Source organism: Plutella xylostella, chromosome 13 (genome assembly GCF_932276165.1).
Source record: "Plutella xylostella chromosome 13, ilPluXylo3.1, whole genome shotgun sequence".
Taxonomy (NCBI): Eukaryota; Metazoa; Arthropoda; class Insecta; order Lepidoptera; family Plutellidae; genus Plutella; species Plutella xylostella.
The window spans coordinates 3,204,824-3,349,002 of NC_063993.1; the positions used below are offsets into that span (position 1 = coordinate 3,204,824).

General features: G+C 38.5%; 1 protein-coding gene across 9 annotated transcripts; it reads right to left on the reverse strand.

Annotated features, from left to right (window-relative positions):
- Positions 1-4,932: 4,932 nt before the first annotated feature.
- Positions 4,933-101,291, reverse strand: LOC105380973 (SH3 and multiple ankyrin repeat domains protein 3). 9 transcript variants are annotated; one of them, XM_048625216.1, is made up of 25 exons: positions 89,119-89,427; positions 77,669-77,831; positions 74,733-74,750; positions 29,608-29,733; positions 27,815-27,995; positions 26,498-26,817; positions 24,396-24,590; positions 23,923-23,989; positions 22,472-22,720; positions 21,824-22,021; positions 20,609-20,727; positions 18,583-18,683; positions 17,165-17,369; positions 16,744-16,864; positions 16,124-16,228; positions 15,331-15,423; positions 14,551-14,649; positions 14,101-14,230; positions 13,121-13,247; positions 12,503-12,614; positions 11,953-12,110; positions 11,072-11,185; positions 10,134-10,258; positions 8,657-8,750; positions 8,084-8,219 (listed from the first exon to the last, which is right to left on the reverse strand). In XM_048625216.1, exons 2-24 carry the CDS (start codon positions 77,816-77,818, stop codon positions 8,699-8,701), a joined length of 3,165 nt encoding a protein of 1,054 aa, XP_048481173.1. In that variant the 5' UTR covers positions 77,819-77,831; positions 89,119-89,427; the 3' UTR covers positions 8,084-8,219; positions 8,657-8,698. The 9 variants fall into 9 exon arrangements, with proteins under 9 accessions (XP_048481167.1, XP_048481169.1, XP_048481166.1 ...); XM_048625210.1 differs by lacking the exons at positions 8,657-8,750; positions 89,119-89,427 and adding an exon at positions 101,268-101,291 and having other exon boundaries at positions 4,933-8,219; XM_048625212.1 differs by lacking the exon at positions 8,657-8,750 and having other exon boundaries at positions 4,933-8,219; positions 21,824-22,000.
- Positions 101,292-144,179: the final 42,888 nt, after the last annotated feature.

Below are 144,179 nucleotides of genomic sequence, written 5' to 3' on the forward strand. Positions count from 1 at the left end.
TTAACAAAGTTACCTTAAAGAGTTGGATTTAATGGACCAGAAGTCAACTTTTTTTGCAAAAAACTAATAAATTCCGGTTTAAAAATGATGACACCGTGACAGATTTCAGATTTCTTCAGTCGTCGCCCTGGTGGCGGCCTGTTAGGAGCGATACCCACGCCATTTTATTTTTTAACAAATATTTCACAAAAACTGATTAAATCAACAAATTATGACTACAAGTATTATAATACATATGCATTTGCTATGGAAAGTTAATTTTCTAATCATTTTAGATGCAGAAAAGCCGAAAATTCTTAGAAAACATTTCGCCTTTTCGATTTGTTTACATTTTTTACTATAGAGTTACAGATGCATAGATAAAGGTAAACATTGCACATAATGACACTTATTAGATTCTCCGAATAAGAACTATACGGTCAATGCAGTATGCCAAAGCGCGAGCCTGTTTATATTCTGAGGGGTAATTTATTTTATTTTAACGGTTGTGTATGCTAGGTAAGCTACACAATATACAGGGTGTTGAAAAGTAAGTTCATAATTTGTTTTATTTGAAACCAAAAACCGTAGTTAATTAAAAAAATATATATTTTAAGATGTGGTAGTCTGTACACTACAGGTTGTTAAAAATAAGTAAGTAATTTTAAAAATTGAAGATCTAAAATTTACATAATTTTTTAAATCTATTTACCTAACAAGCTTTGCAAAAAAGCGGTTAAGTGCGACTGTATCTCGCCATGAAAAAAATGAAATGTTTACTGTAGCTATGAATTTTATGCGTTACAAGTGGAATAAAATACCGCATAATATTATGTACAACTATGTAAGAGCCTAGTTTAAAAAAAAAAACTCATAAGAAAATATTAAATACACAGGTTTTTTAACCCCTGAAGGAAATAGAGGGGTGTTATAAGTTTAAAGTAAGGGCTGAATTTTTTTTTTAAATTAGGGTGATAGGTAATGTATATTTTTAATGATTTTTTCAAATAGATAAATGTTATACCATTTTTAAATTGCCATAAAATTACCTATAGTTATAGTTATAGTTATAGAAAAGGGCAGGGCTACCAGTGCCCATTCGCCACTGCAACCTAAAAGATCTATAAATTATGACTCCCCATGCCGAGTCTCACTCTACAGGCCCAGGTCTTTTATAAACCTGATATTACCTATACAGGATGTTGCAAAAAGGGTATACTGTGCCGAAAGGGTTTGACTCAGGGGTTATTCTGAACAACTTTTGTTCTCCAAGTTTAAAAATAAATTCGGTCTCTATAGTAAAAAGTCACGTGATCGAATAAGTTTCTATGTAAAAGGTTTTGTTACGTGAATTTTCAAAATTGTAGAAGAAAAGTGGATCAGAATGGCACCTAAATCCACTTTTGGCTAAGCTTTATACCCTTTTTTCATTATACCTTGTATAAAATATCGTCAGCGTCACCTTAGATCGTAATCATCGTAACTCCTCGTGACCAAAATTTAGAGGAGACAAAAATACTGTTTTATTTGTAGTTCTAGTTGGCATACTACCCACCTAAAGTTTTTTTTAACTAGCCTAAAAATGATTTGTTTAGACAGTCTATCTTCCTGTTCAACCGCAGCCTGAGTGCCAGTGACTCAATGACTGAAAGGAGGCCATTAGTGCTCCTAAATAAATAAAGCAGGCCTGTAGATTATCTTTCAGTGTACCGACACATCTGATTGCTGTAAGAGCCTGATAAGGTTCTACCTTTTTTGGCATAAGATTTTTTTGCCTAATCTCGTATTGCATAGTAACGTTTGGTCAAAGTCTCGTTTCGCCGAAAATCGTATGGCATAAATCTCGTTTAGTAAAAAGTTATTTCGCATAACATTGTTTAGCCTAATAATGGTATGGCCAAATCTTGAATAGCCTAATAATGCTATGGCATAGATTTATACAAAGTAATAATATTCGTTTGGCTTTAACTTTGACGGAGCGTCTCCCTACATAGCGCAAACTGGTGCCTTGTATTGTTTCCGCTGTTTGGAAAACGCTCCGCTCCGCTTCGCTGCGCTCCGCTTTGGTTTTGATGAACATGTGCACCTAACACGCTCCTCCTCGCTTTGCTCGTCGTCGCACCTATTTTTAGGTTTCGATCTCATGGGGTTTGTAATAATTATATTGGTCGTTAACTTTCGATTTTTTGATCATACAATAATATCGTGATTTTCGGGATGTAGGAGAAAAATACCACAATTTGTACATTTACTACATACTTAATATATTATTTATTAAGATAACATTAGGAGAAACAAGATTATACATAGGTATAGACGAACATAAATTTGAGCAAACGAAACTTAGGTGTTTAAAGATTGTGCCTAAAGAGTTTTAGACGAAACGAGCCTTATGCCACATAAGTCTTGGCAAAGTGATGGTTCGGCCAAAAAAGTTTAGACCATACGAGTTATGCGAAATGAGTTTTGGTCAATAAAGATTATGCCAGATGAGCGGAACCCGCCTGATAAGCTCTTCGAACGAGTCATACCTCTGTGGTGGTACGGTTTCGACCTTTCGGACAGTCAGTTTGGCATCCGAAATGCGGATTCGAATAGTGGGTACAATACTTTGCGTTCGTTCACTGTCGGAGCAGGATAAGAACCACGGGCGAGTTGTTGCGCTGGCTGTTTGCTTAAAAATAGTAACCGCGTTCAACTCTATCCCCTAGAGGGCGAACCTTTAGGGCGGCTCTTGTATACCATCACTTGTCTTCTTATCTGCAGAAAATTGACAGAGGTCATACGTGTCTAACAAGTACATTAAGGATGCGAAAAGAGAGGGTTTGTTTTCACTGAAGAAGTTCAGTTGCGGAGTTCCACAGCGGTAGGTCTTGGACCCCTCTGCTGTGGAACTTGGCATACAACGCGGTCCTGCAAATCAAGCTCGCAAACGGCGTTAGCACAGTGCATTTTTCTAATGTCACACAGGTCGTGAGGTAGGCTGAGAGCCTCCTTCGGGGATGACATCCCAATGATTCATTACGAAAAAATTGCTGCAGCTGTGCTCGCCATGCAGTGCATGGGCTACTTCCGAATCTGGGGGGCTGTTGCAAAGGAGTCCGTTGCCTCTATACGGTACGGGTTCCGTGCGATCTATGATCCTTCCGGGAGCACCTGTCTTGTCAAGTCGAAGAGAATGGCTCGTATTCGACGCAACCTGCAGTACTGGTGGGATTGGTTGGAGGACAGGACAGCAGGAAGCTGCAGCAGCCGTCATGCTGTGATTCGACGCATAGATGCAAAAAAAAGTTGAAAGTAACTTCATGTTAATAAAATATTAGATCTTAATTTAACAACATAACATTGCAAAAATAAATTAACATTGTTGAGTATGTTATTGTAATTTACTAAAGTAGTAATAAAAACAAAGGCTTATTGCATAGTTTTCGTTCACGTTCGCCTACATCGCACGTTGTATATGAGAATAAAGGGTATAATTACTAAGTTTTCTTGTTTAAAAATCACGGTTTGGGGTTTAGAGGAAAACAAATGGTAAAATGCGGAATACAGTTTTTTTTTCGAATAAAGAGGAAAACATGTGAATTCAAAAAACGTTTCTATTGACACCAAAGAGTACTTTTCGCCGAGAAAAGTGGAGTTACAATGTTTGCGATCTAAAGTGATGATAGAACTAGAACTGATTTTTTCAGTTCACCTGCTGTTGAGTGAAATCGTAATTAGGTAAATGACTCCTTGGCATGAAAATAACTTTTTTTTTATAATCGTTATAACAAAACCGTTTTTTTTAATACAGCAATATTTGTAGGTGTACTTACAGTGAGCAAAAGAGCGCAGCAAGGTGTAAATTTTTTGGTTTTTAAGAAACAAAAATATTATTTCTATCATATCCCAAATACACATAAGTACTTAAAAAAAAAAATACACACTCTCGCCTTGTACTAATACTTGCGGGGGTACTTACATGTTATTATTTTTCTGGTGACCTCCCCATATCCCTTTGCCAGCTACGTAACCTTTTGTGACACCCTGTATATGCAGAGTTCTGCAAACTACTGTTCTGCTTTTGAAACACCAAAAAAAAACAGGACGTCTAACTAAAAGGTCAAGTGACCAAAAAAAAAATTATATGAAGAAGCGTTTTTTTCATGAATATAAAAAAATTACGTAGGATAAAAGTTTTTCAGAGTGACGCCTGAGTAACGCCCTTTCGGCTAACTATACTTTTTTTATTACACGGGGGCAGAGTTTAATACAACACCCTGAACTATTAAACTCTGATAATATTTTCGCGATTTTTTTACATTCTGATTTCATTTCCTGGCTTAGAAATAACATCAATAACATGCTGCACACGTAGGTTTCGGCATAGTATTAAACCCTTTTTGCAACAACCTGTATAAATATCGGCACGGGTACGACTTTATATATAATTAATTATTAAATATTAAAAGTACCTACTTTCAAATAAAAATAAATATTTTCGTATCACAAAACAATATTACTTACTTAGTATATTTTTAACAAAGTGGCATGTCTTCACTTTTATGTTTTCGAGTACTATGTTAAAATTTCATGTCATTGTCCGTAGAACGCCCCGCATACCTCAACCCCCCCTCACTAGATTTGACAGATTCTGATTTTCTTCCAGCTTTAGTGACAGCCTTAAAACGAATTTTAATTAGCATCAAGATGGTGTAAAACGTGGCAGGTTTGGTAAAAACGCTTTCAAACGGAAGTTATGATGTGCTAGTTTTGCTTTTACGGTACTACCACAAAAAAACATTTTAAACACTGTTAAACAAGTGTTTAAACGTTTAACAAGTGTTTAAAACGGAATTTGACAGATTTCGTAGGCGTCTGATAACATCTGTTAAATAGTTAAATAGGTACTAAGTATCTAAAGTTTTGTGGTAAGGCCCTTTAATGTCGGTTAAAAATAAAACCAGAAAGTTAGTGATGAAACATTTATTTTTTCATTTGAAAGAATACCAAGTTGTAGTTACGCGTCCGCCGCTGAGATTCAAATGAAACATAAAATACAATGTGGTTTCATACAAAAGTACGCACCCTCCCTTGCCTACGCTACAATCGAAAATATTCACCTAAAATTACAGCTAACTATGTCAAATACATCTTTATACAACTTAAAATAATGACAAGACGATTATAAACGAAATATATTGAATGTGACAAATAAATGTATTGTGCTAAACGTACGGTAAGGTATCTATAGTAAACCCACTCTAAGATTAGGCTATATTTCATTCCCTAGACGTCGTTGACCATTAGCTAACCTTGTGACCACCGCACTTTTATTACTTGTAATAAGCTTAAATTGATAATCAATAAACAGTTACTGAATTGCGTAGGTTTACACATTTAAAATCTTTGCTTGAAGAGACATGAAACAATGGTAAAAATACAAAGAAGCCTGACTTGCTACACTAGGGCTTTGTAATATGGATTAACTGACAGTACTTTTTGGATAGATAGTTTGATTTCCCTCTATTCTATCATAAGTAAATTAGTGTAGCAGTAGCAGTAGTCACCAAATATATCATCACATTCTATTGTTAACTTTTCAGTTTATACTTAAAATCGTAAGGTTCAAATAGTCTACAAAATTAGGCTGTTATAAAATGACCGCTAGGCAGTGTTCGTTCCTAACCTAACCTAGGAAAGCTTTTCAATGGGTTACAAAAGAACCTTATTCTATGCATAATAGGATTTATTTTCCTGCAACTTCTCAAGTCTTAGGTATAGGCGTAGATAACATAGGCGTTAAAATTGCAGCAAAATAATGACCTATACATTTACAAATGTTCATAAGTTAGAAACAATTGAAATATAATGAAACGCTAATGTTGGTGTTACACAGTTTCGTATAATTTAGTACGCGTTTTAATTAAATCTACGTGAAAATGATCGATGAGCTGATGAAGCTTGATTATTATAAAATTTACAATTCAATGGAACGGGTGACAATGATAGTTTGAACTTATTATACCAACAGATGAATTAATTATTCACTGACAGTACGGCCAGAGCTACATTATTTTACAGTAGTTCATAATATCATAAGACATATAAAATATTCCCTCAAGTACTCTTTCAAATCATCAAGCTTGTTCTAGCTAATTGGCAATAAGGGGGATGAAATTATTCTACAAACCTTGTCTTGCATGGTAATGTTCCGTTGGTAAATATTTGGCAAGAACAATATTAAAGATCTTTTAACAAATACATACATTTTGTTATAAATTCATCTATCGGATTTTCTTATAAGTATTGCATTCAATTGATGAGGCTTCGTTAAATTCAAGCCCAGGGATTTACTATTCCTCTGGACGCTATTATCTATTTAAATAAAGTTTATATTTAGTCAAAAGAGTGGATTATATCATAAGAATAATACTGGACGAATTAAAGCAATAACTTCATAAACTTATCTGTGCTGATATAATGATAAAAAGATTATAATTTGTATAAATATTATTTATAACGGTTACAATATTCGTAAATATTTGACATATACTTTGATGGCCGGATATATAATTTGTAAATACATGTATGGGTACAGTCCACTCTTTTAAACTTTAAGATATAATTTGTGAAATATATTTACAGGTTAATGTATAAAAATATTAATTTAAATGATACATGATGGCACTTGATTGCGTTAAAAGGGTGGAAATCATTCAAAAATAATTAGGTTATACAATATTAAATAAATAGCTAAGAGTAGACATAATTTATAAACTAAAGAAATTCATTTTATAATTTGACACATTGGAGAATAGTGAAGAATAGATTATAATAATGATCAATTGATCAGTTATCGAATATTAACAATCCAATTAGTTACGTCGATGCATAATATAATTAATATTATTTTATAAGGGAATGTATAAAAATTAGTTTCAACTATATCAAAGTTAATTCCTCAACAATAAATACTATAAATCTTTGGTTTCATTTAGTCGTTCGCTTACAAAAAATACGATTTCGTTTTTCTGTTGCAAAGAAACGTGCGTTGGAATGATCGAATGTCTTCTCATAGAATGATGTTAATGTTACAATTTGAAGATTTATATTACATCTACCTATAGTTCATAAGAACAACACCTATCAAATGTAGCTCACAAATATTCTTATTACTCAGTGCATTTTACAATAAGAATCCGTGAATAATACGACATGAATACAAAGACCAAGATAAATAGTAACTGTATTTGGCACTAGACTCAATGTGAGCTTAATTTGTAGGTACCTATGTCTTCTAAGAGAGGTATAAGTACTAAGTCATCAGTTCTAAAACGCTAAGGCCTGCAACTGTACACTCGAGAGTGGAAACACTATTTTACTGTAACACGTCTAGGTATTGCTCTCGGGACCTGTACGGACGATAAATATACATACGATTTTGAGCATCAAAATCCAGATTTACCGCGACGAGAGTTTTGGTACAGATGGCAAAGTATTTAAAAAGTAACATTATCAGGAAAAGAAAATCAGTTAGGTACATACGAAGACAAAATTGATTGCTATAAAAACAGAAACTATTGATACAACACAATGTTACACAATTACCCACTTGTACCAAAGCCCTTATTCCTTCTTTGTCGTGATCCATGTAGCCACATTCTTTCATTGGCGACGTCTACTGCAGATGCGCGAGCGTCTTGGGCAGCGCGGCGACGACGCGGACGCGGTCGCTGAACTGCGGCGGCGGCGCCAGCACGGGCACGGCGTCGGGCGCGCCCGCCGGCTCCTCGGGCGGCGGCGGCAGCTCCGCCAGCGACACGGCCGCCTTGCCGCGCCGCCCCGGAGCCTTCTCCGGGTCAACCCCTAACCTCTCCGCCGCCGACTTACCTCGCCCTATCGACCCGCGGAGCAAAGCCGCAGTAGCCCGCTTACGGGTTAGGGAATTATGTCGCTGCATCGGAGGCGGGGGAGTCGCGATGCTTTCGGATGAACTGTGCACGGGCTCGGTGCTGATGACGTCGTTGGAGGATTTGACGGTGACGGATGCGCAGAAGGAGACCTTGTCGCGCTTGTGCGGCGGCCGCGCCTGCGCCTCCTGGTCGGACGACACGCCCGACGACGAGTTGTCGCCGTCGTCGCGCTCCGCCAGTTCGTCCCCGCAAGACTTGGACGACTTGAGGCGGGTGCGGATCTTCTGGATCTCGTCCACGGAGAACGAGTGTTGCATGGAGCCGGACCCGGAGCTGCTGCCGCTGCAAGGAGGGAGGTGTCAGGTGGGTGGCACTTGCACTTGTTTGTTGATTTGTGAATAGGGGTGGCGGTTCGATGATGATGTGTGGGCGATTTTTGTTGAATAATTTTAAGGTTGGACAGGCTTCAGCGTAATTTCATAGTTGTCAAGTAATGAATGATCTTTAAAGCATATTTTTATTCCCATTTGAAAGCAAATGTTCAGACAAATAGGGGCACAAAAAGATGGAATGGGATGCTTATGGACAAACACTACGAATGTGTTAACTTTTTGAAAGATTTTTTTTGACACAATCTAAAATGATTGAAACAGTGTTCACAGTTATGTAAGATGCAACAGTAGGACAAAAGCTTTCCGGATAATAATTATATTTTTATGCAACAATACAAAAAGCCTGGTCCCGATTTATAAACACAAATTGTGATATCAAAGTAATACCTTATCAAGACTACATTTGTTAAACTCAAAATACATTTGAATTTATTTAACAATCCGAGCATGTGCTAAAAGTATAGATTCATGCAGTGATGTCCTGAAAAACACAGTAAAAATAAAATAAAACTGCCTTTTAATCTTTTTTAAATTAACTGTTGCCCTTTGAGCTCCGCTTCACTTTAAAAAGTTTTACCCTGGGAATTCCGGAATTAAAATCTTCATTCAACCAAATCGGTTCAGCCGTTTGACTTATAAATAGTGTAAAAAAACTCATTTTATTTTATATGTTTGCTTATGTTGCTTTGATGAAAGTCCTTACTATGGGAGAAAAAGGTTTAAAAAAATCCAAAGGGTTCATGAATAAATGTGAAGATAGGAAAAATTAGTGTGTTGTTTAAAAAAATGATTTTGTTTACATCAGTTTAAATGATTTTAATTTTTTACATGTATAGTTAAGCATAAAAATATGCATACTAAGAGTTTCAGTATACAGTATACTGTATCACTATACCGTATCTGTACCAGTATCAGGATCAGTATCAATATACAGTATCCGTATCAGTATCTGCATACTGTATGAGATGAGTATCAATATACAATCATGAGTATGCGTATATATGTATATCAGTATCAGAATACAGTATCCGTATTAGTATCTGCATACAGTATAAGTATACTATCGGCATACGGTATCAGTACAGTATCAGTATTCAGTATCTGTATAAAATAGCTCACAGTAATAACGTAAACATATACCATGGACTGATGTCATCAAAATAATGTTATAATAAACTACTCTCAGGGAACCTAACAACATAAATATAATTATGATAAAATCGTAGATACACGAGGGTTTCGATGTATCAATTTTCTAGCGTCTAAAATGACTGGTCTAATCCGAACGATTTCAAAAAATACTTCACAGATTAGAAGCTCTGTTATCATAAAGTTAGGATATTTTTGATCCGGATATCCTCAAGAAAAACTTTTAGAGGATGGCTCGGGATAACAGCTAGTACAGTTTGAAAAGACTAATTTATCCAGCACTCCATTCTCCGATGCCTGACAATAACTTTTATACCAGGATATTCATAACAATTAGAATATGTTTCTTTAATCGCCGCTCTGGGTCATATCGCCATACACAGCCATTATCCTTTTGAGGCCGATATTTGTTTTTTATAATTTCTACCACAATAAAAATAAAATCATCTGTGTCAACTCATTTCACATCCTGTAAAACCCTTTATAGCTGAAAACCAGCGCTATGGCCTACCATAGCATCAAGCTGAGCTAGAACCCGTTTCAGCACCGGGAAGCAATACTCATGCTAATTTTTTATCACTTTTTATTTACTTATAATTGTTTTGTTTCTGTGTGAGCGAAATAAAATCATCATCATCATCATCATCTACCGCCCACTGTTGGGTATAAATGAATTTTCTCTATTTCTACACCCAGCTGCAGTAAGTATACAAACCTGGCGTTGCTGTTAGCGCTAGTCTCGGCCGGGGGCGGCTCGGGCTTGGCGCCCCCCTCCGCCTCGCCCTCCGACTCCGACATGCTGTAGTCCGGCTCTGGGATAGGGGGCGCTGGCGTCGAGTTCTGAAAATATATATTTTTTTGTTAGTTTAGCAAACTTTTTGTGTAACCGATGATGTAAACGGGCAAAGGCAGCGTGGGTCGCCCTCCTGCCCGCTGGACCGACGATCTTAGGCGGTTCGCCGGTAGTTGCTGAGACCGAGTGTTGTGGCGCTCCTTAGAAAAGGCCTATGTCCAGTAGTGGATGATTATCGGCTGACGATGATGATGATGTAAACGTAGTGTAGGGTGCCCGCAGGCTAGATGGGGTGACGACTTGCGAAGGGTGGCTGGTACTGATTAGATGCGGATAGCTATAGATCACATCCAGTGGTTATAATTATAGTGACCCTGAATGCTATGTCATAGGTCCCGGGTTCGATTCCCGGCCGGGTCAGATATTGGTTTAAACATAGATATTTGTTCCTGGGTTTTTTCTTGTGATATCTCCAACGCGCCTGTCAAGCGTGGAGATTATGGAGGAGGCTTCTGTCCTGCAGTGGATTACGGGCTGTGTATGTATGTGTGTATCTACACACTGGGCTTCTTTTAACGCCATGTGTACCCTATAGGTGTTAGGACGTCTATAGGTACATTGATGCACTCCGCCTGCCCTCTTATATCTTTCATGAGTATACGACGCAGAAAAAGACATTTCGGTCTTCTTATGTATCAGTGACAAACACTAACTTTGTGGTGAGAGGATTAACTAGTCAGATCGATCGTCAGAGCGAGAGTAGTTCCAGAGTGCGCCGGACGTATATGTAAGTATAAAGACGTATATAGTATTATATAGTCTACGCGCATTTCGGTCAGCTTCCACAAACGGCACTGTACCTGTCTAGTGAAGCCCTTGTTGTTGTATGGCTGTGCGTACTGGTTGGCGGGTTCGTCCGCGGACTGCGGCCGCGTCGGGCCCGCCCACGAGCGGAGAGACGCGGATTTGCGCACCTGGAATGGGGAGAAAGGATTTTTGAGTTAGAATGTTAGTTTATTTACTTTTAGGTTTTAACATGTGAGATTAGAGGCTACAAAATGCCTCGAAAAAGGCTGCCAGTGCAGGGTGTGGTTGTCGCAAGAGAGCCACCCGTTTTTCGCTGTACAAGTGTACTCTTGTGAAAGTCACAAGCCGTATCGCCTTTTTAACCCCCCACAATAAGAGAGGTGTTATTAGGTTAACGTGTCTGTGTATTTGTGTGTGTAAGTATCTGTCTGAGGTAGCGTAGCTCCCAAACGGCAGCTATCAAAACGTTTAGCCGTTCAAAAGTTATGCGACTTTTAGTATTTAGGGCGACTTGCACCAACATATTAAATCTAGATTTAGTGTTAAATCTCGATTTAGTGTCAAATTTTATATGGACTGACGTTTCTTAAATCGAGATTTGACACTAAATCTAGATTTAATATGTTTCTGCAAGTGGCCCTAAATGTTTTGCTTCCAGAGAATCGCTCTCAATGGGCACTTACATAATTTCAGAAGCACATTAGGTACTAACCTGTCCACCAATCCGCACGGGGCCCGCGTGGTGGACTAGGCCTAAAACCCTTCCCTAGAAGCCGACCCATGCCCCGGTGGGATCTTGATAAATTGTGATGGTTTTATTATCTATTCTCTCTGTGGGGGTGTATGTACCTGCACCTGGCTCTCTCGAATGGAACCGTTGTGCATATCCCCAAGGTCTAAACTGCCTGATGATTGTGATCTGATGGTTACTAACCTGTAGTTTCTGCGCAGTGACATTAGGCCTGTACGCAACAGTGTCGAGGTCCCTGGGCGAGGCGTACAGCTTGGCCTGGTCCGAGGGGCGGAAGCTGGAGGGCGGTGCCGCGTCCGGGGGCGGCGGCGGCGGGTGGGCGGGCGGCGGCACGCGGCCTCCTGTGGGCGGAAATGGTATTGTAAGTATATTTGTGTTGCATAGACAGGAGTATCCATTCTTATGTTATAGATAGGATTTTTTGTTTTGTTTTGCTTAATTAATGACGTTAAAAGCACTTGTTAGTGACTTCTAATTACGTCTCTGTGTATGGACAGGGTAGAATTTTATTAGTGACGTCTCTGTTTTGGTTGTATAGGTATTACACAACCTTTTGTATAGAGCAATACTTTTTTTTGCCTAAAATTCCAGTAGTTGTCCAGGGTACACTGCACTGAAAGGACATCACTGATAAAAATCCACTTCAGCTCGGCTATGAATCGGGCAGTTGTCTCTGCTCATATCTCTTACCAATACAAAAGGCTAACATTTCATCAGTGAGCGAGCCACATACCGTGCACGTCCTCGCTGGATCGCGTGCGCGCGGGCTGCAGCGTCAGTTCATTGGCCAGGTCCGGGGTGGAGTGGAAGTCTCGGCGGAGAGTCGATGCGCTCTTGCTCCAGAACTGAAATAGTGTAAGATATAATTGTGATTTTATCTGTTAAGGTAAGTGGTGTCTCAGTCTTATGTATGTGAAAGGACAATTCGCTATTTGTAAGCCGAAACAAGGTCTATAGCTGGGTAATATCAGACCGGGGTCACCAATTTGGCTGTTGGTACGGAAACAATGATGAGAATCCTAAAGTAAGCTTCTTTTGTATTTGGTAGGTACATAATATTATTACTCCTTGAGTACTTACAGGAAATAAAACTTTACTAAAACCTATGTGACATATAGATTCAAGTAATATGCATGAAGTAAATAAAGTTATATTCGGCGGCGTTTTCATTGCTTCTTGTCCTACTTTTATTGATCTCAAAATAACTTTTGATCCACATTCCCATAGCTCTACTAAAGGCGAGCTCGTGAGCCTCTGTTTGATGGAACAAAGAAAGACGATCCTTTATCGTTACGTTTATGTGTTGTGTTGTGACCTAAAGGGTTAAAATTAAACTCGAGTCTAGTATTACCTTCCCCCGAGACCTCTTCATCTCAGCGACCGAGGCGTAGACGCGGCCGGGGCGGGCGGGCGAGCTGGGCGGCGACGTGGACCCGCCCTGGAACGCCGACCGGATCATCATCGCGCTGTTGCCCGGGCTGGAAGGAGAAAGGGGGGGTTGTTAGTGGTTTTATAGGTGTAATGAAGTGTTTGGTCTAATTTATAATGCAAATCCTAACTAATATCATAAATACGAAAGTAACTGTGTCTGTCTGTCTGTCACGCTTTCACGCCAAAACTACTGAACGGATTTGAATGAAATTTGCTATAAAGATGGTCTAGACCCTGGGAAACAACATAGGGTACTTCTTATCCCGGAATTCCCACGGGAAATCTTTTAAGGTCGAAGCGAAGCTCGCGGGAGCTGCTATTATGTATAAAATGAGGAGTTTTGTTAACGCTGGCGGATGTACTGTACTAGTCACTGTGCAGTATGTATATATGTACGTACATGGCGGCGGCTACAGCCTGGCGCTGGAACAGCTGCTCCAGCTCGGCGGCGGTGATGCGCGAGGACGCGGGGCGCTGGCGGATGTACTGTACTAGTCACTGTGCAGTATGTATATATGTACGTACATGGCGGCGGCTACAGCCTGGCGCTGGAACAGCTGCTCCAGCTCGGCGGCGGTGATGCGCGAGGACGCGGGGCGCTGGCGGATGTACTGTACTAGTCACTGTGCAGTATGTATATATGTACGTACATGGCGGCGGCTACAGCCTGGCGCTGGAACAGCTGCTCCAGCTCGGCGGCGGTGATGCGCGAGGACGCGGGGCGCTGGCGGATGTACTGTACTAGTCACTGTGCAGTATGTATATATGTACGTACATGGCGGCGGCTACAGCCTGGCGCTGGAACAGCTGCTCCAGCTCGGCGGCGGTGATGCGCGAGGACGCGGGGCGCTGGCGGATGTACTGTACTAGTCACTGTGCAGTATGTATATATGTACGTACATGGCGGCGGCTACAGCCTGGCGCTGGAACAGCTGCTCCAGCTCGGCGGCGGTGATGCGCGAGGACGCGGGGCGCTGGCGGATGGACGCCGTGCGCGGGGCTACCGGGGTGCCGGATGAGGGGGTGCCGTCTGTGGAGAAGTGAGGTTATTTATTTAAAGTTTATCCGGATGGGTTGCCTGTATATTCTTCCAATCTGTTTTTTTTAACTTTGTTAAGGGTGGGTGAGCGAAGTAATCACTTTTTGTAGTAGCTTTTAGTAATTTTTCCACACGGCTATATTCACGGTATGATTCAGCGTTCTCCAAAACGTAATATAGGCCGCGATTCTTTTTCTTACGGCACCATTACTATCAAAATAATGGTTGCTTGCGACAACGAGCTTAGAATTGGCTGTCGAGTGTATCGAGTTAAGTTTCCAGAATGTGTTAAAATATAGTGAACTACTTACTATTACTGCCCCCGGCGTGGAGCTGCACGGACTCGGCCGAGGAGGACTTGCCGGCGACGCTCAGCGGCTCACAACTCTCTTCTTTCTCGCCACCGTTTTCTGAAACCATGTAGAAACGATAATATAGAAATGTCTGCAGTAGAAACGTTGAATCTAAATTACGATGTGCTAGGTAATTTCCAGCGGTGAGCGAGCGTATCCAACTTCTCACGTCAGAGATGCGGGTTCGAATCCCGGCGCTCTACCAATGAGTTCTTTGGAATTTACCATCGCTATTACGTTGACGACCGAATGGCGTAGTGGTAAGTTAGTGACCCTGGATACTGAGCCGATGGTCCCGGGTTCGATTCCCGGCTGGGGCAGATATTTGTTTAATCACAGATATTTGTTCGCGGGTCTTGGATGTGCCCGTAAAATGGCAATAGGCCCGCCCCCTATTACATTGGGACTAACATAACACTCTGGCAAAAAGTGGGTGCTGCAATGCACCCCTGCTTACCCCGCAAGGGAGTACATTAGTACAAGGCGTGAGTGCGTGTCTTTTTTTTTTATTACGTTGAAGGATAGCGTCGTGAGGAAACCTGCACATCTTGACTGTAGATGTGTACCCTAAGTTTATTGTACTTATTGAACAACGGGGATACGGCATGCGACCTATCGACGTCAGCACAAATGTACTTACAGCAAAAAGTGGGTGACTCTCGCTTGCGAGTCACCTCTGGCTTACAGTCGTGAGCATATTATTATGTATGTATGTGTAGGTAATCATTATGAGCTCACCTAGCCCAGCAACCATGGACTTGGCCCGGGCGCGGCCCACGCTGAGCGTGGTGCGCGGGTCCCGCCGCGGCGGCGCCGGCGCGGGGCTGCGACCTGTGTTGTAAGGGAATAGGAGTTATTATTGTGGTGAATGTATTGGCAAGTTGAGATAGAATCTCAACTTATACATTGTAAAATAAATATAGTACGATTCCTATGACAGTCATTTGTTTATCATGCGTGTCATAGGACTCATGCTATGTTTTAGTAACATTTTAGTATACATGCTAAATAGTATAGTTTATCTTTTTACACAGTATAGTAGGTTAATTATTTGAAATTTGTTGTATTTACAATACTTAAATTATTAGCACAGGTTTTCTTATTGGATTAAATGTACAGAGAAAACATAAGACACATGATCTACTTGACATACGCAATATCTTGAGTCATCAGCAAAACTTGGGATTCTACTGAGCTTTTTCACTGCCATCATTTACCAGAGGAAATTTTAGAAGTTTTTCTCACCGCTCGATCAGTGATAAGTTAACATGAATTTCAATGTATTTACAGCGTGTGTGTAATTACATGGTGATTCTCGAGCGCCATTTCGTCTAGTTATCACTCTTCATACGGTACATAAAGTCACTTCATAGTGAGACATTTTCGCCGTAGCATAGACTAATACACTAATTAGTAATTAAAAGTCCTTGCTGGTAATAAGTGTATTAGTCTATGGCCATAGTAAAGAGTACGGCCACTTTCCAGCCTGTAGATGACATCTCTAAACCCCTATAACCTCATAATTCCTCACCTCCAGCAGTTTTCCTCGGCAGCGTGGCGGCGTAGGGGCGGCCCGAGCTGGACAGTTGGTTGTGCGACTTGCTGCTCGCCACCGAGCAAGTGTTAGTGTCGCCAACTGCGGAAGGTTAGGTTAGGATATGGAGAACGTCACCAGTGTTAGTTGTTGTGTTGGTTGGTAGTGTGAATGTTATTGTTTGGCCAGCTTCGTTAGTCTTTCTAGATACAGTTTTAAGTAAGAGGAATTTAAAAGCTTATGTTTTAAGATCTTGTATATCTTATTTTGGGTTTTGAGTGTGAAGATTTAACGGTGTATACCGACTAATGAAGCTGACTGTACAGTTTTTGTACAGTCAGTGAGTAGTGGCAAGATTTTTTTTACATAAATGGTTAATAGAGAGGTAAATTTTGAAAATTTTATAATACAGAAGAGAAAATGTTAACCGGTATCCGGAATGTTATAATATTTATACAGGTGCCTACGACAAACAGTTGAAAATGTTTATACATGTTATGCTCTCTCTCTCTCAAGACAGCGTTATGTAAGTGGGCCAGACAGGTAGTCATGTTTGTCACACACAAAATTCACAGAGGCCTGTCTCAGAGATTTCAGTACAAAACATAATAACTTACCGTTACCGTTGCCGATGATGTGTTGCAGCGAAACTACAGTCATCGACACAAGTGCGCCGGAGTTGCGGATCATCTCCACAACTTGCTCGTGGGACGCCGCTGACACGTCCTCGCCATTTATCTGAAGGATAGATAGAAGATTACATTTACAATACATAGCGAATAATTTATACAAGGGTGATGGAGTGCAGACCCTTGGGGGAAAGGCTAAGGTTCGTTACTGTTTATTGTTTTCGGAATTCTTTGGTCTTTCTGCTCCGATTGGGCCTTAAATAGTAGTCGCTAGTAAACCAAAGTGTCACTCGCATGCGACAGAAATTCGCCCTTGTGCCGGCTGGCCGGCGCGGTGACAATAAGGGTGATATTCCATTGGCTGTTTTCACACCGCAACCCACTGCTACCATACTACAACATCACTCACTTGCAACAGAAAGTCGCCCTTGCGCAGGCCAGCTCTATCGGCCACGCCGCCCGCATCCACATCATCGAGGTACTGCAAGGCGGGGCAGCGCTCCGAGGGCCTCAACTGCATCAGCGGAGACAGAGCCTTTGCCCCTCGCAGGACGAAGCCGAAGCCGCGGCGCGCGCGGTGTAGCACCACTGTGCGGGTCTCTATGTTGCCGTAACTGCGGAATAAGTCGTTGTGTTGTTAGTTGTTAGTGATTATGTAGGTAAACGGTTTTAGGTTGAAAAAAACCGGCCAAGTGCGAGTCGGGCTCGCGCACAAAGGGTTCCGTAGTAAGCACAATAACTTAACCAAAATTACAGTTAAATCAACCTATCTCAAAAACTATAAGAGATACTTTGATCAAACCAAAAATCGTTGAAAGAGTTAATTAGCATGCATCACCTCTATTTTTTTTAGAATTTTATACCCCGTAGTTATAAAAATAGAGGGGGGGGGACATACTTTTTACGACTTTGAGAGCTGATATCTCAAAAACCGTTCACTTTAAGAAAAATGTTTTTTAGAAAACTTTATATCATTTTAAAAGACCTTTCCATTGATACCCCACACGGGTATGTACATCGAAAAAAAAAATTTCATCCCTCAGTTACATGTATGGGGGGCCCCACCCCCAATTCTTTTTTTTACTATTTAGTGTCATATTTTTGTAGCGGTTCATACAACACATATTCCCATCAAATTTCATCACTGTAGTACTTATAGTTTCCGAGTAAATCGGCTGTGACAGACGGACAGACGGACATGACGAAACTATAAGGGTTCCGTTTTTGCCATTTTGGCTACGGAACCCTAATAAATCGGCTGTGACAGACGGACAGACGGACAGACGGACAGACGGACATGACGAAACTATAAGGGTTCCGTTTTTGCCATTTTGGCTACGGAACCCTAAAAAGGAAGTTAGAATAAACCGAGAGTCGAAATGAATATAAATACGTCCCTCAACTTTACTTGACATGGAAAAGTGTTTTGCCATAGTACCTAATTATGCAGACGATACAGACTAGATTCGATATCACAGACTTTACACTCATCAACAGCCTGTACACTTTGAGACATACTTTATTTATAAATAAATAAATATGTGGGGACATCTCACACACGGCCATCCGACCCAAAGCTAGGCAGAACCTGTATTACGGGTGTCGGACAGCTGATATATTTACACAGATACATAGATAGATACATACTGAATATAAATATCAACACCCAAGACCCGAGTACAAATATCTGTATTTAAACAAATATCTGCCCCAACCGGTAAACGAACCTTCGGCATAGCAGTCAGGGTCACTAACCACTACACCATTCGGTCGTCAATTTGGTTAAGGTTTTATACAAGATTTTATACTTTATGTGTAATAACTTACGTTTTCTTTATCCTAGGTGCAGTGGCGCTATATGTTTTACTCAACGCCATCTCTCTTCTTCCGGTGACCCTTGAATGGTGGATAGGGCCTGACGATAACACCTGGGAAGCAACAAATCATCATTGAATTAAGTACATTAAATTATTGTCTTGGTGGATTGAGCGGGGTACCCCGTAATACAGATTCCCACCTAGTACGGTCAGGTGCAAAGGAACCTGACCCCCCTCTCATACTAACAATGCTTCTGAGAGGGGTCAGGTTTATCTGCCCCTTACTGTACAGGGGCCCTTGTGTTTTTTGTACAATAAACTTTTTTTTGGGTACACTACATAATTCCGAATTACTTTCTTACGAATATGAAAATAACGATTTTTAAAATTTCGAATTTCATAGTTCCGAATAATTCACAATCCCGAATTTTAAGTTTCCGAATAACGAAAATCACGAATAGTTTATAAACGAAATTTCAAACAACATATTTATTAAAATGACGAAAGTCAATTTTCCGAATATTATTATTTCGATGTTTCAAAAGTACGATTTTTTATTATATCGAATTGTTAAAATTACGAATCCCGAAGTTTTAATATTCCGAAAATACAAATTCCCGAATGTTTCTTAGTTAACAAGAAATGGTTATATGAATTATGCAGCATAATGCGTATAAAAACAATATTTTTTAAGCTATATTATGTGAAACGCTCCGCTCCGCTTCGCTCCGCTTCGCTGCGCTCCGCTTTGTTTTTCGATATCTATGTGCACCTAACACGCTCCTCCTCGCTTTGCTCGTCGTCGCACCTATCTTTAGGTTTAGGTCCTAAGGTTTTTAAGTTTAAACACCATAAAAATCCTAGCTATTGTTTTGTTCTAAATTTGAAACGTTCCGCTCCGCTTCGCTGCGCTCCGCTTTGTTTTTCGATATCTATGTGCACCTAACACGCTCCTCCTCGCTTTGCTCGTCGTCGCACCTATCTTTAGGTTTAGGTCCTAAGGTTTTTAAGTTTCAACACCATAAAAATCCTAGCAATTGTTTTGCTCTATATTTGAAACGCTCCGCTCCGCTTCGCTGCGCTCCGCTTTGTTTTTCGATATCTATGTGCACCTAACACGCTCCTCCTCGCTTTGCTCGTCGTCGCACCTATCTTTTGGTTTTGGTTCTAAAGTTTTAAAGACGTTTATGTTTTTTTGTCAAAATCACGAATTATCATATTTCCGATCGGGATTTGACTTTTTCGTGATTATAATAAATCGGTATTTTATTTTTCGTATATTAAAGTAATCGTATTTTTTAACATTCGTATATTTAACAATCGTAATAACAATATTCGTGATTATAATATTCGAAATTATAATTTTCGTGATTATTATAATTCGGTATTTAAAAAAATCGGTATTGCAATATTTCGTAAATTACATATTCGGGGTTATCAAATTCGGAAAAATGTTTTTCGGAATATTTGGGTGTTCCCCTTTTTTTTTACTAACGATTAGTTACGTAATCGACGTCACGTATTTAAGCTTTCGCTTCTCCAACCGCAACAAGGAAGTGGTAAAATATACAAGACAGAGCTATAAGATTAAATATAGTCTGCTCGCCATTTAAGATCAGGTAATTATAAGTTTCTTTATAGACACAGCTTTAGAATACCTACCGTACACACCGGGCGTTCTGACTGATTCCACCCGCTCCTCAGCTCCATAGGAACCTAAAATGGCCTTATAATGAACAGAGGGGTCTCTCTCTAAATCGACGAACGACCGAACAATAATTGTCACGCAATCGGCACGCTTAATGTAACGAGATAGACCCGTGGTTCGCGCAGCTCTCCGAAACTTCACAAATATGCAGCGATAACCACGACTCTATCTCATTGTATTAGGCCCAGCACACATGGTGAAACGCAACTGCAACGAAACGGCAACTCCTAGTTACTTTTGAGTTTCATTTGAGTTTATGCCATAGATATCTTTGCCATAGACACACGTCGCAACTAGTTTACTAGTTTTGGTAGTGCCCCTACAGTACCTGGTGTAGATGCGTGTTCTGTCCGCGGCGCAGCTCCTGCACGCACTGCGCGGGGAACAGCCCCGCCGCCCCGCCCCGCACCGTCCCCTCTAGGAGCCCGTCGTCCGTCGCGCCCGTCACTGGAATGTCATACACGGACGTTAGTAGAACATTATTATTATTATTTTGTCTTGGCTATCGTGTAAACACAGAAAATCTAAGGTCTGGGTCTCCTATTTACGCCGTAGATCGCGTCCAGCGTCACGCCGTAGGCCGCGTCACAATGCTCATTATGTCTACGCGCCAACGTCGGCGTGTGAGGGAGACCGCATCAGTACATTTCTATAGTGAGCATCGTGACGCGGCCTACGGCGGTGACACTTGACGCGACCTACGGAGTAAATAGGAGACCCGGGCCTAAGGCTATTTACGCCGTAGGTCGCGTCCAGCGTCACGCCGTAGGCCGCGTCACGATGCTCACTATAGAAATGTACTGATGCGGTCTCCCTCACACGCCGACGTTGGCGCGTAGACGCCGTAGGTAGGCCGTAGGACGTTGACAGAAACGTTTACGTCAAAGTCGGACGCCGCATATAGCATAAAATAGGAGACCCAGGCCTTACTACCCCGACGTCAGCGTCACTGTGCTATCATAATAATTGTCAACATAGATCACTGTGTAGAATAATAGCACGGATCAGCGATGTAAATTTTGGTCTTACGCAATATGCGAAGAATGTTGTGTGCCTCCTGTCTAGCCATGTCACAACCACCATTTAAAACTTAACCAATAAATAATCATCACGCACTGTTAAATCAATTTAAACTACCTGATGGTTCGAAGGACGTTCTTGTAACTCCAAAGTTTTTAAACAAATGAGCTGTTACCTATGTTAAGAATTCATCTGGGCACATTACTCATAGTAATTTAAAAACAAAGATGAAATGTTTGATAAATTAGTAAGCATATTGTTACTATGAATGTTTCATGAGTAATGTCGTTAATATTTGTTATTTTAAACATATAGATGGAATCCCTTACACCTAACGAGAACTCATCATAATTAACACCCTTTGTTGTCATAAAATAAAATACTTATGGCCTAACTAAATCTATAATTTGCGTTCCACTATGTGCTCCACAGGTTCGCCTAGTGTAGAACTTGCACCCATATTCAATGTACCTACTTTTAAAAAGATTTTCACTTATTAACTTTACTCATTCCTAGCCCTTACCTTCAATAATATCTCCTTGATTAAGCCTGAGGTGCCCGGGTGCTGTAGGCTCATAAGGCTGCAGACACACGACGGCAGCTCCCGTGGGCTGCAGCGAGCAGGTGGTGGTGTCGCTGTTGCTGGTGCCCACGCCGCTCGAGTCTGAGATGATGTCGCTAGTGTCGCCGCCGGACTTCTCTGTCAACATGGGCGGCCCGTCTGACCGGTGAGTCGAGAGGCCGACTTGCGTGGGAGTTTTAGGCGAGGATTGGAGGTTGATTTGGGTGAGTTTTGGTTGGGGATGGTTAGTACAATAGACGAAGAAACACTTAAAACTATAGCTAAACTATTATCTTACACGAATGTAGAATCTTAGGTCTAAGAAACAAACATCTAGAGGGTGAGACAAAAGGGTCGAAGAAAGCATGGAAGCGGTTCGTCTACAACAAGGCACATAGAACATGCTTGGTGATGGTCTGATGATGAGGGCGGTGCATGGTGATGGTTGCCGAGCCCGGCCGAGCGGGCTGTGAGTGTGCCTTTCATCTGTTGTTATACTGCTATTGTTCGAGTGTAGGGACGCAACCGCGCCTGATTCTAGCACTGAATCAGACAGCGTTTGTTACAAGTGTGTAAACAACCCTAGCGTTAACCCTATCTGTGGGTTACCTGTGAGTATGCTAGCGTCGTCCTCATGGCTGGGATGACTGGCGTCGCTGATGCTGGAGGAGGCTGAGGAGAAGGGTCTCTCGAGGCTGCACGGGGAGGCGGCGGGGCCACTGCGACGGAGGAGCGCGTCCAGCTCGGCCGGGATGCGAGTGGAGGAGGCCAGGGAGGACCGGTCGCCCGCCGCCCACCAGCCGCCCCACGCCGCTGACCGTCGCTTGGGGTTGTACCTCGGCGGGCCGCGGAAAGGCACTGCAATAGGCGGGTTAGCAACCGAAAAAGAAAATAAAGTAACGATGAAGAATTGAGGAAATTAAAGGTATGGTTGGGTTGACTGATGGGTGGTTAAGATGTGTAAATTATTTAGTATTCTAAATAAAGGTAATGATGAGGGGTGGAACTAAAGATGGTGTTAGTGATGAAATTAAACATGGTAACTATGATAAGTGATAAATAAATAAACATAAACAGATTAGGAATACATATTCAATTTTAGTTGTGATACAGCAGCAATGTTAAACATAATACCTACGTATTAACTAAATACCTACACATTGTTTACCATTCGTTAAAGTGCTTACAATCATTACATATTACCTACTATCAAAATTTTAAGTAGAGCAGGGCCATTTTATAAACCTAAACATGATAATACACCTAATTAATTATAAGACAAAGGTACCTACATTTTTTAGTTATGATATATAAGTAAGTACATTATCAATACAATATAATTATTTTAAAATCAATTTTTATTATGTTGTGCAAGGTTGGTATGTTTTTTGCAGGTATGTATAAGTATTATTATAGATAGAATAGGTATAGTAATGAATAAGAGTTAGAAATCGGTTCCTACTTATAAATATGTAAGTACCTAAAAATACCCGGTTACCTTTAAATGTAATACAACCATCACCATTATGATATTAAGCAATGAATAAAGTAGGTTAAATACGTATCTTTATCTATTATAAGAATATAATAAACTTATGTATGTTAAATATGTGATCCATAAATAATATTATAGGTGATTGCATGCCACAAATAGATTGTTTTAAAACAAATTTTCAAAGGAGCAAGGATATTCTTGTATGCAGCAAATAACTATACAAGTAGATATAGGAAATATTTTGGAATAAAAGACTATAAGCAAGTACCTTGTTTCACATAAAGTCCCATGACAGCATCGTTACTGTGCAAACTGTTGCTTATCATAAGGAACTTCGTAAATGAAACAAGGTTTCAAAACATTTACTGTAATACCTACCACAAAAAAATTTGAACGATCGTTAAAAATTTAATTTGACTGATTTATCGGGCGTTTGACCGCGCTAAACAGGTGTTAAACACTGTCTAAGTTTTTTGTGGTAAGGTCCTTATTTATTATAGATGTAATAAAGCGCTCGCACAGCCATGCAATGTTTGAAGCTCTAAACTAAAGGGCTGTAACTCACCGACTTCATCAGACTTGTAATTCTTTATGACCTCCGCTAGCTCTAGGTTTCCCGCTATCACTGCCACCTGAAAAATTCAAGGTAAATAATTAATATAAGTACCAATATTGTTTACTAGAGGTAGCCAATGAAAATATTTTCAAAATTTACAAATCCACATAGATAAAATGTTAAGTGAAAATGGTGGCCGGACACAAATCACACAAACTGTTTCGGGCTATTCGCATGTACGTAAACTATCTCCTTTCTACCGCAACAACTTATGCTTCGATTTACTTTTGACATAATCAAAAGTAACAATCTGTCAAAATCGTATGAAAGTAATAAAACTACCAGTTATGGATAGATAGAGTTATAGAAACTGGCAGTAACTCACTCAGCGTTGACGTACAAAATTAGGTAGTAATTTCCCGCCACATTTAATTAAAAGTTACACGTTACACCCACCCAAACAAAACCAAACTCTTTCATACCTGGTAAGGAGTCTGATTAGCAAAGTTGAGCGCCTCCTTGTCGCATCCTCGGAACAATAACTGCCTCGCGCACGAGTCCTGCGCGTTGACGGCGCACACGTGCAGCGGCGTGTTGCCCGACGCGTTGCGGCTGTTCATGTCGGCGCCGTAGAACAAGAGGTGGTCCAGGTGCTGGACTAAACCGTTGCGACACGCCTGGAAAGACGTTGAGGTGTTAGAAGGTAGAAAACTCTTTGGTTAGTGTGACACATTTTAAAATGCGGCATTCTTCGCGGCTTGTCGCGGCTAGACTGTTTGGTGTTTTGTTTATAATATAAACCTCCTAACATATTATGTTAGGAGGTTGAAACCTCTTTGGTTGGTGTGACACATTTTAACATGCGGCCTCATTCGGCTGTTTAGTATTAACTGGCAAGTGAAAAAGGTGTTGGGTTTACATTACCTATGGTCTTTGTAATCGCGAAAAAGTTCCGCATTAAAAAAGGTTACGGTCAACAAAAACATAGAACAACGCGGACTCGGGTGTACCCTCGGGAAGCGCCATAGCGATCTTTCTTGATACAAAAAAGTCTGCCAATTTTTGCGGGGGGAAATTTTACCGTTTACCATGATTATGTCTCATGGGACATATCATTATGAGTTTTAATTTAGAGCAATAAGGGTTACGTGAAGTGACATTTAATAATGAACACAGTGTCTTCATTTTTCTTGCCAATGGATGTAACAATTATCGATAAGTGTTATCGATGAATTCGAGAACATGGGTTAGAAATACTAATTTCAAATTAATTAGGTATAGTTAAATTTAATAAGGAATGATTAATAGACGAAGTCACCCGCTTTTCGCTGTACATTTATACTCACGTGATAGGTCGCGAGCCGTATCGCCGTTTATGAATGAGCACAATGCACTGAAGTTGTCGAGTAAGTGGGCAACCCGACGGTCAGATGCTTTCAAGCCGCCCCTTCGGGCGGCCTCTGACTAGGCTTAACGACTGCTGCCGAAGCAGCAACCGGGACCCAACGGCTTAACGTCCCGTCCGAAGCACGGAAGCGTCCAGAAAAGAACCATTTGAAATCGGTAACTCATGCTGTACCTACCAATGGCTGACCGTGTCAGTTGTTGCTTAACCTCAGTGATCAGTTACGATTACTGAAGCCAATTCGACTACGGACGCTTCCCAACTATGACCTTTTTTGTCGATTAATACATATCTATATACCGGTACATCACTATTGCATTTTTTTCACATTGGTTGCTAGGAAACAGCTAATAACAATAAACCATGACCAAATCTGTGATCAAATCCGGAATCCGTATATTCTATGAATTGAATCTGTCATTTTAGTATGTAAACAAATCATTTTCTATGAAACGAACGCTTTGCCAACTAGATTGAGTCTAGTGAAAATTGAGACTGCAACTAGTTTTTATAAATCGGTGGGCCTTTCTGGCCTACCACCCCGCCAGAGGGGAACGTCTGCCTATTTCGTCTCCAGACCATGCATACTCAATGAACAAAAAGGTAGATCTCGTAACTCTTTCGTAGACTTTATATACTTACTAGCCAGTTCGTTTAAACTATAATTTTATTATTATCTAACACTAACGGCTTCATTATTTTCATTCAGAGATAGTACGGTGTCAGATTGTAGAACACGCACGTGTATTTATAGTGACTAGGTCGTATGTCTAAGGGAATACGGTTGCGGAGGCGTGAGGTAACAGAAGCCCCTTCGAGTGCGAGTATCGGGGTCGGCGGTCGGCGCCATGTCTGTAAGCCTTTGATCCGTTTTCATGCCAATTGATTGAGTTCACATAGATGTAAGGTTGAAGCTTTTTGTACCTATTATTTAAATTTCAGTGAAGCTGGCTTTCGAATCGCCTGTGGCTGCGTCCCCAGTAGGCAAACTGTTCACCGCCGACTGAGTTTGCGGTGTATCGATATCGATAGTATGCCCTCTCTGCGCAATTTTCTGCGTTACGGGCGCTTAGTAACGGGCGAATGGTTTGTCTACGGCAAAAGCAGCCTAAATATATATAGTTATGGTTTTCCAAAACAGTAAGCCCTTACATTAATAAGAAATGAAAACCAACAAACCTGATGCACCTCCTGCCATCCTTGCAAGTCAGTAGCTCCAATAGTCGCATGATCATGCAGCAAGGTCTCACACAGCAGAGGGTCTGTTTTATTCGTCACAGACATATACAACGGCGTCAGACCCTTCCCGTCTTTGTAATTAGGCGACGCGCCGAGCTCTAGAAGAGTTTTGACGGCTTCTAGAGAGTTCTTTTCTATAGCTCGGTGGATGGCGGTGCTACCGTCTTTTGTTCGGTAGTCTAAGAGGGCGCCACCGTTTACTAAAGCTATTAGCACCTTCGCTGGGTTCTTCAAGCCAGCGGCTATGGTGAGAGGAGTCTCTGGAAAAGGAAATGTTTGGTTGTTAGGTCGGTTGGCGAGTAGGTAGTAATTAGAGAAAGTATACCATTGTGAGTGGTTTATTGACTAGTTCAGTTTTATGTACACTTACAATTGTACTTCTAACTACTTACTACTTTTATGAAGGTGCATTCCTATCCATTGCTGGAAATTACTTCACAAGTGGTCTAGTAAGGTACAAGATAAAATTAAGTGAAGTATAAAATACCATTAAGTATCAAATATCAGTTGGTATTTTGAAGGTCATACAAAAGGCGATGTTATGGCAGATTGTAAACACCTTTGGTAGCAGTAGGTACAGAATAACAATGGCAGGTTAATTATACAGCTTGTAAGTGGATATAATAACGCCACCATTGGCATTATAATTTATTTAAGCAAACACAGAAACGATTTGTCGTTTACATTGTCGTTGAAAAAGGGGGATTTTTATTATTATGTTAATTTGGAATTCATTATGATTCAAAAGATATTCATTATTCATTCTGTCTCGCCGCATTGGCTGAAATCTCATTACCGAATCTTTTCAGGTTTTCGTAGGTAACGAAAGAGAATAAGCGAAAAAACAATGGTTGAATTCTGAAACAGCAATCCAACTGAATCCACTTACCTGTACTTATTCATTATAAATTTAAATTATTTTATATTTATCGGTGACTCCATCCTAATCTTATCAGTGTCATTACTCACGCTAATTGGTACCTATAACAGAGCAGAGTTCAGTAGATACTTTTTGACCCCAGTTCAGCGGCCCAACCCAAATAATTTCTTCCGGGTAATGGGCGATGCTTTTGTTATTTTGAGGGACCAACCGCTTGGCGCAGTAACAGTAGCAGAAGTAGTGGCTTTCTATAAGGTATCTATGGCCTGTCAAACTTTAGTGTTGCCAACAGCACCCACTACAACAGGTGTTGGTGAGTAAGGGAGTAGGTAGTTATGATCTGTGAAATTGTGTTGTTTACTGTGAATACAACTCACCGCCGGTCTCCTGACAATGGAAGTTGGGGTCGAGCCCCTTGGCGCACGCCTTGGTGAGCTTGTCCACCTGCCCGTGCGCCACCTGCTCGAGGAAGCGCCGCAGGTTCGCGCGCGAGTGCAGAGCCTTCAGAGCCTTCTCGTCCAGCTTCAGCATCTTGTATACGCGCCGCTTGTACTTTAGCTGTGGATGGGAGGTAGGTGAGGGTTAGATACATAGTAGTTGAGACTAGGAATTACAAGCAAAGGAGGGCAGATTTTTTTAGCGATAAAGTTTTTTTTCGTCAAGTTGCAGCGTCTTTTTACACGTGCCGCTTGTACTTTAGCTGTGGAGTGAGGTAGGTGAAGATTAGATAGATAGATAGAATATTATTAATATGTATACACACACATGGTAAAAACTTTCATAACTTATATAGTAACATGCACACATACACACACACTACACGATACACTTTTGCGTCCTCGGCGCTTCCTAATGGCAAAACGCCTCATCATCAACATCAGCCAATAATCATCCACTAGCGCCACAACACTCGGTCCTCGGCCCTTCTCATTTAGCCACTACTGGCTACCCGCCTAAGGTCGTCAGTCCAGTGAGCAGGAGGGCGTCCCACGCTGCGTTTGGCAACGCGACAAAAACGCCAACAACATATTAATTAATTGAATCAATGGAAATCAAAATAATAAAATGTATAGATACCTAAGAGGTATAAGAAGGTAGGTACAGACAGTATCATCCATAAAAATACAACTAACTTGGTACATACATACCTACATAACTATTAGCGTTAATTACGGACAAGTACATTTTAGATCCTTTTTATGACATATCCAGCTTACAGCATACATAAAAGATCTAGGGCTTTTATGTGTGCTCGATAAAAGTTTATTAGGTCACCTACGTGCGTAGACGGCTTTTATGTGGCCCAAGAGTACTTTGAGTGAAGTGTACAGCAATGTATATCTTTCTACAAATTATAAAAATACATACATTGACATGAAACAGAACCCTATTTATTAATTAGTGTTCCACTTCGCCTAAAAAGAGATACTTATCCCTGTTTCTACAATCAATAGGTATTTGGTGTCATTAATTTTTAAGAAACGATAGTCTATGTATAATTATGCTGGCGTGTATTTAATATCGAAAGAGAAAACCGCATACAAATTCATTTCGTACCTAGGTAAATCAGAGCAATTTTGAATAAACTGTCAGGACCACCTGTGTTACTGTGCTCTTATGTATTATTTAAGAAATGGGAAGTATGCATGGTGTCCGCTTAGTTGCGCAAGTAAACACCACAAGACCACACGAGGCCACTTATTGTGTTCCGTGTAATCCACTTACACTGCGGGCGGGGAGATGCTTCGAATTTCATATCATAATTAATACTTAATTGCTGTGAGGTAATGCAGGTTCATATTCTTGCATGTCTGTGTAAGTACTGTCTTCGACTTGTGGCTCAGTAATGGTCTCGACTGGAATTTATTTGCTTCAATATAAACGTTAGGTATTCAATTAAACAAATATCGGTAGAGCAATTAACGTTTATATTACAGCAATACCGTTTATCAATAAAACCTTAATCCACGGAAATAATATATTTACTTAGAATACTTACTACCTACCTATCTCACAAATCACTATCTCACAATACAGTCTGATGCAAAAGTGGTATAGTAAGCAAAAAAGGAGTGACTCTTGGAAGTTCCAATTTTAATAAATAAATAATTTCTACAGGATTTCTTCAGAAAAGTCACAAATTCTGATCTGTAGTAAAAGTGATGCTTACCTCAAGATACCCGACTGGTCCATTGAAGGGGTAGTCCCCGAGGCGCCGCTCCTCGTCCAGAAACTTCCCGGCCTTGCCGTTGACGGGCGGACAGAACAGCCCATAGTTGAAGCTCTCTTTCAGCTCCTAAATAAAAAGAAAAAGAAAATTTAATACTGGCCGGTGTCGAATGCAATTGGGTTTATGAGAAAAAAGTTTGGAATATGTTCTTATGTGACCTCTTTGGCTTATTGAGATATGGTTAAGAAATAATGCAATGCGATTTTTTTAGTTCATAAGTTATACATGCAGTGTTTATGGGATACAAAACATAATTATGATAAATTAAACGTATATTAACCAACATCATCAGTGAAAAGAAAAGTCTAAATACATTATTTTTTTATGTTATAATAGCACGCCGCATACTTGGCGCACGGTATTTTAATATTTCATGTGCTAATAAGCAAATTGAGATAACAAACACGATGAAAAAAGACTGCAGTAATTACGCAAGTAGCACTGAATTTTATTACTTCAGTCCATTAAACAAAAACGCGCCCAGTGTTTCATTAAAAACCTGCGTCAGGGAGATTTCGAGCCTGCTTTTACGATGGAAATAAATTAGCATTTAAAAATGTCTGCCAATCACGGCCCATTCCGGTGACTGTGGAGACAATCTCAAGTGTAGGTAGTTATTTTGTAAATCTTCTCGTTTCACTACGAGGTTTTAGAGTAAGATTAATTAATGGGAAATTTATCTCATTCTGGCTGAGATATCCCCAGTGTTCATGGTTACTTAGATCAGCGTAAATAAACAGTAAAATCTCGTGGTGAACGGAGATACCTAACTAATAAAAAATCTCGGCACTGGAGATATCTCTTGAGTTACCGGAATCGGCCCCTGCCTAGGTGTTAACGAAGCTGACGGTGATTTACAAGGGAGAGCAAATTGATGGATCGAGTACGAAGGGTTCAACCCAGAGCCATCGCTCGCAGACTGCCAGGTCTGCAAGCCACAGGCCACAGGTCGCATTCCTCAATGAAGCCATAAATAACAATCAGATACTAATTTCTATTTATAGTACAGTGACCGATACAGTTACATCCAATTATGCAGATATGCGTAATTTCTTGCGATGCACGCAATTTCCTCGCAACATTCCCCGATCCAGATATGCAAATATTATCTGCGCTACATCTCTGTTTCTAATAAAGAATTTCAAGCGCTGACATGCTATGAAATGATATGGAAGAAAACCCGCATACTTAAACTGGACTCGTTAAATTTTATACAAAAATGGCATGTAACAAGATGATGGCTGTTTTCCATTGAAACGAAGGATGGACAAGTATGATGTATGATAAGGGAGAGACAGGACCAGTTATTATAGGAGGAAACAACGACTAGTAAGGACATACTTGTAAGGAAGCCGGCAAAAACTAGTTGAGAACCAGCAGTTTATTAAAACTGGAAAATTGCACAGAATAATACGATGGCATAGCTCTGATGTAATGGTATACTTGATTGTGTGAAAATATCTCATTAAATGCAATTTAGATCTGTAACATAGCTATGTTTTGTACCGTGGAGCGTAGAAGCTTTAATACAAATTAATTGACGTAGAAATAAGAATATACGTAGGATTAGGAATGATAGGTAGTCAACTGCAGTACCTTGAAACTACATGGCATTAGTGACGATGGAAATATGTATTCGGAATATACAATGTAATGTTAATGTGAAAAAAGACATTCTGAGCACAAAACGTGTACGTTAAATAAGTTAAGCTTCGGAAACAATAAATGGAAATTACTCTACGAACTCTATCAGTGTCAATATTGTATACCCTCCGATATAAAAGGCGCGAATTTTTCACGCGAAAATCGAGAATATCCATATGCAGAGTATCCCCCGGGATTATCTTGATCCAAGAGATAGATAGAAGGGGAAAATATTCAGATTTCATGCAAGAACGAACCACTCGAGTTTTGGTAGGTATATGGGGCAATATCAGAGAGGATGTTTTTCTTACAGAAAGCTCTTGGGTAAAGGCATTTCTTATTTGATCTGAGTTATGATGACATGCTTGTAAAATGTTGTCTTACAGTAACGTTTTCGTACTAGGCATGAATAACTTTCCAGTAATACGTGTAATGTAGCAGGTATCAGAGACTGGCTGTATTCAAATAAATCTGTAAAGCGAAAAACGTCGACGTGCTGCGAAAAACACTTAACTTTTCAGTGTCATATTATGATATATTGGTTTGAGTATCAGAAAGTTTAGAGAGCGATTTAGGACGATAATGCGAAATAGTGATATTATAATAAATAATATACATACTATTGCAGCTGACTGTACCAGTGGACGTGTGATGGCTGACGATGATTGACATTGTCAAGCTATATCGTCGTGATGCTGCTAATTTGCCATTTACGGAACATAACCGTATCATTTTGTAACAATGGCTGCTAACACGTCTTCACAATCAATAAGAGAAACCCAGGCTCTATGCTCCCACAGAGCACTATTAATCTACTGACCCAATAGTCTGTCAACAAGTTCCACTATTGTATGCAAAACCTTTAATTGTTGGAGCAGAAACACCTACGTGCGATGACATAGTTCACGATTCATACATCGATACACGACATATAACATGCTGGTGATTTATAAATAAGTAAGTACAAAATACACGTCATTTATCAAAATACATCTACACAAATATGACTTCTAACTAAAGAGGAAACATTTGTATGTATGTAAGTATATTGAAATCATGATCATATTGAAATTGAATATCATATTGAAACAGTCTTAAATTGTTTTGCTATTTGTAGATTCGGATCTGATGCGACCTGACTACGGAACGGATGCAGCCGAAATAACATAATTATTTAGTTATTATTAGATATTTATTACAAAATAATCCAAAAGTAAATTTACTGACACTGAAATAACATGAAATGGGTATACACTATACATATACCCAGAATATATGTAATGTAACCGCTACATAACTAATGTACCTGCCGACAAGCAATAAGGCCAAGCACGCCTCCTTTGATCACTCACTGACTACATAAAGCTTTATACAATGTACCTTATAGTGTGTCTTGTATGGCCTATTTGTGACAATGTACATTGTACAAATGTACAATACACTAATGGGTATTTCATCTAGGCGCCTTTTAATAGAGGAAAATAAAATACAAACTACTTTTCTAATGCATTTGTACTTATAGTAAAGAATAACAATAGAAATAAAAGAATCTCTGATACGAAGCTAATCAAAAAGGTCTTCTTTATTTCAGATTAACAGCATAATCGTAAGGACAAAAAAGTAGCACAAGGTTAAGTTAACAATAATAACTTATCAATAACGATTTACCTTTCATGTGGAAATAACTAGATTTAAAGAAATACATAGAACATCTAATCCGATCATAATAACATAAATCATATTGCATTATACCTTCACTCGAGAGATTAATCGATCAAATCAATTTGATTAGGTAAAACGGCAATGCAGAGGCGCTTGTAGATACAAGAAAGCTTCATCAATTTTGTCTAGACTCTAGAACCTAGCCTGCCATGTCAAATATTGATAGTGGCATTCCCCTGTTACGAAAAGATGGTTTGAATCTTCATACATTTTATTAAAGATCAGCAAAACTATTTCATTTGGCCGAGTAGTAGACCATCGGAATCAATATCGTAACAAAATAGATAAGTACACAATTTGTATTGACTTGGCGGGTGGCTGGACCGTATAAACCGTATTCTATTCAGTGTTGCTTAATTGACTAACTTTATAACAAAGTCACTGAAAATATATTTCTATCTTATGTATGTACCTATACCTACTTTAAAATACATACGAAAACAATATTAAAATACGTTTCAAAAGACTTGTAAATTCAGATTATTGTTAGTTGCCGTGACTAATTAGGTAAATGACAATGGCGTCTCGGTAATTATCGAAGTATTTATTACAAAGAAGATTGAATTGGAACGATTTACATTTGTTGAATATCACTTTGAGAGGTATCAGTCATGAATGTAAGTAATTAAAGTACCTAGATCGTTACCCTCTTCTCGGCATCATAATCATCATAAAGAAACAATAATTAACTGTTTGGTATAGCCCTCTCCAGGATTGCCTGAGTAATTTTACAATTTATAAAAGCATTTTCTAGAAAACAAAGTGAAGTAAAGGTTTACATTTCATTAAAAAAGTTACAGAATCAGGCAATTATCGGATGATCACAATGTTTGGCGTTCTTACATAAACGATGCAGGGTCAGCACAGTGAGCGAGGCACTAGAAAGTAGATCGGTGAACCGAAGTGATGGATAGATTTGTCACATTGCGGTCTGCGGGCATTCGGTCAGTCATTTTATTTAATAGTAGCCAGTGGTTACCCATAAATGGTAGCGATGTGGGGCAGATAAAACAAAACAAGCTGAGGAGATATCGTCCAACTGGGTTACAACACTTTACTGATACAACTAGAATTCAGAACTCATACTTTTCAATTTTACACTGTTGAAATATGAGTTACCTACTCATTCTTATTGCTTCAAGCACCAGGGAATCTTTTTAATGGACTGCATGATTTTAAAAGAAAACACCGCTCTGATTGTCTGAATTGTCGCTGAGTATCTCTTACTTAGGTAGGTTCCTGCTTAGGTAGATTTGAAATTTTAGCGTCTTGGAGTTAAATTAAAGAGGCTATATGCTAAGAGATCATATTTTTTAAACATGTAATAATAATAAACAAGTAAGTGTGTACTAGTGAAGTGATTGCTGGTAACCACTTCAAGTAGGTTCAAATAATTTGCATCTGTCGTCGGCAGTGTTGGTGTGTCTGGCCTTGTTATTGTATTGCAGTTTAGTGATTGTCATTACTAATAACAATATGAAAGCTGCTGTCACATTGTAGAACAAGATGATTGCTAAATCTCGATAATAAAGCAGGAAGGTATGTCTATCGAAAGGTACCTAATTATGAATTAAATCACATGGAAATGCCAGTCCCTCTATATTTATGCAGTTGCAAGAAAGACCTTTTTCCTCATCAAGTTGCAATAAGTGAGGCTAAAATCGATCGTATAATCACGGGTAGGCGCTACTTGTATTCACTAACCTAGTTTATTAAAGCGTGGGAATCGCCGAGCAGCGAAGCAGCATAATTCACTGTCAATCAATGACAGTTTCAGCTATATTGCACAGCGACAGACATATTGGCGAAGAAATTGGGAATATTTGAGTAAATATTTGATGGAAGTACTAATACACATTATTATTCACTTAAAATGCTACAATAACTGTGAAATCGCAGATTTGGGCACACCGTCTGTGTCACAAGAAACTCACGCAATTTGCTTTTATTCACCCCTAAAAGGACGATATACTATTTGACAATGATTTGACTACAACAGAGTTTCTAGCGTGAGTGAAGAAATGAGGCCTATTGTGGAAAACACATACTTGAGTACCTCCACATAAATGTTGAAACCACAACAGATGTGGCGATAAGCACGCGTAATCTCGCTCGCGACTGAATGAATGAATCATCATTTAGTGAATGAATGATATTTACGATTTTACGATTGAGAATTACACGGTACCTACCTACTACGGAACAGTTTAGAAAGTGAGCCGTAAATATTTATGCGGTTGCACACATGATTAGAATATAACCTCGATAATAATGTTATCACAAGGAGACTGTATTAAACCCTCATAAGCAATTTATTATAAAATATACGTAATACTATTTTATCCGATTTCATGTGTGCAATTTAGATATAAAGTGAAAAATACTGTCCAAGTGCGAGTTGGACTCGCGCACTAAGGGTTCTGTTGAGGACAGTTGGACTGAGTAAAAAGACTTCGATAACTCAATCAAATGTTTATTAAACTTTTAATCACACACACGAAAATGCACATTAAAAGACAAAGAAAGATTATTATTAGGTGTGTCCATATCACTGTTCTTACTTATAATGTCACTTTCACTGATTGTCTCTTTCACTGATTGTCGCTTTCACTGTGCTGGTGTCACGGGGAGGGCGCGTCTCGACCCGTGAGTTGAGGGAGCTGCAGGAGCGGCGTTTGCCGACTCGGTCCGCAGCTGGTGGTAGCCTGGTGTCAGGCTACGACGACCTCGGCGTCGGGACGTCAGACGTGTTGTAAGGACGTCTGACGTGACGTGACGTCGGGGCGACGACGGGCGTGACGTCGGGGCGACGACGGGCGTGACATCGGGGCGACGACGGGCGTGACGTCGAGGCGACGACGGGCGTGACGTCGGGGCGACGACGGGCGTGACGTCGAGGCGACGACGGGCGTGGCGTCGAGGCGACGACGGGCGTGGCGTCGGGGTGACGTCAACGGCCGGTTGGCGTCTGGACCAGCGGCTGCTGGCTCCAGCCCGCGCGAAGTCTGCTCCCTGGCTCGGACTTCGGCGGGGTGACTCAGGGAATCGAGGATTCGCCTTCGTCGGGGTTCCTTCCTTGCGGTCGGAGTAACGCAACCATGTGCGTAAAAGGGGAACCGGGGGTTCGACCCTTTTGGGTGCCTTCCTTTCGGTCGGCGGTGGTGAGCTTGCTAGCTTGCGCTGAGCAGAACTCCGAGTCGAAGCGAGGCTAAGACTGCCGTAGCAGGTAAAATGGGCATCTATTTATACCCGAGAACAATGGGCCTCCATTGTTCTCGTCTCGGGAGAGGCGCGCTCATTGGTCGAGCGCGCCGTGCGTGGGTGCGAGGGAGCGCTGTACGTGCGAGCAGGATAGATAGCTCGCTGTCCGTAACAGTCTCCCCCCGGCGTATATGTAATGAGCCTTCTTTGGAGGACAGCGAGGAACTCATGTGTCCTGGGAAGACGTCGGGGACCGCATCGTTGGTGCGGCTGTCAGCGGTGTGGATAGCCCTTCTGGATTGACGACCGGGGCGGGCGTCGATGGGCTCGATGAAACTTCCGCTTGTAGCTTGCTGAACCGTGTAATGCAGCCGCGTCGAGGCCACCTCGGTGGTGGTTTCTGCACCATGGCTGGGCTGCTGGTTGCAGTCGGCGGAAGTCCAGGAGTGGCTGCGGTTGCAGCGGAGACCCCGCGCTGGCTCAGAGCAGCGGGGTAGCGTGACGGGGAGCCGCGCGCACTGATCATCAGTGGCGCAGGCTTCGTAGCCGTCGGCTCTGGAGTTGGCTCGGTCAAGCCAATGGAGACCCCGCGCTGTGTAAATGCAGCAGGGAAGTTGTGGCGCGGCGAAGGGCGACGCGCAGGGAAGTTGCAGCACGGCAAGGGGCAGTGCGTATGGCGTGCCATCGCAGTTGTCGTGCTGACAGGCTTCGGTGCTGGCTGGGGGCAGCCAGTGGAAGTCCCGCACTGCACAGGATGTACCAATGCAGCGGGACAGTGCTGCGAGGTTCGGCGCTCAGCAGTTGTGAGCGGTGCGGTAGCTGGCACACTATCTGGTATCGTTGCTGACGAAGGGAAGTCAGCATGGGAGTCCCCGCGCTGTGAGGAAGCAGCGGGGAGGCACGCAGGAAGTGGAAGCGGTGCAGGGTTGCACGCTTTGTCGGTGGACGAGGGAGGGCTCCCCCCGTCGACGACTCGTGCCGCAGCAAGGGTAGCCGTGGGACAGCGGTTGCACGGAGAGAGATGGCGTGCGGTGAACACCAGCACAGCAGGTTTGCTCACTGGTGTAACTGGAGCTCGTTGCGTGCGTCCAGTGGAGATCCCGCGCTGCTTCGTAGCAGCGGGACATTGTGGTCGATGGCGGCGCACTTGAGACGCCTGCGGCGCAGGGTTCGATGCGGATGCGCCCGTCGTTGGCTGCATGTAGCCATTGGAGTGCCCGCGCTGTTTCGTAGCAGCGGGCTGGCGCAGCAGCGAGCGGCGCCGACTGTGCATCAGCGGCGTGGCTGTACTCGCTGATCCAGTTGGAAGGGGCTTTGGGTGGCCAGTGGAGTCCCCGCGCTGTGTCACAGCAGCGGGGTGGCGCGGCAGGGAGCGGCGCCAACTGGACATCAGCGGCGTAGCTGTACCCGCTGATGTAGCTGGAGCTGGCCTTGAGTGGCCAGTGGAGTCCCCGCGCTGTGTCCTAGCAGCGGGGTGGTGCGGCAGAGAGCGGCGCCGACGGAGCATCAGCGGCGTAGCAGTACCCGCTGATGTAGCTGGGGGTGGCCTTGGGTGGCCACGTGTTGTGGGCCCGGGGCGGCCACGACTCGATGAGAAGAGGCTCCCCCCGTTGTGGGCTCGCGTCTCGGGAAACGGCCGTTTCGAGGCGGTCGTGGCCCAGCTGCTGGAGGTAGCAGCGGGATGGTGCCGCGGGATGCGGCCTTCGGATGACTTCAGTGAAGTAGGCTGGCGCACTGATGTCGCAGAAGGTGACACTCTTGTGTCAGTGGAGGCCCCGCGCTGTCTTGAAGCAGCGGGGAAAGGGCAGCGTCGTGGGGAATGACGTGCAGTGGAGAGTAGCGGCGAGGTTTCGCTCGCTACTGTTGGTGGGGCCGCGTCAGTGGAGGTCCCGCGCTTGGTCACAGCAGCGGGAAGACGACGCGGTGGACTGACCTGTGCGTCATTGGCGCAGTGTCGCTGGTCGGAGTCTCGGTGCAGGTTAAGATGTTTGTAAGGCATCTCTTGGTCGAGGTGGTCGTAAGTCACCTCGTCTGCATGATCTGACCAGCTTTGATCAGCTGGCTGCCGGCTCGTGGCAGCAACAGCTGATGTGGGAGGTGAGGCTCCCCCCGTAGGCAACTCACGTCGCTGTGAGGAGTCACCTTGTTCTGGTACTTGGACGACATGTGGCCGTGGTACAGGAACGGAGACCACAGGCTGCGGCAGGATGGCGGCAGCAGCGGTCTTGAACGGGGAATTGGCGGCCGTGGTCCACCGGAGAGCAGCGTCGTTCTTGACGTGCAAGTCTCGGGTGCTTGTGCTTATGTGTAGCACTGTTGCCTCTCTCGAGGCACGGGTTGGCAGCAGGCCGTGGATGACCCAGCCGAGCTGAGTCAGGGTAGCTGCTGGCTCCGTCTTGAGGCCTGTTCGTACAGCCTGGGCGACCATCAAGTGCCACTGATCGGCTCCGATCAGAAGGCGTGGCGTGGCGCTTTCGTAGCTAACGTTCTTCAGGTCCTTCAAATGAGCGTATTCATTTACCTCTTTAGGCACTGTCTGTTTGCGTAGCATCAGTTTGGAGTACGTGTGGGCGAAGATAGCCTGTTCCTCGTCGACGTCGTGGCCTTGGATAGTGAAGGTAACGCGGCGACTGCTCTCTTCGTTCTGCATAGAATTGAGGCCTGTCACCCGTAGTGGTTCACGTGGTCCAAGTGCGCCGATTCTTTCGGCTACTTCCTTATCCATCAGTGTTACTGTGGAGCCCATGTCCAACATAGCATATGTGTTTACAGTGCCGGAGGGTCCCGTTAACTTAACTTTACACACCTGTAATAGAACGTTCGACGCTCTGGTGGATGAGGCACTCATTGCGTAATGCTCTGCAGAAGCGGCTGTGCTTACGGAGTTACTCGCGTTCTCAGGTGTCTGCGAGGGACCTCCCCCCGTACTGGAAGTGGGCTGCGGTTCCTGCAGCGTCTTCACCGGCTTATCTGGATCGTGCAGAAGCCGATGGTGTGGGTAATTGCACCCATCAATATTGCATGGCAGCGCCTTGCATTTGCTCTTGTGATGGCCCTTGTTTAGGCATCGGAAACATAATTTTGAGTCTCTCACCCAATTCCACCGCTCATGGACTGTCATAGTCTGCAGCTTATTACAATTCTTCAGTGTATGCTCGCCGTCACAGCAGCGACAATGCAGCACGTCGTCCGTCGCTGCGAAGACTCGATGTGCCGGCGCTGACTGGCGGAATGGGGCTGTCGGGCGAGTGGAAATTGGTGGACGAGGTGGAGCAGCCTTGAATAGTGCCGAGTACGGGTTGTTCACGGACACCGTATTTCTCGCCGTTACTGACGCTTGCTCTTTCAAGAATTCAGCCAGCAGGGAAAAGCGCGCTTTACCTTCATGGCGATGAGCGTCGCAGTAGAGGAACCAGGGCCGGGTGAAGTCCGGTCCCAATTTAGATACTACATCCTGCATCATAATAGGGTTTGTCAGGTAACCGTGGTCGTTGTCTTGTGTTCTTAGCGTATGCTCTACACGACACACGGTGGATGCGAATGCTGAAATGTCCTTGGAGGACGCCTGCGCCTTCAGTGCGCGCAGGGAATGCAGCCGGGTCAGAGCGGTGTCTATGAAAAACTCCGGACATCCGTATTCCATCTCCAAGTAAGACAGTACCTCATACGGGTCAGCGTCGTCCTTCAGCAACAGATAATCGATGTTGCGACTTGCCTCCCCCCGTATGCAGCGGCGCAGCTTAGTAATAAGTTCATACCGGGTGAGCCCGTACATCCTTTCTGCGTCGGTGACTGCGGCGCGGAATTGTAGCCATCCAACTCCGGCTCCATCGTTACCAGTAAAAGTGGGAAACTCACCCGGGAAATTTGGTGGGTACATGGGGTGAGGAGTGTAGCCCATTCTGGGCCCGACGTCGGCTTGAGTCGGTGGTGGAGCACAGGCGGAGCGGGAACCATAGCACTCATCACGATGCTCACGCAAATTCACTGGCACTGTCACACGACGTTCACTACTATTCGCGAGCACTGGTACATCGTCGCGGCGCACATAGTGGGCACCGGCGTCGCGACGTTCACTTTCAGTCACATGCACTGGCAAATCGTCGCGGCGCGCATAGTGGGCACCGGCGTCGCGACGTTCACTTTCAATCACATGCACTGAGTCACTAACATTCACTGCAATCCAATCACTTTGGGGTCGTTCTGCCCAAGCGTCGTCGCGACGCGTATAGCGGGCGTCGGGTTCGCGACGCTCACTATATTGCGCTGGAACTGGCACATTTTCTCGCACTGAGTTTTGCACTGCAATCCATTCACTTTGGGGTCGTTCTTCCCAAGCGTCGTCGCGACGCGTATAGCGGGCGTCGGGTTCGCGACGCTCACTAGGTTGCACTGGCACTTTGTGTTGCACTGCACGGACTTGGTCTGCCCAAGCGTCGTCGTGACGTATGTAGCGGGCGTCGGGCTCGCGACGCTCACTTTGTTGCACTGTCACTTGAACATCGTTGTCACGTACAGCACGGGTTTTCTCTACCCACTCGTCTAGTGCTTCGGCGGCGCGTACACTGTCAGCGTCGCGGACACTGCCCTGAGTGCTGTGGAGTTCCTCGACCTCGTGAGCAAGGCGGCGCTGAATTTGAGCCTCTTGTAACTCAATGTCTTTGCGCCGTAGCTCTGCGTCGATTCTTAGTTTCTCTCGCGCCAGCTGAGCGAGCTGCTCCTCAGCATCCATCTGAACCTGGCGTATGCGAGAGGACATCGTAGAGCGCCCTGAGTGGGCGATGGAGGACCCTCGCGGCCCCGTCTCGCGACCGGCTACCAGAGGGCGGTAGGCCGGCGCGCCAGACGGCCCGGCGAGGGAGGAAGTTGCCGCGAATGCGGCCGTCAACTGCGTTGCGGTCGACGGTGAGGCCGTTGAAAACGTAACGGCCGGGAGAACGGACGGCGGCGCGGCCGTGGATGGCGCTGCCGAGTCCGTAGTGACTGACGGTGAAGCCGGCGGCTCGTCGAAGACTCGAGACGGAACCAGAGGGCGGTCTCCGTTTTGTGAGCGCGTAACCACCATTTTCACTTCACTACACTTCACTTTATGTCACTGATACTGATCGCTTGATCTATCCGGCTCGAAGGACCAAACTGTTGAGGACAGTTGGACTGAGTAAAAAGACTTCGATAACTCAATCAAATGTTTATTAAACTTTTAATCACACACACGAAAATGCACATTAAAAGACAAAGAAAGATTATTATTAGGTGTGTCCATATCACTGTTCTTACTTATAATGTCACTTTCACTGATTGTCTCTTTCACTGATTGTCTCTTTCACTGATTGTCGCTTTCACTGTGCTGGTGTCACGGGGAGGGCGCGTCTCGACCCGTGAGTTGAGGGAGCTGCAGGAGCGGCGTTTGCCGACTCGGTCCGCAGCTGGTGGTAGCCTGGTGTCAGGCTACGACGACCTCGGCGTCGGGACGTCAGACGTGTTGTAAGGACGTCTGACGTGACGTGACGTCGGGGCGACGACGGGCGTGACGTCGGGGCGACGACGGGCGTGACATCGGGGCGACGACGGGCGTGACGTCGAGGCGACGACGGGCGTGACGTCGGGGCGACGACGGGCGTGACGTCGAGGCGACGACGGGCGTGGCGTCGAGGCGACGACGGGCGTGGCGTCGGGGTGACGTCCGGCCGGTTGGCGTCTGGACCAGCGGCTGCTGGCTCCAGCCCGCGCGAAGTCTGCTCCCTGGCTCGGACTTCGGCGGGGTGACTCAGGGAATCGAGGATTCGCCTTCGTCGGGGTTCCTTCCTTGCGGTCGGAGTAACGCAACCATGTGCGTAAAAGGGGAACCGGGGGTTCGACCCTTTTGGGTGCCTTCCTTTCGGTCGGCGGTGGTGAGCTTGCTAGCTTGCGCTGAGCAGAACTCCGAGTCGAAGCGAGGCTAAGACTGCCGTAGCAGGTAAAATGGGCATCTATTTATACCCGAGAACAATGGGCCTCCATTGTTCTCGTCTCGGGAGAGGCGCGCTCATTGGTCGAGCGCGCCGTGCGTGGGTGCGAGGGAGCGCTGTACGTGCGAGCAGGATAGATAGCTCGCTGTCCGTAACAGGTTCCGTACAAATGCTCTATCAAAAAACAAACTTAACTTTGCAGTTGAAATAATGTTTTGCCATACATCGATATACGTCATGGTCAATTCTGCAACTTTAAATGTAAGTTTGTAATCACAATATTGACTGTTACTCGTAAACTTGGAAAGTCCACTTACCTGGGATAGTTTTCCTTTTAATCTCGTCATATGTACTAAATCTGTGTTTTTTTTCATATTTTTCGGACCAACCATTTAGCCAGCAGTGGGGGCACACTTCAGTCTAACAAAAATGAGCACTTTGAAGCTTAATATTTCGTATACCAATAACTTAATCAAAAAACGGTTGGAGCATACCGATAATATTTTTGAAAGACCTATTCAACAATACCCCACAGTAAAACAGCGGGAAAAAAATAATTCTTCCCTATTTACCTTTTTTTTCTATATTTTATTACTTTGTCGGGGCAGTAAATTTGTATATCTATGCGAAATATCACCTTGATATCTTTCTGAGCAGGTGGTGGTGACAGACAGACAGACAGACGGACAAGAAAGTGATCCTATAAGGGTTCCTTTTTCCTTTTGAGGTACGGAACCCTAAAATATAAGCTCAGGAGAGAAACCTCACCTAATACAGTTCTTAGTGCAGACAATCTACTGGCAACAACCTATAAACAACAAGTGTAGGTAGTAGGTATGACCAGAAATGTGACATAAACATTATAAGATGGTAAAATGTGCTTTCTTCCGTCAGAGTAAATACTAACAATGGGGAGCACGATGTAATCCAGAAGCGGAGAATGCACGCGCCATGTTGCCAGAGACGAAACGGATTCATAAATATCATAGTAAAGTTGTGAGTAATAATTTCAGTATGGTGTAAATATCACATAGGTTATTTTAGAACCGTATATACAATTACAAAATTTGCTACAAAAATGTTGGTTAATGTATTTTAGATTTTAATTCAATTTGTATTCAAAATTTGCCTTGGTTTTAATATGACTACAAAAATGAAATCCATGCATAAATTTAATTAGGCACCTATTATCATAATCCGCTTATTCCCTAAGTCCGTACCTGCCGCCGCTTTGCTCTCATTACATTATCTCATTCTAGGTGACCGCGCTGGACTGGCCAGACCCTCGCTCGGCTGCTCTCACCTTTGTGTTGACACAATAGTGCGAAAGAGATAGAATTGACCTAGCGAGTGCGAAGTTCTGCTGCGCGATTCTGCAGGGTTACTCTAGTTTTACATAAAAGCGAAGGTACGAGACGAGAGCTTTTATCCAAACGGCACAGTTAAAGCAGCGAGTGGCAGCGCTCCGAAACTTCTTTGTTTCTAAGGTAGAGTGACCCCCAATGAACTGCACTGACGATGTCCCTGCGATCATGACACAATATGGTATGGAAAGTCTTCAAAATCATAATATTTTCGAAAAATATACAATGAAACTATAGATTACCTTAGGTATGTAAACACCTATGATAAATATAAATACCTATTGCATACAGCATAAGTAAGTTTCGCAAACGAAATCTAAGTCGTTACCAGTCAACTGAAGTAAATTAAGGGTCACATTTGCCTGGTGCCTTTTCTGCAATGACAGCCAATATCCGGACACCGGTGGCGTTCCGGAAACTCTGTCTAGTCTATGCTCCAAGTTCCTAAAGAATCAATACGTCAACGGAGAGCTTCGCTTCGCCTTGAAAGATACATGGAAAATGTTTGTTGATTAGGTTTGTAGGTATTACGACATTCGCCCGATGCAGACAAATGATAAAATTGGATTAGAAAGAAGGACAAACCTATACTGGGTGAAATTTTTAACTACCTACAGGACAAATACCTTAATTCTTCATGTATCTCTACTACGTTTAATTTTTATAAAATCATAAACCATTTCAAAATACATCCTAAATCATGGTAATGTCAACCTATGAATGAAAATCAATACATAACGGGAAATGCTGTAAAATTACTTAGGTACCCTAAAAGGTACACAACTTTTATGTGCAGTTGTAAATTATCAGGATTTATGGTCAAGAACTGACACATTCAGTTTAACAAGGTACCTACTACTGACTACTTATTTATGACTGTCTAACCATTCAATATTACAGCGAAGGAAAGCATCGTATGACACACAGATCATAAATGATTTTACTCAATTAATCAAATTTTATAATCGTTTAAGAATTAGTTGAGTAGTATAGTTCTACATTAAATTTATTATTTAATTAGGTAGGTAGGTAAACAAACAAATTCCAATACTAAATACCCATAATTGTTATCCTTCGGAAATTAAATTTTAATTGTTGGTCTTTAACAATCAATCCTTAAAAAAAGTTGTTTCAAAGTAAAATAGAGTTTTTGAAGTTTTTTTTAAATTTAAAAGCTTTGAAGTTAGAATTAGCGTATTCTTCTTTTAAAACAATTAACCCTCGAATACCTAGTTGGGAGTTGCAAACGGAGCCAAAAGGTCTAGATTACTCTAGATTACCACTGGTGCGAAGAATATGGAGATCTGGGGCTTCCAGTCCAAGAAATTGTACTTTATAATACTATGAAATTTCTTTCAGAAATATTGCTCTTGACAAGTTTTTTGCGGTATCTCAGATTTAAAAAGTGCAATCTGTTCGAGGTTCTTTCCCACTGTCTGTATTGACGTAGATAGATAAAGAAACGCGTTTGCTTCAATAGCAAGACTTATTAAATAAAAAGCAAAGGTAGCAAAGACTTTAAAGCAATAAATATGGATAAGTCCTAACAAAGTAAGCACCCTGAGACGTTTTATTAAACGTCAGGAATGCAACTATAGAATACCTGGCTAGTTTGAATATTACTAGTGTCCGAACACATTAAGTTGACTAATGGTTTTATATTACTCACATGAGCCGTATAACAGCTTTGTTACTAAATAAATTGCAGTACTCGGCATCTAATGTAGGTACCTACAATATTCGTTAGTTAGGTACTGCAGAAATGAAGAAGATAATGCTGATTCCCAGATGCACATATTTTAATAGCAGTGTAGTGTAGGTAGGTAGGTATTATGTATTTGAAAAATGAAACTGTATGTCAGTATTAAGTAAGAGGAATCCTATAAGGTAAAAATATCCAATACTTATCATGTATACTGTTGAAATTGACCCTTTAAAAGGCAGCAGAAAAACTTTTTACCTTCTTTAAACACGGAGTCGCATCCAGAATGGTTACAATTTGCATAGAGTATTGGCTCCCACCTTGTTGGGCCTGTAACCTCCACATCACATAACCATGAAAGGCAATCAAAGATCCCCAAACAAGATTTAAGGCTAGAGGAGCGTGCAAACGAATTAATTACCCCGTCGCTAGTTAATTTCGTCGCCATTTTGAATTTCTATTGAGTTTGGAAGTTGAGTTGTTCGTGTGTTATAATTGGGTCTAGGATTTCGTTGGACTTCTATTAGGCATTGTGACTACTAAGTACAGTCATGCTGGTAGTAGGATTTATACTGGGTAGCAAAATTTGCACATTCTGGAAGCTCTACTATCTGTGTCAGCGTTAGCGCAAACGTGCTTTCAAGTTCTTGCAATGAGAACTGGGGCTGTCACTTAGCACGTGTGCTCTATCAGTCGCAAATGTCTTTTGGCCGGGAGAGGGAAGGCAAATAGCTCTAATATCTCCGACATACCTATCACCAGGAAATACTGAAGTGACAATGAGACTAGAGAACTAACAGGCCACACTAAACTAAGCAAGCTAAAAGCGTCCGTAAGGGTGGACGCACACTTAGCTGTTGCTGAATTGCTATAACATTCAATTATCAATTTGTTAGACAATAGGGGGGTGTGGGTATTTTGTTACAAGGAGGTATACATGTCCTTAGACTACTTAAGAAATAAAGCAATAGGGCAATTTGAACTCAATTGAAATTTTAATAAAAAAATCCCCGATAATAATAAAATCTACTTATGTTTTTGTAAAAAAATAATTATCAATACATTTGCCTTGCCTTAAACGGAGGACTATCGAAATCTTTCCACCAATCCCTAGTTGTGTATCAGTCCTAAGCGGCGATGCGGGCGAAACTAAAAATAAAGGAATGCACAGTCGCTAGACAATGCTAGTATTTCTGAGGTCGTGATGTGGCGGGAGATATTCTAGTGATTTGTGGATTGTCCGCCTCAGGACCAGGGGGGTCACTCTATATGACGAAAAAACAAGTTTCGAAGCGTTTCTGCGCGAGCCACGACTCTGTCTCGTTGTATTAAATGTGCCAAATCCACGACAGCTGTCGTTCGTTCGTTTTTTGTTAGTATAGAGTAACCCTCCAGGCCCTGCGCCAGCGCGGACTGTCACAGACTAGCTGGACACACAGACGAACCAGACCATAGAGGTCGAAGCTAAACTCCTTGTTCCGAGGTACGCGATAACCGTGCGAACTTTGTAGAGGATTTTCGGAATGTTTTAAAGTCTGAAGAAAAATGCTAAGTGGGGCTGTAAATCTTGGGTGGGAAAGCTTCCGTAACGGAGCTTGGCAGAGTGTTTGGAATACTTGGTAGAATGTTTTCAGCGATAATTTGTTACACAAAAGAGCAACAAAATTTTCTCTTTTTCCTCGTTTTGAATTTGCTTAGTCGGAAGCAGTATAATCTATTAGGTAATAAATATCTATGATATTGTATTATTATTGTCTGTAATCGTTTACTTTAATTAATTTTTTTGTAGGCCTATTTTTGTAACACAGTTTTTTTTCCTAATAAGAAATATGAATATCACACATTCATATTGCCTCCATAAATATTCGATGGATCCAGATTAATAATTTATAGTAGGTACGAACTGGCAGAAATCCATTCTTCGGCCGTTTAGTGTTTGCCGGACCGAGAGGAGGCGCGGGCGGGCCTACACACAATTACGTAATTTAGTCCCAATGAGCGACACTTAGCCCTCTCCTCCCCGTTCCCGAGTTTCTGCCTTTCTTCATTCCCGTAATGTTGTTGCTTCTGGCTAACTGGAGTGCAAACCAATTGGATGTAAGCTAGCAGCTACGGTTGGTGAAGATTTCAAGCCATTAAATTGTATTATGCTATTATTATGTTTGCTAATATCGTGAGAGATAATGACTGTGGGTATTGCATGTATGCGTACTATGCATTTGATATGTGAGAACTACTACTATCCGGTCTGTTTGATTCAGTCGTCGTAGTAGGTATTCACGGATGTATACATATAGATTATAAACAACAATAAAATTTCAGCTACCGTACTACCACCTACACTGTCATAAGCAATTAAAATCCATAAGCAGGTTACGCCAGATTAGAAAAGCGAGCGACACTGCATAAGTATTGTTAATTGCTTATGTTCGTTGGTGGTAACACCACTGTTTTCATAATATATTTATCAAAGCTATAAAACAATAACACTTTACCCTAAAATCTTTAACCCTAAACTACATCGTGGGGCATAAATAAGCGGGTTATCTGACGTAACAGAGGGCTGGTCGGATGTGGACAATTATTTCATTACGGGCTCCAGGACGCCGGCTACTCGTATTTGGACGGGATCAACTAACTACACAGAATTTGGAACAAAAACAATCGACAAGATTGTGTAACGGGAACCGCCATCAATATAGTGGTTTATGTTATTTTAAAAAAAGTAATTGTTAAGAGAATTACGATTTGCATGGTTATGCTATAATATAAATACCCATATATTAACCGTCTGCACATCTTGAATCTAATAAATAATAACCAGAACAACATACACCATTCAGTATGGTAATTCGTAAATGCCAGTTGACGAAATTACTTCTCTCCGTAGACAAACAAAAACAAGCCCATCTCGGAAGATGAATAAAAAATATACCAGCGATTCCCCGAAGGAGTCCTAGTGCAAAGAAATACAAGCAAAAGTAGACGCCATTTCTTAGGATCAGTTTGGAACGAATCCAAAGTACAATGCGACTCGACGCCCAATAAAGCAGCTGTATACTGTATACCGACCAGTAAATAGTGACCCGCGCACGCTGCTCGAACTCTAGACCACTCGGGGGTGCTGCATAATGCAGCCAACCCCGCAGAACTAACGACAATATAAAATGTCAGGTTTGGTCTAAATGTACTGCCGTTCTAGACATATTTTTGCTCATGTACGCGGGAATACTCGTACAGAGGAATATGTCATATTATAATAAGTATAAATTATGTAGTAATAACTACATAATTTTTACGAATCTACGAAATACGGACATTACGAAATACGGACCTTTATGAATTACGCGTAAAATGTAAGATCTAAATTGGAGTTACTGACCCATTTAATAAGATGTAATTACTCAGATGTTCAATACTGTCCCCTCTCCCTCTTAGCTTAATGTACGGTTTAATTAAGAAGTATTTAACGAAAGAAGGGGACGGAAATGAATTGACGAATAATACAGAAATGCTGGTTGCATCCAGTAGATACATAATAATGTTACTGGTGTAGTTTCCCAACATGGCATTGCTAATAATCCTGTCAATACTAGATTTATGTCTTTATTATGAGCAAGCTATAAATAATAGTGCGTAGAATAAATTGTGTGCACGAAAGCAAATATCTCTCAACACACATCACACGCACGTAAATGTAGATAAATCAAAAATAATTGAGCGAAATATTTTATATGCGTACACTTTCTTTGCGGGGAAACTGTTGCTCCTCACTTTTGAAGGGTTTATTTGTACAGGTTTCAATTTAATTCTATATGAGCTTGCAAAGCGAAATACCCTTTTATATGAAGCTCATTGTGAGCTCTCGTCCAATATTAATTCTGCAGGTCGGTGAATGAGTGTACCTGACCCAATGGCCTGGGAAAGTTCTTTTATTCGTGCGACTTGTTGGAGCAACTAGCATCCGCGCACGGTTTAATTTAGAGGCGTAATTTGCCGCGCGGTGGAACGTGGGAGCGACGCCGGCGCCCCTAGCGGCGGAAGGATGCAATGAGGCGAGTGTCGCGCGGCCGCCGCGACCCCCGCGCCTGTCGGAGGGTTCATTTACACTCGCCTAGCTATCTGATATCTCCTCGTTGAATCGTGACAGCAGTTTTTTGTTTCAATGTGAGGTTGAATTACCGCTTCTGGTAGGTTCCGTTTCGATATTAGCGCATTGTTTCAAATTGCTTTTCAGAAAGGCTCGATTAAAATTCAATAAGTACTACCAATTAGGTAGTACTTATTGAATTTTAATCGAGCCACAAAATTGGCAGACGTTTTATTTGTGATAAATTCGAGATTAAATTCCAACGCAATCAAGTTTTCGATTAAAGTGCAACAATGCGACGTTATCGGGGGAATCGGTGAATTTCGAATGTGGATAGTTTCAGCTCCGGCGAGCGGACTCGGCTCTGGCAAGAGACGGGCAAATCCATGTGAAATGGATGCTCTCGAGATACGCTCACTTCCAGATTGTGCAAACGTATCTTGGCCGTTTTATCTGCACTCGGGAGATATCGTCGAGCTAAATCAGTAAAGCCACAAATTCAACACTGAAAATGTAGCTTTTAGAGAATAGAAATTTTAAACGCTTTAAAACACCCTGAAGATCTCGGAGTGGTAAATAAAGCAAATCAGAACGAATATGAATAATTTTATGCTATACTTATGCATTCAACCATTTTCACAATAGACAATAAGTAATGGAACATATCGGTGATGTCAGTAGTATTTAATTTGTTTTGCTAGTAAATAATGTAAGGTTACACTTACACTGCCATTCGCAAAAAGTCTTAATACTTAAACTTAAGTGATATTTTTTGAATCTTACGCAGCATAGTCACACGGATGAAGATTGAACGGCGAGGCTTTGTTACAAATTTACAATGTTAGAGCAACGACTACCTGATTGGCAGTCGTTTGTGATTGCGCAACGAGCAACGTTTTAATTTTCCTATGTGTGTTTACTCGGACTCAGCCTTAGATTGTGCTCCGAAATGATACGTTGCGATGCCGATAATCATACAGTACATGTCCGATATTGAGAGACGGACAATAGGGTACTGTAGGAAACGATTTCAAAATCGTGAAATTGATTTGTTGAGTGGATCGTATGTAGTGCACGAGCGCGGTGTAATTGACAAGTTGTGAAGATTTACAAACCAGAAGCTGGCTTGCAGGGGTTATTGTAGCCAGTCGCTAACACCGGAGGTACTTAAACACTTTAAGTTATAACCGGGTTGAACTGGAACCCATATATGTATCTGTGTAACACGCATTTTTGTATGTGACACTACATCCTGAACTTATTGTTTATCAAAGGGTGAGACTGTTAATTTACCATTATTCCATCTTAATACATTTACTATATCGAGGTGCGAAACGTTTCTATTGTGGTAAGGGTTCCCACTTGACTTGCATAACCGACCAGCAATAAGTAAGTTGTTACAATTGTGAAGCAATGTCTACTCGTTTAATCATAAGCTTAGTCTAACTTATTGTAATAGTCTAACGAGACAAATGATAGTTGCACTATCGATTATTTGCTGACAACTTTCTCGATTATTCCCAAGAATCTATTCGATTATTCTTTGTGATTTACGACTACTAGTGTTCACACTTAGTGCCCAGATTGCTGCTAAATGTTACACGCTAATAACTTTTATTTTTAACTGTTAAGATTTGTTTTCCCTTGTTTGAAACTTACGATGTTGAATTTGTATTTTAGCAAACAAATTGGTAAGTATGGAATATAGATTTTAAAGGTATAAACAATATAATACAGATTTGTTTGTCGACACGTGTTTTAGGTTCCCAGTTTGTGTCTAGAAGTGTTAAATTGTACTGACGCAATTCGATTAGCCTACAAAGTCTAGATTTGCATTCGGCGCGTACGCGGTAAATTGATTATAGTGACATACATTACTGCTTCGATAAGTGATTTATTGGCAAAACAGTTGAATTGGAACGCTGACTTGATATTAATTTAATTAAGTTTTACAGTAAGTAACACATATTAATATAAGTAACTATTTGTCATGTGACCTGCAATATTTTAATGATAGCTATACTAAGTTATTCTATAGCTATAGGTAGTAAATATTGGAAGTCTCTCTCTCAGTATTGATACCATACGAAAATTCGTATCGAATTCAGAGCAATCAACAGGGTAATAACAATTATTAATAAGTGAGTGTAGCCAGACTAGCGAGTATCTTTACTCACCTAATTGCGTTAGGCACTCGACTAGATTAAACAGACAATCAGACTGACGCTAATCTGAAAGGTCACTTTACCCTGTCTTTCAAACAGCCCGGGTTCAGATTCAGATATTCAATAAACGATAATTTTACGAAGCGAATATATTTAACGCAAAAGGCAATTATAAATTAATTTATAATTTTATTGCTTCTACATAGGTATATAAAGAATAAAGCACTTTTATCTACTAGAATTACTTAGTAGTAACTTTTATAATACATCATAAGTGTGTTGTAGTTGAATTTTTCACACGATTTTGTTCATCATAGAGTAAAGAACGGCCTGGATTAAATTATTACGCCCAGAATTATTCCAATAGATTTTTTTGCTTTTCATCTCGTACAATATTCCACGAATCCATTATCGCTACTTCACTCGTTTGTTTCTCGGTAATATTTTGTCCATTAATGTTTACTCTGGACTGCTTTTATTCTCGTGAAAAATCTAGTTTTTTTTTGTTTTTGAGAGATTGAAAATGTTTTGTCATTCTACTTTGTTGTGTTGATTAATATTTTGGTGAACTGTAATTGTGTAGACTTTTATTTTATTTCAATATATTTTATACAAAGTTCTATCCCGCACCGAATTACGTAGGTAGAAATATTTTTTTATGACTTGTTATATATAGTCTTAATAAGTTTCAGGTGATATAACAAAATTAGGTATGTAGTTTAATCGCCAAGACGGAACTTCATCTAGATATTGCCAAAAAGGCAGTAAGTATATTTATGAAAGTAAGAAAAATATTTATTCGATGCTTACCAAACATACCACATACTTTAGGTATTTTTGTGCTTAGGGAATTAAACACTATGTGTTACGTACCTAATATCTACAGAACGAACTATCGCAGAAAACAAGTAAGTACTTATATTATTATTCAGGACCAACAATTTTATGCATCGATAAATCTCAGGACTATTAACATAAAGTCATTGTGTTAAGAGAAAGTGTTTGGAAAGGATATCTGTTACCTATTTATAGAACCTGTTCTATGAATATAGTTAAGTAACAAACATTAACAATACAGCTGTTCCTAATAATGCTAAGATGCTGTAGATAAACCTATTGGAATAAATAAGAACCATCTGTATTATTTATAATTAATAGGTATGGTAGGTATACAGAAGGTACCATTTTAATAATAATAATGTCCTCCTAGCCGAATTTCGACTACGGCGGCCAATCTCAATTGAGATCAGCCAACTACGCAGGAGTAGATTATAGTGCCCAAGTGTGTGCGCAGTACACAGGAGCACTCTCTGTTCCATCACTCTCATAGCCCAATGGGACGGATTGACCGACACGACTGGAGAGAGCTAGGCGCAGGACCGACTGCTTTACATGCCCATCCGACAGCATGGATCGTTTCACTGTTTCGGACAACAGGTGATCAGCCTTCTATGTCCTAACCAAACTTAGAACCACAATTTAGAAACACAAATTGATGGTCCCACCCGGGAATCGAACCCGGGACCTCAGGGTCATGAAGCGAAGCTTCTACCACTAGACCACAGAGGCAGTTTACCAAGGCAAGGTACCATTTTAATAGACTATTGTATCCTTGTATTTCTTTATTTTACAACCGAACATAATACAAAAATGTTATCTTTCTTTCAATTTTAATAAATTCCTCACTTATTACTAACAAAGCGTCTAAACATTCCTCCATCTCAAAGGAGTATAAAATCCCAGCTAGGTTTAGCAAGATCTCCAATGAGATTAGTCCGAGTTGGCAGTTAATCGCGGGGCCTAGCACAGGTTATGTGAGGGTAATCTGTGACCTATTACGCTGGTTGTATCATCGTAGGCTGGGCCACTTTCACCGGTTTACCGCGTTTAGAGCACTGAATAATGATTCAAGTTTGGTTCTAGGAAAGTTTTTTTGTTGGTTACTTAGGGGAATAGTTTCAGTTAGTTTGACTACCTACAAAAGTGATGTAAAAATTAAAATAGCCTATTTGGACCGAACTGTACTACTATTCGTCTTGCTGACCGTCTCCCCAACTGAAATGTAAATTTAGCCTACCTACAGATAAAGCACGTATATGCAAGTTAGGTTTTTGAAAATGAAAAAAAACACACACACACACGCTATACTAATGTACTCCCTTGCGGGGTAGGCAGAGGTGCATTGCTGCACCCACTTTTCGCCAGAGTGTTATGTTAGTCCCAATGTAATAGGGGGCGGGCCTATTGCCATTTTTCGGGCACATCCAAGACCCGAGAACAAATATCTGTGTTTAAACAAATATCTGCCCCAGCCGGGAATCGAACCCGGGACCATCGGCTCAGTAGTCAGGTCACTAACCACTACGCCATTCGGTCGTCAAAATTTTTGAAAATGATTCCGTAGTAAATAAAGATAAAGATAAAGATAAAGATAAAGAAACATTTATTCGACACATAGACAGCAACAACAACAAAAAGAAAAATACAGACTTAAAGAAAAGAAATACATATACAAAATAACAAGGACAAAAGAATAATAATAAAAAATTAACATGAGGCAAGAACAAAAATACAGGCAAAACACAAAACAATAACACAACGGGTTGCTGTCCGGAGTGTCGAAACGGCACCAGCTCAGCATGAGCTGTGGACAGTAAGGCCACAGCGCTGATTTTCAGCTGGCCCTTATCTTATAAATACATAAATGACGTATGCAATTGCATCTCTGTAAGTAATAATGTTTTTTTCTTTAGCAAGCTACTGGTTACAATTAGTCGCAATTGTAATTTGACCTGTTTATTGTTAGGTGAATTTTAGTCAGGTTTCTTTCAAAACACTGCAAAAAAGACTTGCATAATTATCAGGAAATGTGTTATATGCTATGGACTTCTAAGAAAATATATTTTTGCGGTTCATTAAAACATAACGCTTTCTTGTTTACTTAATTATAATTACGTTGTAAGGTTTTTTCCATGTTATGGTTATGATTATGATACTATGTCTTACGTAGAGTAAATTAGTTCGGTCAGTTTTGATATGATTTATTACAATAAAGTAATTTGTATATGGTATGTACGAGGCAAGTCACATTTTTGTTGCCGACTATGCGACCAACAGATTAGTAAATAGTTACTACGAGTATACCTAAAATCTCATTTTTGGTAGCGCAACCCCAAAATAGTTACTGTTCCAGTTTATAGATTACCTGACAAAACCAATCAGTATCAGCACCTTTATTTCTTCCTAACATATTTTAATAGCGTAATATCTTAACAAAATATCAATAGTTAAATTCAAATTACTGGATAATAGTATTCTAATAACAATAAAGATAAATGCTTTTAGAGCATAAACGAGAACGGGGTAAGTTGCGAAGTTATTAAATTAAGTTAATGTTACAGTACGAACTTGTAAAATGAAACAGTTGCTTTAGCAAAGGGTTTTTTGAACTTAGGTAGCGTTTCTAATTTAATTGATGTAAGTTTTCCGGTTTCGCTAAACGTTATTAGTAATAGTAGTATCACGGACTTAGAACGTACGAACTTGTATAATGAAACAGTTATTTTAGGGTTCCGCTCATCTGGCATAATCTTTATTGACCAAAACTCATTTCGCATAACTCGTATGGTCTAAACTTTTTTGGCCGGACCATCTCTTTGCCAAGACTTATGTGGCATAAGGCTCGTTTCGTCTAAAACTCTTTAGGCACAATCTTTAAACACCTAAGTTTCGTTTGCTCAAATTTATGTTCGTCTATACCTATGCATAATCTTGTTTCTCTTAATGTTATCTTAATAAACAATATATTAAGTATGTAGTAAATGTACAAATTGTGGTATTTATCTCCTACATCCCGAAAATCACGATATTTTATGATCAAAAATCGAAAGTTAACGACCAATATAATTATTACAAACCCCATGAGATCGAAACCTAAAAATAGGTGCGACGACGAGCAAAGCGAGGAGGAGCGTGTTAGGTGCACATGTTCATCAAAACCAAAGCGGAGCGCAGCGAAGCGGAGCGGAGCGTTTTCCAAACAGCGGAAACAATACAAGGCACCAGTTTGCGCTATGTAGGGAGACGCTCCGTCAAAGTTAAAGCCAAACGAATATTATTACTTTGTATAAACCTATGCCATAGCATTATTAGGCTTTTCAAGATTTGGCCATACCATTATTAGGCTAAACAATGTTATGCGAAATAACTTTTTACTAAACGAGATTTATGCCATACGATTTTCGGCGTAACGAGACTTTGACCAAACGTTACTATGCAATACGAGATTAGGCAAAAAAATCTTATGCCAAAAAAGGTAGAACCGTTATTTTAACAAAGGGTTTTTAGAACTTAGGTAACGTTTCTAATTTAATTGATGTAAGTTTTCCGGTTTCCCTAAATGTTATAAGTAATAGTAGTACCACGGACTTAGAAGCATAGCAGGTTTTTTATATGAAGTGTTACATTTAGTGGTATTTTAAGATTAGATCTTCTTTAATTTAAGGCGCACTCTATAGATATATATGACCATCAGTGGCCAATTGTTGTCTGATGATTGATGATGTAATTCATTAAATAATTATTTACTATCGGATAATAATATAGCCACAACAGATATAGCAACCTACTCTACTCACTTCATCGTCGTCGGTTCCTTTAGAATTCAAGGAAGAAATTGAATGCCCTAGCCCTAGGGCTCCTATGGCTTGCTACTGGTCGACAAGCCAATCTATCTCGTATAAATATAAATGTTAGTACTATGAATTGAATATATGAATATTTTACAATTAACGGATATATAATACGGTTCGAGCCAGACAGGCAATTTCATATACATAGTCGAAAAAAAATATAGTGTCTTAGCTATACAGTTTGAATTAAATATAGCAACCGTACTTTTTAGCAGATGACTTAAACAAACATGCGAGTACTTACGAATTTATCCAATTAATGGTACACGTGTCACATAGCAATCAATCACTCTTTAACTAACGTTGAATTAAATTGAACCGCTGTCCTTTTAATTATTAATTTAGCACGTAAATAAGGCAGTTTCGTAATAAAATTACACCTAAAACGTATCAAACCAAAGTTACGAAGTACATTTTGCCATTTGTCGCGACATTTCCGCGAAATTGATCCGAATTTGAATTATTACGAATCGTAAACTTCACGGCATTTCTAAGAAACTCATTAATTTCAAGCGGGTCCTTATAGCCTCTTATAAATACTCGTAGCAAGGGCTTAGGTTTGTTGATATTTATTTTTATTCAGATCTACATATTTTAGGTACCAATTTGAATAAATTGTAAATACTTATTACGTATAATACATGGCATTAAGCCGGAAATATGTCAATACAGGATTAGATACATCAATATTAACTAATGGAGAACTAAACTACATTTAGGTAGTGGCACATATAACATATGTATTATATGTGTTGGTAGCTGGTGTGCCATGCGGTAAAATTTAAATATATTTTTTTCACTTCAAGCAACAGATAACATTCACCACTTCACCACGGCACAAATGGAAATCTGCGTTCAGGGGGGGCTCAGTGCCTTAATGGCTGAACTTTTAGTAGAAGGTAGTGCCATCTCTTTATATTACTCTTACTACCAAAAAAGATGTAAGATGGCGTTATCAACAAGACCATAGAACAATAACAAGTCACATAGATAAGTAGTATTTGAATGTTAACATTGTCATGATCTATGGCTTTTATGAAGAAATTGCGTGACAGTGTCAGTTCAGTTGTCTTACAATGTCTCGCAAATAACATTTTTGTAATAAAAGCCTATACTCTTGGTATATCGTTATTTATAAATTTTATATACCTACAAATAAAAATAAACATGGTGTGTCAAGAAAAAGCATCTTTATCCGCAAAAAGTGTTTTTATGAAATTCTTGTGACCTGACAGATTCCATATGGATCCAGGTTCCATGTGGTTCCACGGGAACCGAGCTGAAATGGCGGCACTGGCAAAGAGCGATCGACATCTTCATATCCGCTGAAGATTAAAATACTATGTGTACCAAACTGATAAATGTCGTCAAAGATTTGCCTCGCGAGGATAAATGATGCACTATTGGACGAAATGACTTTATCACCACAAGTGACAAGATTTGCTTCTCTTGGGAAACATAAACTAGCAAAACATGAATTGGTTTTCATGGTGAAAGGAATACACACACCCACTCGCATATTATTTTACAAGTGACATGAACAAAACTGAACTGAAACATTGTTATATGCGAGGTAATAAAGAATTATATAATAATTTGTTTTTTATTTATTGTTGCATGTAGGTAGGTACATAAATAGATTGAACTTAAATTTAGCTGATAAATGTAATAACTGTTGTGTGGTGTAACTACGTTAACGCAAATATGTCTTATATCTTTATAGATTGAAGTTAATAGCCAGATCCCCACCAGACGATCCAACGCGATCCGATCGCGCGATCCAAGGAATCTTACATACTTAACTTCTTGGATCGGGCGATCGAATCGCATTGGATCGTTTGGTGGAGATCCGGCTATTAACTTGTGATAACAATATCTATATATACAGGGTGTTCCAACAGGGCACCCTGTATGTATGTACAATGAGGTTGAGCAATATAAAGAGATGGCGTTGTAGGCTCAGTATGACGTATAGAGTATGACAAAAAACTCCTCGAGATGCCACTCTTTTCACAATTGTTTATTTTTTCTCTATGTCTGCGTTGCTTTAGAACACCATAAAGAAACATTGCAAAACCGCCATTCATTTGAAACCGTGCATAATTTGATAAGGAAGGTGAAATATTGTTGTATGAAAAAAGTACTACACTACCCGGTCGACCATGAAGGTTGATTGAATGTGAATCAAAACCTTTTTACTCATTCCGTGTAATACTTTCACAAATCCCCGCCTCGAGGAAAGGGCATGCAAGTTTTGCGTATCTCGAGTAATTTGTGACAAGATTAATTTTATGCTTCATCTGCTTACAAGATATACGTTCTTGTTTTTCATCCTCAAGAAACAAAAGAAAATATGTTGGCATAAAGCCAGCTTTAAGTAACTAACAGACCTACGAGTAACTAGATTGGTAAATAAGAATAAAATTCCTTATATTTTTTCACTGTAACTACTGTTAGGTTGTGTAAACGGGTGTGGGAGTGTATAAAAACGGTTCAATCGAGACCATATTTCGGCTAACGATTTCATACAAATCTTTTGTCGGCGTCCTGACAGCGAGCTGTCAAGGTTACCGAGATTTCGAGTTCCGAATCGAGTAATTGTGCAACGAGAGTCGATAAGTAAACGGGTAATGCATGTTTCGGCATTAAATTCACTTGACGGAATATCGGACCGACCTAAATCGACGGGAACACATTTCTGTATGTCGAAACTATTAAATTGCTGATTGATCAGAAATAATCGATGACTTATTGGTTTAAGTGTTCGTGTCTAATTGAGTTGCAAAATTTAATTAGTTTCCTAATTTGATACATTATAAGAAAATTATTACATTACATAATATTACACTGTGGAATTGTGGATATAGCTCTCTCCCAAAGAGACAAACAATACCTACATCTTAATATAACATGTACTTAATACCTAAAACCTGATGAAATGCACATTAAGTAGCATTACCTATAAAACGGTTTACAATCAAGAAAATCCTAACTAATATTATAAATGCGAAAGTCACTGTCTGACTCTCCTACTATAGAATAGATTTAACATATTAGGTTTTGTATTTATTTCAGACAACTGAAAAACTTTAATACCGCGATGTAGGATCTTCATATTAATTCGCCTCGGTTCCATACAAGCTCTCTGTATTGCGCTTTTAGTGCCATCTGTTGGTTATATCCGGAACTGTCTGTCTGTCTGTCTGTCTGTTACTCTTTCACGCCAAAACTACTGAACGGATTTGAATGAAATTTGGTATACATATGGTCTAGACCCTGAGAAAGAACATAGGCTACTTTTTATTGCGAAACGGAGGTTGTAAGGGGTTAAAAGGGGGGGTTAAAAGTTGTATGCGAATACTTGATTTTAAAAGATAAAAATACTACGGCTGACTGGCGTAGTGGTTAGTGACCCTGACTGCTATGCCGAAGGTCCCGGGTTCGATTCCCGGCCGGGGTAGATCTTTTTTTAAATAAACTTTATATTTAAGCACTTGAGGAGCAATAATTAAACATTTTGTTCTAGCGTTTTTGAAACTTCGATCTGTGAGTGGATGAAATAGGTGTTCATATTTTATATGAAGTTCGTCATTTTTGAAGATAAAAACATTATATTTTGTATTTAGGCACTACATAATCACAAAAAAAATAATAATTAGCATATAAAAAAAAACCCAGTGTGGGGGTGTAATATAGGGGTTGAAAGTTTTATAGGTGTTGAGTTTTAGAAGTTTAATTTATATAGTAGCTATGTCCGCTCCTAGATGGCGTTGTTGGATCGGATAAAGATCGCGGTATGGTTTGATTTTAGCTAATGTACTTATAGTTTGTATGTATTTGCATTAAGTTTTTAAGGTCCTCGAAAACAACCCAATAAACGACAGTACTTTTCAATACGTTTAATTCATTGTCATTTGGTTCTTATGCGTCATTTTTGAAGATAAAACCATGAAACTTATTACGTAGGTGTTTTAGGAAAATATGCAGAGATTTTCTATACGGAATTCCCATGACTGACACGCACAGGCTAAACGTAGCGTAGGCACTTGAAATTAGGAAGGGACGTAGCTTAGGTACCGTATTTTCCCACAAAAACCGGAGTTAGCGGTTGAAATTCGGCATTAACTTAGGCTGTTTTTAACAGCATGCGGATTTGATCACGCACGCGGGATTTCCCCGCACGCGTTCATACAAGTATTCATTGTGACGCGTGGAATATGCACACGAGATGCGGGAAAATGGCGTGCTATCCCACGTGCGTGATGAAATCTGCATGCTGTTAAAACAGCCGTAAAGCTTAGTTACAATAGGATATTGCAAGATACCTAGATGTTTTCAATCTAACATGTCTGCACACCTTAGTAAAGTTATGGTTTTGTTTTGAAAAATGGGAGTTAAAGTGAAAAAAAAAAAGTAGTATGAAAAAAACCAAAACTGCATAAGTTAGATGCTTGAAATTAAACATTTATAAATTACTATTCTGCCATTGCTATACAAGTCTTTGCTCAATGAAGTCATGAAAATTATTTTTAGTCAAGTATCTTCGTACTTATTTGTCAACTTTCATCTAATTTAATACCACCATGGCATGTTATTGGGTAGGTAGTTCGGGAGTAGTCCACGGCAAAATAATTTTAAGGCGAAGCGAAGCTCGCGGGCAACAGCTAGTCAACATATAAATAAAACCATATGACTTTTTAAACACATACGTGTTTTATGAAATACATTTTGTTATTTGTAACTATGAAGTAAACATAAACACTGTACCTTAAATGGCGCTTCGATTATTTATCATTTAGTTTAGATCGAGTGATGAAATCCTTTAGATGCTTGATCAACTTAAGTAATGGTGTTAAGTAGGCAACAGGTAGGGCACTTCAGATAACTATTCTAAGATTGCTTTCTAATGAAAGATAATCATTGCGAAAATATCGAGGCTAACCAGATTATGCGTTTGATGTACTCGAAGTTAATTAATCATTCATCATATCGGGGTATTGCAATTAAAATTGGGCATACATATGCATTTCAAAAGGAACATCCAGGTATACCTACAGGGTGTTGCTAAAATTGGTATGTAAGCCGAAACTAAAATCTTTTATTCTACATCGTTGAAAAATATTTTTTTTTTCGTCTTTACGGAAACTTACTCGATTAACGTGCCTTTTTTAGTATGGGGACATTTATTTTTCGAATTTAGTTGTTTAGTGTGAACTTGTCAACCGCCTTTGCAACATCCTTGTAGTCCTTTCGTAAAACGATTGCTATAGCCACAGAAAATGTTCCCACATTTATACCGCATCGGGTGTGGAATTACACCGAATACGGCGAATACATCCGTCACTGAATTAGTTACCAATGGCTCATAGACCACAGAGCAGTCACACAATCGGAAATAATTTCAGTAATTCATTAAATGTTCAGATTAAACTGATAATATATATTCTATTCGATGTCGAATAGCATTATGTTTAACGAAAGTCAAATACTTAATAAGTCAATACATTGCATGTTCGTTTGAATTTTATTTCACTAATACACTCACGGGTAATGAAAAGGTTCCACTCACAAAATGCCAACACCAAACGACTCCAATTTTTTCATACATTTGACTAAAGTTTGAACAAATTAATTATTAGGTTTTTAATTGATAATAACCTGATGCTCTATTAAATGTACTATAATGTGGCAGAAGGCGTCATTAAGCTAGCCTTTTGCGTTTAGGAGTAGTTTGGTGATTTTCTTAGTGGAACCTTTTCATTGCTCGTGAGTGTAGCTAAGTAAGTCAATGCGGATGCGGTAACCGTGTCTGAAGCTAGAAGCCAGTCATTTTATCTATATTATGACCTCACTAAACTGTGTAATGAAAGTCTAAGATGGTCTAAGTAGCAACATTAAAACTTAGTTCATTAGATGACTATTAAGTTGAAACCTGACACACTTAGCGCAGAGTACCTACTCAAAGGCAAAGACATGAAGCTCACTTTGTCGGGTTTGGACTTCTTCGTCACAGTTATAGTGCCACAAACTTATCTGTTCCGGTGAGAGCGAACTAAATTGGTCCATACCTCATTACTTACTGTACTAATGAATTTCATATTGACATAGATTATATGGACCAATTTAGTTCGCTCTCACCGGAACAGATAAGTTTGTGGCACTATACAATGTAAGTTTGTTCAAGATATATACGTTACTGTTGCAAATTACCTCATTTTATCATAATGCGAATGTTCTCGTAATTATCTACGCTAACACAACGTCTGTACAAATATCCAAGTATGAAGCATATAAAAATTGCGATAAAATTATATCCATAACTTTGTAACACATGATTAAGTGAACGATTTTCCCATGATGTTCTATTGAGCAACCTCCCGTTTGGTTTCCTTTGGTTTTTATAACGAGACATGTCAAACAAACAATACGGTGAATGCGAGGACAAGTTATGATGTGACATTTGAATAAGTCATTTACTATGTGAACTGTTGATGTTCATAAATGACGTTCTTACAAGGTCACACCTTCCATCCAATTATGCATAGAATATTACAGTAAACCAAGTAACTCTACGAAAGTGAATACCTCCGTATTTGTCTTTTTGACTTCTTTTCACATTTGTATACATAATATTTCGTCTGCTATTGTTTTTTTTGCTATACTTATGCAAGCAAATTTCATGATAGTCATTTCACAAAATATTCAGCAAACATCAATGACTATTCCACTATGACTAACCCTATTGTGTGTGACCATAATGTGACCTACCCGCATGGGGTTGGACGGTTGTCGACATGCGACATGTCACTGTCATGAATAATTTAAACGATCAATAGAGAGTGCGTGAGACGTTTAGTTTCTAGCATTTTTGTCGTATTGTTATTGTTATATTCATTAGTCTGCGGTAATGAGGTTACTGTGGCGCTTATGTCACCTGTTTTATCATCTGTTAACATTCTACTAGCCTACTTGTATTGTACGTGTAATATACATAATTGATGCAGCACTTGCGAATACAGGAAAAAATATGTAAATATTTTAGGCTGCTTACGTATATTAATAAATAAATATCCGTCCGGAGGGCATTCATTGTCTTATCTGTTCCATCTCATGCAGTACATATATGTACTTTATACAAAGATTATTTATGCAGAAGTTACAACAGTAGGTATACTTCTTATAGAAAACATTACCCTCCTTCTTCGGCAGTCGGGTAATTACAACATCCCAGCATATAATCCGACTATAGAGTAAATAGACAGAGACAGTGAAGTTCCGCTTCAACTTGGAGTTAGTTAATTAGGCGTGTCATGTCTGTTTGCTCGTCGCCCTGTGGTCCAGCTGCGCGGCCAGTTCTCCGACTATAGCAAATACAACTGTTTTGAATATTTGATTAACTACAATGCACTTTCTAATTAACGATAAGGGAATTGGACCATAACGGTTTCATGGTTTTGCTTTGTCTTGTCTTTGAGTGTCGTGTTTTATGTGAGGCTTTTATGTGGAAATGAATTCAGTTTATTGGAGTACATGTTTCAATTTTACATTCTGAAAAGAGAGTACACCGAGTACTGACGTAACTTATATACCAAAAAATGCCTAAAAGGAATAGTGGAGTGAGTCGCTGACTTCTTTATGGGGGGGACCTCATTACAGTTTTTGCCAGAAATATGGAGCAAAGGTGCATTTATTATACATGGCAAAATAAGTGTGTCACAATTTCCTGACATAAAAAAAACTTAGTTAAGAATGTTATGTCATTCACAGATAATGCTGTATTTAGTATTCAACCCACATACAGTTCCACAAACTTATCTGTTCCGGTGAGAGCGAACTAAATTGGTCCATATCTCATTACTTACTAATGAATTATATATTGTTAAGGATTAGATGGGTTTATTAATACCGCAAGGGCGAATTACTACTATGGGCAATCTTAAAATCTTATAGAATGAAGAAATATTACACATTTACGTGAGTTGTCACCGGAACAGATAAGTTTGTGGCACTATACATACTCATCGTGACTTATGCACTGAGTCAAGGCCGGTCACTCAACCGCGAGGAAACACCGAAAACAGGGGATTAGTAGTAGGAAGTACTTTCATTCAAAAACACACTCGCGTGCAATGAAAAGGTTCCAGTGAGAAAAGTACCACATTACAGAAAAAGCTAGCTTGAAGTCGCCGTCTGCTATATTAAAGTACATTTATAGCGCATCCGAATATTACCAATACAAAACGTAAATAATTGTTATAAGTTTTTAATTAAAGTTTTGAAAAAATTGAGGTGATTTGCTGTCGACATTATGGAAGTTTTGAACCCTATCCGACTCCTAAGCTATGTGTTATATGTAATCAGGCGGTGCAAATTGGTAGCGGAAGATACGAGTATCAGGTAGCAGCAGACGAAAAATTGTATCGTTATAATTATTGAAATATGTTTGTAAATTATGTAAAATTGTTTGTACCTATTGAATGAAATTATGAACACTTGATAGATATTATGATAAATTAATTATGTAGCATGTTCCTTATATTAATATGATTATGTGTATGCATGCTTTGGAATGAAATCTAGATCTATGTACTTCAATGCTTATATTCTTAATTTGTAATGATTTTATTCTGTTTTGTGTACCAAATAAATAAAATAAATAAAAAATAAATAAAAGACGGAATGTCATGTCAGTCCAACTATATAAGTATTTCTATCATTGACTTATATATTACTAGAGCGTAAGGACAGGCCCTAAAATCTCATAAATCTGTCATAATTTGTATGAATTAGCTGGTGTCATTTTATTTTGACAAAACGCCTGACTGGCGTATCCTTTGAAATCATTGATTTCTATTGACTTTTCTCTAGTTGCCAAATTAAACCCCATAGCACAGCTACCTATTTTAACTTTTACTTACATTTCTGGTAAAGCCACATACGAAGCATGCAGAACAGACTGATCTTGCGCACGCGCCACTTACTTATATTACGTCCATTGTTCAGCAAATGGGGCTGTCTGTTTCTACCGAATTACTCTTGATGGATGTTTGGGAAACACATTCCATTTGTAGGCGGTATTTAATTAATGATGTTTATGGGTAGAAAGCTTTTAAACTATTATTCATACTTGGAATATCACTAGGTATGTTATTAAATGAGTATATTGTTCTCATGAAGGCTTTATTCGTTTGTGTTCATGTAGGTAGCCGTGTCTGCCCATCTTACAGTCTCTGTTTTTTTAAAGATGGCTGTTGATTAAATCGAGTGCAACCTAAATGGTATCTTAGTCTAGATTGACTACCTCGGGCTGTGCACGATTCCTCGTGGGCTCGTAACTCATTCAGGACATCACGACAATGACCTAGGTCTTATCTGAGCCCTGAATGGCGAAAGCTTACCAGCGAATTGCTTTGCATTGTGCCTGGAAAAGTCCTAAATCTCATAATGTCATTCAATCATTAACAATTATGCCAACAGCAGTCTTCAACACGCAGGGAAATTTTCAAACGTTGTCCCCATTTCAGAATCAACTCAGATATGAATGGATTTTTCCTATATCATCATAATATTACACCATAATCGGATAAAAAGTAACGTCGGCATTCTTTTAAGCAACAGACAATGGCCAAATCTGACCCAAACCTATTATTATTCAGTGATAAAAGTGTCCTAAATGAGGGAAAAATATTTAAAAAAACGAAACCACTTAAAAAAAAAACTTTGCTTGAGGGACACATCTAGTACAGTACAAAGACTTCATCTTTCAGCACCTATATATACACCAGGATATATAGTCTTGGGCTACACATCAGTATATATTATGTTTCAATGGCTGCTCTGGCGGGTCATGACGCCATAGAGAAATGGCCATTCTCCTTTGAACTCTGAACTAAATTAAAAAGTCCAGGTACTTCACAGGACGGTTTTTATGTTTCACTTGGGTGGCTTTATTTCTTTCACAGATTAAAACAGCAATTCTTCGAAATCATTTATCTTACTTTTACAGCTTACGAGTAACTGAAAGCACTAAGGTGTTCTTTGAAAGTTTTATTTTATGTTTTTTTTCTCCATTCTATTTATCTCGGGTGCAGCGGTTAGGGCACATATGCCGAGTTGCAGAAAGGGACTTTAAGCTAATGTCGACATTAAATCTATGTCTGTCTCTTTCTGTCCGTATACTCGTACTGTCAAAGCAAGGCAACAATACATTTAATGCCGACATTAACTTAAATATCCTTTCTGCAACTCAGTGATAGTGGCACTAGAGTCTATTGCCTGTCACTCGTATCTAATACTTCATCTTCCTTGCCTTGTCGTACGTCATATGACACCACTTTAACCTACACTTTGTCACGCCCCCATTCCTATCACTACACACTGTCCCATTTTCATTCACACAATAAAATTCAGCAGTGTCTTCCACAGTTTTCTTCTACTCTTACACCTTACTTCAAGACACATTTTTAATAGAATATTTTTTTATTTTTTTTTATGTGGGGACATCTCACACACGGCCATCCGACCCCAAGCTAGGCAGAACCTGTGTTATGGGTGTCGGACAGCTGATATATCTACACAAATACATAGATAGATAGATACTAAATATAAATATCAACACCCAAGACCCGAGTACAAATATCTGTCTTTAAACAAATATCTGCCCCAGCCGGGAATCGAACCCGGGACCTTCGGCATAGCAGTCAGGGCCACTAACCACTACGCCATTCGGTCGTCATTGTTAGTGTTTTATTATTTTCCTTTCATGACATGACTGTATCAACCAAGATAGCCTTCAGCTTTTCAATACAAGACATTTCATCTCATCATACATCCTAATCCCGGATTATTTACTGTCACATCATTTCAACATTATTGTCATCTGCTACAAACTTGCATCATTTTCTCATCACATACTTTGCTTGCCCAACACTCGGCCACATACAATGCAGGTAGTTTATTTATCATCAAATAAAGCAAGACAAATCCCAGAGAAATAAATAGCATTAGCTTGAAACCAATCGATTTGATGGCAGATTAATGGTATAATCGATTACCTTCGATGTCAAAGAAAGTGATCTATTGAGACTGATCTGTTGACACGAAATGCCCTGGTTTGGCCCAAGAAATACAAATAGAAAACCAAAATCGTAACGGTTGCATACGTCACTGTCTATATCTAGACAGAACCCCGTATTACATTCGAATAAGGATAGTTTTTTTGTGTCAGATATCTTTTCCCGTAGAATGGGATATAAATGAGTTTTAAAGTGATGAAATGATGATACAAGCTCAATAATGTCCTATTGACCCGTACCTTATTAGATCATTTAAACTAAATATTTTAGCATTTGTCTGGAATCTAATTTACGGCTTTTGATACTTTAGTAAGTGTTATTAACAACAGTACCGGTGTCAAAAATCATTATTTCCGTTGATATACTACTATTGGGCTCTCCATGTATCAGAACCAGTTATAATAACCGGATGTAATTTCAGAAATCGACAACAAGCCGTTAATACACGTTAATGCCTGTCGCCATTGTTATCATTTACAACAATTACCGGCCATTTCGTACAATAGCCGCGACACTGACGCCTTTCCTGGCTGATAAACAACATTCTTGTCATTTCACAGTTACTGTGTTACAAGTATACAAGTGATTAGTACTAAAATAATCTTGGTATCCGTTAGAAGGTGTAATCGCGTAGATGGTTAGTTTTAGGTATATTATGTAGATGGACTTTTCACATTAATCGGTAGCTACTTAATCAAATGTCGAAATTATAATATTATTATTTTTATATGGAAACCTAACTATATGACAACAATACATAGATTAAAAGTAAAATACGTTCAACATGTTTATGTACTGTAGGTACATACAACAAGAATCAAAGTAATCTTTATAACTACAAGAACACTTTTTAGTTTTTGTAGGAACTTTGTATTTGTCAATCATCAAGCAAACCATGGTGATCCGTTAGGAAACGCAGGAAAGACGGTAGTGTTTACAAACAATGCCCCGGCAACTCGTAAGTGACAGTATCAGTTACATCTGATCTGATAAGACATCGGAGGTGGTATTGGTATACATGTAGACCTATGAATGTAGGTAACTATAGAGAGCCGTGTTAAGCTTGTACTTGCAAAGAAAATCTGGAGGAATTATTCTCTCTATTTTTCCTGTCCCCCTCATGTCCAGGGAAATTTAGGAATAATTAATTTTATTATGACTATAACAATGTAGTTTTTATCTAGTTGGAAGCCTAAATCTGAAATGCGCTACCGATTATCAGGTCTCATAATTCTACTCAGATCTTATCTCAGAGGCACCGGCCTCCGTGGGTCTCAAACTCAGCACGTGACGGAAATAAATTAGTCTCGTGAAGTCTCTCAGTTTCAGCAACTCACCCCTCCAACTTCCCGATTAGTTATATAAACGCCTTCAGCTACTTGTTGGGGTAAGAATTCGTTAACAATGTTAATTAATTAAAATCACGTGTTCATAGCATTTGTTGTAAAATACTCTACTGCTGTGGTCTCTACTTTGTCGTAAAAGTAGTACTAAGATACTAACGTCAACACTTCTGTAAACACGTCACGAACTTGCGCAAAAATGAGTCAAATACCGAGTACTCAAATCCATTTACATTAGTCTGAGCCGCAATGTTCGCACGTCCCGAGCCAAACTAAGTAATCCAATAAATCAAGGAGGAGCCTGAACAAACGAACTGTGACGTCAGATCAGTGTACAACAGTATTTCAGGGAGACTATAAAACATCCTCTTTATTACCCCGACGTCCCAAGGTCAGGCCGAAAGGTTATAATAGCAGAGAACATGAAAAAGGTTGACCTTCGATGAAAGAAAGAAAATTGCGGCTTTCAAACGTGATATGGATGAGTTATAGCTCGGATGATTTACCGGCTGGTATTTGCTCATAGTGGCTTTTCTAGTTTAAGCATGCACGGCGACTGCGAACTTTTTAAAAATAAAAGAAAATGCCTAACACTAACACTAAGTTACTTGTTGAGGATGGTTTGTTTGAATACTAAATTTAGAACCAATACAATGCTAAGTTAAGTTACTAAACAACTACGTTACGTAACCGACTATGTTATTTTAGCTAAGAAAGGTCCTTCAGTTGTTCTTTTGTACCATCCACGCGTGTAACTCCTGATGAAAGTGTATCTCGGAAACAAACAACGAACGTGTTAATCGTCAGCAAAAGTGTCTCACGAAATAAATTGAGAGTTTTCTCTCTCGTCACATCACAGCAACTTTGACTTTCAGATTAACTTTCAGATTGCTTTTGTTTTCAGGTTTCCCTTTTGTTTAAATCCTGCGGCTGCGAGGGAAACGGGAAACATATTTAAATGAAACAAAACACTGGAGCAATATTGAATACTTTACATATCCGAAAGGTCTATGCTGCCTATAAATAAATACACCACAGATCTAAAAATTAGCCCCATTTTAAATGTGTGTTTTGTTAGTAACCATAGTGTGGAATAGTATTATTATGAAGGATCACTACATAATATAAAGTAAAGTCACGACATGGTCACGACGTGTCCTATGTATACTTAGATCTTAAAAACATTTACAATTTGCTCTTGTACCTCCTGCAGGTTGACTGGTAGAAAATGCTTTTAGCATTAAGTCCACCTGATTGTACATAATTACATATGTATATTGTGCAATAAAAGAATAAATAAATAAATAAATAAATAAATAAATAAATAAATAAATAAATAAATAAATAAATAAATAAATAAATAAATAAATAAATAAATAAATAAATAAATAAATAAATAAATAAATAAATAAATAAATAAATAAATAAATAAATAAATAAATAAATAAATAAATAAATAAATAAATAAATAAATAAATAAATAAATAAATAAATAAATAAATAAATAAATAAATAAATAAATAAATAAATAAATAAATAAATAAATAAATAAATAAATAAATAAATAAATAAATAAATAAATAAATAAATAAATAAATAAATAAATAAATAAAAACTACACAAGTGAAAAGGTAGTTTCTCCTATAAACGGCTTGGCAACAGAATAACCTAACTGGCCAAAGACAAGCGATCAATAGTAATAAAATACCTGCATACACGTTCGCAAAGAATACAATTTAAAAAGCCCACGTAATTCAACCTTGAATGGCGAAGGAATTCACAATTTTTCCTAAGTGATTTCATCTAAAAGGCCGTAATACACCAATTACGTACATTTTCGAAGCAACCGTAGGCATTTAGGAATGACATTGGTGAAGATAAAATGTTACAGGTGTGTGTTAAGAAACGAGGCACGTAGATAGGGCGACAGAGGGGCGCAGGGCCGGATCCAGGGTCACAACTTTTTTCATTTATACAGATAAAAAATCTCCGCTAGATTAGTTCACCATTCTAGGAAACGTCTATCCCACCGGTTATCAGATTTATAAAAATGGCCGAACTAATCAAGCTCCTCCGTAACAATCATAATTAAATAGAAAAAAGTCCTATCTGTCAATATAAACTGCAAAACAAAATTATAAGGATTTTCGCTTGACGAAACACGAAGGAGGAACATGTAATAGTATCGAGGCGCAGCAGCTCTCCGAAACTGCGTATTTCGTCAAAGTAGAGTGTCCCCCTGAAGCACCTCAGTCCGGCCCTGCCCGTGAATAGAGCACGCACTCAGTACGTTATATATTGGAGCAACTTTGGTAACTAGCTACATGGTCCTCGACCAACTAGCATTATTGATACTTAGCAGTTTCTTCTTCGCCATTGTCTGAGGAAACGTAGCCTGTTTATTTATAAAAGACATAAGACACCTACGTCGGTCCTTTGCTCCGATAAAAGCAACGGTTCTTTGAACCTTAAACAGTATGTAAGTACAGAATTTTATTTCGATATTTGTTAGTTAGGCATTGCAAAATATTGAAATTGAACTTTACGGTCAGCGCGATTAAATAATAAAGTTTGAATTCATGGTATTTCAAAAAGAATACAAGTAGCCGCCCAAAAATAATATTTAGTTACCTACACAAATGAATCAGTTTGAAAGCTTTATATTGAAGTGTTAGTTTTCGAGTATAATATTTAACAAGCTAATACAAAAAATATAAGTTTAACTAAGTCATTGAACCATGTAGTTTCGTCATGGTTTTTATTTAACTAGCAAGTTTGTCTAACGGGCTTTATAAACTTTGCATGCACCTCAGAGTATGCTTGAATTTACCGTTTTTTGCTGAACTAAAATCTTTACTGAGCTCAACTTTTCCACGTTTTTATTGATTTTTTATTTACAATAGAGCCGTATTTGAACGTGGAAACGTCTACCATAATAGGAGACAAATATTGTCACCTAAGAGCAGTTTACTATTGGACAGACGTTTTTGTATCTAATACCTCGGGCACCTAATATATTCCGCTGCCGTGCTGTATAATATAAGGCATGCGAGATTAGATCTACTCGCGTAGGTATTACGAGGAAATATCGCATGACATGTTTTATTCAGTGCAACCTTAATCTGTGACCATAAGTTTACGTCGCGATCGCATTGTCTTTGCGTCGACGCCGACGGGTGGATGATAAAACGATGTCGTCCGATGGTGTTAGAGTGGTATAAAGTTGACTAGAAAAAAACTCCATAGTAAAAGTCACGTGACCAACTAAGTTTCTATGGAAAATGTTTTTTTACGAATTTTGAAATTCTGATTTCAGTTTCGGGCTTAGATATAACATGCTGCACATGCTGGTTTCGGCTTAGTATACCCTTTTTGCAACACCCTGTATAATCAACAAATAAAACGTGCTCGACATAATTATTTAAACGGAGCCTTTTGCACTTTTTGGGCACTGAAATCGTCGTGGTACCCAAAGCGACAATCGATCGATTAGGGATCTTCTTTAGTCTAACTGCCAAATACCAACGGTGTTTTAAGGAAGATGTTGAATTTTATACATGTTTACTATATTGGTTATTTTATAATGTGTGGTAGGTACCATTGAGTACACAACATTTATCAAGCACCTACTAGTGTTGACTATTATAAATTTATTGAAATTGATATGTTCCTAAGGACTGGAGATAATACTATGCATGCCTTCGCTACCTACTCCATATTCATGAGGTGCCATTCGCTTCATTTTTGTACATATATATATATATATAAGGAAGTAGTAATAGTAAATTGCGATATATTATTTTATGTGTATGTATGTACCTACTTTATTTAACTATGATGAACAATTTATACTGAATTGATGAGTTGGTACTTTTATGACTTCCTACATGATATTACTTCTGAATTTCTGATTCACTGTACGTTATATGAACAGCAATCAAATTAAGTCAAGAAGTTTAGTTTAATACACTTCGCGAGCAAGTGTTATAATAAGATATTAACTATTTTATATCATGGCAACAGTTACGATCATTTCAGGTTCCATCTCCATCTTACAAAGTCTGAAATAGCTCGAAGAATATATAAGAGTTATTTTCAAAATATGCGTCTGGAGTCTAGATAGACCTTAGGGTACAAGTACAAGTAAGTATATTATGCCCATTACATCTTCATAATCCGTTTACATATTGACGTGGACTGTCGCAAGCTTAACGAAACTACCATAATCACCTGAATCATCCCGAGGCAAGCTATCTTTGGAGTTGACGAACAAAATAGCTGTCTGAGAGGTCAAGCTAAACTGGACAGGTAAGCTATAAAATTGCATCACCGTAAACAAGAACTGAGGTCAGTTATTTGCTAAATTTATGGGAGGATAAAAAATACATTGTTAGGAGATTAAATTGTTTGATCAGTATGTGATATCAGTTTAGATAATACCCGTACCTACGTAAAAGTAAAGTACATAAGGAATATTTGACTTCATTTTAAACCTCGATTTAAAAGTCGTTCACATGTAATTCTTAGCTAAACCACACCCGAGTCCGCGTTGTTCTATGGCTAAACCTGAAGTAACAAATATAACTCAGTTGTTTTGATAGCAGGAAGGTTACTTCTTTACCAGAGGGATTAAGTTGTTTTTATAAACGGTATTCTTATAACTTACGTAATCGTCGTGACATTTCCATATAAAGTTCTGTTGTTTTCGAGGTTAACTGAAAACGTAGTAATAAAATGTCTCCAATTACTTTTGTTTTATCATATTTGACTAGGTACTATGTTGCTGTTTACGTTAAAATGCATGCTGTTTATTGAAACTTTTAAGTTTATAACTTATTAGACAAAACAAGTTCCAAAACCAAAACCAGTTTTGTTAAAACTGAAACAATAAAATATCCATGGACCTGATTATATATTAGAGGCTAGCCATGGTCATATGCCATTATACTTTTGTTTCTCTATCAAAATAATCATACCTTCGTCCGTCAGGGGTAAGAAACTAAGAAAGCTGACATAAATCATAAATCTGCATATCACATCATCAGCATCATTTAAGATTATTTAGATTAAATTAAACTGTCCATTGAAATTACAAACACATAATAAGTATAAGTTACTTATTTATTCGAGTTAAACACGCGAAAAGAACACGACAGTAGGTACTCATAAGAAGCAATACCCGGGACAATGTGGGACATTTGTATTCAATATCTCAGCCCACATGAGTGTGCCAAAAACGGACCTCGGAACAATGGTCCCGGCTCGAGTCCAACAACTAAATATAAAGAAAAGTCGTGTCTGTGTGTGCTTAGAGGAAAATGGCCGCCCCTTTCGTGTTCAGTGGAAATGGGAATACAGGTCGTACATAAACAAAATGAACCACGTAGAAAGTAAAAACTAGTATGGTAGCTACGTACGAGGGTACTTAGCAACACAACTAATTTATTGGACTTATTGATCTAGCTCATCAAATTTACCATTAAATAATGAAGCTCTTACTTTAATAACATATGTTATTATGCCCATAAAAAATAACAGCCTGTACATACATAAAAATATATGCTTACCTGCAAAAATATTTGCTAGGGGTTATTGTTGTAACTGGGCCATTGGATGTAGACCTCGGCTCGGATACTGAGATGGTCTCACTTTAATCATGCGTGAAGAAGAAAACTACACCAGATACCCGCGATTCTGGGCCACTCGCTATCAAGTGACTTTGAGAATAGCACTCCTTTCTTTTCTTTAGAACACACCGTTATATTATACCTATGGTGGGATAATGTGATTAGGAAAACTACTTAAAAATATTGATGGTTGTCTTTTCGCCAACATGTCTTGATTTGTTGGTTTCGAGGGATAAAAATCAAGCTTATATCGTATGATAATCATGGAATATATTAATATGCTATGATTTTATATAACATATTATCTTGATACAGGCATCTCATGCAATGACTAATAAACATGCGTTGCATCATTTTCGGTATTGACTCACAGGTTACGTCTCATGCAGCTATGATGGAGGTTAGGTACGGTCGCAATGTTCACAATACATTTAATAGGTATATTACATACAATACATAAGGGTTGCAATATAAAAATACATATATCACGTACCCTGTACCAAGTGGCCACCTGTGAGCGGCCGACAGCGACACCACCGAAAACAAATTTACAAATTTATGTTAATTACTTTGTAACATAGCCATAATATATTATCTACATCATATATAAAGGCGGTTAATACACGCTGCATATAAGTTAAGCTGCTACATATAAAATAAAATATTTAAGGTCTCTAAGGTAACTCGTACATAATATAAATTATTGGTACCCTTTTGGCACCCATAAACGTCAAATCGTTAATTTGCACAGTCTCGTTGGACTTTCATTCAATTAATTTGTCGTATAATTCGTTTGTATTGCAACTGCAGTGTTTGCGTTCGAGTAATCTCGGTATGCAAATATGTGTCGACGGGAACAGATCGGTATGTAAGTAATTGCTATACGATTTAGAAACGACTTCCATGTAACGGTAGGCAAGAAGGCAGGAACTGGTTTCGTATTGTCGACTGAGGCTCGTCCTACAAAGATTTTTCCGATCGATACGTAAGAACTGCTGATTTGAGGAAATCATATAATATGTTCAATTTCCACTAAAGTTAGTGTACTGTGCTTCAGTAATTTTAGGAGAACGTCATTCTTTTAAGTTCAATATTTTGTTATCCTCGTTTATTTGCCTCACGTTATATATATTCGTTTCTTAGCCTCACTTTAAATCTCACACGTAAACTTTAACTTTGTGTAGAACCCCTATCCGTTCAAGTTTATTGTGTCGTTTAAATGAACGCTGTGTTTTTTCTCGCTCAAATAACATTTACATACGCTACCGTAATAAAAAGAATACGAATCAGATAGCACAACAATACGGCCCGCACCATTCATCGCAAGAAACTTAAAAAAAAACTGCGCAATAATACACTTGGTTTTAATCTACAATAAAAACTTACCTACTTACGGTTTTTATGTCATGTTAATATATATATTTATTAAACGGCATGCTGCCAGTTTGAAACTTTGGTTATCTGTTATCATTATCACTTATTAATCAAACTCATTAAAATCATAATTCAGTCTCAAAGATTCCATAATGTTGTTTAGCATGGTTCCATAGCTTAGTTAAAACAGAAAAAAAAAAATTGGTAACATCTAATCTAATGTTTCACTTGTTAGTGTTAAGTGGGATTGCGAGAACGGGGAATGAAAATGGAAGGGGGTAGGTCGTTATTGCGGGCAACTAGGGTCAGAATGACCAAGTTGACTATGACAGAAAGATAGCAACAAATATTGGCATGGGATCAACCACTGAACAAAATGTTTATTGTATATGTTATTTGCATCTTATTAATAAATCCATGACATTAAATGCCTTTGTCTAGTGCTAGTCGATTGCAAGTACACATAAATGTAGTATATTACATGCAGACACGCTTCCGTTAATAGAATATTAAATATCCCACGTGTATGCACGCGGACATTCGAGTCGGGCGGGCAGAGCCTTTATTTATAAATCGTTGCAAGTATTCATTGTGTTGTCCGCAATATATTTGATTTGCCTCATTATACCGCACGGAGGCAGGCCCAGGCCCGAGACATTTTATACGATGAACAGAACTGATCAATTGCAATGTAAACGTGGACTATCACAATGTTTATGGCAATTTGAAATGCACTACTTTACAGCTGCGTATGAATCAGAGACATTTCGAATGCGGTTCTTATTGCAATTTACGATCGTTGATTTTCGTTTATTTTCCCGCTCAATGACAGCCATTTTGAATTTTAGTGCTTCGTTTTAGACTCCATTTTGCGGAGGTTTGTAAGTGCAAACAAAATGGCGTGCTGCAGCATAATGGACTCTAGCCCACTAGGCGACAATATAAGCGTAGGTACATAGGTCTTCTGATCTCCTATGACCTAGTTGTGTTGAATACATCAAAAGAATATCGTTTCCTTTTCCTTTAATTTTTTTTTTTTAAATGGCCATTTGGGCTCAAAATAATTAAAAAGCTGGCTTATACCTACTGAGTAGACTTTTCAAAAACATATATCATCCACATCAGATAGGTATCTATTACACAATATAATTAGATCATTTGAATAAGAGAAAGTTATCGCACCTATAAATATATCAACTTTATTAAACTAGAAGTAGTTGTTGTTGTTGATGGCTGATTGCTTGAAAAATAAACCTACTTACATAAATGTTGGACACTCGAGTATTTCTTCTTTCATCTTAGGTCTTCTCCGACTAATGAAATTGGACTAAGACTAGGTAGTAGATTCATGTATCACCAATTACTAATTTGATTTTTTTAATTATGACGTAACACACCTATTGATCTCGATATTCTACATGTATAATACTTACCTCATTATTGTATCATAGAAACAAACATCAAAGCAGCAGCAAATGACAAAAGCTATCGAGTGAATACTGCACTCCCACATTATGTGACGAAAATAGCACTTTGATACATAAGCCCACTCACATACACCCACGCAGAAGTAAAATTGCAGATTTTTCTACTTTACTTATATGGCAGGTTTCCCGCATATTCAAGATACGTATTTCACTTCAGTTCCAAAATACTAGTCCTTTACTCGCATTTGGATTATGATTGTTGTTATTTTCTTTTAATCAATTACCCTATTAAGTTTTACAGCCACAGAAAGTGTTTATTTGATTAATATTTTCCATTTGCCTTCGGCGATCAGCAATTTGTTGATTGACGACTGTGACGAGGGTTGCTTTATTTGTTCATTAAATCGTTCAATCCACTTTAATAATTCATTCGAGTTGGACGTATTGGTATTTTGTTAAAATTCATTATATTGTATTAATTATATTGATTCAGAATAAAATAAACACAAGAATTACGAAAAAATAATATCAAAATATACCAGCCAGTCGTAGAGAATAAACTCAAAAACATAACCCCTTACGTCAAAAGGTCGGCCATCTTGAATCTTACGTCAAAACTTGTACTGACCTTAGGCAAGGCGGCGAGGCATTGCTGCTTGACGTCCCACACCAGCTGGTCCTTGGGGAACTGCAGGCTCTTCTGCACGTTGAGCTCGGGCACGTGCACCCGCACCAGCAGCCAGCCCTCCGCGCCCGCCTCCGCGCACTCCGCCTCCATCGCGCTACGCCATCTGGTGGGGAAACAGAGGACATTGGTTAGCGATGCAAAAATATACTCTGCCTCCATCGCGCTACGCCATCTGGTGGACAAAGAGGCCACTGCTCAGCGATGCAAATATGTATGTTGAATACGTGAGTTTATGACGGAAATCAGTCATAGGTATCTTAAAACCTATCCATTTCTTCTGTAGGTTTTAGATTCCAATTCCATCTTATCCATTCCTAGAGCAAGGAATACCATAATATTCATGAATATCAGTTCACACGTTCACAGATAGATGAAGACAGATAAGCACATTGTCTCGATCCGATGATTATTCTGTGTGCGCGCCCCGGCACCTCACGACGCCGGCGTCCGGTTTCTGTTCTGTGAAATGGAAGCCATTCGAATTTCAAATCGAAACGTCATCCGATGTTGGCGCCAACTGTTTATCTTGCCTACGAGGAAAATTGATTGTGATTTATTGCAGAAATATGTGGTGAATGTCGGCAATTCTTTTTTTTACGTATTCCACGGATATCTTCGTCAGTTGTGGACCGATTTTGATAATTCTGATTTAAGGGCACGAAAAAATCTACTCTTACGCTGATCTCATAGATAGAACATGGTTCGTGGAAAGTACCTAATCCTGAAGGCCAAAAGTACCTAAGTATACACTTATTATTTACTTTTATGTAAGCAAAGTTGGTGATGATGTCAGCAGAATCAAGATACCCTATCTACCGTAATGGTATGCATTTAATAAGGCCAAATATTTAAGTAAAGTACCTACATGCCATTGATAAGAAAATGGGATAAGATTATATCTTGTATGAAAAATTCTGATACCATCAAGACTTGTAATTGTACATCTACATTAACGACTAATTTATTATTTATTAATGGTTTTTTTTTTACTTACACGGTCATATTATGTACGTAGGAATAAAACATGTTTTTTTTTCATGAAATTAGCATCTCACTCTAACATTACATTACATAGTACGAGTACATCCGTCCGTTGCCTGCGTGTTAAACAGAGTGCCGGAACACAGAGTAAATATTTGATCTAACTGTTAATCTGTGAAGAAAGTTCACGTACGTTTAGCTTAGTCACGGTGTAATGGTCGGCCGGTACACAGTACAGTTGTAAACTTAAATGAGTCCAGATAAGTATCAACCTGAGAAGCTAAATTAAAACTGCAGATAGTTACGGTGTTTCTGACCTCTTAGGCAATGCTTGGAAACGGTTCACCTGTCGGGATTATATATTTACTTATGTAATACATATAGATTTTTATTTTTAAACTAGCGAAATAATTAATAACAAATAATATACTTAGGCTCTAATTTTGCCAATCGCATATTCCAGGCAAATAATATATAATATATAACCTATGTCTCGCTGAAATATGAATAGGTCAGCCACCTGTATCTAGCTACTTTCACTTTTACGGCGGTCGGAACTAGAGCTATTATTCCACTGAATTGGACAATAATGAGACTAAATCCATAATACCAACGCAAGGTCAAAGAACAATACCTGTAGACAAGCTAATAATACAGTTTAATATAATATTTAGGCTGTTATACGCCGGCCATTCATTCGCTTCGTTATACAACGTGTGAAAAGGTCAACCTTGTACTTAGTTCTAAACAATAATACAGTAGAAAGGGATTTAATAGCATGGTTGGTAAGTATAAACATTTGAATAAGATTGTTACTTAAGATTTTCAAATGATTCCTTTAAAAAATAGCGACGAATACAGCATCTACAGTGTATTTACCAAGAATAATATGAAATTTGGGGGTTAAAAGAAGAAATCAATAAAGTATTACCTAAGAAATTAGTTTCAGGCCTATGATGAACGTACAATGACAACATACTATGAAAGTAAGAATTATTAAGCGATTCCTTGGTCAGTTTTTTTTAGGTATTTAAGTATTAAAAACAAAAATATCTTCGTCGGAATAATCATTATTAGGTACTCAAAAATAAATTAATTATAGTGGTTTTTGTTTCTTTATTATTTATTTTATATTCAGTTCTCTCGCGCATATCACAAAGACTACTTTCAGTTGACACTTCAGTATAGGTACTTGAATGTACCTATTGGTATTTGTACTTTTAATCGGTATCAAACAATGTACCTTTGTATTTTACAAATGAGACAGAGGAAACACTAGTTTTATTGCATGTATTACAGAATGGTCTCATAAAATTGCCAACTGACTTGTCTTAACTATGAGTAAGTAATAAATATGTAGATCAATGATAGCCATATCCATATAAATTCAAATTAAATGTAGTTGGCATTGAGAGTTGCGCTTGTAATGTTCCAAGAACTGATTGTCAATATGTCGGTTTGCCCAATTTCGGACTATAAGCAGTTTTAACTCATTAGCACATAGTATGTGGACCGAATGGTACGACGACTACGTCGGGCGACACCACATCGTATGATCTCATTACAATAATGAACGATTGGCAGATTGATCAAATTAACTAATGTCACATAACTATTCTCATAAGTACTGTTAATTAATTATGAATCGATCTGTTATTAATATAAACTAATATTAACCATTAAGTAGCTATAATTCGAGCAAGTAATCATTAACTATCTCCTATTTATAAAATACAGTTTTTGACAAAACTAACGATAGCAGCATAATGTAATGGCTTTTAAGTGCTACATGATGCATACAGTATATATACATATATGTAACAACTTTCACTATCATCTGTTAATTGGAAGACCGTTAAATTCGCCGTAGGCAATGAGATCCATGCGCAAGAGCATAAATAAAACGTACAATGCACTTCCGGTCAGCATTGGCATAATTAATTGCTTTGGTTACAGCACAATGTCTTCGGGGTGTAGAGATTGTATATGTAGAATGGTCAAATTTTAAATACAGACACGCCTTCACATATATCCTAACAAATATTATAAATGTGAAAGTAACTGTGTCTATCTGTCTGTCTGTTACTCTTTCACGCCAAAACTACTGAACGGATTTGAATGAAATTTGGTATACATACGGTCTAGCTAGACCCTGGGAAAGAACATACTTTTTATCCCGGAATTCCCACGACAAAACTTTTTAAGGCGAAGCGAAGCGCGCGGTAACAGCTAGTAGTAAATAAGCTCTCCCCGTTACGCGTGTCTCTAGTGGGGTTACCACCACCGAACATTGGCAATTAGCTACCTTCGATATTAAGACCTTCAATATTTATGTATTTAATACACAGAATGAGATGGTAAATCTAGATATACATATGTATGCATATTTTTCCATTTTCTTACTACTACATATAGTTTTATAGACGACCGAATGGCGTAAAGGTTAGTGACCTGACTACTGAGCCGATGGTCCCGGGTTCGATTCCCGGCTGGGGCAGATATTTGTTTAAACACAGATATTTGTTCTCGGGTCTTGGATGTGCCCGTAAAATATCAATAGGCCCGCCCCCTATTACATTGGGACTAACATAACGCTCTGGCGAAAAGTGGGTGCAGCAATGCACCTCTGCCTACCCCGCAAGGGAGTAGTAGTGTTTTTACATATAGTTTTCTTGAATCCCCAGTCCCAACAACCGCCGCCCAATCCTAACAGACCGTGGGTGGACTGGTCGATTTCCTCAGCCGGACTCGGACGAGTTAATTACAGTGCACTGAGTACTAAACCAGCCCTCCTACTGCGCAGATCAAGGGTAAGATGGTGAGTAGGCTTCGACGTGATTTGTGAAGCCTGCAAATATGGCCGCTCTATCCTAACTAATATTATAAATGCGAAAGTAACTGTGTCTGTCTGTCTGTCTGTTACTCTTTCACACCAAAACTGCAAAACGGATTTGAATGAAATTTGGTATACATATGGTCTAGACCCTGAGAAAGAACATATTCTATTCCGGAATTCCCACGGGAAAACTTTTTAAGGCGAAGCGAAGCTCGCGGGATCAGCTAGTATTAGATAAATTACTGTGGACGTGGTAAAAGGTAGAACTGCTAGTAACGTAAGTAACATAGAATTCGTAAGTGGGCAGTTCTTCTTTTTAACCTACATAACGGTGTCTCCATCAGTTGTGAAGAAAAAATCATGAGTTTTACAAATATTTATTTATTTATTTATATTTCAACGTGCATTGTACTAAAAACACAACGGCTGTGCACGTTTACAAAAATATAAATTTATATTTTTGTATTTAAAATTACGTTACAGAGTGGTAAATCCGCGTGACAGAGGTGTATTTCATACGAATCTTGGCTGTCTCCCGCCACTTCATCCTGCGAATGTTCCATTATGTTACAAAAAATATATATGATGATATAAAATATAAAAATTTATTTAAACTCCAGAAGATATTACCTATTTAGTAAAACAAAATATATATTTTTAAATTATTTCTGAAATATTAAAAAAAAATGTTGAAAATTTGTCTCTTACTACCTAATGTTTTAGTAGTTACACTCTGTCACGTAGGTTGCCATTTAAAATATTTGTTTGAGCCACTCGTCCTTATTGCCATCGATCAGAGTTTAAGGTCTCCTTTTCCCCTTGGTAAGATTTCCCTTTTGAGATCCAGACACCGCGTATCGGCTACCCGCAAAGTGTGACAGGAGGTGCGTGGTTTTATTCGGTGACAGCTTCGTCACGTAGGTAATTGTTAAAATAAAATACAATTAAATTATTATTTTGTTATTTTGTTATTTACTCATTGGTAATAACAATTACTTTGCAATCAACATGTGAAAATTACACTTTATGTTACTGTTTAAATGCTAATCGACATTGCAACACATTTTACCCCTCTGTCACACGACAAATCTGTCACATTCTTACCAAACACTCCAACCTGAGGATATTCATCAGAGAAAAATTGAAGAGAAACTACACGTTTTGGTTAAAGTACGAAGCGAAAGGAACGTCCAATACACTTGCGCTGCAGTAATAATAAGTTTCGTTACTGAAAAAGGTAATTTCGTGCTATTGTTCTCAAGAACAGACGATGAATGTGTTAGACTGTTTAATATGGTGGAGAATGATTTATCGGATGTTTGATGATTACATTAAAGTCCTTCCAGCTTCAAAGGTAATTAAAAAAGGAAAAAAGTATTTTTTTCAAGTTCTAAGAGCCACTGCTGAATTTTCGAAATATGGCTGATTAAAACTTTAACAAATTACGTAATTTTTCATTATTTTACTTAAATTTTAGTTTGTCGAAAATGTTATTTGTGCAGATAAACATTATTTTATGTAGTTGGAACAAAATTGTCCTTTAATTTCCTGAAATATTGATTTTTCACTCTCCAGAGGTTCTCAAGTGTGATTTCATTAGTTATACTAATAATAAAGATATCTCCAGTAATTTTTTTGACTAACTTGAAACCATAATGATTTATATGGAACTTACTAAGTTATTATTTTTAAATAAAACTGTTTTATTCCAAAACACTGCCGCATATTTAATAGAATAACAGCTCTGTCACATCGTTTACCACTCTGTAACGATTGGTGTTTCCTGGTAGTCAACTTAGTTTTGGTCGTTTATATGTTATGTTATAAATATTGCAACATTGGAAAAATCATATTAAATTTAGTCATTGATGTTAACGTCTATGCTGTTAATTTTTGACTGTAATTAGTAGCGAAAAAATATTTATAGCAAAAACAAGCTTCATTTTAGCTGAAATTGTGACAGAGTGGTAATAACTACTTAATAAATATTTTGTTATTACTAAAAATCCATTCCTTCATATGTTTTTTAAAATGGTATTTTGTTTATTAACGTATCAAAAAAGTTTCATTTTAATCGGCGAAGACTATTTCGTTAAAATAAAATAAAAGATTCTGTGACGAAGGTGTAATTTTCTTTGCCTTATCCACGTATTATGTTCTGAAAATCTTGAAAAAAAAACTAAACTTCGCGGCCAACCACCTTTTTCGATAGAATAGAAATGTAGCTATCATAAAAATTATAAGAGTTCACCAAAAAGCTAAAGTTATTTTTTTCAAATTCGGCATAATTTTTTATCCATTATGTAGGTTAAAAAGAAGAACTGCCCAAGTTACCTACGATCGCTTTACTGAAAATTTTTGTTTAGTTGGTAGAGTATAGTTTTTAATTATGGTATCCTCAATTTATAAAATTATCCTGTAGTTCTTAGTGCATCTCTTATAATTTATTATGTAAATGTCACGAGAATAAATCGGGCAGCGGAAATAATCACTTGTCTTGTTTTTTAAATTAAGCTATGTCTGCGATTAAGTTAATTATTATTATTTACAAATGCAAATTTTGTATGATGTAATTTTTATCTTGAAGTGATGAACTGGGTGATTACATTTTAAAGAGTATTAAATTTATAGCTCCGGTTTTTATATTTAGTATAGTAGTATATTTTATATAGATCTGTATTGTATATAGATAGGTATTATTATGTATTAAATAATCCCAACATTCACTGGTATCGATATAGGTAATGGAACTTCTTGACAGGATATTAAGTCACTTTTACAAACATTAGAGAGATTGCAGAGATTGATACCATAGTGATTGATGTAATAAGAACTAGCATGTACCGAACTTGTAATTGAATGTAAACAATTATTGCATCTTGTTTACACAAAGATGATAATATGAGTTCATTCACTTTACGATGTGCAACCTATAACAGGAGAGGAAGGGTTCCGTACATGCCTACTTAAAAGTGAATATTACCTATTCTATTATAGTTCAATATTTTATTTTTACATGGCCGTTATGTTTAGCTTTCTGATTTTACCCTGAATTTGTGTAGAAATAGCTACTAGCCAAATTAAGAGAAAATATATAATAATACCCATATCAGTAAAATGAATCGCAATCGAATAGAAACCAGCAACACAGACGAAGCTATAACTTCAGCCTTGATTCATTCTCCGAAGAACAATAGTTGAAACAAAAACTCAATTAAAATGGCCATTCCTCGATACTATCTCTTAGGTAGGTATTTCTAAAACGAATCCCGAAGCGAGCCATTGGTAGGAAATACATTTTATGCTAGAGATATATTTTACAAGTTCACAATATATTTTTAATTTAAAAATCGTTTGGGTTAAATGAAAACTCGAGTTCGCGTGGTTCTATGAATAAGAAATACATTTTTGTTTTCGTTTAAAAAGATTGAAGTACATGGCATACTATCAACATTTATAAATCAGACCTACATCATGAGCGGTATTCATGCAGGGATTAAGTAGGTATTCATTGTTTATCAAAGCATAGGACGGTTCGCAGGAGGAAGGATTTAGAAGCTTGTCACGATAACCATACTGTATAGCAACTGAGTAGGTTGAAAACACCTGAATAATCTTGTGTACATTTGTTCATGTATTTGCATACTCATTGATAAAAGATCCGTGTTGCTTGCACGCGGCATACTTGGGTAAATCAGACAGTAAAGTAGTGTTTTTTTTCTTATCAATTAATGAAATACCTACGAGACAAGGATCTTAAAAGGTTTTTAATCACGAAGAGCGTCGAGTACCTGTGTACAATAGCAAATTATGAGATAACCTATTATTATTAATCGACTAAGTTAAATAAAGGCGTGAGATAAAAGTACAATTGATATCAGCCTATTACAATGCTCCGTTTGTACTTATCAGAATCGTATTAAGTAAGACCACATAGTTTTTGTTGCTTCTGACTCGGCACTGGTACATTGCCTGGTCCATGCAAGGTTTACCTCAAGGTTATTAATTGGACTATGCCATGACTTGATTAGAAATTGCGACTACATGAGCTCACAGACAACACGGATATAATTAAGCCAATCAAAATTTCGTATTTAATATCAAATAATCAGATTTTATCAATAATGCATCTTGATTATTACGATAAAATAATGCGCCTTATAAAAGCTACTGCCTAGAGGTATTTGTATCATCAGTTTCCTGCCTTGGAAATAATAAAGCAGGACCGTGCGGTCAAATTACCAACAAATGAAAGTGGTTCCTAACCACTCATGTCAACAATGACGGACGCGACGTTCGAATTATATTTCAAATTTCGAAGTCGAACATTCAGTTTTTTGGCATTTCGCCGCTTTTATATTCATTGGAATTTCGGCACTATCTGAACACACTAGTCAATTTGCCGCATTATGCTAAAAAGTAAAGGTACGCCATACAATTACCACGTGAACGCAAATCTAATAGGCTTAAGTCACTTAACGATTACTCACTGACCCACTTGAACCTTCTAGTAATGATCCTTTAGCACTTCTATTATAAAACGCTTAGGCACATAACAAAACAAAATAATAATCGTGAGGATTTTATGTAACTTACTTAAACAAGTATAAGAACTTAATATTTTTTTAATCCATACTCATTGTCTGCAGCCAATAATTATAAAGTAAACCAACTTTTTAACCCACCCGTAGTTAATTAAAACCTCTGTTCTGGCCGTAAATTGTTAAGGGCCGAGTCACACGTTCGAATGTGCAAACGTTCGTCGCCGTCGTCAGTCGCCGATAATGTGTCAGTGGGCAAGTATCGGCCGGTTTGTGGGTCGCGGCGCTTTCTACTACACTTATTATTTGATACCATATCAACTGAGCTCGTGAGAACCGAGTACGGAAAAGTATTTAATATAATGTGAGTAGGTACTTGACAAACACGTGGTGAGTCGATTGATTTCGAGTTGCCGGCTATCAGTTGTTTTTGTACAGTATCTTACTATAAATACGTAATAGTACCTATTATAGGCGCATAGTAATATACCCTCGGGAACAATGAAATAGTTCCACTGTGCTGTTCCATATTATGTCCTTGGAACTTTTTCATTGCTCGCGCCTGTGAATGTGTTAACTTTCACATTTTACATTATTTTAGTAAGATTACGAAGAAATCCTATAAATGGTTGGTATTAGCAATAATGAATAGTATTTTTGTTGACATTCACGTCACTATAGAGACAGAAGGAGGGTTGAGTCGAGGGCGAAATGCACCTAACTTATAATATGAAAGCAAGAAATGGAAATAAATTCATTTATGTCTGCAATACCTACACAGCACCTAAACCCAAACTTAGGTACCAAGGATTTAGAAGATCCTGCAATACCGGGATCCCAGACAAAATTAAAGATTTTACAATATATACCGGTATTGAAAGTTACTAGGTACATCTTGGTTGACCCAAAATTAATGGCGAGACTGGTCGGATAGTGAATATTGAATAATCCGCCCGAAAAGATTTAAAAGAAAAGATAACGGATAAAACAATAAACCCGACACGCCCTGTACCTAGCTGAACCTATCAAACTTTCAATGTGTGGCGAAATAACCTACCTATTGACCGGTCAAAAATAGGCGTATGTAATGAGGTACCTACCAAAGTTGCCAAACTGAGAAATGGCTAAACGTTTTGTAATGATCTAATGATACCATCAGCACAATGAAGGTAGTTAATGAATGATTTGACAGAAATAAATGAATAATGCATTTTTACATACGGATTACGGTAGGTAGGTTAGTACATAGATGGTGAGTACATAATATTACAGATTTCTCTCGTAGAGACGGCAAACAGGTGGCAATAATGGGACGCCCTCTTGCTTTCTCAACCGACGAAGATCTCAGGCAGGTCAACGGCAGTGGTAGGATGAGGATTATGAGGAAGGCCGAGGACAGAGTGCTGTGGCGAATCAATCGAGGGCTATGTAATGTCAAGCAGTGGACGATTACGGGTGGGCTGAGCTGATGATGAAAAGTACCTCTGTACTTCCCATACCTATGGTTTGCCGAGCTATGCCTGCTCAGAATACATAGTGGCAAAAATGTGTAGGTCTAAATGAGTTAATCCGTCAGTGAAATGGGGTGAGTGTGGGCTGCTTATTAGGCTCTGCTGAAGAACTGAAGGCCTAGCACGGGCCGCAAGACGCGCACGCCAAGACGTGACAATGACAATCGTGATATAAGCGCAGCACTCGCGGCTTCGTGAGAGAAAGACGGTAAGTAAAACTTTTGTCACCGTTTTGCGCCCCTGATAACCGAAAGAGACCCGCTTGGTGATTTTGGTAGGCCGCCGGGCCGGACCGGCAGGAGTCTTGCTTAGCGCCTTGCCTGTCCCGGCCGAAAAATAATCATAAAATAATATATCGAAGGCTTATCGAATATACATTTCCAAGCATACATTTTTAGTACGTGTAAGTAAATAGTAGTTAACTAGTTATATGTATATTGGTGTTTTATAAGATGTGAATAAAGCCGGCTAAATACTCTCTACAAGAGGTTTTGTCTCGGGTAGGGATGTCGAAAGTGCAAAAAAGTATCGATATTTCGATATATCGATATTTTCTTTTATATCGTTACTGAAATCGATATATCGAATAAAAAATATCGATATATCGGTAGCTTAATAGGAATAAATCCTTGCGAAATCAAATTCGTTTATTATTAAAAAATACTATTTTCACTTTGTGCCAGTGTCGTGTATTGACATGTGTGATGACCCCTTTACACTCTCGCTCGGTACACGGTTGCGAGCTAGCATCGCCGCATTGCGTTGTGACGCAAACAAAAGGGTATTGTTAATGAAAAATATATCGATTTTGATATGTTTTCGATACTTGATTATTTATATCGATACATCGATATATCGGTTTACAATATCGATAGATTCATAAAAATATATCGATATATCGATACATCGATATTATTTCGACATCCCTAGTCTCGGGTCACCTCAAAACTATTTAGGTATTAGGTACTGGCGAATACGGCCAAATCGCGCTGACCTGCAGAACTAAAATGGAACCTTCATTCACCATGGAATACCTAGGTACCCTACCGACTGACTTGGCATTGCCACTGCGATACACGATAACTACCGATAACAACCAAAGTCAAGTTTGATTGGATATCGATTTCGATTAGTTTCACCTACCTCCAGAATACCTACCTAATCGAACCTACCTAGAACGTAGTTCCTCAAAATGTTGATCTACCTTACATGTAGGTACCTACCTACCTACCCGTAATATGTAATGAGTACCTACAGGCTTGACTAAGTGTAGGTACCTACACAGTACTCAGTAGCTAGTTAAATAAAATATGTATATACCTAACTATCCAATTCTTAAGGTGGAAAAGGGTGGGTTGGGTAGGCAGAAATTGCGTAGGAATTAAAGAAAATCAATGACCAATAAAAATAGCAGGTAGGTAGGTATATTGGCCGAGAGAGACTAGCGTAGGTGACAGCAACTCGTACTTATAGCTTATTGAAATAAAACGAATAAGAAAAGGCTTTGATCTTTCGACTTACCACAAAAACAGCGAGCGGGCCAAAAAAATCCAAGTTGAGATGGCACAGAAAAACCAAACTTGTTTTACCTACATAGGTACACAACACCACATTCGTATTCAGAATTCTACACACAATAACCACTCGGGTCACATACAAACTGAATCACAATTCAACGTATTTTCACACCATTAGTTTTTAATTAGAGCACTGTTTTAATTTTCGAATTCATAGCAATATTTACGCGGGAGGATCGATTCGGAATAGCGCGCGACAAACACAACCGCTTCGAGGCGCTTATCGAAACTGACTGAGTGAACGAAATGAAATCACTGAACGAATGGCGCTGCGCTGCGCTCTGCGCTGAGTGAGCGGTGAACGGAGGTCCACGAAGTCCACGAACGAACGAAACGATAGATCGGGGAAAGGGGAAGGAAAATTGTTTTGAAAATTGTCTTGTAGGTAGGTATTATAGATTCATAGCACATCTATTTAGGAACTTCTTAAAACATTAACAGCAGCCTTTCTTAAAACTCTTAAAAGGCGCCTACACTTTCGTTTGCTCTTCTTGTATGGAGATTCTTTATACGAGAAATGATTGACATGCTAGTGAGAAACAAACTTGAGAAGTGAAATAAAAAGTGGCTTTCGGTTAAACTCGAATATCGATCTGTTTTGTACGGATCAATACCTATGTAGAAATATTTATCAATGGTATACTTAAGAATGAAGGTACTACTCTCTGATTTTTAATTGGAAAGAATTCTGACATTTTATAAGTGATGCTACTAAAAAAGTTCTTTACCGAAAAAATTAAAAATTGCGATCCATTTCTGGGCAATAATTTTTTCTTAATATTTTTATACAAAAAGATAAATCTAAATATTTACTTGCTCAAGTAAACTAATACAAAAATAACAAATATTTCAATATAATAGCTGTTCCCGCGAGCTTCGCTTCGCCTTAATAAGTTTTCCCGTGGGAATTCCGCGATAAAAAGTAACATATGTGTTAATCCAGGGTGTTAGCTAACTTCATTCCAAATTTCATTAAAATCGGTTCAGCCGTTTTGACGTGAAAAAATAACAAACATACACACATACATACATACAATACACTTAAAAACTTTCGCATTTATAATATGAAGTAGGATCACGACTCACGACCCATGTGTCGAATTAATTTTAATTGCTTTATTTTATTCTTTAGCATGGCATCACTTCCTACTAAATTCAGGGATAATAAACCTTTTTAATCAATTTCAAAAAAAGATTGTCTATTCGGTAAGTGCATATAATATGTTCGGTATGTATGTAAGATTATTGGAACTGCACCATATTGACATATGACAATATACGAGTATTAGGGCTAATAAACAAATATTCAAAATTTTATAAATGTTTATGTACCTATGTACGTTTATATGCTTATTGGTATGTATGTTTGTCCACGCATATCTCCGAAACGATTGATCCGATTGTCACTATTCTTTTTGAGGGTTCCGTACCTCAAAAGGAAAAAAAGGAACCCTTATAAGATCACACTTTGTTGTCACCACCTTTTTTCTCGGAAACGGGTAAAGATATCAAGCTGATATTTCGTATAGATGTACATAATTATGATGAAATTAAAAGGAAAACCACCTCAGGTAATTAAGTATACTTGTACGGAACACTCAATGCGCGAGTCCAACTGGCTCAGTCGGGTAAGCGCCCGCTTCTCAAGCAAGAGATGCGGGTTCGAATCTCGGCGCTGACATGTAGGTAACAATGAGTTCTTTGAATTTAAGTACAATGTATACCATCGCTCTTACGGAGAAGGAAAACATCTGTGATGAAGATACTGATGATGATGATGATAATAGTGATGATTAGGTAGAGATTTTAATAAACAAATCCATCATCATCCATCCATCGTCATACCTATAGCAGTTCACTGCTGGACGTATTCCCTCCCAAAGCACGCCACTGGATGCGATTTGACAGACTCTGCAGCTGGGTAGAAACAACTTCCAATCAGAGGTCAATAGAAGAATACAATTGGGCTGGGCAGCATTTGGCAAACTTCGTCAAGTCTTCTCGTCGCCCATACCACAAAGTCTCAAGACGAAAGTCTTTGATCAGTGTGTCCTACCGGTTATGACCTATGGGGCTAAAACGTGGACACTTACTGTGGGACTGGTTCACAAACTGAAGGTCACTCAGCGAGCTATGGAAAGAGCTATGCTTGGAGCTATGCTTGAAAGATCGCATCCGGAACGAAGTAATCTGACAGAGAACTAAAGTACCGACATAGCTCACCGAGTTAGTAAGCTTAAGTGGCAATGGGCTGGTCACATCTGTCGAAGAACCGATGACCGATGGGGCAAACGTGTTCTGCTGTCTTACTCCCAGCGATGAGTCGCTGACACAATTTCACCTGTATCGCTAATTTGGTACCACCACCGCACATTTTAGACTCACAGTTTGCTGTGACGACACGCAAGCCAGTCAGTGCACACAATACAATTTTATAGAGCGACATCTCTTTTTTTTACCTCTATTCAAATACGAACGCAACATCGCCCTGACATCGGCGCGGCTACCGTTTCAAAAATAATTACTAGTTGTTTTTAGATATATTTTCTACGACAGCGATAATTATATAAGATAATTGAGATTATCTTTAATTGTATTTTTCACTGTTTGTAATATATTTAGGTAGGTACGGTAATTATTTCTCACCGTAGGTAAATCCCCTTTTAATTTGGAGCGCCGCACTTAATAAAATGGATACAGGGACTAAAAAAAATATATTATAGTCTCAGATGTCCAGACTCGTATTGAAAAAGTGCCCAGCCCAAAAAGGTTTGTGATCTCTGATTTGTCTAAAATTGATAACTGTCAGAATTCCGTAATATTACTAATAACAGTGTAAGCTGTTTGTCAAGAACATGAACAATGAAAGATAAATTTATAGAGACACATCAGTCCTACACCCTGGAAAAGCTTCTCCAGCACTCTTTGCCGCCTTACCCTGACCTGACGAAGATTCGAATAATTCTGGATGAAGTGCCCTCAGTCGCGATCGCGAATCGACTTTATCTCAAGTTTACATCGAAATTTATATTGAGTTGAGATGAGATCGAAGCGAAATATTTGGAATTAGCGCACAGACCTGAAATATTTAAGTAAGTATAGACAAATAGATCGATGGCCGATGAAGGGGACAGTTTGTAATAATAAGGATCTACGATCTAATTAATGAAATACTTAATCACTAATAATGAGGCACTTTAGGTACCTACTTACCTACTTACCAAGTAATTGCAATTTAATGAATTTTAATAAAGTTATAAGTAGGTTCTTCACTTAGGCTCTAATTTCTACTATACATACATTAGGTATGTAGGTATACCATATATTATATTTTTGCGTTTATATCTTTTCACTGTTTAGTTAGAAAATACAGCGTGGCCTTTGTCCTAGATAAATACCTACAAAACTATCGACTCTGTGTACATTCGGGCACCCGAGTCGTCCGACCCGAGTGGATAAAAAAGATTATCCTTCCTGAATACTGACGGATAGTACCCAACTAATCCGCTACCCGATCACAAACAAAGGTTCAAGAAAACGATGGTGGAAAATATATTGTGAAATAAAAAAAAAAAAAAAAAAAAAACACGCACTCACGCCTTGTACTAATGTACTCCCTTGCGGGGTAGGCAGAGGTGCATTGCTGCACCCACTTTTCGCCAGAGTGTTATGTTAGTCCCAATGTAATAGGGGGCGGGCCTATTGCCATTATACGGGCACATCCAAGACCCGAGAACAAATATCTGTGTTTAAACAAATATCTGCCCCAGCCGGGAATCGAACCCGGGACCATCGGCTCAGTAGTCAGGTCACTAACCACTACGCCATTCGGTCGTCTCACTAACCACTACGCCATTCGGTTGTGAAATAGTTTGAAAATAATACCGTTATCAATCTACAAAACATGGGTGGAGTGGGATTATCCAGCAACTACTACGTAAATAACACAATAGTTGCGGTCCAATGCATGTTTTTCATAAAATAATGTCTTATAAAATCATATCTGAAAAAATGTGTCTATTCGGATTTTCGGCATAACGAATATGTTATTTTTAAGATACCGTCAAATATATTGTAATGTTTAGTCTTACTGAACTGAACATAACTTACGTACTTACCTACGTACCTGAGGTATGTACCTACACAGTTCGAATCAGTTTGAATCGACCTGAACCAGCGCACTCGGTACAGGCAGCTCCACAATTCGCATTCCTCTCTTCTATAATCTGGCGTGATTATCTCGGAAGTGGCCCGACCTTGCCCGGTGCTCGATAATCGGAGGTCTTGTTACATTGCGGTTTGGGAACTGAGAGTAACGGAACTGACTGTACTAACTCTGTGCATAGATAAGGTGGGCTTGAGTGAAGATGTGACAGACGATGACGAGATTTAACGGATTCGATTTCTTCAGTTATCAGCTATTATAACACGACAAGAACAACGCTGGACTTGGACTCTCCCAATCAGCTTATATTCACTATGTCGTTTCCTCTAGCTCATACGGTTTCATATGTTCTATTCCAAAATATCTATATCCTCATTTTTCCCTCTACATTGTGACCTTCAGAGTCCTGATAAAAAAGATCCATACAGTTTAGAATGCGCGTGGGCATTAGCAAAACTAATAAGCTGCTTTAATCATAACTCGTAAAGTTATTAGACGTTATCAGATTAACATCAAACACATGGCACATCTAGCCTCATTACTCTTTGCCGTCCGCCGAACTACAACTACAGGTCGGATGGATAACTGTAAGTTGCGCAGTGTCATGTCTACGTCAGTGCGACGTGATAAGCCCAATAGGGCTGGCGATGTAGCCCGTGGATTTATGCTTGGCCCTGATAACACAGCCGGACACGGTTAGAGTGTTATATTAAGTGTTTGCTGTTGCTAGGCGCTAGGTAGGGCTGGCTAAACGGACTTTATTTTATTGTCAATGATGATGAATGTGATATTCTTCGTAGCTTAAAGGTGACAAAGACTAGAGCAAGGGTTGTCCACCGTGGTGATAGGATTTCCTGTCAGATTAGTAGCATTTGTTGACTGCCCAGAGTGCGCAATATTTACAAGTACACAAGAAAAAGGCAATACGACACTCGTGGAGCCTTTCATGCACCCAAGGTGCACCCCAATGGTTTTAATTTTCTTAGCTCACAAATAACCTTTGTGGTACCGAATAAATAAGTACCTCGTATTAATCCTAGGAATATTATAAACCTCTAAGTATGTAAGTACATCTAAGAATGGGTGTTTGGTTTAAACACTTTAAACAAAAAACTTCTTAACAGACTTCGGTTAAAGGTATGCTAGAAGTTGACCACATGGATTAACATATATTACGTAGCATATAGGTACTAGTAGTACATTTGTTGCCGGATTTTTCACTAGCAAACTTTTTAATGCAAAGCGAAGCTAACGGGAAACAGCTAATATTGTAAAAAGTCTGGAGGTAAGTAATAGCTAGGTATTTATATTTTGTATGTATCAAGTAGTAACCTGGCTGCATCGTAAATGTCGTGTATCTATGAAATGAAATATAGCTTGTATGTCACTGAACTATGTACTTACAAAGTGCTATAAAATAGACGTCAACTGTAAAATTTTAATCCTGTTATCTTTTCAGAAATTTAGTATCAATATTTCTTCCGCATATTCAACTAACATTTCACTAACATAATAGGTACTTCATATAAAAAATACAGGATAAAGATACACGATTAATATCTAATTGAGTGGATTAAACATTCGCTACCTATTATGGCATATTCTAATAAAGAACAACCTATACGTTTAGGTTTTGTCTTGCGATATTTGACTCGATAGGTGAATTACTTATTCATGGTAATAATTGTCTTTTTTATTTATAATACTGATAAGAACATAATACCTAATCCGATAATCGTAATCCTTAGGAATTTTAATCCACTTATTTTATTTAGACACATGTGTATCTGTTTCCTGTTGTTTAAAAGTGTTTGCACTTTACACAAATATTTTAAAATCAGATCTATAATTGTCAGTAAGTAACTTTTTTAAATTACTTTGAGATATTGAAATAACTTTAGCCTTTAGGTACCTACCATTAATCACTCCGAGCAAGTTCGCGACAACGACCGACTCTAACTACCCAACTAACTATAATGCTTTACTAAGGCCTGGGTCTCCTATTTACGCCGCAGGTCGCGTCCAGCGTCACGCCGTAAGCCGCGTCACGATGCTCACTATAGAAATGTACTGATGCGGTCTCCCTCACACGCCGACGTTTGGCGCGTAGATGTAGTGAGCATCGTGACGCGGCCTACGGCGTGACGCTGGACGCGACCTACGGGGTAAATAGGAGACCCGGGCCTTAATCTAACTAATTGGAGCTATACCCCTTCCCTGAGGGTGGGTTCAAATGGTCCCTAACTGTCGTTTCCTGATGCTGATTGCTTCTGCTCCCTTCTTCCGTTCAGATCAACTCTAAGGGGTCCTTCACACTAGCTTTAGCAATATGTGCGATACGACTTTAGACTAAACTCGGGTGGAGTTTTAACTGCGGGTGGTGTGACCTTAAATTAAGTGGAAATTGATGGTACTTATATAAGCTTATTATTATGATTTTTTGGGATATCAGAGTCGTTCCCATAGTGCAAAATTGATTGGTATCTCCACACTCCAACTCCACACTTGACACATCAATTTACCTTCGGGAAATTCACTATTAAAATTGCACAATACCTCTAAAGTACTAATATACCTACATATTGTCATGCTCATGTCCCATGTCCTTGTTTAACTTTCAATTTAAAAGCTAGAACAAGTGTGTAGGGTCTCCCAGTTCATTTCAGTCCATTTGATTGGCGCGTGGGCAGCTTATGGTCGTATTTCATTGAACACGCGGGTGGATGAACTCTGTGATGAAAATTGTAAACGCGGCTTTATGACTTTATTGGGACTCGATCTATGTGTGATGCAACTTGTTAGCACCTCGCTGCGTGCAGTTCAATTATGGACGGATGGCGGTAAAAATGTTTAATAGGATTTTGTTTGTATTTTCAATGTTTCTGTATTATGTGTAGGTAGGTATGGTACTTTTTAACTATAGGTAATAGGTACAGTCTTGAATGGGCCGTATTTTAATAAATATACAGGTTGTTGCAAACGTAATTCAGAATGACACTCTGAAGACCCCCGAAAGAACCTTTCGGCTTTCTATGTATACCATTTTTGTATCATCCTGTAAGTTTATGGAAAATAGAGACGTAGGACTTACAGAAGACATTAATCAACATCAGTCACCGGGCTTCTTTATAGCGTTTGTTTGTCGCAGATATGCTTCTCGTGATTTGCAAGGAACGCTGTATGTCCGCTGGCGGCGCGTGCGCAGACTGTTCGTGACCGGCGCGATAGTCGCGTCTCTGATTGGATAACGTTACACTAACGCCGCACAAGGATTGGCGCATATTACGGTACCTGTGACACGGAAGTTGCTCTATTGGTCGAATTGACTTATCGTTTTTGAAGATTTACTTCTTCTTAGCGTTTTGGTGACAGACTCTGGCTGACTTTGTCACATTGGCGAAAGGATTGGGTAGTCAGGTAAGTCGGTCGATAACTATCCAGCCTATCTCGAAGTCAAAAAGAAGTAACGTTCATGAAGTAGTTGAAGTACTTAAGTACTTAATTAGTGTCAAATTAAAAAAAAAAAAATTTAAAATAAGTTCGCGATAGGTAGAAGAGGGTAGTGCACCGGACGTATACAAGGAAGGCTTTTTTACCAGTAACCTAACCTAACCTGAGTTCTATTCTATTCTGTTCTATTCTGAGAGGGGGCGAAGTTCCTGTACGTGGCTCTCTCGAGTGGAACCTATATCATACCCATATCCCCTTGATTTCAGCTCAGCCAGCCTAGCTCCCGACTCGAGTAAACTGGAGTAGCAAGCCTGGGTGTTGCAATAGCTGACCTGAGAGTAAACTGAGTTTTATACATTTTTTTATCCTTAAATTACATTTATAAAAATGCCACTTTCATTCAGAAATTTCTACGAGAATACCTTTTCAAGACGTTAAAAGTTAGTCTTGATACCTACATTGTTGTTAGAGCTGAGTGCTGAGTAAACACGAGGTGTTAAATAAGTCTTTACAGAGTGAGACCGTAATGAATGAGTAACTCTCCACGCCGACTCGGGGTTGGAATGGCTTCGCAAGAAACGTAGGCTACTGTCGCAAAACTCGCAAATAAACTTTTTTCATTTCCGTCCCCCTCCCCCGACCTTACCCCGTTCTGACGAGCGTGACCTTGGCACTCTTTTTATGAGACAATACAAAATCCTAACTAATATTATAAATGCGAAAGTAACTGTGTCTGTCTGTCTGTCTGTCTGTTACTCTTTCACGCCAAAACTACTGAACGGATTTGAATGAAATTTGGTATAATATGGTCTAGACCCTGGGAAAGAACATAGGCTACTTTTTATCCCGGAATTCCCACGGGAAAACTTTTTAAGGCGAAGCGAAGCTCGCGGGAACAGCTAGTAATTAATATATAAGGTATTATAATGTAAAATTTTCTGATAAGTAGTAATTTATGTTAGTTGCAGTGAAAAATATACATATAAGTAGGTAAGTACTTACACAAGTAAATATGCATATTACCTGCATACTCTAGAATCCCACATAGGTACTTATAAGGTGCATAATAATTATTGTCTTTAGAAGATCTAAAACATAATATATCTTTATTAACTATAGGGTAACGTAACGTACCTAGGGACATTTTCGACTACCCCAACTTTGAATGAAGCTATCGCAGCGTACAACTAAGATATTAATGTGAAATTTTCTTTATTCGGTAGGATATATAATCTATTATCACTAGTATTTGTGCTAAAGCTTTAGTGTAGCCAGATTTTATTAAATTAAGATAAAAGTAAAAATGCTTGTTTTGACCCAAGGTACGTTACACGTTTGTACCTTGGGACACTGTTTCCTATAGCTTTGTACTATGGAAAATGCAAACTTCTATATAACGCCTTATATCTCTGTTCTTATTGATTTACTGCATCTCTCTTCTGTCTAGTTTCACTCTGGCACTAATAAGAAGAGGCTAATAAGGCGTTATTTAGATGTTTGCATTTTCCATAGTACAAAGCCATAGAAAACAGTGTCCCAAGGTACAAATTTAATCGTGTCCCAAGGTACAAAAAAGCAATATTTAACCAAAATTTAAATATCTTTATTTTTAATTAATAGGAATCTTTCAGATAATTGCCATGTCATAAAATTAAATAACTGAAAAGTTATACGTGACATCCATGTCTTTATTTTGAGCATGCCTCAATGAGATAAAGCAACACAAAAAACTATACAAAAGCTACTTTTGACTCCAAAAAACTTCATATTGTCTTCACCACACACTCGATGCTGGTATGATCACGAGACTCACTAGTTTTGCCAAGCGAGTAAAATACTATGCCTAGGGTAGAATTTTAATGTGTTTATTTAGCCGGTTTTTAAAATACAATCAATGTCCCGAGGTACAAGCGTCCCAAGGTACGTTACGTTACCTACATTCTCTCTGAAACAGTGAAACATAATATAGCATTGCATAGTCACTATAATAATATGTGCTTATTTTGATAATAGTGGAGTTCATATACATTTATCTACATTACACCCGATGTTTTGTTATGTAGAAATTAAATAAATTGTGGCCAGAGCGTAGCGCACAGCCTCTGTAAAGTATAAAAAACATTATCTTGAAAGCACTATCCGTATGTTTAACTCGGTATAATTGATAAATAGAGTATGTTTTATATAAAACAAAATGTTAATAACAGCATCCGTAGCGTGTGATAGTGAGGCATTTCCAATGTTCCCACGACACCGTCGCGGGGTTACTCTAGCACTCTAGGGTACTCTATCTTTAATAAAACAAATGAACGGGAGCTGTCATGTAGTGGAGTCGTGGTTAGCGCAGCTTAAATTGTCTTTCGTAAGGTAGACTAACCACCGCCGCCGCTCCGCGACTTCGTTCCCAGATAGTGACACGGCGGAAAAGTGATGGAGAAACAAATAAAACTACCCAAAAAACAATAATTTTTTGATTAGGAAGCTAGAAAATTTATCGGACCGTGAAAGAAAGGATTCTGGTATAGTTATACATAATTCTAATGTGACGCGCTGTATCTGTTGACTTCACAGGAAAACACCTATTTGCCATTACAAATATGATCGAAATTAAGTAGGTACTTGTTCAAATATTTAATTCTGTAAGTATATAACTCGTATTTACTTAAATAACAGAAATGTTTGATGAAAAAAAATAGGAAACTGCATCTAGGAATACCGTTTATTGCTTTTCTTATTACGCCTATTGTAAGTAGCACCATGCCTTGCCTACATCTTATACCAATATTGTAGATTACTGCACGTTCTACAATCCCGTATGTTACGGTTAAACGTGTATCGTGAGGATTACAGACCGCGGCATAATTCTGTCGTTACGTGGATTTCCGGGCAATTGTGCAAATGACGCGGCACTCGACTCGTCAATTCACGAAACGACCGGCTAATTAGCTAGTATCAGTGGTAATGCTAGCCTTGAATTGTGTGTTATACATCTACACTGCAGTTAATAATATGCCAGCAGTATTATGCATTACGGTGACCACTAATTATAATTTGGCAAAATTGTGTTAAGTTCAGTTTCCGAAAGTCTTGAAGATAATCTAGTCTACTCAATCAAAATTTTACATAGTTCTTATACCTCCTCGTCCTGTCCGCGTCGACGGTTTTAATTTAAATAAATCCCGAACAAGAACTTTTGTCTAAAAAGTACAAAACCGATCGGCCACGGCGAATGGGGCATCTTTTATTTAGTCGACATTTCGTTATTGTACTGGCGGAGTCACGACGTGACCCCGGGGTCCGGGTTCCGTACTAATAATTATGTATGCGTCCACTCGACTGCGCCGCTATACCTCCTCCCAAATTATAATATTCATTTCATTCAATTATCTTTACTATTCGTAGATAACATATATACTTACGTTCACACAACAATTTTTAATCTAGGAATAGTGAAATTTTAAATTAATCATATGCTGGATAAAGGTGCCGTATGGCGGCGGACCACCAACCGGCACTAGGCCAGCGTGGTGGACTATAGGCCTAAACCCTTCCTTCATTGGAAGGAGACCCGTGCCCCAGCAGTGGGGACGTGATGGGTCGTGATGATGGCGGCGGACGACCACTGGCAAAGGGTTGATTTCAGTGAATGGAAAGCTGCAGCCGGTGTGAAAAAATAATAATAACATATCATGGAATATCGTGTGCATATTAAATATTAATAGTCAATCCAATAGACTGGCAGTCAGCAAGATGACGCTAAACCAATCCAATTATAACCACCGTCCAGTTCCCATGGAGATAGGTACAGCAGCAACCGACCAAGACTTAGAGTGCAGTATATACCTACATTATATGTACTTACATAGGTATGTACAGTACAATGAGAAGATTGCACGGTGGTGCGTAACTGCGGTTGCATAGGATTAATGCAGAAACAAGAATCATAAATTATGGATATGCTTACGAGAACAACGAATAGTTATGTATGTTTGTTTTTATTGGTACTTACTCATGGTCAGTGAGCTAAATCTACGCGTCAACTCAATCACTTTAGCAAAAATCATAATCTCAGCAAAATGGTATATACATTGGTAGAGAAAAATACATTGGCTGTATTTAAATTTAACTTTTAAGTGAGTTGTGAACCCAGAACCGGCTACAATGGTTGTGTAAATTTCATTTTTTTATTTATTTATTTATTTTATCCTTTATTGCACAAATATACAAATAAGTGTACAAAGGGTGGACTTAATGCTACAAGCATTTTCTACCAGTCAACCCACATTTCCCGGTAATCAAATTATACACTCACGAGCAATGAAAAACTTCCATCTGCCATTAACGTTCCAAGCCACTAAAACTTTGTCATTGCTCGTCAGTTTAGTTTTGATAGCTACGTATAGCTATTGGTTGCTTCAGAGTATTAAATAAGTGTAAAATCCCAGTAAAGTCTGTTCTTACTCCTTGTGCAGACTCACCTCGGAAGCAGTTACCTGTAACAACGCAATGTAAATTAAACACACTCATATGCAGTAATAGCTACTAGAGCTCGACGCAACGACGCACTATCCGTTGTCGTTCCGTTGCCAACAGTACGCAACGTTTGCTCGTTGCGATATTCGCGATATAATACTATAGCTATATTGCACTCTCCAGCTTCTTCTGTGGAGTAGTAAAGTTTGTGAGTTGCAGGCTATCTTCGATGACTTAATTGATACCTATTGAAAATTCATAAATTACATACCTATTTGCTAAACAACTCAAAACAATGTTACTTATCAGAGTCTTATCCTAGGTTTTTTTCATCTCAGACATAGCACAGGAAATTAATTAAGTATATAAGCAAAGCTAAGTTTGTACGTTACTATATTAAAATACTGGCTAAGTACGTCATACGATAATGTACCATATCGAATTGTTGCAATATTATAACGTTACTACCCAGGCAATAGACAAGATACGGCTCTAGTAAACTAACGAAGCCTCCCTTTAGAGGCGCCACAATAAGCATAATCAATTACTGCGAAGGCTTATAAACCCGGATACAGAGGAGTTCCACGGATAAACGAGTTTGCAGCTGTAAAGACGAGGTATTGCACTGGGCGGGTAATTGTGGCTGTGGAATATAACTACAAATGTAGAGATGTCTGGTAGATATGTATAATATGTAAGTATTAGTATTGATGGTATTGGGTAATGAATAATGAAACCGCATAGGTTCATCATCATCATCATCAGCCTATGTCAACCCACTGCAGGGTATAGGCCTCCTCCATGTTATGCCAAGTCCCACGGTCCTGTGCTACACTCATCCAGTTTGGTCCAGTCACTCTCCTAATGTCATCGGACCAACGGGTCGGCGGTCTACCGACTGATCGCCGTCCCTCCCTTGGCCACCACTCCGACACTGCCTTGGTCCATCTGCCGTCTTCCCGCCTTGCCAGATGCCCTGCCCATCTCCACTTCAGCTTCGTGGTCTGTCTCCCAACGTCTTCAACCTTTGTTCTGCGTCGAATTTCTCCGTTCGGTATATGGTCCACTAGCGAGATGCCTAGCATGGTGCGCTCCATGGTTCTTTGTGCTACTTTAATTTTGTGCATGCATGTCTCTGTGAGCGTCCATGTTTCGGCACCATAAGTGAGGGTAGGCAGCACACACTGGTTGAAAACATAGGTTCGTGAAGAATAAATTAGCGCAAAACATTTAGATATCTTTTGATAGGTTTTTTATCATTCTTCTGATGGGATGTAACTTTAAAACTGTAACTGTAAGGAACTTTAAGATAATGAAGACCATGTTGCTGACTTGCTTTGACAGTATATGGACGGAAATAGAGACATACATTTAATGCCAACATTTTTTTTTCTGCAACTCGGCTTAAATATGTTAATTATTCAGACTGCTAATTTCAGATATATATACGAACCATGTATATTTCACCCAAGCAATATACTACTACGAGTTATTTAGCTAATTTCGTTTTAACTTTCATTGCTGCGGCGCATCATGACTGCCGCCAGCTTCTCCTTATGGGCCCGCAAGCTATTCGCGGAACCATTACGACGCACGTTCTCCGTAATACACTCAATCGCCGCTCGGAGGAACCTATTTGTCAATATTATTGTAGCCCGCGGTAGGTATGAGAGAATGAAAGAAATTAATGTTGGTAATAAGGCCTCCAATTGTTGTATCTTAATTATACAGGGTGTTGTAAAAAGGTAATTAAGTTTAGTTACCTAAATGAATTCATTCAGTCATTCTGAAGAAATTTTGTTCTATGACTTTTAGAAAATTCACGTAAAGCCTATTTTCTTGGTCACGTGACTTTTTTGAATGTACTTGTTATGTTCTATGGCATTACACCCGAGTCCGCGTTGTACAAAATTCGTAGAACAGAATGATGACATTAAGTTTCCCTTTTTCTGCTTATATTCGTTTTATCCCTTATCTCGACTTTTACACACGGAATCATCAGTATAAGTAAGTTGTACATAATGCAATATAATTATTTACTTTGTACATACATTAAGAATTGTATAGTCTACGTGACTAATACAAATACGGTAATTGCGTGAAAAACTAATTCGTTTCAGAGGAAATTACTTTCAAGGTAGGTAGTCAGAGTTTATTCACATCCCATTAGGTAGGTATATTTTGAATAAGGTACAGCTGCTGCATTGCAAATTCTGGCACATGCTATTTTGGGTACCTAGATTAAACAAGTTTAGATATTTTTGTTAGTACTTATCTATATTATTTTTTATCTGTCTTCCTTATTATCTTTAAATACTTAATTACATTTAAACACTTCCTCGACAGTCATTAATAAAAAAGTTAAAATTATAACGCAAGTACTCTATAAATACAGGCAATTAATGCTTTCAACAGGAACGCATTGACCCTTGAAAGGAGATGTTAACTCGCACTTTCTGCTCCACTGTACATTAGCACTTGAGTGGGCGCAAATCACTCTTTAACCCGAGAGTATGTCGTTAACCACCGTTTACCGCAACTGTACCGAGTACTACCGAGCTGTCAATCAATGGCCGCACTGTGTAACTGAATTACTGGAGGCGGCGCAAAAACTGGTGACACTGCTGCGGACTGTGGTCCAAGATGAAGACCGAGCGATAACTATGCCACATCATTTGGAAATACTTTATGTATTGAATATTTTATAATGTTTAAATTCTTCATGTAAAACGGTTCGGTAATCTGAAAGCCGAGAAAATGTGTCGACACTGGAAATTGATCGACACAAGTATAATTTTTTGCTTACACATTTTACCAAACCCCGTATACCTAGAGCAAAGCAATCCTTTCACCACGTCGACGAACCCTAGTATTCTTTCACCAACTCGCTAAGATATAGAACTCATAAATACTTGCAGACAATGAAAAAGTTCCACCTGCCGTATGAAGTTCAATTTGTCACTAGTTAGAACTTTTACATTGCTCGGGAGTGTATATTCAAACCATATGTCCTTCCCTGCTCCTCTCCTACCTTGAGCCAGTCAGTGATCTTGGGCCTGGAGACCGTTGTGTGTCGGTCAGCGGAGCGACAGTTACCACTCGAGCCGCCTAATGGCCGCTTCTTGCGACCAGCACGCAAATGGGTCAGGAGATGGTCGCTGGTAGTGGCTACTGCGGTACTGCGCAAGTCGCATAGCAAAAACTAATGCTCAGTTAGTTACTCTACGGTTGGTAGTTTTACTCTTGAATAAGGTCATATACAAATTGTCTACACGTTAAATTATTTCTTACATTTTTAGTAATTTTTGAAGTAAGTTTTTTTTTATATTTCTAGAATATGATTTAACTGCTATATAACTAAATAACAGTTGCAACACAGAATCAATACAAGCCTACACCTTCCAAGCCTTCCAATTAACAACAACAGTACACACACGTATTAAAACATTTCACTGTTAATTACACATTTCACGCTTGGAAAACAAATAACCCGTGACGACTCAATCAAGTTATGCACAGGTATAGGTATAGACAAGGGACCGAATGGACCACCGGCACCGGTCAGTCAACGAGAAAGGACCACAGGAGGGTTATTCTATACTGACAAAATACGAACGAACAAGAGCTGTCGTGAAGTCGACAATGACATAGAGTTGTGGCCTGAAACTGTGAACCATAGTTTTTCGTCATATACAGTGACCCCCAGATACCTCATGGCCATTCCAGCGTAACCCAAAAGAGATGGCACTCAGCCACTCGGTAACATAAATCGTGCCTCGGCAATTTAATTCGCTTTGTTTGTAACCTGTTCGTAACTGTAACAGTTACGGAGTGCGGTCGCGGCTGTGGGTCAGGGTTGGGTATTTTTGCTGCGGCTCCAAATAACACCATTTGGAGATTTGGACCCCTGAGTGCCGATCAATAATGCAGCCATTGAAAGCGGGATGAAATAAAGGGTTATTTTAGGCTTGACAAAGTCCTTCAATGTTTTGTAGCATTGTTTATATTGGATTGAATGATATGTGAAAGGAATACAACTAGGTATAGTACAGCTACAATACTCTGTCACCGTAAAATCATAATTTATACTCGTAACTGTTGGTCCTCTAAAAGCTTCCCATGGAACAGGGGAAAAGCTTATTTTCAATTTCGCACAGTATAATTTCCAGACATGGGACCCACAACTTTTACAGCCTAACTAAGAATAATAGTTATTTTTGTGCTAAGTATATTAGTAGCGATTTAATTGCTAACTGTATTTTAATTGAACGGATCGAGTGGAGGTCAAGGGTAAACCTCTATTGCTTATTGAATAGAAATGAAATGTTTTATAGAGAAAGCAAATTAATATCTGCTAGACAATCTTCGGTACCAATCTTAAGTTTAGTATAATATCAAAGGGTTTATCATTTTCTTTGAAATTCAACTTATTATTGCCTGCGTAAATTTTATTTTCCATATTCCAAATTTAAGATTTTACAATGATAATAATTAAATTATAAGATTTATGATTTGCTTACTCTTGTTGATAAAGATCAGTCTAAGCTAAGTAGGACCTTATCCAAAGGTATGTAAGAATAGGTACTAAGTGAATATAAATACGTATGACCAAAAAGTCTGATATCTGATACGTATTAAGTTTTAATATGGATGTCCTTTGTAGAATGTTCCACTCGAGAGAGCCACGTGAAACTTCGCCCCCTCTCAGAATAGAATAGAATAGATGTTCTTTGAACCTAACACACACATCACAATTATTCTGAGAATCGTGCGTACAGCTTTTAACAAAGCAATGACGTGCAGCAGTCAAAGGATACAACCTTTTATTCGTCCCCCGCCACTGTGCGTACTGCGAAGTACCCATTATGTGTACCCCCACGTACGTATCCCTCCCCCTATTATGTCTAGTGAAAGGGGGGGAAACCACCATCTTGCTACCCTACGAGAGAAAGTAGCCTTTGTAAGTATTTTTTTAAAATAGCCTTCTCTGAAATCGTTATTTTGATTGTGAAGGATCGTATTATCTGTCGGAAAGTTTGCTCATTAAAAGGAGCCCGTGGGCTGGAGGACTCGTTATTTGGCTCTCAAATTAGCAATATATTATTATTTTACAATAAGTATAAAATATTTTTTATAGACAGTAAAATTATTATGTTAGATGAACAATTATCTAACACGCATGTTCAAACATGCGTGTTATATATACAAAACTCTAGACATTAAAAAGGAAAGACTCAAAGTTTTAAAGGGCTGATTGATTCAATAGCCAGGAACACTCTAGATCCAGATCCAGAAAAGGGGGCAAACAAACTAACGATATGTTACTGTAAAAGCCCGAACAACGGTAAATCCTAGGATTTACCAGTAAATCTTAGGATTTACCAACATGAGTTGGTAAATGTAAGGATTTGTGAAAATGGGTCATTTTTTTCGGGCTTTTACCATTAGAATTTGGTAAATGCTAGGTTTTACCACTGACACCTAGTAAAAGTTGGTTTTGGGAATAAAACAAAGATTAATTATTACCTATTCATTTATTTCAATCAAAAACTTAAATTATTTTCTTTCAGAATTTATATTATTTTTTATGAACAGTCATTTTAAAACCATTAAATCAACATAATTATTTTAACAATGTGTAATAATCACATATTTTTTCATTTTGTAATTATTATCCACCTCTAAATTATTTCATAAATAGTTAAAATTAAAACTATTAAAATTAATGTCTTCTCAAAAACATAACAGAATCGATATTATATATTTTTTTTGTTAATTATTGGCATTTATTAGTAGGTACAGAAATATAATTGTTGAAAACAAATTAGCTTGTAACTTAACAAATAAATTGAGAAAAAAAACAAAATATAATTACCTACGTACCTTTTATTAAAGATACGTAGATAGGTTAAAAAAAATACTTGTTACAACACGGAGTGCTGTTATGGCATTTTGAATTACAAAGTAATCCTGATGACTTGCAAGTGCATTTCTTCGACGAGCATTTTTTGAGATAGTTACATTTTTTGAATCCTTGTCCTCCAGTCAACGACAATTTTCCAACAACTTCTCGAAGACTTACTTCTTTATCTTTAGCAACTTGTCGTCTTGTTATCGGGTAAGTGGGCAACCCGACTGTCAGACGTTTTCAAGCCGCCCGAAGGCCTCTGACTAGGCTTAACGACTGCTGCCGAAGCAGCAACCGGGACCCACGGCTTAACGTGCCGTCCGAAGCACGAAAGCATCCAGAAAAGAACCACTTGAAATCGGTCACCCATCCAATGGCTGACCATGCTGGTTGTTGCTAAACCTCAGTGATCAGTTACGATCACTGAAGCCCGCTCGACTACGGACGCTTTGTTCGACTACGGAGGTTATAAGTTATAACCTGGCTTTTTCAACATTTACCGTGCCTTAATGAAACTCCTAAAATATTCATCGTAGATTGTATATTTGTGTAATTATTTATTTACAGCATAAATACATTATTAAATGGTATGTAGCAGCAAACATACACACACACACATACACACACACACACACACACATACACACACACACACCCACACACACATATTCACACACACACACACACTAACCATATTACTTTAAATATAACTAATTTGTATACCTATTACCTACTTAATTTAAAAATAATGTTTGTACTTACTTAACGTCCTAATTAGAAAACAGCCACTGTATGCTATGAAAAGAGCGGGACCACCTGTCACAAGTATCTTTATGCTTACTAGGTGGTTCCAACCTTGTATGTAACTAGCTATAAGTTTGTTAAAGAAATAAAGAATATTTGAATTTGAATTGAATGTAAATCCTAAGATTTACCAAGTGAATAGTGGTAAAAGTGCGAATCGCAAAATCTTTCGGGCTTTTACCATTAAGAGTTGGTAAATCTTAGGTTTTACGCGTAAATCTTAGGATTTACCGTTGTTCGGGCTTTTACAGTAACAGATACACTGATAACACCACACTTTTTCTTCAATCTGGACCTACCCTCACACCCTTTCCAAGTTTTTCCACACACATTAGGGGTGGCACTGCAGATCCCTATTTCGATTCTCTAAGTGGCGAGCGAGACGTGTCAAGCACGCGCTGGGACTGTAGTGACAACCCTGGCCACTTCATACTACTTGCAACTTGCGACTGATTAGTGACTGGAGGTGGTAACCCTGATGAGACTCCTCCTATAGTAAAATATTATTATGGTCGTCTATACATGGTGTTGCAAAAAGGATATACTAAGCCGAAACCTTCATGTGCAGCATGGTATATCTAAGCCCGAAACTGAAAACAGAATTCCAAAATTCGCGAAAAAAAATAATATTCTCCATAGTAAAAAAGTCACGTGACCAACAAAGTTTCTATGGAAAATTATATTTTATTTTGCGAATTTTAAAATTCTGATTTCAGTTTCGAGCTTAGATATACCATGCTGCATATGTAGGTTTCAGCTTAGTATACCCTTTTTGCAACACCCTGTAGATAGTCAATGCGAACTCAATATAATTGTAATTCCATATAATTATTGTTTTGCCAATTATTTTTATATATGTTTACAATTATATATGTCGACGCAATAAAACTCACTTGAACTTACTTACGAAACCATTTAAATATGCCCTTATCTACTTAACCAAATAGACTTTCAACTTTCTCGTTTTACCTTAAAACTGTGCTTTAAAGCTTTTAAATTACGCGGCCATGACAGATAAAATTATGCAATGGCATCGTTATGGCCCGAATTGTTTATAGATATATCTACAGATTTCATCAACCCATGGGACCCAAGGGTGACCGTGCGATGTGTGGCACGCTTTCTCTGTCTAATTAATTTGAGTTTAAGTTTGGTACAAGTATGCCTGAAACTGTGATATTATATAACCATAATGGATGTTAAACTAAGTAGGTTTGTTAATAATTTAATACAGTAGCGCTCACTGAAGTTCCAGACTTGATAAATGATGTGGTCGTGAACTTTGGAAACTGGAGCACGTCGCAAAAAGCATAATTTAAATAAAAAACTTTTAATCCAACAATGCGCAAGTTGCCGCTTTTAGCGAACAAAATACGAAATGTCAGCTATTATGAGCATATTAAATTAATCCCTTGATACAATGTTAATCTGAGCAACACTTCACTTGCCATTTGTTAAACTGTTTCATTTCTCTTTGTTTTATTTTTGTTTTGGTTATAAACTTTATGAACGCAGCTGGAATATCCTAAGCTTGCACTCAAGTTGGATAGAGTACAAAATGTGTTCTATCAAGTCGCACCGACATAGCCTCAGAGCAATCTATTTTCTCTCTTTCCTCTTCAAGTTCAGACACAAACAAGACATCCTGTTTAGGCGCTTCTTCGATAAATTCAATTTATTGTAGGTACCTGGTGCAGGGCTCGCGTGTCGCCGGCGCCGCCCGCGGGCATCCTGGATGAACGTCTGTTTCTGCGGAGCGGTTCCGCCATTACCATGCCTGTCTTATTTATTGTTTCTGCTGCATAGCTGTGGGCCGGCGGGTTACTGTTGACTGTAGCTATCCGCTGCACAGTTTGTTTTGGGTCGGTGCAATCGGCAATCTTATTCGAATTACTTTCTAGCGGTTTCATCAAATTGTAGACTCATCTATCTCGAGCTGCGATCTTTGTCAGACAGCCGATTCGTGTCTCTTTATCAGCATTTTCGACTCATCTCGTCTCGATCACCATTCGTGCGATATTCCAGTTTCCACATCATTAAATTTTGTCTCCGAAATTCGGCATAAAAACCTTAACATTGAATTAATTGGTAACTAGCACACGCTCCCGATAAACGAGCTAAAATACAGTTCCGATGCAGAACCGGTTACCAGATGTTATCAGTTACGTTATTTAAGCGTACCGTTTCGTCACCCGTAACGGTTCTACAGATAAACCAGTTATGTAAGACTGGGATACCGACTTTTAGTACATAACTAATAACTGTTATTTAAAGAGTTTAGCACTGCGTAATTGCAAGTATCCCGCGTAATATGCACTGTTATTAAATTAACTTCATATTAAGAGTCTTGAGCAGAAAAATGCTGCTTATCAAGGATTGTCGATTGCTAATGTGTCGGACGGTCGGTGGTGGTAAGGCTGGATCTGCAAAACGGTGAAGGTCATACTTATGATTTTAAGTTATTTGTGACCTGATATTCAGTAATTAGACATGTTTATTATTGAAATCTTAATACGTTTTTATTTTAGGATTGGCTTCTTGTAGCACCAATCGCCAGTTTATACATTATTTATTGAAGTGAAGTGATGTGTTGGTCAGTGTAGTTGGGGGTTCCTTGGTCAGTGGGTCACGTGTCACATCAGACTATTGCCATTACAGCATTGAGTGATGTATGAGTTTGCCGATGGCAGATAAGTAGATACCTATATAATACCTATTACATTTGAGGCTGTACATAAATTAGATAGTAATAATATTTTAATGCCCCCGAAGCACGTTATGAAAGACAATAATCAAGGCTTTGCCTCTCCGATAGGAACCTAAACCTATGCATCCATCCACCTATTACATAATAATTATGAACGCTAGTAACTAAGTAGGTTTTTTTACTTTCGTTCAGTCATATTGTTTTATTATTATTTCCAAATTTATAACTGCTAAGTATACTGATTTTCTACAGTAGAAAGACAGCACATAATAATTATTGTAGCCTATAATTTATAAAAAAAAATTCTGGCGTGGACGGGATAGGAACGGCCCGGCCGCATGGCCAAATATACCGATTTGCTAACTAACCGGCTGTTCACAAGTTGAATGGACATGTAATTTAGTGATTATCTTTATTGGTCTGTTACTTTGTCTGTTATTAGTTGGTAGATTAGCGAGGCAATAGTGCCGACACTTCGGGCTTGTGAAAGCAAAATGGCAAAGTGATGGCAAGTGTTATAAAAAATGGGCGATTTTCGTTTCGACACTAAAGTCTTAAAATTAGTTTCCCAGATTAAGATCTCCCGAAACATCAGCTGACAATTTTTAGAGAATTTAGGAGGTAAATAAATAAAATATTTACATGTGAATTGTGAGGTGAGGACAGTTCAAAAAGCTCAGCCAAGCTTTCAGCTGCACATTTGAAGTAGAACAAAAGTTTCTCCCATTGACTTATACTTAGTGTAACTCTTTTGACTTAAAACACAAGTATTGCAGCATCCTGCATTTCATCCTAATATCATAATTCTATTAAATGCGTTTTGCGGCAAGTACAATCTTCTCAATGATTAGACGTTAGGGGCCTATTATGTGTACTTATTCATCAAGTTACATCAGAATTCTCGCACACGCAACTGAACCGAGGAAGCGAAGGCCCTTCACGTCACTCGCACCACTAAATTACCAGCTCCTGGAGTGCACATAATAGGCCCCCAACCACAGTATTTGCAAATAGAATAAGATAATGTTGTGGATTTAAAGCGTATGCATAATTTATTATGGAAGCAGTTTTTTGCCGCCAACTTTGCATAACCGCTGAAAGATTTTTCAAGAAACTTAGATGGTTTTCATATCACTCTGTCGATCATCTTTCACTCAGACACTCAGACACAAATAGACAGATAACCTAAGTTCATAGAGATGCTAAAATGCAAGAATCAGAAAACACCTATTTCGGTTGAGGAGGATAACTCAGGAAGACAAAAGAGGAACGAACGAGAGTAAGATAAAGTGACCCCCTGCAGAACTGGCAACAAGAAACAACTGTAGCAACACCAGCCGACCTGCTAAATCTTCCGAGCACATCCACAGCACGTGATTACACTAAGAACACCTCATTACACTGGATTAGCCCCTGCCGCGTGAGCCCCGGGCTACAATAGGGGGCTCGCGGGCCAAATTAGGGGTTACGGGCTAAAATAGGAGGCTCCAGAGTAAAATGCCACGGAAGCATCCCAGTGTTTAGCGACGTTTAGATGTTCAACTAGAGTTATGCATAATTTCGCACTGTGGCGTAGGAATTCCGTGTACACTGATTTATAGCACGTTTTGTAAAGATCGCTCCTATGAGTAATGGTGAAGTTGAATTGTGGCCGAGAGAGCAATGTCTCGGCCTTGTACGGATGACTTGATCATTAATTTTTGTTGGCTTTATAGATATTTTTAGATTTTCTGAACATAGAAGAACTTAGATTCTGTATATATAGTTAGGTCAGTGTAGGTCGTTTATAGTATGATACTTATGAGATTAAAATGAACAAGCAAGTAAAATAAAATGTGTTAAACAAGAAGATTTAAAGTAGTTTTAAATGAGAAAATTATCTTAAAAACCCTAAAGAACTGAGCCTGCTGTACTACCTGTATCTATCTTTATCTTTATTTTAGCCCACTCAACTTGGTTCAAAGATATAATTATAAAGCCTTAGATATAACTCGGATAGATCCAAGATACAAAGTCAAGTGCGCGCTCAACTCAGATTGAGATTTCCTGGATTTTCCGGTTAAATAAAAGACCTATCGATTGAAATCTCTTGCGATCGCGTAGCCTTGTCTTATTATAGAGAAGTGAGAAGGACAGTACGATGCTTATCGGACGATGGGGGCTAGCTACGTATTTTGAATCAGGGTCTTTGATAGCAAAGATTATATACCAATGTATCCGGTAAGATCGATGTCAAGATGATGTTTAATTGAATTTCCGCTGAACACTATTTAAACCACCCAGTAAAACTGGTTTGTGATAGCAGGCGATGCTTTTAGTATAGTAAATATATACCTTTTGAATGTCTTAATGGTCCAATACTGACTCAGGTATCGAGATTGCGAATTTGTCGATCAGTCGACAGATGTATCGACTAATTATCGAAATAAACGGACATGCTTGAGATGTCTTGTCGAGAACGCATGGCCGTGGTGTGGCTGATTCTGGTTTTACTTAACTATTACGTTCACCAATCTATAATACGACCAAAGATATTTATTTTTACAAAATACACACTCACCTTTTTAGCAAGGCTTTCTTTCTGACTTTCGTAACTAATTACAATTTTGTGTGTGAAATTTTATTTACTTACTGAAACTTGACCTAATACATCATAGACATATTACGTTACCTAGTTATAAGGAACATTTAAAATTATTAGATAAGTACCTAAGTAGGTATAAAAGAACTATGTATCAGAATCAACCTGTATCTATGTACTCGTATCTCTTGCATCTCGAATGCGTATCTGGTATGGGACGACAGACGGACAAAGTTACCCTTTTAAGACACCGCAAGGCATATCTTACATCTAACTAATCTTACGCACGCCGCTTAATACCTTGAATGAATTTAGCAACCACTCATTAAATCGAGTACCACGAACCACGTGCTATAGGTACTACAGGTAGGTAGGTAGATCTATCGATTTACCGTTGAAGTTTGTAGCGAAGGCGAACAATTTGACACTCGCATTCGCAGGTTCGATTAGAATCCAACAAACCTCAAAAGAATGAGTTATTTAGTGTCGCTACTGAACGCTAGGGGAGTTGGAATCGTAATATCATACTAGCGATCGAATCGAACTGTGAATCGACAAGTGCCTAATGTGATCGTTTATAACCTTTACCTATACTTAGGTAGGTTATTTACGTAAATAATAAGAGCGGTTTTCTTAAACATGAAAAAAATACACGTAGGCACCTAATACATTTTGTAAGACGTCGTCTGCTGTCTATTTGCACCTTCAAGAAACCGTGTAATATGCATGCTTAGGTACCGGAGGGTTACTTTACTCTATAATTACTGACAAAACGAAAATAGAGTCTCTCTATAAAGTCGTGACTACTGCAGCTGAAACTTCGTGTGACCCCCTTATCTTTCTGCGTAGAATGCAGCATTCTGCGCACGCGCATTCACGCACGATGGCCACGATGGCCACGATGGCCGTACTCCAGGCAGCTACGTGACTCGTGAGCTAGATCATGTCTCGCATACTGTGTGACTAGCCAGGGGGAAAACTATTTAAGTAGGTACTTACATACCTGAGGAGGTAAAAAAAGAAAATATGTTTTTTAATTTCTTACTTAGAATTAAATAAATACCTATTCAGTGTCTAGTGACTAAATCTGGAGGGGACGGCAATCATATCGTATAGCTTATTTTTATTGCTTTTAGTAGATAGATCTGCAAAATGTTGCCACTTTTTACGGTGAAAATAGGAAAATTCCCACAATATTATTCATGAATAAACTTACGTTTACGATGAGCTCCTTATGCGATGTGACGACGCAATGTTCTGGAACAAATTTGATTTAAATTACATATTTATTATAAACAAGTGGCTATAGGTAGGTATAGGTGATTATAGTAGAGGTATTAAATTAGAAAGACAATTGGTACACTTTTGGACATAACACATAAACTGATTGATGACTTCATTAACCGACTTCAAAAAAGGAGGAGGTTCTCAAATCGTCTGTACTTATGTATTTTTTAACGTACACAGGTAAACACACTATTATTACAATTAGTTTGGAGAAAAAGCTTTTAATAACAACTTTCTCGAAACCTATTGAGGATAATAAGGACCCGTGTTTTGTAGTTGCTTTCAATCTGTTATATTTATGTCGCAGGCATCTGGTTTAATCTCCTTTTTGATTGAACCACTAGCCCGTTCATTGGATGACGCTACTCAGTTGTATGACTAAAGAACAACTCGTCAAGTGGTTGACTGTAACGTCCAACGTCTTGACTGAACGTTATAAAAGCGAAGTCGTTGAATGGGATATAGTATAGCAATTTTGTAATGACCAGACAGGAGTCAACAAAAACACTATGTTATACAAAGCTCTCATCTCACAAAATAACTAAACAATAACAATAAACGTAAGTACCTTGATATTGTTATTCATAATTATCCAGTTTCGCCACATTTTTTTCTTTGAAACTATCCGCCCGCGGCGTAATAATGGGTAAATCCATGTTGTCACACTATTTTAACACAAATAACGCACTTTAAAGCTAACTTATTTGCAAAAAATAACAATATAGGTGCTTTTTGTGTCAGCTGTTAGCTGTTAGACGCCATATTTGTTTTATTCACCACCTGACTGATTTTAAGTCCGCTAACTAGTCGGACGTTTTGTGACGCTTGTACAATCAACGTTCGGCGTAGTCATACAATTGGATAGCGCCATCCAAAGACCAGTGATTCAACCAAAAAGGAGATTAAACCAGATGCCTGCGACATTTATATGTTTTGATATAATATTAGGCACAGAACCTTCATGAGTAACTGTACACTTTTGTACCTTGTCAAACTTACAAACGGACTATTCATTACAAAAAAGTGTACCTATATTTATGAAGCAGATCGTACGTAGGTAATGAGTATAGAAAGGGCTCATTCCTAGAACTAAAGGAGCGTGGGAGGGCACACTTGACGACAACTGTTCTAAGATAAAATAACCTTTTAATTATACATATTAAACTTAATGTCTCAAGTTAATGGTTATTGGGGTAATTTGGAGAAAATGTATGATTGTTATTACTTAGTCTGACTGTCGTAAGGTGAAAACGCATGATTCATGTAAACTATGTATAAACGTTTTTTTTTAAATAGCCTTTAGTGTGTCCCACTACTGGGCAAAGGCCTTAATTTTTGTTTTAATTTTTCTAACATATCTTCTTCCTAAGCTTATGCGTAATTTATAATTAGGTAAATTATACTATAAGTTATTTTATTTACCAAGCATAAATTCACTGTATTTGAAGGAGCTTTAAAGCTCAGCAGCTTTAGTAGTACATAATATCTCGACTACATACAAAATTATCTCATAAATCGATCCGAAACATTCTCCGTGAACTCAACCGTAAAGCGAAATAGTTGCATGTCCAACGTCGGTTTAGCAAATTATACAACCCTGTCACAATAAGCCATTCTTTCTGGACGTTATTATGAAATCGTTAATGTCATTAGTGTATTTATTGGATAGTTCGAACCAGGACCGTTGAGTGAGTATAGTTGTAGGATACGAATTATGATTATCGAAATGGTATACTTAGTACAAGCAACTGGAATCACTACTGCCAAAAAGTAGGTGTAGCAATGCACCTTTGTCCAGCAAGTGAGTACAGCTACTATACCACCACATATCTAATTACCTACCAATAAATAATTAAGCAGCATAAGTTAGGTATCTGTCTGTGTCCTTATATGTGTGGTAGTGGTAGTGCTCTTTAAGGGAGGTGTAGACCCTGCAGTGGATGATTACGCGCTGATGATGATGACGATAACAGTAGATTTGTGTTGACGATTGATGAATTGACTGATGTTGGCGGATGTTTCATAATATATTGTATATACCTACATAATACATATTCATATTCTTATACTCATAATACATATTCTTATATGTAATGATCACTTGGCTATTCGTATTTGCCAATAATTTCATTCGCTATATTGGCCGAATAGGCATTTTTAGGTAGGTTAGCAGCAGTCTGAACTAATTTAGTTCGGTATTATTGTTATTAGTTCCGTCCATCTAAATCGCCACAGCCTTGTCCGGGAGGGTTACTCTATACTGGCGAAAACTAAAGAGCGAGAGCTGTCGTGCAATGACAGAGCCGCGGCTCGACCAGCAGGGCTCCGAAACTAAATTTTTCGTCCTATAGAGTGACCCCTCTGTGCCCACACTGCTCGACTCCACGAGTGTTTCAGCACAAGGTTACATTCTCGCTCCCAGCCACCGCCACAGCCGCTTGGTAATGCCACTACCAAGTCTGCGAAAATATACATACTTAGGTACTAAAATACTTAAAGTATAGTTTTGCTAAGAAAGAAACAAAAGTTGTTAAAATAAAAAATAAGACTTTTCTCCATCCGGAAAATGCCCGATTAGTCTAGAAAATAATAATGACAAGAAGCCCTGTGCTAACTACGACTAGCCTACGTATGTACTTACCTACCATGAGATAAAAACGATTTTTAAGTACCTACAGTAAGCTAACCAAACCCTAAGTATGTGTAAGTTGTAGAACCAAAGTTGTTCAGAATGACCCGCTCAGTCAAACTCCTTCTTAACCTTTTTAACACCATATGTAGAATCCTAAATCTATCCATAATAAGCTAAACATCTTCAGGTAATATAGTAAATCTGGCGTTGGCAACAGTTTCATCTCCCCATAGAAGATTATGCCGCAGCCATAAAAGGTGTTACGAGTTTATCTAACATATTATTCTTTTAACATGTAATATATGGCGAAAACCTCCTTTCTATGGTCACTAAAACTATTGTGGCAAGTATGTAAATCTCGAATTTATGGCCACTGACGCCTAGGCTGAACGAATAATGTATTAAACATGCAGGAACCACTAGATATGTAGGTACTAGGTATAGCCCGATGACCTGAGAGGTAAGACAAACGTCCAATGGCGACTGTTTCGGCCCTAGGTTTGGTCAATGTTGGTTTATTATCTTATTGTGCCGACGCCGACGACATAATACATAATATGTACATTGTACAGTTCATAAATTTGTACGAACCCATACAAATTTATGAACTATTCTATTCTATTCTATTCTATTCTCTGTGGGGGTGTGAGTAAATGCACCTGGCTCTCTCGAGTGGAACCTTTATGCATATCCCCAAGGTCTAAACTGCCTTCCTAAGCTTGGACCATTTCCCACCACGCTGGTCCACTACGGGTTGGTGGGTTCACATATCTAGATGTGCTAGATCTAGATATGCAGGTTTCCTCACGATGTTTTCCTTCACCGTAAGAGCGATGGTATACATTGTACTTAAGTTAAAAGAACTCATTGGTACATGTCAGCGCCGGGATCGAACCCGCATCTCTGGCGTGAGAAGCGGGCGCTTACCCGACTGAGCTACCACCGCTCCGTTAAATTTATTATTTATGAACTATACTTACATACTTTGATTAGAAAATTTAGAAAAGATAATAAACTAAAAAACCAGTACAAAAGAAAAGACAAAGTTCAGCAATTAGGTATACGATCATCAATTTACCAACAAAAATAACCTTTACGTAGACATTGAACGGCTGCATCAGGTTTCTAAAAACTAGGGCTATGCTATTTCACACTATAAGTACTAACTTCTGCGTTTGACACGGTTTAAAATCTTGCTGACTCGAACACACATCGTGACAAACAAACACCCTGTTTACTCCAGCGGTAATGATAACTAATGAGCTCTGCACTGACCTCGCGAAGCCCTACGCTCCGGCCGAGGTGATGTGGAAACCTCTAACTACCCACGGCGGCGGTTACTGCCCCTGGGAACGAGTAATAGCTGGATCCATTTTCATGCACTGAAGTGTAATTAGGGGATGCAGTTTGTGGATTGGACGGATAGATGAAAAAAACTAAATTAATCTCGTTAAAGGTTGTTAAAATGAGTAATGGGTGTACCTTTAGGTAGGTATACAGAAAATAACTAAATAAATAGGCAAGTTTATTCTGTGCGAATATTAAGGTGTGGTGGTTACAGGTGTGTGGAAAATATATAGTAGAGTCTCTATGTATAGTAGCCATACAGGACACAAAATAAACCAGCCTTTATGTAAAACAATACGTTACATAGGTTATTGTAGTAATGAGTAGGCACGAAAGACGTAGGTGTAACCGGTGTGTGATGCATTACGGATAGTGTCATCCGATCCGTCATACAGTCAGGGATACAATACACCGCAGGTTGCAAATATGCGAATATGAGCCGATATTGTTCGTTGTGGATTATATTTATCACAGATAATAACTACAAGTATACTACGACATTATAAAGAACAGGGGCCCTATGGTGAATTCAAAACGAAATAATATTATTTACGACATAATTACTGTCAAATTCAATACAATTTGAATCCGAAAATCGTAGTCACAACAAGTTTACGATACGTACTATTACGTACACATGACCCACAAAATGTAGGTTAGGTACTATTTAATATACTTAATTATAAGTTTAGATATTCAGGCTACATCCCATCTTAAGCGGCTAACCGGTACTTTCTCATGTCAAAGGAACTAAAAAGCATCAGACTTTTAATGGTTATCGGTACTGATTATGATAATTTCGCCTTGAGCACTAAATATATATTACCTATAATGCGGTGCATTACACTTAGACATCCAATATTCCCGTGAGGATCGTACCCCCATACATTACCCCTTATTGTTGCGAGCTTTATTCCTAAAATAGCATCATCTCTAGGCGTGTATTGTAATAAAATAATTTCATACTCAGCCTAGTACAGGGGAAAAGTTCCTTTATGATTATGTTGATTAGGTGGTGATTGCTTGGAGAGGGCTATGTCCTTCGATATGCTATTATGCATGGACACACGCTCATAAAGTGGCCTGTGCGGTACGGGCACAGTTTTGTCTTATTTTCCCTCCGATATGTCGTGTCGTGTCGGCAATGTCGTGGAATTTAATACATGTCCTCTCCGATTTGCTACTTCTCTTTTGGTTGGCTGCTTTTGGTGGTTTATTATTCGACCATACTTACCGTTTCGATTTCAAATATGGAACGATCGGTCTATGGAAGGTCGACGATGAGTAAATTTGAATTAAAGGCCAGCCTTAGATAAATAATAGTTTTACTGTAAATTCGAAAATAACTATCCGCCCTTACGGTGATGTCGGCGATGCAAGGTGGTTCCCAAATGATTTCAGTAGTAAGTAAGTATATAATACAGCCACAAGTGTAGCCCTAGGCATTATAATATTCTTGTACTCGTTGCATACAAGTTATGTTTGTAAACCGCATAATTTTCTTAATCTTATTGCGGGTAGCCAAGCCGAACATTAAAATTGGCAATCTACCTACTTAATTGTTTTATAATTGAATTTATTAATCTTACTCAGTTTTTTCGTTTCCACGGAACATCGGGATCTACAGAGCTAATGTATTTTTGAGGAAAATTACATATTTTTATAAAGTTCTTTTATCAAATGTCCTTTTAATCACAGTAGAGCTTGAAGTGAGTTAAATTAGTTACTTAAGTGGTATTTATTTTATGTTACCGTAATCTAATCTTAAAGGTCCATTCGTCACTATTTACATAAAGCTACCAACTAACAGGCAACCTTTTCGCTACTCAGTAAATCACGTTACTTTATGGAAAGTACCTACTACAAATCCTACATACTGCCAACAAGGCCGGTATTAACGTATTTGGTGCCTAGGTGTTAGGTATAGAAGTCCTACTCAACGAAAGTAGTGAAGATAGTATATTACATTGGCTGTGCCTTCCCGGGCACATTATTACAGGCGTAAGTAATCTTGACAAAACCTGACCACATCGACAACCCGGGATAAAATATCCTGGCGCCGAAGTACGAGGAGGCCCGACCCCAGCTGAACTGGGAAGAGGGCAGGAGAAAGAAAGAAAGATCTGGGAGTTGTGACTTACACATTAGCGATACTACATTACTACATTTGTGATACTACACTTTAGCTTTTCAATTCTAATATGACATGAAAAAAATGATCTTATCATATTTTATTTCTTAAATAAATAAATTCATAGTACCTACTTATTCCTTTTCCTTCGCTCTTTTGCCTAAATACGCTAAAAACTCATAGCGAACCTTATCTTCCGCCACTCATTCGCTGGTCACAGTGTTTATAGCCCACAGAGGCGTTCCAGGCAGGCCACAGTATGGGGGCAGTGCAGAGATGACGGTAATTAGCGGAGGTGACGGATGCGCGTAACACGGTCATCTGAGACCGCAGGCGGCTGTACCAGCCAGGGGCAGGGGAACGAGGACACCGCTTTATGTGCAGAGTCCACCGAGGGGTAATGTTAGAGGCTGTACCCATTGATCTACAACTAATTAACATGTAGTACCTACTTCAGCTTGTACACCTATGGTGATAACATGCATTTTAATGGCTTTACTTTTTCGCTGCGATGCGATGTTCATCCCAAACTCATCGCAGTGATCTACAGTTATCATAACAAAAGTTGTTCAGAATGAAAAGCTCTGTGACATACTTCCGGATGTGCACCTATGATAGACTCACCCTGTATGTGTAAATAGTGGTTGAGACAAATGAAAAGCCAAAAAATATAACATCGTTTCTGAATCTGCAAAGTTCTAAAAGGAACTAGAACATTACACAACCTTTACATAGCCCTGAATTTTAAACGTGTTAAACAAAGTCTAGACCTCTAGTGCTCGCGAAGCACTAATGGGGTGGAATTTAGTGCAAAAGTAAATGGAAAATATGAACGCTCAGTTGACACAAGCAGTGTCCCGTTACATGGGCTTATAAAGTCACCAGTAATGACCCTAACTGCTTTAGACATAAAGGTGCCGTGATGAAGGTCTGATTGTGTGGTATTTAACTCGCCGGTTCTGTGTTTTGTGCTAAAATGGGCCAGGGAAGGCGATAATAGACGTGGGTCACTGCCGCAAGTCCGCTAACGAGTAACTAACCATATGAATTACTTAATCATTTTGTTTAAATTTATGATAATGATAAGACATTATACAACATAATAATATGGAGCAGAGTACCCCAGCGATAAACCGGGATCTGAGATTTTGAAATCTTCTTTCTCTCGTTATGACATCGCGTTACTCCATGAGATTAATCGTTTGTGCCGTAATCACTAATGAGTACCAGAAGACTAACAAAACAAATCCAAAGATAATCCCTGTCATTCAAGAGCAGAATGGGCCCCCAGGATGAATATCCCTTTATGGTCTTTGAGGTTGTGGTCGACATCCGGTCTGTACTGGCCTAAAGGGACTATAAAAGACATTACCTATACATATACTTGCCTGAACGGGATAGTATATCTATGTTTTTTTTAATATATGGCTAAACTACTTGTTGACCATGTAAGGAACGTTGCGAGGGGATAAAACAAGAATTTAAGTACGGATACGACTAAAAGACGCTGATAAAATAGCATATATATAATTAGGAATAATAAGAATTAACGAAGTTTATTCCAGAACCCCCGCCGAAAAAACTTCTTAAGGCGTATATCGCTCGTAAAATCCAATTTAACTACAAAATAAAGATACTTACCAATTTGAGTAGTTCGTAGAATTGAATAGAGGCGAGGATGTAGAAACACAGGGAGTCCCACAAGGCAGTAAGTAAGACCGGTGGCGCTAGATTTTCCACGCGCGTCGCGTCCTGGGGGCTCATTCTATGGCGAAAAACAACGTTTCAGAGTGCTGCTGCATGAGCCACAACTCTATCTCGTTGCATCAAGACAGCTCTTGTTCGTTCATTTTTCGTCAGTATAGAATAACCCCGCTGCGCCGTCGCCGCCACATGTCTCCTCATAATTGCACTCATTACAAAAGGCTAACGTACTCACAGTTATCTAGATTTCCTTCTCAGTTACGTTTTACATGCAACTCTAACTCAACTTGTGAGTGGACATAAAACTTTGACTAGAATTTAAATAATTTACTGTAATTAGATACGCTTTTATAGGTCAAGTCTTGTGTTTTCATGTAATATTTAAGCCCGGACGCACAGATACTTAAATGAGTATGTAATAACATAAGTCAGTGTACGTCAATGTATAGGCATTGTCTAGTATTCACTCATCTATGCACAGTACCTATCTTTAATAGTAATAACATAAGTCAGTGTACGTAAGTGTAGGTATTGTTTAACATTCACTCCTCGATGCACTGAGACAGCTCGGCTGTCCAATTTCAAAACACAGTAAGCGCCAACTTTAAAAAAAAAGGGTCTTTGATTTATACATTATTTTAGGCGATTCCGCACATTCCTGCATTGTCAGAATATCAAAAAACGGCTTAGAAACGAAAATAAAATTTCTAAAAACCTAGTAACTCCACCCTGCGGAATCAAAAATGCCACGAAAACCATTTTAAAACACAGTAAGAGCCACCAACCATTTTAAAACACAGTAAGTGAAAATGACTTACTAGGTTTTAAAATTGTCAATGGCGCTTACTAGGTTTTGAAATGGTCAGCAAAGGTCAATTTTCGCCCGTTAATTTTAGTAAGTCACAAATGGCATACATTATTAGAAACACTTTTTTCGAAAAAATATCAGATATTTCAGAACCTGTATCTTAGAACCAATGAGACCTAGAGAGGTGACTTAAAAGTAGAACATAAGGAAATTTTATCTTCTTTATAAAAGCCATAGAGACCTTTCTCGTCAGAACCTTTCTACTAGCCCTATTTTGCATAAACCAAAAAAAACTCAAACATTGTAAACTAATTTTAGCTCAAAATTTAGGAAATATTGTCTAATTTAAGGCAGCCATAAATAATGTGCGTGTCAGACATGCCTTCTTAACCCTAGAGTAGTCGCGCCATTTTTTGTGACGCGAGTGCTCGCGTGACGGCATTTTGCCGCACATATTAAAATGTATTTTTTGGACACTTAATAATTACGAAAACTTATAAATGCATATAATTTGAATAAAATGAATCATATGGTATTAGAAAAAGTAATATTTATAGTTTTTATATTATAATTGTTCAATATATGAGCTATCGTTCATGCTTTGGGAAAAATTTTGATCTTTTAGGTATAAATTTGTCTTAAGCCACACAAAATCAACAAATCTCAAAATTATTAAAAAAATTAGATGTTATCGTCATCTACAGCATTTATTTTAGCAACACAGTACTGAAACATGAACACAAAGTGTTCGTTGCACATTAACTTTCTTCATGTATTGCACCCTTTTTGACCTGCTATTTTTCTTATATGGACATAGTTATAGGCATGTACCCTCTCTTCTTTAGGGTGTTTTTTGTTGGTCCGGTGGTACAAAACGGGAGATTTGTACCACCGGACCAATAAAAACACTTATGTACTGTCCATATGTAAGATTCTATTGTTATACGTGGTGTAGTTATAGGCAGAGCTATTTTTCAAAATTATATCGTAAATCGAATGTAAACTGAAATAGACACATACCTAAATCTAATTTACATTATTATTACCAAAAAACACTGAAAAACTAACAATATTTCATAACAATTGTAAAAAAAATAACTTTAATTTCACTGACGCGAGTGCTCACGCAGTGAGCATTTTGCCGCCGCGTGCGACACACTCTCTTCAATTCTCTCTTCCTGCTGTAACCTGTGCACTGAATTTCTCCAAATTTACGTAACATGTAGGAGAAGACCGAGAGGGCAGCTACATGGACGCTGGACCTTGAGGAGTGTATAGTTCACAAAATAATAAACATTATTTGCTGAGGGCGGCAAAATGCTCATAGCGCGAGCACTCTAGGGTTAATATGGCGATTTGGTTCATTTAGATAAAACTTAAAAATATGCCGGTATTTCAGCTATTACTTAGTGCGGTCGTGTAAAAGTGCTGCAAAATTTGATTTATATTATGTGAAGGATCCAAAACATATAAAAAAATAAAAAACATATAAATTATTACGTTATTATTGCAATTTCAATATTCTTTACTTGTCTTAAATTACACAATAATGGCTCTTACTAGGTTATAAAATGGTCAGTGAGGGCGGTTTTAGGGTGAGAAAACCATTTAAAACCTAGTTAGTGTTTTCTTTTGTGCATTACAGCAACAATATTAGTCATATTTAAATGAAATAGTATTGTATGTAAAGCCTAGGTTCTGCCGGTTCTTTTAAGCTTACATTCGTTTAGATATGTATCATAGTTTTACCAGGGCATTGAAATGAAGGGACAAAAACGTTTTTTTGGCTTTCCTGAACATTTTGTCTCTTGGCTGTTACTGTGTTTTGAAATTGGACAGCCGAGCTGATATAAAATGCAGCAAATGTCATTGTCTCTGCACGATTGCGTCTGATACTCCGAAGTCGATAGAATTCCACGACAATAGCAGCCACTCTGGATTAACTTCGTAATTAAAATATCAATCGCATACAAAGTTATAAATAAAGAAAAATCCATTTGAATGTTTTGTAATTGAGTAAAGGGTTTGATTCTCTAATTAATAATCTGAAGTTACTCTGAAATTAAATCGCGATCAATAATCTTAGTTACAATCTTTCTGAGCACATAGAAATATGAAGTCACCTTCTTTATATGCCTCTATCTCCTTCTCATTTAAGCCTGATATGTCGATCACTAATCAATGACAGACAGAACTGTCACCTCTATATGCCTCTATCTCCTTCTCATTACCCCATTACCTATGTCTACCGCGTGGCATAAACTTTCCTCAAACCTTCTATTGTGTACGCTGTGCCAGACCTCAGCCAATGAAGTGTTCGTGGGAACGTGTTACGTGTAACATTGTAACATGTTACCAATCACGAGCTGTGGTTAAAGGTCACTAGACCTGGAATGAGAGTTTCCGATTGGCTCCCTCGCAATAAGCGTAAAGCACGCCAATCAGCTTTATTTTTAAACAAAGTAATCCAATTAACCGCTACAGAAACATCGTATGTACACCTCGTTAAATATGGTATGACTTCATACAAAATAATGTCGTCAGCGTTTTTCGGGGTACCACCTCTATTATCGGGGTATCGGGTAAAACGATTTAAACCTACTCACATAGTTCTAGTACAATTTTGTGTAAAGGAGAACATGCAAGGAAAACCTTTCTTTTAGGTGTCCGAAACTATTTCCTTTCTTTTTATTCTATTAACTTGGCTATCGCTCATTATCTTCAGCCACATTTACCTGTGACAAAGTTGTTTACATACATTCCATTACTGAGGTGAAGGAACTTTGTTTAAGTAAGTTTGTTCAAGTGATGCGGCCGTATCCAGATTGTAGATGTGTGGTAGATGAGATAGAGGCTCTTGGGTTCTAAATAGCCATTCCATGCACTGTGCAGTCTGTGCACACATCACCATGTGAAATTAATTATGCTTTTAGCATTAAGTCCACCCTTTGTACTTTTATTTGTAATATTTGTACAATAAAGAGTTAAATAAAAAATAACCTAGGTAAGTAAACGAGGTGAAATCAAAAAAATCTCATACCAACTTACTAACGTATTCCATTTTAAAGTTCGGCTATAAAATAATAAATGTACGTATACATATTTTCATAATAATTATTGTACCTATTTTGATGTAACAACATTGCCAATGCTTCACTGATTCCCAGATCACAACAGCATACAACAGATCTATAATGATAAATATGATAATACACGGAAATATTGTTAACAATCTTCATTTGCAAGACTACCATAAAATAGCCATTATATTGCCATCCTAACTAATATTATAAATGCGAAAGTAACTGTGTCTGTCTGTCTGTCTGTCTGTCTGTCTGTCTGTCTGTCTGTCTGTCTGTCTGTCTGTTACTCTTTCACGCCAAAACTACTGAACGGATTTGAATGAAATTTGGTATACATACGGTGTAGACCCTGGGAAAGAACATAGGCTACTTTTTATCCCGGAATTCCCACGGGAAAACTTTTTAAGGCGAAGCGAAGCGCGCGGGAACAGCTAGTAAAATATAAAGGTACCTATGAACACTTATAATTTTGCATGGCGATTATGTAAGTACTTACTTACCTCTACCTACATAACTTGTGATTTTAATTAGTTTAAAGATAGATCAATTTGAATAAAGAAACAATAAATTGTTAATTTAGTTGTAACCACCTAATTTGGAGTGATGAATTATGGAACCAATTAATTGGTCTAATTTTGTAGGAGTGGTCCAATTTCGGACCATAAATTTAGACGAAGGTCGCCAGGATACGCAACTTAATGAAAATGTTGACTTTTATTGTTAATATTGTTATATAAAGGTTGATTAACTTTATTAAATCATGGAATTGAAAAAGTAGTTTATATTTTCCTCATGCTAAAAATCACAGCTGGATCGGACAGAGTCCTAAGGTGTCACAATGAGTTGCATTGTGAGCAACACCCCTTCCTCGGCCTCCCTCATCCTATCACTACCCGCTACCAGTCTAAGTTAAGTCTTACGGACCAGCAGGCGAGGGGCGTCCCACGCAACGCTTGCGTGATCACTTTCTTTAGTCTACTCCTAGTGTTAAATAAATATTTGTAGCCAATATAACACCCTTGTTACGGCACCTGTTTGCTACTTTTATTGTGTACTAATGTCGGTTCTCACTCGAACGATAAATAGGTCCCACGGGAATGTAACGCTCTTTTAGAGACTGATACATTTATTTATAAAGACGCACACCATTATGTACTGAATCTAACTCTTATGCTTATCGCATTTGTACTGATCATTGGAAGTTTTTGAACTTCTATTTTTCTTCATGTTGATTTTTAAATCGTTGATGTATTTTTCTACGTTTTAACTTTTATATACGAATGTAAGTACTTACATAGATTCAATAAAAAAAACTTTATGCCATTGAATCAAGTTGCGATAAGAATTTCATCTGAGACAGATCCCTTTTTTCATTTAATTCATAATGATAATAAGAACAAGCAAACCTCTACGGTATTTTATTTTAAATCGCTATTTTTTTGTTATGTAATAACCACAAGGGTGAGTTTTCTCTACCAAAAATTATTACGTTCTCATTGTTTTGCTAACTTTATTGTACCGACTTATACGGACAAATTATGCGCTAACAATAGTTATAAATACTTAGGTACATGGTCAATTATTAATGGTAGAGCTTGGGTTGGGTGAGTAAAGCAGAACTAACTTTCGATTTCCAAAGTTATTGCGATAGGTCAACAAATGATCTCTGCATTCTAATTTAGCTACTTTATTACTAACGTATGTAGTAAGTACCTACAGTAAATTGTATAGGTACATATTTTTTAGAAAAAATATGAACAATGATGAAAAGATGCACAAGTTTAAAGTAAAACATCCCAATAAAACAAAAAAATATATCCCGAAATGTGGTTAACAATAAAATATAGTACCTATAGTAAAACACCTCCGAAACAAGAAGTGTGAGAAATGTCTCATTAATTTCAGAGTTATCAAATATTCACAGTACTATTGACAGATATAAATAGGTAGATAGTGAAATATCTAACATATAAATAAATATAATATACCTATTTGATTTCGGTTGATGCGGTTAAAAATGCGTCGAATCGTTTCATGTCTAACACTAGCACCAAGACTTTAGCACTTTTACATCACCAACAAGCAACGTCCATCCCAACCCCTATACTTAGACGAGGACATAAAACGCACACATAATAACCCCTCTCATCGCCCGGCGACCGCAGAGCGGGCAAGTTCCTACATTCCTCAGAATAAGTCAAGCAGACGAAAAACTGTCAGCCTTCAGACCGCTGCACACGGCGAATCTATCGCGAGATAAATTGCGGGATAAGTGCCGGCCCGCGGAGCCCGGCTCGGCGAATGCTAATGTGCCCATAACCATTTAGCTGCGGGACGCCCCGGCCGGGCCCACTGATATATCGCTTGTGGCATCGACGCGTTATTATTTGCATGAACAAAAAGTATCTGAGGATTTCAGCGATCGTCCGCCGATGATCTTGTCGTGTGCGGCGGGCGTGCGAGGGACGATAAAAAACAACGCGACGAAACATGCTGGCGTGGCGGTTTGGGAAAATATATCTTTTAGAGTCTAAATTTACAGAAATGGATAATGGAGCTCTAGGAATCTTTTACAAAAGCTAAATAGAAAGTAAACGGCATTAAAAATTAAGTGGGCATCAATTGTACTAATATTTGCAATGCAAACCTGTTTAAACCTTAACAAAATTATTTAAGTACTGTCAATTACCAATTATTACCATATCTACAATTATTTTCAGATGAACAATTCGCAGATCCCAGATCACATGTTATCGCAAGAGTTATAATAAATATCTTGATTAATCTCGTGTTTTCTCCGCAGCCATCGTCGATCAATAATACGAGGGTACAATTTTAAAGGAACACGCGGCCGATAATTTGTATTATGAAGTTCAACAATGGCGGCCGATAAGAGAGTGCTTTCATAAATTGCCTGTGATCTCGGCCCTGCGTTGCAAGGAATCTCGGAAACGTCTTTGAAAATACTACCTACTTAGGTTTTTGAAGATTGTTCTTTTAGTTGGTAGATATGGTATATGCAGTATGAGTGATTTTTTTCGATAATATACCTATGTACTTATTTATATTTGACGAAAGTTACATATATAGTGACCCTGGTTATAATACTTATTAATAGTAAGGATTTTTACCTATAGTACAGAATGATATTTTATTAGTTGGACCGACGACGTAGAAACCAAAGTTCGATTTTCTAAATGTAAAAAATATTCTTACATTAGGAAATGAAAGGTCATGAAACTCTGTCCATTGTTGCCTGCAGAGTCTCTGCCCTACCCTTGAATTAAAATTCAATCATGACAAACTAAAATTACTTTCATTTCGTATTAAGTTATAAACCAATATTATAATTATATAACATAATCAGAATTCGTGCATGACGCGTTTAATGTGAACTAAATGAGGTTTAGTTTTTTTTCCAAGGTAAATATCTTAATTTTTACAAACAGTATTGTTCGTTAGTACCTACATATTCAGACTGTACCTAACTTTAATTAAAATAGAAACTAGCATCGAGAGTCTTTCTTTAAGTACAGTCAGGTCCACTTCGACTGAACGCTTAAAGGGCACCAAGTTGAACAAACTCATACCAAGCCATCTTGAAATTGCTTGCACATCATAAAAATTCCACTCACCATCCTCAACTCTCTTAAAATTAATAGGACCCTAAAGCCATGTTCGAATAAAAAACAACTCAATTGGTTTACCCGCAACAGCAGTCTTATTATGTTAGGTAGGATCTGTGGTGGAACATTGGATTAAACGGAAGTGATGTGCATGGTGAACAATCTCTACGACCGGACTTCTCGAGTGGAGACAACGAACAGACAAGGTAAGCTCGGGGTGCCCCCTAGACTGTAGGACCGAAGACCTTATATGTACAGTAGTAGAGGCTGTATCAGGACGACCGAGGACAGAGAGTTGTGGCGCTCCTTGGGAGAGGCCAAGGTCTAGCCGTTCAAGATTACTGGCCGATGATGATGTATAGATGAGTAATTGGTACATGTTCTTAGTGGGTGTAAACATCAAACTTTTAACGTCGTATAACTACTACTAAAACATTATAAAAACTTCAGTAGAGTTATTTATGGAGCTCAACAGCATACTTCCTCTCTTGTGGTGTCATTTATTTATTTATACTTTATTGCACAATTTAAAATAGTAATAAAGTACAGTCAGGTGGACTTAATGCTTAATTAAGCATTTTCTGCCAGTCAACCTTCATAAATAACAATAATTCGTCCTTATCATTGTCAATTTTAAATAGTGATGGGCCGAATGTGGTTTGAACCGAAGTTCGGCTTCGGCCGAACATTCGGTTAAAATGAAAAGTTCGGCCGAATTTCGGCCGAACATTCGGTATTTTTTTTTTGCTTTTGTAATTTACAGGGAAATGTACCCAAAATACTGAACAACATCATAAATTGGCGCTGAAATCTAAATACAGCTGTTCTAGTATAAATTTTAGTTTGTCAAGAGGGAAGTATACCTTCGCGATCCTAGCGGAATAGGTATTTAGGAAAACATTGGCTATCACTTGTGTGCACTTATGCCCCAAGATCAATGCAGTTCGCTAGTGACAATAGGTAGGTACTTTTCTTTCTTGGTGAAATTTTAATTTTGGGAAAAAACGGTATTATTTTCAAGTAAATAAAAGTAAAAGAATACTTAGTGGATTTCGTATTGCTTCAGCGTGATATTATATATAGGTTAGTATGTTCCGTTTTTTTTAATGCATTGTTTTTTGGCAATACTACTTTTTTTATTTATTTATTTAATTCTTTATTGCACAAATATATAATAAATGCACAAAAGGTGGGCTTAATGCTAAGAGCATTTTCTACCAGCCAACCTACAGGAGGTACAGGAAAACTGGTACAAAGATGTGCAAAAAAAATAAAATAATGAATGAACTAAAAACGTCACTTAATAATTATTTAATTATATATAATAAAAATACATAATAATACTTATATAAATTTATATAAAGGATACATAGGTATAGAATGAAAATAATATAATATATAATAATACATAATAATAATATAATATCCAGACAGGTACACGAAAATGCTATCTATTTAAGTTGCTCAGATAATGGGCGCGGGTTAATCGCTTGAAGATATTGCGAGAAGGGGCTTTTCTAATGTTCTCGGGAAGATTATTCCACAGGCGAACGGCGGTGACAGCGAAGGAGTTAGACATGAAACCAGAATGGAAAGAGGGGAGTGCTAAAAGATTATTATGGGAGGAACGGAGATGACGTGTGTGAGTGTCAGAAAGAAAATCGAACATGGATTTAAGGTAGGGAGGAGTATTTGGCTCGTGGAGAACTGAGAAAAGGAGACATAGGATACGAAGATTCCTACGATCACGAATGGGGAGCCATTTTAGCTGTGAACGGTACTGAGAAACGTGATCATATTTACGTAGCCCAAAAACGAAACGGATACAGGTATTCAATAAGCGTTCAAGCTTATTGAGTAGCACTTCGGTCAGATCCAAGTAACACACATCCGCATAGTCTAAGATAGGTAGAAGCAGTGAGTTTACTAAGGCTAGTTTGGTGTGTTGTGGAAGGAAATTTTTGAGGCGAAGCAAAGAGTGGAGAGAAGCGTAGACTTTACGCGACACTTTGTCCAGCTGTGGCCCCCAACTTAGGTGTTCATCAATAATCAGACCAAGATCATTGACAGTTGGAGAAATAGGTATCACACGACCGTCAAATTGAACTGGTGGTACAGTGGTGTAGTCCAGACAGGATAGTAGTCTTGAACTTCCTACAATTATTGACTGGCACTTTTTGGGGTTGACGGAAATGCCAAAATACTGCGACCACCTTAGTATCTCAGCGAGATCACCGTTCACCGCCGCAATGCCAGCATCCAGATCGTCAATTTTAACATGGCTGTAAATCTGCAAGTCATCAGCATACAAGTGGTAGGAGCAATGAAGGTTAGAGGTAACGAAATTTATAAAAGTTGAAAAAAGTAAGGGGGAGAGAATGCCGCCTTGAGGTACACCAGCAGTCAAGTCAGCCCAGTCTGATACAACAGAAGGCCCGTTACGAATTGCCTGCTGGCGGCCTCGAAGATAAGAGGAGAACCAGCTAACAGCAGGTACGGAGATCTTGTGGCATTCGAGTACGGCAAGTAACAGGTCGTGGTCGACTACGTTAAACGCATTACTGAAGTCGACCAACACCAGAACTGTCACCCGCCGATCCTCCATATACTTTTATACAACTCCACATATCGTACAAAATTCCAGACACAGTTTTGGTCACAAAAATTACGTTATTTGCTATAGATTCAAACTTGTATGTACATATTGAGGTATCTATAGATAAAAGAAAAATATAAACCTAGTACTTGTGTCGTTAACATTTAAAAAAAACATAGAGATTGGATAATATTTAGTTGAGGTAGTAGAAAAACATTTTCTCTTTTTTTCTGGGCGAGCAACTGCTATACCTCCCTCTTAATTACGTAAATAGGTATTTAACTTTACTATGAAACACTTGTTTTTTTTTCACTATCTCAAAGCGTTTCAAAAAGTGGCCATGTATTACAGGTAGACACACCCGCCAACAAAATCGTTGCTGTCAAAATACCACAATGTATTTTATACGAAATTGTAGAAATAGATGTGCCGAATGTTCGGCATTTTTAACCGAATTTCGGCCGAATACCGAAGTTCGGTTAAACCTGCCGAAGTTCGGTTGAACCGAATGTTTACCGAATTTCGGCCCATCTCTAATTTTAAATCCTTTCAATTAATTTCCCTTATTTATGCAAAGTATGGATCCTATAAAATACGCATCTAAATTCTAAGGTCCATTTATTAGGGCTCACTTGAGGATTCACTCCTCGAAGCCATCATTCAAGATTAAACAGATACGGCGGCGCTTAGGATTTGGCTACAATTTATGTGCTCCTAAAAACTTATTTTGGGCTTAAATTTGAAATCTGTTTCGGAGAATTACGCATTTGAAGGACGCTTTTTAACGATATTTTGTAAAAATAAGTTTATTGTCCAAAATTTACGTATGGTATTACAAAATATATTAAATATGAAAATAAATGGGTAAAGTTATGAATATGTACCTAGATTATTAATACGAGCTGTACTAATTTAAAATCAATATCTAACATCATCATCACAAAACAAAACTATGGCTGTCGGCGGACTCAAAGACAACGTAATACCACATAATGACTTTTTCAAACGATTCAAGGAACCTATCGGTAGGTAGTAACCCGAATAAAAAGGCACCCGTAGTTTTTGTATTCAAGCCTTCTTTAGAAATAATCAAAGCATTCACTCCCGGATAATAGGGAAATGATTATGGGTCAGGCATGTATCCCTGTGGGTACCACCTGATATTATTTAAAAACATAATCAGACCAACTCACTTATTTTCTTAGATCCAAGCTACATCCCGAAAATGAGAAGGTTTTTGTTTCTTCTACATTCCACAATGAGGGACAAAAAATCAAAAGTTTTTTATGCAAATCCTTATCTCATGCACAAGCCGTAAAAGATAAATAAATGCTTTGAGTAAGCATTATAAATAAGCAGTCAATACATGGGGGCTTCAGAATGGATGCTTGTTTGACAGTGATACCAGAAGCCGGGAGTCAGGATTTTGTGAAAACAGAAGAAATACGCATGCGCGGAGGTCCCCCTCGCGCGCTGTTCGTTCACCTCTGCGTGCTGTGTGTGTGTGTGTGTGTGTGTGTGTGTGTGTGTATGGGTGTTGTGTGTGATGTCGCAGAATACCACAACGTTTGTGTTTTGGCGACTGCAGACAGCACGTCATCATAACCACTCACATACAAAGCCCTTGATGCTCTGCAGGTGAAATGCGTGTCTACTACAAATGGTTATTTGTGGTGGCCAGTATTTTTATCTGTGTTTTTTTATAAAACCTGATAGAAAAGTATATTTTTCCATGTTTTCTTTTATTATTATCAATTAATCAAAATCAATGAATATAAGGGTAGAAGACTAGTACAGAGAAAACCTTATTTCTCTTCACAAACAGCAGGAAGTCATCGAGGCTCTCAATTGAATCCGTTAGCAAATAAAATAAACCTAATTCTTCGTCCCGGCGCGGATTTTAAGTAATAACACTTACTTTAACTAAACCGAACACTAAGATAAGCCGCACATGTTCAAACCGGCAGTATCATAGTCTCTCAGAGTTATATAATGGTAATTATGCCCATTCTCGTGTGGCAGGACCGGGTAAATTGTCAACCCGCTCAATTTCAACTATATACAGACTCTTAAATACATCGTTATGACATTTTAGTTTTAACGTATAAAACGCAAAGACCGCTATTTTAACGATATTCCAGGAGTAAGTTCCAGACGTAAAGGTTAAACCCCAGAACATGATGGTAGATCTAGCTAATATTATGTAAATCAGGGAAACTTTTATTTGAATCGAAAATTAAATAATGAACGATAATAGTTGAGCAGTTTACCTCCTTGAGTCCTTGGTGCTTTAGCTGCAATAGACAAAAGAAAGAAAAAAAACGAAAATAATTTTATTGTGTGTTGTAGTGACATTTTCAATTTAATTCACTTAATAATCGCGTAATGTTCTTATACGGTGCGCTAGTAATTTAATTAAGACTAAACAACAGCACTACAACCCCATAATTTACAACAACAAAAAAAATTGTACCAGAAGGTTGAAAAGCTCAAAGCATTGCATAACCCGCATGCTGATACAAAGCCAACTCGGACCACACGACCTGCTCATTAGGCTCGATAACTGCTTCATAAAATTGGCTGTCAAATAAAGACCCAATGATTTAGTGGTATCTAAATAAGTTAGTCATTTTATAGCCGCATTAGTGTCATCGTCTTGAGATATTATAACACGAGGATAAGTTTATACTTGGCTTAAACTACTTAGTACATGCAGATTATTACCGTCAAGGTTTGACTGTCTTAAGTTAATTTTATCATTATATGTGTGTATACATATGTGTTCGATATAAAGTCAATATTTGGTTCCGCTTACTTGGCACTCTTGGCAGCAAGTGTTACGTATTGCTTCCAAATGTGCCAAATTTTTTACCGTACCTAAGGGGTTATTTACTATTTACAACGTGACTTATAAGTAAATATGAATTTTAAAAAAAACTATATTATTACCGACGATGGCCATAGTCACCAAAGTATATCTCTGCCTAGACTATCAGAGACCGTATTAGATACGGACGAGAGAAGAAAAGCCTCCATTTTCCATCAGGCGACATACGACAGTGCGCGCGGTTATTTGGGCAGTGCAGAGCTTTCAAAAGCAAACTCAGATTGCAAACAAAACAAAAGACTTATCGAAACTGAACTTACCAGCAACAAATCTTCGTCACACCTTTTGCAACACCACATAAACAATCCAAACCCTAGAATAACACTAAACACAAGAGATCAGATAAGGCCTGAGGTAAACAACACATTCACACTTCTTAAGAAATCGGCGCGCGCCGCTTCTTCTGCCAACTGTAGTTGAATCACAATGTAGTTGAGAAAGCACTTGGGATGATGAGTGGTGGTGTGATGACACTGGGTGGATGACAGGAGTCGGGAGCAGCGGCGGGCGCGCGCCGGCTCGCAGGACCACGGCGCGACTGCCGGTATCGAGCGAGCCACCCGGCGGCTCCCCGCGCCGCTCTAAACCAATTTATAATACATACGAAGACGCAGCATCCCTGCCGCGCCACCCTCACGGAAAACCCACCCTTGCCTGCCGAATTTAAGGCCCCCTTTCGAACGGGAGCCGCGCTGCCGCAGAGGCAAAAACGCTGCCAGTTTTTGCAAAGGCGCGAAGGGTGTGAATTGTGCACGCTTTTTCGGTGACCGGCGCGGCGATTGGATTTAATTATTGAAATCAATGTTAACAGTTCGTGTCTCCCGATTATTAATTGGTATTTCAATCAATAAGTACCTACCTACCTACCTACGTCCTACCTACATAATACATATCTATTCTATACTGTCCCACCGAAAAATCGAATTTCGGTTTCGGTTAATTTATATAATAGAGTTTTGGCATAAAAAATATTTCAGTTTGATTTAGGTTTCAGCAGCAACCTCTAAAACTACAACTGATACTACATTCCATATGTCGTGCTTGTGTGCTTGCGATCATGCAATGCACAGTAAAATATATCCAATCGAAAATATTTTTGTACGCTAAAATTGAGAAAGAAGTAATGTTTGATTGTGGGCGTCAATAGTTCTATGCAATATATACCATGGATGGACACAGTAACCCAACAATAGCAGTTTTTAAATGAACTCTTAGAATCCAAATAAGAATAATGTAAGTCTTTCAATCCGGTCATTTCCCAATATAGGTATGTCACGGTTCCTAACTTTTTTCCTTATTAGTGGTGAGGAACAAATACATAGTTAAGTATATTGAGAAACGATATGATAGCATCGTGTTCATTGTTCGCCAACACAAGTGCTGTCTGGATCACATTCGCTCTTCTAATTAATCTAAGGTATGGCGCAACACGATGAACAATGGTGGGGAAAAAACGGCCCTTGTGGAGTCCCTGAGGGAACTGCGACGCTTGACGCTACACTTAGTAGAGAGGTAAAAAATAATGTATTTTACCGTCCATCTACGAGAAATATATTGATATACACCTTCGTGATCGATGGTGGATAAGCAAAGGTACAGTTTCGTTCTATTGATGGTCAGGCAGTGCTCGACGTTGACGGAAGCCTGTGTCTATTGAAGGAAATATCAGTAAAAACGTTTTCTTCGTCTTCGATGAGAATTGTGGCGAGCTATCAATCATCATCCTTCTAATGTTGATAGGGATTCAATAGAATATATGTACCTAGATATTATATTTATTACTTTTAAGTAAGTATAAACAAGGTGAAACGAGCAACTTTATTTAAAATTCTTATATGCGTACTTTGAACATAGGTTGGTGCTGCTAAAATTAATCATTAATTCCTGCTCCATTTGTGTGCTGCCAAGCTTCGCTTTCAAGTCTCCAGCTCGGATCAAAGACCTAAGTTATTCACCATCACACGGCCGTACATTTTCCTGCCACAACATAAATAAAGCGACGAAAGGGAATTTTCAAACTCCCAATTTAGCTAGGTAACATATAGGTCAGTAAATATTAATAATAGATACTAGTACTTATATTATTAAAGCTTATTCTTATTTTTTTCTGTAAGTATGTATTTTTTTGCAAAATTTTCTTTAAGTACCTTTGTAGACTGGGAGAAAGTGCATTCTTTGTACTCTTATTTTTTATATTTAAGAATTATAAATAAATGTTAATTTATGGTACTTAAGTAAATCAAGCTAGTATCCTTTAATAATTGACCCCTCAGACTCTGATATTTTTGTTTTTTCTTATTCAAGAATGAAACAAATAAAGATGAAACAATACGAATCGCACACGTAATCATCGCAGAAAAGACAAAGATCTATGCCCACACCACACCCTTAAAAGAAAGTCGTAGAAAAATCCAAGATGGCGGGATATCGCACAACAAAAGAAGCCGCCGGCCGGCCCGGGCCATGCGTTAGCACCTCGCTAAGCCTTGACATTTGTTGCGATGGAGATACCATGATAGTGTTGCAAACAACAAGCCACCACAGATGGGACAAACTACAATGCCAAAAGCTTAAAAGAATCAGTATAGGTACTTGTCTTCTTAGAGCCAGTTTTTGATTCCTAGTTATTAACTCAACCATTGGTCAAAAATGGCAACCACTTACTTAGATACCAACGAAATTCGTATGTAGCTGTCATACTTGACACCTTTTTTTTAATTTTTAATATCACTCTACAGACTTTATGTCCGTGCCTTTTTGAGAGATCAATATATTGTGAGAGTTTTGTTGTTTTTTTTCCACCTGACCACGAATCAAAAAAGTTTATTTTTGAAACATTTGATATTTTTATAGGTACTGATTCATAAGTGGATATCATATTGTATCAAAATTGTAGATAAGAAGATGCGTATGCGCTTTTGTGATTTGGTTTGGTTTAAATGACATATAAGATGATATACCTATGTAAGTTTTAATTATGATCATGATCAGTTATAGATAACCAATGTAAACGAAAAATACCCCAAATTCAAAAATAGCCTTGCATATCTGTCTGTAGGTGCTTAATCTTTGCCAACAATAGAACAAAAACCCAGTCCGATTCCTGCTCGTTTTTGCTCAATAAAAACGCATTGAGCTACAAATCGATTCCTATTTTAATTAAGCAAAAAAATCTCGTATATTCATGTCGTAGAAACTGCCGACACGAGAGCCTATTTAAAGCACACGTAGTTTTTTATAGTTACTGTAAGTACTTACGTACAACTTTTTGTTTAACTTTTATTGATAGTGATCGGTTCTGGAGCTGAAGCTGACTGGCACTTCTGCGAACATTGTGAAGGATATGCCTTGACGATATTTTTCATGTAATCCTAAAAGTATTTAACTCAAATTTTAATTACTTACGTTTAACATTTGGTAAAACCTGACCTTAGTGGAGTTTTAATTGTAAATTTTGCAAGGATACGAATGAATATCCATAAAATTTTTAATTTTTGATGGACGACTGGTAAAGTCCGGAAGTAAATCCTCGGACGCGAGAATATGACTGGCTTATAATTTCGTCACGAATCTCGAGTCTATAAGTTGTTTTGTCACTTGTTTGCACGGCAAAAAAGAGTGACATAGATAATAATATACCTACAGCTTAATAGCTATGATAAGATAATATCATCTCTATAAAATAAACCCTTTCGTGCATTGAAGTCAGGGAATGGTTTTCCTAGACGCTGGATGTTGTAACTCTCAACAACAAATAAAATAAACTCTTAAAATCGTGCGAATAAAGACGCGTCGAGGGGCATTCGCGGTATTTTGCAATAAAACGCAATAAGCTCGCACCTACCCTTGCCATTGCAATTCCCACTCTACTACTCTGAACGTATTGATTGTTTTCTTTTTGAACAGAATAGAATCTTACGTCCTTTCATGTGAAACATAATTTTTCAATTATAGTTGGTGTCGTGGGTTCATAGTTCGAAGGAACTGGTGTTTCTGCCACATTTAGTTGTAATACTACATTACTAGTGCTAGTGCTAGGGTCTAGAAATAACGGGACCGTGTGGTTTACGTCATCGATTTTCCTTTATTATTGTTACGTGTTTCATGTTGTGTTCTGTTCCGCAATTTTAGTCTCAGAAGTGAGCGCATAACTTGAGGTAGATCTTTCCTTTATTGCGTTGACTGAATCAGTTGAATGAAACATTCTCATTCAACTGATTCAGTCAACGCCAAAAAATATTTAACACAAACAATTCAGCCGCCCTGTATATCAAGCACAATCTGAAAGTTCTCAAAACAATGGTCACAACTCGCAGCACCTAATACGGAAGTACGGAGGTTAAATATGCACTAGCAAGCCATGCTGCTCCATAATTCAATAGTTATCAGTTGACCCAGATTTATGTGACAAAGTTCCAAATTTGAACAGCTAGAACAGCGGGTTCGTCAGCCCGCTGCAGTGGCGCGGCCTCGGATTAGATAAGCCCTTGTCACACAAACACGAGCTTCTGCAGCACTATATGGACATGAACTCATTGGAACTCCCTATACCTATAGCATAGATTTCCCCTATATAGCTCATCCGATTTCAAAACAATGTATTGAAGTTATTACCGAGCAGGCTGTAAAAATCACCGTAGGCTCATCTCTCAACGATGACAAATTTCAGAATCACTAAGCTGTTAACCTAGGACAGTTAATAATAAATAGGTAACTACCTAAATGAGATTTAATTCTGGATGTGATAAGCTCTGTAAATAGTATGGAAAAATTGCCCCAGAAGTAGCAGGTTTTATACACTATTTACGCGTGGACACACTAGACGGTATTAATAAATACTTACTGGTAAGAATTTATGAAAATTATTGAAAACTAAATGCTAAGTGGAGACTGGAGGGTCGAAATCTGTGGGCCGTGTTAGTAGCAGTATGGTTGACAAATAGCGTTCCACGAGAGAACTAATAAGTTATAGCTGGCGCTTACATACAGTAGAGTAGAGTGCAGTTACACCGTACTCTGTTCTCTCTGGAACAGCTTGTAAGAGTATCCATAAATATCGCCGTAGCAGGTTAAGGCGGATAAATAAATACATTAAAATAAAATTCTAAATAATAAAAAAGCGTGAAAGTAACGTAAATCCTAACTAATATTATAAATGCGAAAGTAACTGTGTCTGTCTGTCTGTTACTCTTTCACGCCAAAAGTACTGAACGGATTTGAATGAAATTTGGTATACATATGGTCTAGACCCTGAGAAAGAACATAGGCTACTTTTTGTCCTGGAATTCCCACGGGAAAACTTTTTAAGGCGAAGCGAAGCTCGCGGGGACAGCTAGTACTGTATATAACTGGTGCGAAAATTTGATTGCTAATCATTCTCTTCTTTAATTTTTTTTTCTATTTTATTATTAGATAATTTCAGAGAGTGTCTATGTCTAGGTAGGTAAGTACATGATTTTTGTCCCGCAGATATCCTTTATCCAATTGTGAATTTGTCTATATAGAATATGATGTCTATCAGAATCAATTTACCCTGCAATAACGGCTGTATAAATGATGGGTTTCCCTGCTTGTTGGTTGCGTTTTTGTAAACTCCCTCTCTGCTCATTGTTTAACTGAATAAGGTATTCTTGAAACGCTCTTCGCACCTTATTAAAAGAAAAATGTATATCATAAGACAGACGTTACTCTGAGATTGTCGATTTCTGGATAGAGTTTATCTTAACAATAAAAAATCTCCTACTCAATTAGGTTTAGACAGTGAAATCTTTTAGACTAACTGAACTAGATAAAGATAAAGATAAGATAAAAATTATTTATTCGGTGTCCAGCACCACACACCAAAAATCCATAAGAAAATACACAAAAAAAAACAAATAAAAAACCTTATATAATATAAACTTATTAGTAATAGCGGTGTGTGTTGTCCAGTACCGAAAAGGCCCGCGCCTCAGCTTACACCGCTTCAAGTGAGGTGGCATCCTCCCACCCATAGACTTACCCCCTTATTCATAGAAAAGTTACAATACGTTTTAACTAATAAACTGTTTTGTCCCTCTCTGTGAAAGAACAAATTGTTCTTTGTCGGAGAGGGACAAAACAGTTTATTAGTTAAAACGTTCTGTAACTTCTCTATGAATAAGGGGGTTAGTATATACTGGCGTATATACGCTAGTATATACTAAGTCTATGCTCCCACCTGACGCGGCACTGATTTTCAGTCGCGTCCTTCCGTGACTATCTCCCATCTATTGAGATATCTGATACCTAAATGTACAATATAATAATACGGTAATATTATAAATAAATAGATATAATACTTAAATACCAATAGTAAATACATATCATAAGTATATACACATGTATAGATAATGTAATAATATTGGATTATCTACAACTTTTTTTTAAATAAAATTATACTAACTCTCTTATCACCACAGTAACCTTTACTTTAAATCATTAGTTTTGGTAAAATCCTTTAAGTAGTGGTGGAATTTAAATGCAGAAGACTGGAGTACAGTAACAAGACCCACGGGACTTTTTATGTCAAACAAGGTAAGTATAAGATCTAGTTTAAAAGGCTGATCTTTCTTATGTGACACAAAGTAGGTATAAGATCTAGTTTAAAAGCTGATCTTAGGCATGAGGAAGGTTTGTAAATACGCGATCGTCGCCCCTGAATGTTCCCCTTGGGGTCGTAAATAGGCTCGACGACGGTGGCGCCTGAACTGTCTCGGAGGAAGAGTAAAAATTGTCTTTCAATTGTCGTCTAATATTTTATCACCGGTCCTGATAATTTACGGTGGTCACACCAAGTTGTTATGTTATTTTAAATTCCATTGTTTAAAAAATGTAGTAGGTACAAATTCAGCGAAAAACAGATGGCTCGTTGCCTCCCTGACTTGGACTACCCCTTCTTCTAAATTCCAAATAAAAATAAATTAAAACCGAATTCTTTAAAAACAAATGCGAGTCATTGAAGATAAGCGCAGCCAATTACTGGCAAGGTTTTTGAAAGAGCGTCTGCATCCGAAAATTGTCATCAACAGCCTGTATAGTATACCATACGAAAGAGAGCCGTATCATCCAAGATGTGTTGGTTCAAAATTTCAAATACTTACCTAGATTTCTAGCAACATTTCAGAAACACCTCGGCGCTCCGCCGGGTTGAATTGCTTACATTTCCTGACTATTTTTAGTCCAATCTAGTTCTGGATTGCAGTTTGGGTACAATTTCCCGCCTCTCGCAGTGCTCGGCGGGGAAACGGGGGCTTTTGGGAAATTATTCCGATTTCCCCACACCTGCTGAGACATACCGAGATAAATGTACATATAAAGATAAAATCCTTCTTGATTGTTGTTAAATTAAATCTAAGTTATGTCATAGGGGATAAAATAGAATACTTAATCAAAACTTTATAAGTGTTAGACAATACAATAGGTTTGAGAACTTTTTATGAAAAATATTAATTCATTTCATTTCGTTGTAAGTACTTAATATTTAAGTTAAACTTGCATGCCTAGTTATGAAATGTAATAGCCATTTGTATTTGTTATCTGTATCATACAGTTTATGATGGAAAATCTGTGTATCTTCAACTTTACCCGTCGACTGAAAAGCTCATATAAAAATTCGCCGGAAGCCAATTATTTTGGCTTACACCCACATATTTTCCACTTATGGAATTGAAAGTGCACACAAAAATTTATAAATAAAGAAAGTATACATTTAACCGTATTTAGTTCCTGAAATATACAAATTCGATGGTTTATATTTGCTTTTATAATAATGTTTAAGTTACGGCATTTTTAAGTTTATATGCAGTAAGCTTATAGGATAATACATTCTAGAATACAAATGATGATAGTTTCAATACATTCTAATGAAATCGGTTACAAGTTACTTTATAATTAAATTATTGACATACAAACCTAGTTCCAGTGGCTTTACTTTATGATCACAAATTGAATTACAATCTACCGATAGCCTGTGGACCTTTGCCTTTGTTCTAATCTATACTCTTACATTACAGTCAAAACTCAGTTATTAGGTCAGGTAAATTCTGGAGACAAACTCTTATCTAATAATTATGAATCATATAGTACTTATATTACATACCGCCTTGTCCTAAATATGCACAATTTGTGCACAAACACATTGTATCATTACTTATGAGATTGAGATTTATTTACGCGAGCGTATTTAAGTCTACCTTTAGATAGTTATATCTTAAAACTAAACTTTTTTAGAGTCACGGTGGCGCATGGCGTAACCGATAACTTCTCAGAAAAGTAAGTACACTCACGGGCAATGAAAAGGTTCCACTGAGAAAAGCACCAAATTCATCTTACATGGAAAAGGCTATCTTAATGATGCCTTCTGCAACTTTGAAGGACATTTAACAGAGCATCAGGATATTACCAACTAAAAACAGTTATATTTTGTTGAAATTTAAATTAAATGTTTGAAAAAATTGGGGTCGTTTGGTGTTGGCCTTTTGTGAGTGGAACTTTTTCATTGCCCGTGAGTGTATTTTTTTAAGATGAAACGTTGTTATTAGGTCCCGTCGATATGTGGCTAGATATAGCCTTAGCAGGTATTACAGAGCGGCTCTAATTCGAAGCGAGGAGCGCGCGAGGCGTGTGCTCATACATATTGATGATATAAAATTGTTATCCCGTCACGCCGCCGCCGCCGCCGCAACCAGCCTGGGGGTTACTCTACAATGACTGTATACTGATACTGACTGTATAATGAATGTATACTGACGAAAAACGAACAAACGAGAGTTGACATTACACAATCGGCACGTTTA

Bases quoted from the DNA above. Each gene is read 5' to 3' on its own strand.
- LOC105380973 (XM_048625210.1), bottom strand. From the start codon at position 77,818: ATGGAGGCGGAGTGCGCGGAGGCGGGCGCGGAGGGCTGGCTGCTGGTG. The intron at 16,229-16,743 runs GTAAGTTATTAT...AACCTTCCGCAG, and splicing joins CATCATCGGCAACGGTAACG to TTGGCGACACTAACACTTGC. The intron at 12,615-13,120 runs GTAATACTAGAC...ACACTATTTCAG, and splicing joins TGAAGAGGTCTCGGGGGAAG to TTCTGGAGCAAGAGCGCATC.